At 35.7% G+C, this 144179-nt stretch overlaps 11 protein-coding genes, 1 non-coding gene and 4 pseudogenes across 34 annotated transcripts; 10 read left to right on the forward strand and 6 right to left on the reverse strand.

The window, feature by feature from the left end:
- The first annotated feature begins 364 nt into the window (after positions 1 to 364).
- Positions 365 to 5358, forward strand: SWC2 (DNA binding protein SWC2). Of its 2 annotated transcripts, XM_048101924.2 has the most exons (12): positions 365 to 420; positions 555 to 655; positions 738 to 807; positions 1182 to 1253; positions 1331 to 1374; positions 1447 to 1708; positions 2477 to 2552; positions 2653 to 2772; positions 2929 to 2997; positions 3287 to 3329; positions 4248 to 4313; positions 4879 to 5358. In XM_048101924.2, the coding sequence occupies exons 2-12, from the start codon at positions 582 to 584 to the stop codon at positions 5066 to 5068; spliced, it is 1086 nt and encodes a 361-aa protein (XP_047957881.1). In that variant the 5' UTR covers positions 365 to 420; positions 555 to 581; the 3' UTR covers positions 5069 to 5358. The 2 variants fall into 2 exon arrangements, with proteins under 2 accessions (XP_047957881.1, XP_047957882.1); XM_048101925.2 differs by lacking the exons at positions 365 to 420; positions 555 to 655; positions 738 to 807 and adding an exon at positions 819 to 840 and having other exon boundaries at positions 1159 to 1253.
- Positions 5359 to 5715: 357 nt separating this feature from the next.
- Positions 5716 to 13176, reverse strand: LOC125206251 (homeobox-DDT domain protein RLT3-like; annotated as a pseudogene). Its single transcript, XR_016132869.1, has 16 exons — positions 13044 to 13176; positions 12661 to 12710; positions 12246 to 12542; positions 12065 to 12121; positions 11768 to 11984; positions 11524 to 11624; positions 10949 to 11035; positions 10719 to 10849; positions 9833 to 9972; positions 9400 to 9522; positions 8828 to 9274; positions 7833 to 8231; positions 7185 to 7752; positions 6773 to 6896; positions 6474 to 6677; positions 5716 to 6311 (listed from the first exon to the last, which is right to left on the reverse strand). The product of XR_016132869.1 is annotated as a homeobox-DDT domain protein RLT3-like (transcript).
- A 1482-nt stretch (positions 13177 to 14658) lies between these two features.
- Positions 14659 to 18576, forward strand: LOC125204638 (uncharacterized; annotated as a pseudogene). The gene is made up of 5 exons (XR_016132499.1): positions 14659 to 14884; positions 15420 to 15715; positions 15806 to 15894; positions 17791 to 18114; positions 18188 to 18576. The product of XR_016132499.1 is annotated as an uncharacterized LOC125204638 (transcript).
- Positions 18577 to 19330: 754 nt separating this feature from the next.
- On the forward strand, positions 19331 to 20448 carry LOC125203936 (peptidyl-prolyl cis-trans isomerase CYP19-3-like). Of its 2 annotated transcripts, none has more exons than XM_048102454.2 (2): positions 19331 to 19462; positions 19828 to 20448. In XM_048102454.2, the coding sequence occupies exon 2, from the start codon at positions 19834 to 19836 to the stop codon at positions 20356 to 20358; it is 525 nt and encodes a 174-aa protein (XP_047958411.1). In that variant the 5' UTR covers positions 19331 to 19462; positions 19828 to 19833; the 3' UTR covers positions 20359 to 20448. The 2 variants fall into 2 exon arrangements, with proteins under 2 accessions (XP_047958411.1, XP_047958412.1); XM_048102455.2 differs by having other exon boundaries at positions 19361 to 19462; positions 19833 to 20448.
- Positions 20449 to 21441: 993 nt separating this feature from the next.
- LOC125207781 (inositol phosphorylceramide glucuronosyltransferase 1-like) lies at positions 21442 to 27089 on the reverse strand. 2 transcript variants are annotated; one of them, XM_089060309.1, is made up of 11 exons: positions 26633 to 27089; positions 26013 to 26133; positions 25721 to 25906; positions 25205 to 25368; positions 23872 to 23979; positions 23608 to 23745; positions 23414 to 23521; positions 22835 to 23117; positions 22618 to 22741; positions 21725 to 21904; positions 21442 to 21583 (listed from the first exon to the last, which is right to left on the reverse strand). In XM_089060309.1, the coding sequence occupies exons 1-10, from the start codon at positions 26867 to 26869 to the stop codon at positions 21751 to 21753; spliced, it is 1623 nt and encodes a 540-aa protein (XP_088916435.1). In that variant the 5' UTR covers positions 26870 to 27089; the 3' UTR covers positions 21442 to 21583; positions 21725 to 21750. The 2 variants fall into 2 exon arrangements, with proteins under 2 accessions (XP_088916435.1, XP_047963213.2); XM_048107256.2 differs by lacking the exon at positions 21442 to 21583 and having other exon boundaries at positions 21585 to 21904.
- Positions 27090 to 27275: 186 nt separating this feature from the next.
- Positions 27276 to 27348, reverse strand: TRNAR-CCG (transfer RNA arginine (anticodon CCG)). The gene has a single exon. It is a non-coding gene; the product is annotated as a tRNA-Arg (tRNA).
- A 79-nt stretch (positions 27349 to 27427) lies between these two features.
- LOC125204948 (protein CHLOROPLAST J-LIKE DOMAIN 1, chloroplastic-like) lies at positions 27428 to 29863 on the forward strand (annotated as a pseudogene). The gene is made up of 6 exons (XR_016132541.1): positions 27428 to 27554; positions 27628 to 27747; positions 27826 to 27911; positions 28010 to 28051; positions 28771 to 28826; positions 29181 to 29863. The product of XR_016132541.1 is annotated as a protein CHLOROPLAST J-LIKE DOMAIN 1, chloroplastic-like (transcript).
- Positions 29805 to 31265, forward strand: LOC148923259 (protein CHLOROPLAST J-LIKE DOMAIN 1, chloroplastic-like; annotated as a pseudogene). The gene is made up of 5 exons (XR_016132870.1): positions 29805 to 29824; positions 29870 to 29939; positions 30090 to 30177; positions 30276 to 30347; positions 30922 to 31265. The product of XR_016132870.1 is annotated as a protein CHLOROPLAST J-LIKE DOMAIN 1, chloroplastic-like (transcript).
- A 4704-nt stretch (positions 31266 to 35969) lies between these two features.
- LOC125203474 (low-specificity L-threonine aldolase 1-like) lies at positions 35970 to 39216 on the forward strand. 5 transcript variants are annotated; one of them, XM_048101825.2, is made up of 10 exons: positions 35970 to 36123; positions 37004 to 37451; positions 37766 to 37877; positions 37956 to 38006; positions 38175 to 38246; positions 38339 to 38471; positions 38564 to 38622; positions 38685 to 38785; positions 38899 to 38965; positions 39059 to 39216. In XM_048101825.2, coding segments are annotated over exons 1-10 (1086 nt in total). In that variant the 5' UTR covers positions 35970 to 36122; the 3' UTR covers positions 39101 to 39216. The 5 variants fall into 5 exon arrangements, with proteins under 5 accessions (XP_047957782.1, XP_088918215.1, XP_047957783.1 ...); XM_089062089.1 differs by lacking the exon at positions 35970 to 36123 and adding an exon at positions 36327 to 36480 and having other exon boundaries at positions 38885 to 38965; XM_048101826.2 differs by lacking the exon at positions 35970 to 36123 and adding an exon at positions 36327 to 36480.
- Positions 39217 to 39592: 376 nt separating this feature from the next.
- Positions 39593 to 48545, reverse strand: LOC125206253 (putative lysine-specific demethylase JMJ16). 12 transcript variants are annotated; one of them, XM_089062086.1, is made up of 13 exons: positions 48365 to 48536; positions 47813 to 47836; positions 46445 to 46734; positions 46283 to 46357; positions 45755 to 45832; positions 45056 to 45583; positions 44716 to 44940; positions 44108 to 44269; positions 42911 to 43279; positions 40791 to 42189; positions 40595 to 40698; positions 40252 to 40449; positions 39593 to 40093 (listed from the first exon to the last, which is right to left on the reverse strand). In XM_089062086.1, exons 3-13 carry the CDS (start codon positions 46730 to 46732, stop codon positions 39794 to 39796), a joined length of 3726 nt encoding a protein of 1241 aa, XP_088918212.1. In that variant the 5' UTR covers positions 46733 to 46734; positions 47813 to 47836; positions 48365 to 48536; the 3' UTR covers positions 39593 to 39793. The 12 variants fall into 12 exon arrangements, 10 of the variants coding, with proteins under 10 accessions (XP_088918212.1, XP_088918211.1, XP_088918205.1 ...); XM_089062085.1 differs by having other exon boundaries at positions 47813 to 47902; XM_089062079.1 differs by having other exon boundaries at positions 46445 to 46987; positions 48365 to 48535.
- A 2736-nt stretch (positions 48546 to 51281) lies between these two features.
- On the forward strand, positions 51282 to 53298 carry LOC125208667 (glucan endo-1,3-beta-glucosidase-like). The gene is made up of 3 exons (XM_048108319.2): positions 51282 to 52395; positions 52496 to 52754; positions 53080 to 53298. Exons 1-3 carry the CDS (start codon positions 51319 to 51321, stop codon positions 53106 to 53108), a joined length of 1365 nt encoding a protein of 454 aa, XP_047964276.2. The 5' UTR covers positions 51282 to 51318; the 3' UTR covers positions 53109 to 53298.
- A 4202-nt stretch (positions 53299 to 57500) lies between these two features.
- On the forward strand, positions 57501 to 58037 carry LOC125208669 (zinc finger protein ZAT18-like). The gene has a single exon (XM_048108321.2). The coding sequence runs from the start codon at positions 57525 to 57527 to the stop codon at positions 57951 to 57953; it is 429 nt and encodes a 142-aa protein (XP_047964278.2). The 5' UTR covers positions 57501 to 57524; the 3' UTR covers positions 57954 to 58037.
- Positions 58038 to 66614: 8577 nt separating this feature from the next.
- Positions 66615 to 68082, forward strand: LOC125206254 (uncharacterized). Its single transcript, XM_089062102.1, has 2 exons — positions 66615 to 67186; positions 67243 to 68082. Exons 1-2 carry the CDS (start codon positions 67133 to 67135, stop codon positions 67546 to 67548), a joined length of 360 nt encoding a protein of 119 aa, XP_088918228.1. The 5' UTR covers positions 66615 to 67132; the 3' UTR covers positions 67549 to 68082.
- Positions 68083 to 106123: 38041 nt separating this feature from the next.
- LOC125207340 (ubiquitin-ribosomal protein eL40 fusion protein) lies at positions 106124 to 107853 on the reverse strand. Its single transcript, XM_048106635.2, has 5 exons — positions 107702 to 107853; positions 107540 to 107626; positions 107361 to 107463; positions 106423 to 106489; positions 106124 to 106342 (listed from the first exon to the last, which is right to left on the reverse strand). Exons 1-5 carry the CDS (start codon positions 107802 to 107804, stop codon positions 106316 to 106318), a joined length of 387 nt encoding a protein of 128 aa, XP_047962592.1. The 5' UTR covers positions 107805 to 107853; the 3' UTR covers positions 106124 to 106315.
- Positions 107854 to 113764: 5911 nt separating this feature from the next.
- On the reverse strand, positions 113765 to 116804 carry LOC148923260 (uncharacterized). The gene is made up of 3 exons (XM_089061440.1): positions 116788 to 116804; positions 116476 to 116617; positions 113765 to 113971 (listed from the first exon to the last, which is right to left on the reverse strand). The coding sequence occupies exons 1-3, from the start codon at positions 116802 to 116804 to the stop codon at positions 113765 to 113767; spliced, it is 366 nt and encodes a 121-aa protein (XP_088917566.1).
- Positions 116805 to 130139: 13335 nt separating this feature from the next.
- LOC125208545 (cytochrome P450 78A9-like) lies at positions 130140 to 132329 on the forward strand. The gene is made up of 2 exons (XM_048108179.2): positions 130140 to 131163; positions 131572 to 132329. Exons 1-2 carry the CDS (start codon positions 130207 to 130209, stop codon positions 132199 to 132201), a joined length of 1587 nt encoding a protein of 528 aa, XP_047964136.2. The 5' UTR covers positions 130140 to 130206; the 3' UTR covers positions 132202 to 132329.
- Positions 132330 to 144179: the final 11850 nt, after the last annotated feature.

Raw genomic sequence — 144179 nt, forward strand, 5'->3', positions numbered from 1 at the left:
AATTCTAGATGTTGGATTATTATTTTTTTAGTATTGAACTATTTAAATTATAAATAAATTCGGATTAAAATTACACATCGGTTCCGGTTCGGAACCGAAATCGACCGGTTCTTAACCGGCCGGTTCCAAACCGGAACCGATCGGTTCCGGTTCCGATTCCGATTCTTGAATTTATGAAAATTTAAAACCGATTAACCGGTCAATCGGTCCGGTTAGAACCGGAACCGGCCGAATAAGCATGCCTTAACTTTTATCTTTACTCTTATTTCACAATTGTGGATTAATACTTTGTAATTTCAAATGCCCATATTTTATTGGTTTATCGGACGAAGGAGTATTAATTTACATCTTTATCATTTTTATTATTTCCCTAATTTGTTTCCGTCAGTCCCGCGAAAAAAGAACAAACCAGATACACTGGTAAGATGAAGCTCCTGCAATTTGAAATGAATTCATAGTTTCAGTGCTAATCGCTTTTGAGTATGTTGGATTGAATCTGTTTTGCCGTAGCAATTGTGAATCTGATGTTCGATTAAATGTCTGACTGAGATTAGGGCTGCAGCGGAGGCGGAGCGGAATTCATGGACACCGGAAAAGCAGAGGCGCAGCAACATGTGTTTCTCAATCGCGCCAGTCGAGCCAGCAGGGGCAAACGGTATCGTATGCTCAATACATTCCTGTCCGAGGACAAATTGTTTTTGTGCTTAATATAATCTTCTCTGAAATTGAGTTCGTAGGATGACAAAGCTGCTTGATGATGAGATTGAGGAAGATGAGCTCTTCTGGAATCAAGATGCTCTCAAAGAGGTGTTCATCTATATGAACTATTGTCAATGACAAGTAATTCAAGTCTATTAGTATATTGTTTTTTTTTAATAAAAGTGAAAGATGTAAGATATATGGACAATACAATGTTGGTGAAGATTGTTAAAATGTTGGTTATGTAGTTACAGCATACTAGCATTATCATGTACTTTTGAAGAACTCATCGTTTATTTTGACGTTAAACTCTGCCCTCTACACAGTGTGTGTGTGTGTTTCAGACTACATTTTACTGCACATAATCATGGTATCTATGCGTCAGTGCCTGTGAAATGAAAGACACCTGCTGTAATTGCAAACCCACTTAATATGATGATGTTTTTTAACTGATCAAAGTTTGTGCGAGCATATATTTCCAGGACGAGGTTGATGAAGAGTATGCGGAAGAAGGAGAAGTTGCTGATGTTTTTGACAGTGACTTTGATGAAGATGTGAGTTTTTGTTTTTATCAAGGTTTGCAGTCTCACATACTCCATTTTTCTTACTTCTATCCCGTACATGCCGTTAGGAGCCTGAGGCAGATGATGAAGGGGAAAATGAACCTGATGAGAGGTTTGACTGTCTCTTGGTCAATTTTTAATAACCTCAAGTGATTGTGGAACTTATGCTTTCCTTTTGGGATAGGACAAGGACAAAAAAGAAACTAACATACCCTGGAAATCCATCGTCAAAGAAGAAGAAGAAGAAGAAAGACAACACACCTTCTAAGGTAGAAACTGCACCAAATGATGAGAATAATCCAGAGGAATCAACTCCTTCAGAACATCATGATGCCCCTGATGAAGCCGAGGTTGAAAAATCAGTCAGAAAATCAACTAGAACTTCTGTAATCATCAGGCAAGCCGAAAGGGATGCAATTCGTGCAGCTTTGCAAGCTACGATGAAGGTACAGTGAAATGATTATTGATGTATCATACATTTTCAACCCCTAAAAGAGGAACATCTGTTTGCATTTGCACTAGTTTAGGCGAGAAGCATGAGATCTAGTATGGCTGATCTTCTAGATGGTGATTGGTCGATTTTCTAGAGAATGACCTTACTCCTAAACGGATGGGCAAGAGCTCCAGGAATCCATAATCAAATCTAAAGGACATTAAAAATTGACTAGTACAAGAAAAATTTATAAGTTCTACGAACTCACTGGAGAAGTGAAGTTATCCTTATACTGCCATAGTAAAAACTAACCCTATGTTAGGTTGTGTCCATAAATATTCATGAAAGGTATTATAAATTTGATATCAAACCTCTATTTGTCGTCTAACAGAAACAAAACGTGCTTTAAAGTTTGAGTTTCTCAATTATGCGTGTCTGAAATATTTGCTCCATTCAACAAAGCTACTGGTCAGAAAACGCTTCCCAACTTCGTTTTCCTGGCTATAATTCAAACTTCCATGGCACTGTTTATGGTTGAATTACAGAAATGAATGTTTTCAATTTTTAAGATTTTTGTTGCAGAAAGTTATACGGTTTTCGTCAATCAATGTTTCAATTGATAAGCTGCTGAACAGTAAGGACTTGTTTGGAAGGCATTAAAGGAAAGGAAGCAATTTATTGATTCCTTATTCCTTGCATCATTTTTAACTATCTTGAGTTGTTGAGCGACTAATTATTTTTGTAAATATGTCCTGATGATAACTGCCATCTCAATTTTCAGCCTATTAAAAGAAAAAGTGTCGGGGAGGAGAAGAAAATTACACAAGAAGATATGCTTCTGGAAGCAGCTCAAACAGGTGCTTTCCATGGAACTCCTCTTGTATTATACTAGCTTTTTATCTGGTTGCAGGTGGGGCTTATTAACTTTACATGCTTTTCAATGCAACCATGTGCCAGAAATTATGAACGTGAGGAACCTGGAAAAGGTGTTAGCAAGAGAAGAAGAAGTTAAAAAAAGAGCTATTGTGCACAAAGCAGTTTACAGTGGTCCGCAGATACGATTTCTTTCTAAAAATGGCAAGTGTTCACTCCCTTCCTGACCATCCTAAACGTGTTACCACTTTAGAGAGTATCCAGTGATTAGAGATTTTTTTCATTTGATTTTGTTCTAATATTACTATCCTAATTCACTGTTTTTGAATTATGTGTAATGCAAGTACATTTTGCGTACAGGCCATTCATATCTAACCTTCATGAATGGATCATCGTTTGATTCAGGGGTCTCAACCAAATCCACTCCATGTAAGTGAGATGATTTTGATTGTCATCAGCATGCTGCTTTTGTACTGAGACTGTATTCACTCATTGCCTTTGACCTTTTCTATGCGCTTATATTGCTCTATATTTACACATCCTTTGTCTAACGAGGTTTAAATCACTGTATATACAGCTGATTATTTCTTCCACATTCCTAGACGCATCTGTGCATACTTGACTCTTGAGTTTTGCTACATAGGGTTACAGATCAGCTTCATACCAATTTAAGTCTGAATTTTTGCTATCGACTGATTATCGTATCGCATTTTCTTAGATTCAGAGAAGGCAGTTTGTGCGGTTACAGGGGTTCCAGCAATGTAAGTTTTGTGAGATGTGTTCTTTTCTTAAAACTATTTTTTTCCCGTTTGAATGTATGGCCTGAAATCCAAATGGCTGATATTACATCTGTCCACAAATAGTCATGTTTTTCCATTTTGAGATATCCACCAAAATTAGTCTCTATGTATTTATTTTAAGTGTTTCTGTTTCTCTCAAATGAAGTGGGTCCCAATTTCCACTAATAACACTTCAACCACTTTTTTCTCTCTATCTCTCATTTACTTTACCAATTTTGCATTAAAACCCGTGTCATCCACTGCCAACACTATTATATATGGTCGGAGGCAATATTAGTTTTCTAGGTGTTGTAAGTACATAAAAAATTAATTATAAAACATTACACATGAATTGTTTCTTTGCTTATACTCTTAGTGTGGAGTATTGCTCAAAATGCTTATATATGTCACTGAGATCTGGCATGAAAATTTAATATAGTGATGGAGAATATGTGATAAAATAAGAAAGAGAGTAATACACCCTAATAAATAAAATCACATAAATAAGATTAATAGTTGTGTATAAATTGCTGTCTTCATATGTGTGATCAAATTTTGATTCTTAACTTGTACTACTCCCTCCGTCCCGGCTAAGATGACAAATTGCTTAGCCGGCACGGGATTTTAGGAGTTATTGGTTAAAATGTTTAATTGGAGAGAGAGCAGGTGGGTGTAAGTATTAAAGTAGAGAGATAAAGAAAGATGGATATTTTAATAGGAGTGAGAAAAAGTGGTTGAGTGTATCAATTGGAGAGAGAAAGTTACCAAGAAAGGAAATGTGTCATCTTAGTTGGGACAAACTAAAAAAGAAAACGTGTCATCTTAAGCGGGATGGAGAGAGTATTAAGTTATTAAACATCATATCACAGTTTAGATAATTTGTTTTCTGGTGTAATGCAGTTATCGTGATCCAAAGACTGGTTTACCTTATGCAACAAAAGAAGCATTCAAGATCATTCGTGAAAGGTGTGATTTTTTCTTTATCATATATTCTCTTGATAAACTTTGTGATGTTTAAGTCAGAAGTAAAAGTATTTACTCCTGTTTCTCAACATTTCATTATGTTTGGTGTATACAAAAGTAGCCTTGTTTTTAACCCATCTTTTTTTTCCGGAAACATGGGCCAAACTTTGGAAGTAAGGAAAACATCTATTCAACTGATTATTCTGAGCTTAGTTGTGACTTATGGTTGTACAACTACGATGGTGTTAAGTATTTACTGATTGATTGTTTCAAAACCAAAGGAAACATGTAATTTGTTTCCCTATAGAAGTTGTTATCTTCCTTGAATGTTCATCATATTTCAAGCTGGATTTAGTTAGTTACAATATAGGAAAGCTACTGCACGGCTGGACAGGTATAGGATCAATAAGCCCATTCCATTAATTTCTGTAGTTTCTTTTGAGTTGTGGGGCACTGTGTACACGACAAATCTGATTATACTACCCCTATCATCCAACATCAGATGATGTTTCAGGACCTCATACAGGGTGAAAATATGTACCATTATGAAGCTCTGTTTATTTTTCAGGTGTGCTCAAGAGAGTAGCTGCAAGAAGAAGGATAGCAGTATGGGGATATTGTCTGATGCTACTTACGAACCTGGATTCACTCAAAAGAGAAAGAGATCGGTGATTCCACAGGACAGTGAGACATCCTACTTTCGGCAATTTGCTCGTTTCCGCAGGATTCCTGCTGTGGAAATAGAAGACTCGGACTAGGGGGCCTTACTCCTTCCTTGCATTCTTTTTTTTTTTTTTTTTTTTTTTCTGAGAAGGGATATCACGTACCTGTATCTTGTCTTGAATGTAAATAGATTGTGAGAGGCTCTTGTGGGAAATGGTAGAAGTAATGCTTATGGGGAAAGCAAATAACTCTTCTACTAATGCGATTTGCATGGATATTTTCTTGTGTTTCACTTTGACTTGTATCAGTTAGCCAAATTATTAATTTGGTGTACAAACAATTTTTACTTTTTCACAATTAAATTCATGCTCCAGCGTAGTTGTTACTTCCGCACTTCTTTACACATCAAGAATTGTTTGGTTATGTTTACCTGGGACTAACGATCATGTTTAATCTTATTTTTTTTGGTTGCATTATTCTTAATAGCTTGGCCCATAGCAATGTATCTTAGTCATTTCCATGCCAAAATTATTCATTTTATTCTTACTCATGAATAATTTAATCTTAGATAAACATCGTTTTGACTTATCTTATATTGTTATTTTATCTATTATTTCATCTAACGAATTGAATATCATCTCATCATGATGCGAATACCAGGGAATAACATAATGGAGAAATTTTTCCAGGTTATAATTCATCAAATGACAGTGCATTAATGGAGAATACTGAAAACACCGTGAAACCAACAAACAATTACGGAGTACCTACTTTTTATACAGGCAATAAGTTCCTCAAATTTTGGGTAAAATCTACATGATCCCACCTTCTCATTAGGGAGAACTGGAAAATATGAGACCCAAACAAGGCATTCTGTTTCTCTTCAAAATCAAAAAATTCCTGCAGCTTCTTCAACCTGGAGCAGATGGAGCTCATCATGCTAGGGCTAACATTCTTGAGGAATGCAATGCTCATATTCCTATCAAAACTTAGTTCTCAAATAAAATTTTTAGAACACTTCAAAAACAATTTCTCCATTATCAGATATTTATGCATACATGTAGATATAATTCATCCAATGAGTCGGCAAAGATGAATATCTTGCCTATTCGAGTCACAGCCTATAACTACACAGAACGTTATCAAAAGACATTTCTGGATCACAACCCAAGCAAAAATCACCATAATCAACTACGAGATTCCAATATATAGTAGAGTCAAGAGAAGTCAAGCTAGTTTGTAGTTAATCATATTTACCAAATTAGCAAAAGATCTACTAGTCAAAATAGTGGACTGAGAGACCTCAGACCTCACTGCCGGGTTGCATTGTCACCAGTTCTGCAAAAAGTAAAATAATTGGGTGTGAATATGCAAGCCCAATCAACGGGAAATACACTACAAGTAGTTATAACCAATTGGGGATAGACAATGATGTGAGAAGAAAATGCAAGACAGCATGTTCATTGAGATTGATGTCAAAGTTGAGCAGGCTGCATATACCTTTCTCTCAGTTAGCAGTTAGTGATTTATCCACAGAATGACCGGTTTCGACATGTGACCGAGAGGCCACCAATAAATCCAATTTTACCAACCAAAGTGCAATTGCAGAAAATGTGTGCGGCACGGCCGAAAAGTTACAAATTATGTCATCTGAGTTTGATAAAACCAGTCCTCATTGATAGCATTTACAAAGTCAGCCAGGACCTAAAGGATGGGAAAAAGAAAAATTAAGACCTCCAAAGAATCTGATTATTGATCCAAATGAATAAATAATAAAAGGTAGAATCCACATCCAGTACCTGCAGAAACTCTCTTAAATTGGAGACTCGTCGCAACCTATTGACCCACAAATTATGAGCAGACTTTTTCCAAGACTCCATCAACGCATCTTCTGGGATAGCTATCTGTAAGAAGTTGAACACACTATCACATATAAATCTAAACAAGTCGTTATAAGAATCAAAAGACAGGAATTTCCATCTATAAACAGGATGACTAGGCCTTTCTTAATCGTCCATCCATCAAAAAAAGTAATATAATAAATTCCATAAGGAAATATGAGCATTTGTGCAAGCATTCCAAAAAAGGAATAGGCGTTAACCAGTCATATATGCATATGAAAAACTGCAATATATATGTCAACAGTTGGCACAAAAACTAACATGAGGAAAACATATTTTTCTCATTGTACCAATGCACTTAAAGTACGACCACAAGGTATGAGCAGAAAACATTTTAGTCATGACGACCAACCTCAATTGCATATTAACCTTTGCCTGGCAAGTTACGGAATGAATAGCATATCTTTCCTCTATATCAAAATCAAGCTCAAATGTCATATGACAGAATCTATAATGCTTTTCGCCTCTCCAGTAGAGGTCCTGGCATCGATCACATCTTCTGAGCGAGTCAAGATATGCCTTCTGGCCATTTTTAACACTGTTGAGTTCTGAGTAAAATGACTTCCATATCTGGGTATCAAAAGCTTGGGAATCATCATAGTTTTCAACAAGCTTTTCTCCTTTTCTCCCATATTCTACAACTGCAATGTCAATAGAACAGGAAGTTCATTTTGCATTTCCCCCAAGCTCGAGCGGCTGTCTACGTCAGACACCGGTGAGGAGCTATATTCAGACTGGGGCAGATGACTATTTTCACTATCAGTTGGTGCACTGGACATCATTTGGTTCAGAATTGCTTCTCGTTGTTCCAATGAAGCTAGAAGGCGAGCCTCCCGAGCACCCCTTTGGTCCAAAGTAGACAGCAAAGAATGCAAAGCCTACAGAAGAGAAGGGTAGTGAGTACCATGATCTAACAAACAGTTGGACTAAATGTTTTTAAGAGAAGTCATCAATGGACCTCTTTAGTGTCAATCATCTCCCAGTGGCCATCTTCTGAAGACTCAAAGTAAATTCTCCTGTGTCCAGGATCAAATTCATCACAAGGACCCAAGAATATCCAGTATCTATTGTACCTGCGATCAGAGCCAAGGTATATTGACTGCATAGGGTGTAAATATCCATCTGCTTTCGTTTGGTCTGCAATGTTTTTCGTGTTCACGTGTTTCTCCATGCCATCAATCTTTGACATGAGAACCAAGGAATCAATTGGTTCTGGTGTATCTATGTCGAGTCCACTAGATCTTCGCAAATCACAACTTCCTAGTGGCACAGATTTGACCATTGATCTCTTTATTTTAGCACCACAACCATACCGATTGATATTTGGAGGACATTCTGAACTTGAGGTCAAGGGGGCCTGGATAATATCCAAATGAAACATCAATAAGTTGAATATATCTCTAAAGAAGGTCAGTATAAGTATATACTCCCTCCGTCACATAGAAATAGGCTACGGGTTTTAATGCGTAACTGGTAAAGTAAGAGGAGGAGCAAAAATAGTTGAAATAATGTAGTGGATAGTGGGAGTCATAGCTGATAAAGTAAAAGCAAAAGAGAAAAAGTTGCTATAAATAGATATGGACTATTTGTATGGGACGGACGAAAAAGGAAATTCGGCCTATTTGTATGGGACGGAGGGAGTATATAAGAAGCTGGAATGACTAATTTATAACAAGCAGGAGACAAATATTACAGTACCATCTATAACACCGGAGAAGAACATAAAATGACAAGAATACCACAAGGCATGTAACTTTTTCCTGTCTTGATTATTCTTTGTACAAATCTTTTGTGTAATGCCTATGATTTCTATTATAAGTTTCAAAAGCCTGCCTTTTTGAGGGAGACAGCAACCAACAAAGGCAGACGGAAAAGGAAGTTTTCCTATGCCCCTAATAATTAATGATAAGTTCATAAAGGATAAAAGGATAGTTACACAATAACAGGGACTGCCTCCATTCCGATGCTGGATCCAGCATCAATTAGATCAATCAATGCTGTCAAGGCATTGAGCTTCTCATCGATGCTTAAGTCTGAGTATTCACCCTCCATCAGTCCTAGTAGCCAAAGTTCACCAGGATGGCTCTCATCAATCTCATTGTATACAGTCAGAAGGTTACTATGTGATTTACTAGCATCACTTTTGGAGAGACTTGTATCCCTCGACTCATAGTCAGAATCATTTGCATCATTTCCACCAGTAACTTCAGAAACGTCATCTCTGCACCCTAAATCCTCAGAATCAGATGCAAAATCTGCAGATTCTTTTTCAACAGTATGTATCCGCAAACGATATCCAGACAAGGAGATCCTTTCAAACAATGTTATATCACTGGCAAGAGCTGAGATAATCAAATTCTCCAAGTTTTGGACTGTATCGGTGAGGTTTAAATCAACAATCTACATGGAAAAAGTAAACTCACAGCTACTTTCTACCTTTAAATATTTGAAGTTGCTGTAAATTTCTTTCTTTCTTTTTTCCCAGTAGGATGTTGTGAAATTTCTTGTATATAGTAAGAACTTACACTTGAAGATTTTGCCAACTCAGAGACTTCCAATCCATTACTTCCTTGGGTCAACAAAATACTGAATAATTCTCCCTTCAATGTCCGCGGACTTAATCCGTACTTATCCATGACATTACCTTCCTAGATAACAAGAAACAAACACAATAAATTTGTTGCATCACATAATATATCCCTTACCAACTGGATCAGTCAAGGATCTTGCTTACAAAACAAAAGCTACAAAAGCTAGACATTCCTTGCACAAGGAACAGTAGTTCTTCTTACAAACTATAGGATGCATTACACATTTTGTACATAGGTTTTGTCTCACACTCAGAAACAGAAAGAATGGGACTCTCGTGCTGTTATCTTTTGATATAACAAAACTTGATGCTTACAGGAGTGACTACAAAACAGAAACAAAAATCATGATTATTAAGAAATTGATTACCTTGCAGCATGCTGCTTTCCTTGTCATATTAAGCTTATACCAAAACCAGCTGCAGTCAACACCTGACATAATATTTCCATCCATGTCATGAGGTTCAGTGACTTCTGCCAGAACTCAATAACCACACCATGATGTTCAAGCTGCAAAATCACCAAAGTTTAGAAGGTTAAAACAGCAACATGAAATACAAATTCCTTTAGTGAACATATTTTCTAGGTGATCAATGACAAAGTAACCATTGCTATATGAACTGTGACAAGGCACATGTTCGAAGGAATATCAATGAAATTTAAAGGTCCTTAAACAACTAGCCTGGTGGATCAAGATTATAAAAGTTTCCATCAAGGCATCAACTGTAGCATATACAACTGCACGCATATATGCATATCTACAGAACTCCTGAAAGACATCCTACAGAGAAGCATGTAAAGGAATGAAAAGAATGTTAGTGTTGTTTCCCAGTGATAGGTGTTTGTAGTTAAAAATAGCCGAACAATGGAGATATTGGACTATTACCAAATAATAGTAGACACCGAGAACTAGGTTAGAATCAATTTTTTAAGCTCCCCAATTCCAACTTTTCTTCTATTACCTGAACGAGATTTGAACTCCATCATATAGGAAATTCCATTACAAAACAACTTTCCATTAGAAAACAACTTTGAAACTATTAAAGAACGAACACCCAATATGCTAACTAATAGTGATCCCTTAAATAATTGTATATATATTATATACGACTATTGAATATCAACAAAACAGTGACAGAGTTTAGAGAGTCATAGTACAATCTCCAACATCTGCTGCTGTAATGCTATTATCATCAGAATGAAGCATGACAAACACAAAATCTACCACTTTAACTGCACCTCTAAGATATACTCACCGAATGAATCAACTCCGAATACTTGCGATTTTTGCTAGAATGAGAGAAAAATCCTTTGCTTATCTCTTTGTCAATATCTGAAAAAGTAGTCTGAGGAGGGCCACATGCACTAGACCAAGCAACAGTGAATCCTGAAGCCAGAAAGGGGAGGATGAAACCGAGAAATTTCCAACAAACTTACAAAGCTATATTACACATGATGCTTATGATTTGGCAACGATCTACGTTACCTTATCATGAAATGATTGGGCAAACTCGTCTATGGTGAACGAATGTGTGTCAATTGTTGCAGCATACGTGCAAATAAAATGGAATAGCTTCAATTAACAAATAAAAAAAGATTAGTAAAACTTAGCATACAAGTTATAACACCTTACAGTGGAATAAAATAATGGGGATTAGACAGACTAAAAACAACTGGAAAATTAATTAACAAACGAAGAAAATACACTGATTCTGCTCCAAAGTTCTCTAATCAACAGATATACAAATATCAGAAGATAGTAAAAGTACAGATACTATCAATAAAATCGGAAACAGAAAGAAGAAATATTTCCTCAATCATGTTTATATATGTGGATATGAACCAGAAAGAGATTTCAGACAGAAGTTGAACAAGTGGGAGTTTTGTGTATCTTTTATTGCACAAGGTCCATTGAATCAATGTTATGAGACCCCATATAGGAATATAGAGTGACTTAGTGAAAATAAATTTTTTATAACTGAAAGGAGAATTTAATATCCACTCAGTCTACATCTAGAGCAGCTCTATGAATGATCATATTACAAAGACCTGTTCAAATACCTTAAAGAGTTTGTTTACTAATTCTGGTGAGGAAGCCCATGGTTGTACTGACAAAGGTAGCTTCATTGCGACAGAACTTGGAGGAAATTTGGCAAGCAAGTCTGTCAACATACAGAACATTATTAAGAGGTTTAGTTAGAGTGCCCACGAGTCCTGCTCCTGCCAGTAAGTTCATGTACTAAAACAATATTTCACACAGGAACAACAAAAGAATTATGAAAGTAAAGTTAAGAGTGCAATGGACCTTTGCAAAGTGAACAACCATGAGAACCACTGGTTGTAAAATGTGTTGAACAAGATAACGGATTGGGTCCTACTTGTAATTCTCTAAGCTCCAGTTCCTCATCATCCAGTAACATCTCAAATTCTGTATTATCTGTACACTTCACATCTTCAAGAGCAAGTTCACATTTATCCTTGTGAGGCTTCTTCTGCTTCTGGATTTTCTGGGGTTCCACCACCTACATTTATATCCTGCCAAGCAAAATGATTATAAATTCTCTTATCCAAGTATAATTAAAACAGCTGACGCAAACATCACCTTTCTACATCTCAATGCAGCCTTCCTATTAGCCCTTTCTCTGTTCGCCAATTTTTTCTACACAATGAACAGCATAATTAAATTTCAATTTACAAATAAGAGAAAGTGTAAATTTGATAGGGATAATAGTTGTGTGCATTCAGCTAGCCAAATAACTGAAACAAGGGACTGGGGATCAAACCAGAATAGACTCCTGTGGCTGCACTCGTTTCTTCTTCTTCTTCTGAATGACACTGCCACTACTACAGGAACTGTATTCAGAATCTCTTTAATCAGGATTTGTACATATCACCAAACCTTTCCCGATTCCATATTTATGTCTTCGAACACTGTCTTTAGTCATTAAACCTTTCCCCATGCCATATTTCTTTCCTGGGCCACCATATGTAGTCATTGGGCCTTTCCCCATGCCATACCTTTGAGCATGTGGACTACCCTCACAACAAGTTTCGTAGTCTGACATGGCATGCATGAAAACCTAACATGAAAACAAAATCATCAAACATAATGTTTTCAAATACTTGACGTGATATACTTTTAATCCAAATCAAGAAGAAAAGAAAGAAACATAAACGGCTAATTTACAAATTCCACACCTTTCTTCTTTTATGATGCCGGATCTCTTCTAGATGAAACCTTCTCGGACCTGACCATCATAGTGCAATTATCAAGAGAAAGATCTTAAACAGTTTAATTGCATACGTAGTGTACTAGTAAACAAAAAGGAGAGATAATGACATGCAAAGCACAGATTGAGATTGATTGTCACGGTTGAGCTCTTTCAAGTTCCTGGAATTCACTTTTCTAAAACATTTATTTACCATTTTATTGTTTTAGTAGGGCGTGAGTTAAGGATATTAAGGATAGGGGAAATTGGAGGAGAGGAAGGAATAACACTCTAGTCATTTTTCATGAGTTCGTTGCTTCATTTTATTCCTTATAACTAGTTGCGATACTGGAACAAATTTGGTTTACTAACATGGAGATGCAAAAAAACTAGAAAACCAAACTGGTGAGCATTCAGCAGCTAACTGTGGAGCATGCCCTCTTAAGGAATTCAGAATGTGATACCAACTCAAGGCTATGTCTGCGTACAAACTCAGATATTCCATCTTGTGATACTAGTTATCCAGCACAATCATCTATAATGTCATTTGGTCCTACTATCTATTTACAAAAATTAAAGGCTAAATAACGACAGCTATTACTGGAAAATTGGAGTGATGTCAAAATTTGAATGGATAATTGTCCAGGGCAGCTTGAGCATACAATCTAAGTAATTCAACCAAGTGACCTGAAAATCTAGAATAGCAATATTGGTTCAATAATAATAATAATAAGTATCGGAGCAATCAATAGTTCTACTTGAGTGATCAACTCATCCATTTGAGGTAGCAGTATCCGTTTTTGCATCTCCGTGGCAGCACTTTAAAAGCAAGCAAGAGTGTATAGTATTTATATCTAAGTCTGGTAGCCCAGTCAAGTAGTTTAGCCCTTATTCAGAAGTGAAGAGTCCTGACCAGTATTCTACGTTTCCAATGTATTATGTTAACTCCAAAATATAATCCCTAATTTTCAAATAATTCCGCTTCAAATACAAATAACTACCACTTGAGGCGCTAATCATTAGAAATCCAGGACACTCAACATCTCAATTAATGGAACTGAAAGCATAATCAAAGCAAACAATTCGTGGATGTCCAAGTAAAAGTAAAAAAAGGCAAAATAATGAAAAGATAACGGAAAAGACCAAAAAATAAAAGGTGAAAAAAATATGTACTTCTTTAATATGTAAATGCATTCACGCAATATGAAATCGACCGTTTTATTGGTCATTTGAATGCACGAAGATGTTGTCCAGTTTGTGCTATAGCCACTTGCATATTCAAGGAGAACTTGAATTTGAAGATTAATTAAAAAATCTGCAATATAAGGATTAATTTTCCCAAATTCTATACAATTTAATTGAGTTGCCAGTAAAATATCATCCAATCTGGAATTAGCATAGCAATAGAAAAAGATTATCTAAGTTGTGCACATTCTTTTATCAAATTTCCAGTTCTTGTGTAGTTCTTCTTTGTCTTATTGTTTTCGTTTGTATTGTCTTCCTCGTTTGCTTAGTTAATTTGATCACAAACCATGCGATGTTTCTTGATTGTGGAGGATTTGAGTTAGGAACTACCTACCCATGCTAACTTCAAAACATTATTTCGAGAGATGTTGAGATTGAGAGCACCTACCAAATTCTAAATTCTTGTGTGTATTTTTTTTCACTTATAGAAAAGGGAGTTGTCTCTAATTTATTGTCGTTTGTATTTTTTTTTAACGGAAGAGAGAAATAGTTTGTATTAGAAAAAATGATAATTATTAATTTAGTAGTGCTTTTTGATAATGAGGATGTGGTGATTTTTTTTTATCTAACATTAGTATATTCTTTTTTCATAATGTCATAAATTATAAATCACGCAAACGAATATTAAAAATTTATCGAACAAATAATACTTCCATTAGCTTAAATGCTTAATTAAAGAAATTTCTCATGTTTATTCTTGCTAATGAAGTAGGAATACATAATTTAAATTGGTGATACAATTACTAGTATAATTTTCAGGAACAAGCATTGTGAATAATGCACAGGCACAAGAATGGATGGGGATCTTTTCCATTATTTGCCGCCCCCAAGTGCGCCACAATCTCAACAAATCGCACATTCTCCGACTAACGCTGCTCTAAAATCTAATCCCCAACCCCCACCGCCGCCGACTCTTCCTACTCCGGCGCTAAAGAGCGCTCTCAAACGGCCCAAGCCACACTCTGAAGGTACTTCTCGTGATCAATTTTTTTTAGTTACTGCTGTTTAAAGATTGAGCATTTATGTGTATTATTGTTGTGGGTTTTATGGGTTTTCTTTCATTTTCTATCCAATATTTGGAGTTACTTTATTTAATTTGTGTGGATAATATTTGGTGTTATTGAAAGTTAGGTGATGGTTTGTGGTTTCAGGATTCTTTTGAGGATTTCATCATGTTCCATTGAGTGGATTCCTTTTGAAGGTGATTATGCATATTATAGTCAACGTTTTTGAGTGGAAGGAGTTTAAATCTATTGATTTTGTCATGCTATTTGAGATTATTGTAGAAACTAGGATTAAGCTTAAATGGTTATATTATACCCCCACTCTTTCTTGGATATTTTTGAGTCATAAAATTAAAATTTATTGCTTAAACCTTGATCAGTTCAACAGTATGGAGTAGTAATATTTATTCCATTGGCATGTTATCAAAGTGAACCACTGTGGAGATTCATCATCTGACCAATCTTCAATTTGCTCCTAAATGCACTTTTTTCTTTATAGAAAATGCAGCTGCTCCTGGAAAACGGTTGAGGTTCAAGACAACAACAGATGCCTCAGAAAAACAAGTAATTGAAGCTATGCAGAAGATAGCTTCACACATAAAGAATCCTTCAAAGTTCAACAAGGCATCAAAGCTTGCTATACAGTTGATTGAGGCTGGTAGTATCAAGGAATCGACCAGTGAGTATTTCTTTGTGGTACTTGAAGCAGCGATGACCCCCTTATCTAGTTGCAATGAGCCCTCTTTACGTGCTGATTATCATGCATTATTTTCAGCTGCTCAGGGTGTAGTTGATGTAAGCATTCGACTTGTCTCTGACCAATCATATACCTCTACCTTTTATTGAAGATCACATTGTAAATTATTTTGTATCTACATCTTGCAGTGCCTTACCAAGAAGCAACAAAATCTATTGGCTGCAGGACAATCAGGGCTGTTTGGGCAAATGATCTGTTCACTGATGACAGTTTTGTGGTAATTATATAAATTTATGCCTTTTACACTCTTGTTACTTAGATGTCTGTGTTTTACATTATATGTCATGATTTGCTGTCAGTTAATCTTCTGAATTAACAATGTAGCCAATAGAAAATATCAGCCAATAGAAGATTCTGCTTGTTTACTCCCATTTCAGATTATATCTCATAGTGGATTAGCCTGTGTCTGTTGGAGGTAAACATTCAGGATTTGTTTGTTGTAGACTGGACGTACTAAGTAGTGGATTGCCTTCAGATGGCATCAAAACACTAAATTCAGTTGCTTGCAGTAACACCTTCATGACATCACCTGATACGGAGCGAAAGGCAGGTAGATTTTGTAATTTCGATAATATGTCGGCATAAGTAGCATATCACACAACAGCCATGAAAAGTGAAATAGAAATATAAACTAAAATGAACTACGACAATCCTCTAACGAGGCTCTACGGTAAAATTACTATCCTTAATCTAAACTGAATACTTCAAATCTGATATCTAAACTAATCCCACAGAACCAATATATAGGCCCTCATATCTGAGATTCCTGAAGAGAATATAATGATAATAGTACTACATAATATTTATTATCATATTAGCATGTAACTGATGTTGATGGAATAACCCTTGCCCACTTCTCCATGATCTTGTAACTGCCACTTTCCATGATTAGGTAACTGCTATCCCACTAATTCAAGATGATCGATGCATATCATCACCACATACATCTTTATTTGTAACAGCTTGGGTTTAGTATTGTGAATTCCTAGTACATTTTTAATGATGATCAAAAATGGTTCCCCGACCTATTGAATGGAGGGTAAGAGTCTTACCAACTAAGCTGCTTCCAATCCTCGAGTGCTTTTGAAAGCTTACTTTCACTTGGGTCTTGTATTGTGAATTCCTAGTACTTCTGAAAGTTACTTTTAAATGATGATCAATAATGGTTCCCCGACCTATTGAATGGAGGGGAAGCGTCTTACCAACTATGCTGCGCTTCAATCCTTGAGTGCTTCTGAAACTTTACTTTCACTTGGAAACCAATCCCGAATCAGCAATTAGATAACAATCATATTGAATGCCATCATGTTATCTTGCAATATGCGTATACAAATTATAGTTTATAACATCTCCATACTGGCTCAGTAAGTATAATATTCTTGATGTTGCCACACTTTGTGAGATGATAAGCCTGACTTGACTACAATTGAGGAAAGTACCTTTTTGTTCTTGTGAGTTCATCGAAACTGTGTTCTACCCCACATATGCTAGATACATAGTATTCACGTGCTCACATTGTTTAAGTTGAGATCTTATTTTTTGTGGTAGATAACTGTGATAAAATAAATAAAAGGAAAAAGATACAAAAGATAGACCAGGCATATCCGAGTAGGAGTATAGCCAGAAAGTCCAAGGAGATTCCAACAACCACGGCAACATAGGGATGAAAAAGAGATCGAACAATTGATCCAGAGAGATTCTAACTAGTGAGTAGTGACCAACACCAGTAATAAAGTGGTTGAGCAACTTTACGAAACATGCACATATTACAAAAGTTCAAATAATCCTAACAATGTTTGGGATCTTTTTTCCTTTTTTAGTTTCAGCCAATCTTTTTTCCTCTTTCAGACAATGTTTGGGATCCTATCACATTTCACATTAGTTGAACTGTTCGAGCCTGATTGGTTTCATATTTCAAGATTTTTCATCCTCCCATGTCTAAGAGTTGCTTTAGGATGGACACATGATTAAATGTTCCTAGTTTAAGTACTAGGCTACTAAATTGCTCTTGTATATGATGAGTTTTTGTTGCCATGCTCATTTATTCCAGATTTTGATGGTTAAAATAGCATTATAATTATTTTTGCTCAGTTATTTCAGTTTTATATTTCAGTTCTCAAAGGCAACTGGGTGAATAAAAAAAAGCCATATCTGCTCTTCCAGTTGCAACCTAAGAAGATGATATGGAAGAAGCTGAGGAGGTGAATACAGACGCACAGCTAAGAAATGGAGGTCATGTAGAGGAAGAGCCCGATCCATTCGGACTGGATGCCCTTATATCTAATACACCCGCCAAAGAAGAAAAATTAAATGGGAAAAAAGAGCCATCGTCCAATAGTAGAAAAGAAGACGACGAGAAGGGGAGATTCCTCAAATTGCAGAGACAAGCATTGCTTCTGTGTTTAGAGAGTGCTGCAAAGAGATACAAAACACCATGGTAAGATTTGTGATCACACTCTGTAATACATGTAATAACTTTTGCTTGATGTGAATTTCGTATTCTCTTTTAGGTGCCAAACAGCCATCGACATCCTGGCAAAGCACGCTTTTGATAATATTTCTAGATTCACCACTAGGCAAAGGGATGCGATTAAGAAACTCTGGGGCTCGATCAAGGAGCTTCAAATGCGCATGAAGCAAGGGAAGTCTGTATCCGGGAAACTGGATGTGAATGCTTTCAAGTGGCTCCAGCAAAAGTACGCAGGCGAGAAGATCAGCATCCGGCGTTCTGTCGGAGGCAATGGAGACCGGAAATGTCAACAGTGGCTAGGTTGATGTCGTTGCCACCTGTATCCGAAATTGACAAGAAGTAGTTTGAGTATAGAGTATTCATGAATGCAATTGTTATATGCCGCGGGAAGGACGGGAATATTATTATGATGCATTGCTTTTAATTTCACGTCTTTGAAGACGCATCACCTGAAATGACACTAAGATCTTGTACTCGTTCAGTCCCAAGGAAGATGACCTCTTCCTTGAGCGGCACGGGATTTTATGTAACTTTATTTTGTATGTTATGTGAAGAGAGTAAAGCAAGAGAGAGACAATAAAGTAGAGATAAAAGTGTTTTCATTTTAGTAATGAATCATTTTAGTTGGAATAAACTAAAGAAAGAAAGTGGGTCATTAGTGGGATAAAGAGAGTACTTAGGTTCATGTCCATCAACTTTATTTTTGTGTTATTTGTTTTGTAAGTATATTCACGATTCTAATGAAGACACATAATGAAGATGCGTTACTGAAATTAAAAGAACGTAACATCTTGAACATAATTTATCCGAATTTGTGTTATTTGTTTTTGAAGAACATTACACAATTTATATGAACCTAAGACCATCACCTTTAACCATTTGAGCAATTGAAGGAATTTTGAGTGACATCTTGATTAATTTGTTAAAGATTACTTAAGTTTTAGTATTTGTGTTTCCCATATTTGAAAGTTAAAAAAAGTCTCCCAGACCTAGAACATTTTCCATATTTTCATCTAGTTTGAGAAAAAAAGCTTTAAATTCGCAAAAATTAAGATGGCTAGTTTAAAGGAGTAGGCAGGTTGAAAGAATTGTAATTAACTGAAAATATGATCCGGAATTATTCACTTTGAAAGAACTCAAGGGGCGATTTGAAAATAAAATAAAGCTTAAGGCCAATTTTGTGAAGTAGAATTTCTAAAACCCTAAACCCAATCTCATCGAACTATTGCAGTCTCCTCTTCCGTTTATTTATATCACACTTTAGTCTTCACTTATCCAAGCATTCCTTCCTATTCTTCTCGCAGCTTACACCAAGGTAATTCCTTACTTCTTCTTCTATGCTAAGTTGAGAGACAGAAGCACAGATCGAAGGCTTCATGGGTGTAAATTGACAGCCTATGGAGCTCAAAAATTGTGCGACATTAAAATTTGTCCATAAATTGTATATCCTCTTGATTTGTATCGCTTCACCTGGAGGATCTTTTACCGGACATACACGATCTATCATTATATCTGCATTCTAGAGAAGAATGCAACTGATTGAGGGAAGCGGCCGAGGTTTTTATTATACTAAATGTCTGATGTGTTGTGTTGCTGTATATGATTAGTTATGGTATCGTATAATTAGCTGTATTCAAATTCCTGAAGCAACCAATTGATTTGGAAAATGTATGTTTCCAGAGCAGAATGAAGAATCCAAGGGTTTTCTTCGACATATTGATCGGGAGAGCGAAAGCTGGGCGCGTTGTGATGGAGCTCTTTGCCGACACCACTCCGAAAACCGCGGAGAATTTCCGAGCTCTGTGCACCGGCGAGAAAGGAATAGGATCTTCCGGGAAGCCACTGCATTTCAAAGGATCTACGTTCCATCGCATCATCCCTAATTTCATGTGTCAAGGCGGTGACTTCACTCGCGGCAACGGTACTGGCGGAGAATCCATTTATGGAGCCAAGTTTGCCGATGAGAATTTCACTCTGAAGCACAAGAAGCCAGGCCTCTTGTCCATGGCAAATTCTGGTAAAAACACCAATGGCTCTCAGTTCTTCATCACCACCGCGATTACCTCGTGGCTCGACGGGAAACACGTCGTCTTTGGGGAAGTTGTCGATGGTTACGACGTAGTCAAGAAGATGGAGAAGGTTGGCTCCGATGCCGGAACGCCCTCCTCTACTGTTTTGATTCAGGATTGTGGCCAGATTGTTGAAGATTAGGATTTGTTTCTAAATCACTAATAAGATTTGTTTATCTTGTTCAATATTTTTGCTTAAATAATAATTTTAGCAGAAACAATATTCCACTAATTTTTTTTCTGTCCATTTTCTTAACATTTTCCGCCTTTGTGTCAAAAAGAAATGAGATTCCTATTCGCATTTAGGTAGTACTCCCTCCGTCCCCGATTAAGAGTCACACTTTGACCGGACACAAGTTTTAAGAAATGTAAAGAAAAGCTGGTTGTAAAAGTTAGTGGAATATGAGATTTATTTTTTTATATTGGTTTTATAATAAAATGTGAGTGAATTGAGTTAGTGGAATGTGAGACTTACTTACTATTTATAGTAAAAATAAAGTGTGACTCTTAATCGGAGACGGATGGAGTATTATGTTATTCCTTATAACATAAGTAACAAATCCACATAACTTTCTTGATTTAAAAATAATTTTTCATATAAAAAATTGTATCAAATTAAATAGCTACTTCGTATAATTTTATAAAAAAATCTAACGAAATCCAAATTTGATAGAAGGTGGAAGGTGGAATCACATTATCATTTATGGTAAAAGTGAACCAGGACTCCTATTCGTGAACGGACTAAAATGAAAAAACGAGACTCCTATCCGCATACGGAAGGAGTATAAAGAAATTTGTATGGTCATTATAAATATATTGTTAACTTTTGTGACATGCACGTTTCGTATAATGTCAGTGGTTGCCGCAGTATTTTGATGTTAAAGGTTATTAAGGGTTCCATTCTCTTAGGTAACAGATGTAAGACATTATGTCTGCGTAGCTGAAAGTTCCAAATTATGAAATAAATTAAATTATATAGAAATCAGAGATATGTAATATTTAGTATTAATTATAATTTTTTTAAAAAAATAAGTTAAGTAATTAAGTAGTAGCAAGAAATTTTTTGTGCATAAAAGTTACAGATAAAAAAAAGCATCACAAAAAATAGCTAAAAGAAAAGTTGAAATGATTAATTATGAATAAATTTTGAAATAAGTTAATTATGAATAAATTTTTGAAATAAGTTAATTATGAAATAACATGATTTCTTTGTGTATAACTGCTGTAAGACAAAAAACATCATAAAAAAGTAAAAATACAAGTTGAAATAAAAAGAATCCCAACTGAGCTTGAAGGGAACCGGACACGGTCTAGCGGTGGTGTGGGTGACAAAACAAAATAATATACAGTAATCCAGAAACCAAAAACTGCAAAACACATAAATATTTCAATAATTAATTAGGTGGTGCAAAATGAAACTGAAAGAATGTTTTAGCCATAAATTACAAAGAATAAAACTCGTAACTACAAAAAAAAGAGATGAAGAAGAGACTAGCTAATTAGCTTACAACAAAAATGGGTGGTGCAGTGCAGACTAGCAGATGTCACAAAAATAGAGGGTGGTGCTGGGTGATTCCCCCCTCCCCCTGTCTTCAATGCCTCTCAGAAATGCTCTCATTGAAAGGTGTTGTGAAGCACATGTCATAACCGATGCCAACACAATGCCTACTGCTACCATCAAACCTAACCTGTATTACAAAATCAGGACACCCTTCACTCGGCATTTGGCAAGCATGCAATAGTAGCTTCAGTCTCAAATTGTCCACAACTCCTAGTTTGGCTACTCTATCAGGGATGAGTTGTTCATAAATTACTACTAATTAATTGCATCTTTTGACAATAACTCAATTCGTGCAAACCAATTATTCTTGTGAATAGAAGGAAACAAAAACTACAATTCATGGCATCAGGATCAGGTAGGATCGAGAGTGTCCATTCAATCAACATTTCCACAAAATATGAACTGGTTATGCATATCTTTCTATAAGCTTTAAGGTGTATATAGCCTAAGGCAATATCCCACTTACCACATTTATTAAATTATCAATTGCATAACTCATCCAAAACGAAAAAAAAAGCTGTTTCAACCATCTTTACTAATGTACCTTACAACTACTCTGACTGCTCCCTCGATAGTCCATCCCCAAGTATACACATTGATCTATATTTTTTATCAATAAATTCCAAAAAATATACTCATTTTTTTCAATATTGTGAGATAAGATTATCGCCTGTCATTTTGCCCTTCCATTTATTGTAAACATAATAGCCCAAACAAACACTAGTTTGAAATAAGGTGAAAGGAGATTTTTTTCCTCCACAACTTATTTGGCTTGCATAGTGAAAATGACTTGATCTATTGCAAAGATATTAGAAGATGCGAGGGGAGACCATATAATACCTCAAAAATAGAGCAGTAATTCCAAGGAAACAAGGTAACAGAGGAATTGCCAGGGCAAAAGATGTCATCCCTAACCCATAATACCAAGTAGCAACATCGCAAGGTGACAATTGTCGCACATGACCTTTTAAGAAACAAACATCAATAAATTTTTATGATCCGAAGATGCAAGACGCAAACATGATCGACTATGAAATATTCCTAAAGTAAAATATACCTTTTCCAGAATCATATTCTGAAGATTCGGGATGTGAGAGGAAAGATGATTGATGGGCCACGTATATTCCCCATTGATGGATTATGTAAAGATAGCTTCCGAACGATAAGAAGAATACTGTGAATGTCCATTCATACACAAGGAGCAAACCAGTCCATGGCATAACTTGTCGAGGCACAATTGAAAATGAAAGTGCAAGGGAGACTAGAGTGGCCATAAAGCAAACAACCACCGATATTGCACCCAGAAAAGTAGGAAGTTTGCCCAAAGCTGCGTTTGGAAACTGTGTTTCCATACATTATCATAGTAAATATATCGGATCATTCAAAGTTATAGGGCTGAATACCATGCTTAAAAGCATACACCTGAATTAGATCTAAGCTGAAACACATGACCGGCAGCTTGATCATATGGCTTAATATAATGAGTTCTATATGTATTCCTCTATGTATTTTTATTTGTATAAAGGAGAATATGAATGTCAAAGTGTCAACTATGTTTGATGGGGAAATATGATCAATAAACATTTCATTCACCAGCAATTATTATTTACTAAAACAGGTGGTGAGCGCAGCGTACCTGTTGGTTTGAGCTGATGGTGGAGGTAGTTACAGAAGGGTAACCAAGTACTCCTCCAGATCTGAAGTTATAATATAGGTGTCTGATATGATCAATCAGCGGTCGTGTCTGCAGTAAAGTTACAAACTTAAAATGTCAGCCCTAGTGAATCTGATAAAGAAGATCCGTAGAAAGGAAAAACCACAGTTGCTAACCTGTAAGGATGAGTGACAATAACAGAAAACAAAGAACGCAAATGGAAGCAGAATAAGAAATTTGACTAAAAGATCTACATTTGGATTTTGACCCCCTCCAGTTCCGGGAAGAGTTTCTTCAAGCTCTATTCGAGCATTCTGTATTATCAACAAAAAATATCTCGTCACTGATTACTAAAAGAGCAGATATAACATCAAGGACAGCCAGCACTAAAAGCATATATGACCGTTTATGATGTACTGAATTGGAAACATAATCAGTACCTGCCAGACATCAACAGGTTTAACAAGCCAATGAGTCCACCAGTCCCAAGGTTTAAGAGGTCCAAGTGTGTAATGAATAACACGGAGTTCTTTCTCATCAACCATCCACTGGAAAGAGGAGCACGTGTTAAAATATGAAAACTATCATAGTCTTCACAAAACTTACGAGGCATTCTTCAACAGAGCATTCCTTCTACATAAGCCATGTTCATATAATTGAAAAACATAATCCAGCCTAATTATATGTTCCACATTTTGTCTTCTCTGGTATAAACATGTAGAACTCCAGAAAATATAGATATACTGATTTTGCCATCATAAAAGAAATGTAGTGGTTGAAAAATACAAAAAGAAAGAAAGAAGGGCAAGGAAACCAGACAACATTTTATCATTTCTGCCTTAACATTGCCCCACTCTGATTTAGTGGAGCTAGCTGGGTTTAATATCTACAATTTGTGCGAAAAAACATCTTCAACCCAACCATGCATGCAATTCATATATAACTGCTCTTAATTAAAGAAATTCATAGATTATTCTATTCCTCAGGTATACACTTGTAGTGTCCCCTCAGTATTTCTTGTCCAAATATGCATAGTTGTTAACTGTCCTCAGATTGCAAATGTCCAATACTATATCTAACAATATATGGAATTCAAAACTGTCACAAAGAATAAATAAAAAAATTTGCTTACGCAAAATAACCTCTATCCGCTATCCATCATCAAAAACTTAAAAAGATTATGACCACCAACCTGCATTTTCTTAATGTATAATAGACACAAATCCAAAGGACGTAAGGGATTGTAATATAGTACAGATACTGCAGAATCATTGCTTTTAAATAACTAGCCATCTTCGTATTTTTTAAAATTTTATAGCATCAGCAGAAATATATAAACATGGGATAAACTCTCAATCCACCCATCAGAAAACAGAGAAGTCATACTTTCTTTGAGTTGGGGGGAGGGGACAGCAATGGGTAATGCACCCGAGACCTTCCCCTTTAACACAGGGGACATCCGTTCGTTAGGAAGTCCCAAAGAGAAAATGGAAAAGTAATACTTAAACACACATATAAAGATGCTTAAGAAAGCAGGCAAGATCTATGACTTAGAGGTAGTCGCCCCTCCTCAAGCAAGGACTCAAACATCAGGTAGTGTTATAAGCAGTTATAGTATTTGTAAGTTACTAAACCCTGTTTTAGACATTTAGAGAGAGAGAGAGAGAGAGAGAGAGAGGTAAAGAATCATACTTTTTCGGCAATAAGCATATGGTTAGCTACATAGAAGCAATGAAACATAAGATGAATCATATTAGAGGTATAGAATGATACCTTGTTAGCGAGCATGTAAAGACCAACATCTGCGTTGTATATAGTAGAAAGTCTCTCCATTTTACGTATGGGTCTAGACTTCAATTCCTCCGGAGATGCCTGAGGGTCAAAAAGGCGTGCATTGGCAAAGTCCGGGAAATATGAGTTCAGAAATCCTTGGTCAACTGCACAGTAAAAGATGAGAAAGATTGGCAGGAAATATAGAAGTTGAACATTACCCTCAAACCAAACACAGAAAAAAGTGTCATCTTAAGTTCTTAATCAATAGAGTAATCCATCTAGATTCTGGAGTATATGATTATGTTCAACATCTTTCATATGGATGCACAAAGATAACTTAAAATCATAACCTGCCATATTATGTTCCATTTGAATAATGGGGAAGAATAAAGATCAACCTAACATACCACAGAAACGCTAGAAACAAACTCGGAAGACCCCCTTCTTCAGGAAACAGCATGAGCAAATCATGTACTACTAATATACTATTAAGCATGTAAAATAATTTACTCATACCTCCAGTGTAAGAATACATTGTATTTATTTTGCTGGACATATCCTTGAATACTTTTTCTGATGGTTCAACCACCATCACTCCAGAATTCAACCTTTCTGAATGCTTTAAGTTGGCACAAAACTTTTGACACTTGAAAAGATCTTCAATGTTCTTCACTACAATTGTGTCAGCATCAAGATACACCACTGCCAAGATGTAAAAAGAAAAATGTACGGGATGAACAACAACTGCATCAGATTTCTGCACCAACAAACTGTATTTCAACTCAATCTTGCTAGATAGAAACATCACCTTTTTTGTAGTCAGTCATGTCAAATATTTTAAGCTTCGTATAGACACCCCAAAACCTCGTTGGGCGTATTTGATTGGGATTTTCCAGTAAACTAATTGTTTTCACAATCCAACCATCTGCCTGCATGATTGAAAAATAATCACACATGAGATTATCCAGAGTAAGAAAAGGTTACAGAAGAATATTCGTTCGTCAACATCATGCTAGGTAGCCATCATCTCAACAAAATGCAGGACACGCTCAGAAAATAACAAAAACCATCGTCCCAATCATGCTCTTCGCCATATATAATTATCAGACATAATGACCGAGTACGAAGCTGTCTGCCCCTCTTGCAGTCTCCAGAGAAGTATCTCAGCACTAAAACAAGAAACTTGATATAATCCCCAATGCAGTAGAGACTCAATATAAATATTCTTGGTTTTGTTTAACGGGAAAGAAAGGAAGTTCATGTTTGAACCAAGCTGATTCATGATCAAATTCGAATCCACCATAATCAAACTAAAGACAGTTAGGCAATTACGAACTGAAAGAAAAAAACTCGATCATACAGAAGACATAAACCTTCCTCCAAGTCACCCAGAAAAAGAATCGCATAATCTAGCTCAGAAACAAACACCTGAAGCAGCTGTTTAGTATAATCGGAAACTCCGTCAGAGACCAACGCAACCATATCTTTTGTGGAACCCGAGTCCCGAATTGACTTCCCCAAAACTCGGATGCCGAGCAGGAATTCATCACCGTAGAGAAGCGTGACGTATGCTTCTTCTGACCCTAATGCTCCATCAATTCCAATCAATATTGATACAGTTAATATCCAACAAATAAACCCTAATCTCCACGTACTCAACATCATATTCTTGAGAACTCGTGATGAAGATCTGAGGAAATTTTGGGAAATCTTACGATTTGAAATCACTCTAATTTACTAATGTGTATTGATTATGATGAACAATGCATTGTTGCTGAAAACTCTGTAGGTGTTCACGTCAACTTGAGAATTTCCTACAACTCTCGCTCTGATCCATCTCACTCTCTCTCCTCATTGTTCATCATATTCATATCATATGATACATTATCACTTACTCATTTTCATGACGTTATTATTGATCCATACCTTCCAAATTCCAATGCATAATAATATTGCATAAAGTTAAAAGTGTCGTATACATTATTGAAAGATAAAAACGCCATCCCACGACGACTCACATCGCCATATAAGCGTTGAACAAAAACGGAAATATTTTCTAGAAAACGAAACCCGTTCACGATGGGACTCGAACCCACAATCTCCCGCTCCGGAGGCGAGCGCCTTATCCATTAGGCCACGCGAACTTAACGTTTTCTGGTCTACAATTGCAGAAATATATATATGTATGTATTCATCACTGCCAAGACCCCAACTAGATAATTCATGATCTATTAATTGTTGTTGTTTCCACTGAAATCAATGGCCCTGTCCTTAATCAAATACCAACACACCCCTAAATTTCTGCCCGCTAATCATATATTGAAATCATGTTCGCTTCTACATTTCTTAGGTGATGCTTATTAAATTTTTCTTCTTATTTCTTCTACTTTTCAATATGAAATTCGCGGTTTTTGATTCTTCAGGTTTTCCACATTGCAGCAACGAAGCGGCAAAAGATTGATCTGCGCGGCATTTTCTGCCGCCGGAAGTTCTGGTTCAAGCAGGGTATGTAAACCCATATGAGGTGATTTGTAGCAGTAGTAGTAGATTTATTTTTCTGAGATTTTACTGTTATTTCTGAAAATGATGTTCGATTCTGCGCCTCAAATAAAAGCTATGAGTTTGTGTAATCGAACTCATCAAGGCAGCTTACTCGAAAAAGCGCAAGGATGCCGAGAGGAGGAGTGATGAAGCTGCAGCAGCTCAAGTATGACTAGTTACGTTCTTTAGTGAATATTGGATGTGTGTGTTTCTCTGCTAGGCATTATTTGGTATTTTTATCGCTGTTACATGTCCTATTTGTAGCTGGAAAAAGCGTATGATGGTGAAACATTTGGTTCATTTAAGGTATGTATGGGTTCTCTGTTCCTATTTTCATCATTGAGTTGAATGTACTGGGTTGGCTTCATCAATGCTTTGGTCAATAACTGAAGGTTGTAATTTCTAACAATATCGAAGGAAGCACAAAAGTTTTAATAAGTGAACTGCTGAAGTAGTGATTTTTCCCTTCCATTGGATTGAAAATGTGGAGCAATCCAAGAAAGCCTAGAGATCGAGAAATTTACAGATTACACTCAAGTTTTCTCTTAAATTTTTACGAGTATTTTGTTGATAGTTACTGTTTGCTGATTAATTTATTGTACTTTGCTTTCTTACATCAAGCTTCATCCGCCAACAATGTTTCTCGTTGTTTTTGAGTTTGACTGCCATGATATAGTAGTATCTTTTTTCTGATCCTCCTTGTAGTATAATCATTTGATCATTTGACTGACACAATAACGAAGATTCTCCTACTTTTTTCTTCATTTTCTCATTAAAAAAAATCAGACTTTATCAATTTCAAGAGAGTGATCTTTGTTTTGAGCTGAGTGACTAACTTACAAAACGAATGTGCTTCCATTGTACCTGATAACAATAAGCTAATCTTTCATCATTAAGTGTGTTTATGGTGGTAGAGAAAATAGCATGTACCCATTTTTCAGTCCAGCTCACTGAAACATGTAGAATTGGTCCTATGAAAATGCATCTGTATGTTATCCTCATTCTTCTATTCATTTGAACCTCAGGTTTTGAAAGATATAAAGTATGCAGATAAGCTACCAGTCATTCCATGGGGACCAAGGTGTGTATTTCCATTAATTTCCAGACAAAACTTATGGGAATTAATGTTGTTATGATTCCATGAAGTTAGTTCTTTTGCTGTCGCTAAATCTTCATCATCCTTATGAGCAGCAGCTACTCTGATGACCTATGTGCTACGGATTATCAGCAGCGCATTGGTCATCTGATCAAATTTCAGGTATTCGAAACTTCATGTCAGTCCACATGTGTATGATGGATCCTGAAACCTGTGTCCAGATTTCTGTAGATCATCTATTTGCATTTCATGCCATTGAATGAATCAGTTTTGTGCTACTCTTGATACTCCTGATACCTCTGCCTTTGTGGTGAAGATCTTATACTGTACATTATTCAGGTTTACCAAATCTGAGGCCTAAGATATTCAAATCAACATGGCAATATGAACTGTCGTTGTATGTACAAAATTATTTCAACTCACATTTCCCCTTGGTGTTATCACTGTTTTTTTTTGGGGGAAGTATTCGACTAAAAGTAGATTAATGAGAAGATGTCGGTTGTCATTTTTAGAGATGCAATTTCAAGTCTTAATAAATCCTAGCATGCTTAAGAGTTAAGATACTATTTGAAGATATATCATGTAGGGAAGTCGGAAGTGTGGTCAATGACTCAATAATTATGACTTGGGCACTGCTCCAGATATGAAGGTGTTAAGTTCAATAAAGTTATAACTCAAAATTATATCGTGAGGAGTAACAATCTGACAGAATCCAGTTGTCAGCATATATGCATTATTATGAACCAACTCAGGCATCTCATTTTGCTTATAACTTTTCTGCAGAATTGCCATCTAAGCTTGTAGAGACATTAGCTCCTGGGCTAACAAAAATATGGTTGTTTAATAAGAACTCTTAACATCTGCCATTAGGATTTTCATTTCATTGGATTAATAAAAACCTACACTGTAAGTTGCAGTACTGATGTGCAACATATAGGTCCATACTCATGCATTGGAAATGCCATGGATATTTCTGTTCCTTTGTAAAGCGTGAATAACATAGATCACCTGCCTTGTTCATTTTGCAGACAGCATGTCTATCGGATATTTGAGAAGTTAAAAGCAACTGTTGAACCTCCTGCATCTTCGACATTTAGCGTAAGTTATGATGAGAAATTGGTGATTCTTTTCAATGTTTATTTGCTTTTTCTTCAAGAAAGATTTTCCAGTATTTAATGCTAATTTCTTAATTGGAAATGCTAGTATTAGTTTCAATAAGTGATCTCTCCACACTTGTTTTTAGTGCAGGAAGAGGGTGGTGAGGATGAAGGGAGGATGTTGAGAATGGGTAAAAGGCTGCTTCGATCTCTTTCACTGGTTAGCTTTTGCCTCTCTGGTAAGTGGAATGATCCAAGTTATGATAATGTATTATGCTGTTTAAGTGGGTTGCTGAGTAAAATTTTACTGTATGGCATCTCTATTATTAATATGCAGGGCTACACTGGTGTTTTGAATGTGATCGAATATGCACCTGGCTTTGTACCTGTTTTCTTGTACATCAACCAGGTAATAGCCTCTCCGGTCCTATCTTTATAAGTGTACCTGTGATTGAATTCCTTTGAACTTCTTAAAATATCATGATAAAACTTTTTAATATGTTTTAGTAGTAGTATATAGTGACACATAGACTTAGTTCCATACTCCCGTGTTTTAAAATGCACTATATCAGAACACATCTTCAATTCATTGTGCGGGATATGGATTTTCTATTCTGAACTTGAAAGTGGCTTCAGAGAGCAGTCGATCTATGATCAAATGCATGTGAGGAATTTGTCATTTGACCTATCCAATAGACTCAGCGTTGATAATTTGCTGTCATGATGGCGTACAATAATTTCAAGTCACAGTGAGGCTGGTATCATCTGCATATGTTTTTGCTTGGATATAGCTGATGCATTAGATCCTTGGAGCTAATGCGTGTAGTTAGGATAGTCATGTTCGAATCCAAGTATGTCCAGATGGAAACTTTTCATCGCTGAGTATGCTTTTTCCCGAAGATAATTACCGTTACCTACACTATAGATGATAACTTATGCTTGTGCTTGAGAAAATTATAGATCACTGGTTTATGGTCATTCAGGAATTGCTTGTAACCGCATCATCGGCGCTCATGCTCTGCATTCTAGCCTCATACTACCGATGAGCTTCTATACTTTTGGATTTGCGGTTGACGGCGTATTCACTAGGGCAGCAAATTATTGCCAAGCAATTGAGGAAAACAACAGATTTCAGTTTTCTGTATAGGATTTCAAATTTTGGAATTTAACTGTTCTTTAACTTAGAGTGATAACTAATTCCCCGCCGAGAAACAAAATTGATGACATGTTCAGGGAGAAGATATGAAATGATAATAATTGAATGAAGCTTTGGTGCCCTTTCTCAAACAGATATTGCTATTTTTAGTGAGAATTATATTTGTGGAAACTGTTATCAGCCTGGGATTTTTGTGACCACGAAATTCCAAATTGATACTAAAATCATGGAGTATTCAATTATAATGCAAAGGTGCACGTCAATTATTCAGTGATAAGATGAATCAACTTTTTGGCATGTGTTTTTGTTGTACTGAGTTTTTTGGCAAACTAATCCAAAAAAAGAAAAAAGAAAAAGATGTTATGTCTTTTTTATATTCACCTAGACTATGAAAAACATCCATAAACGAAGTCTATTGTGACATAAAGATGGAACTTATTCTCTCGAAAAGCTTATACTCCCTCCGTTTCATAATAGATGAAATACTTGGGGAATGACACGGGATTTTAGGAGATATTATTTTGTGTGTTAGGTGGAGAGAGAAAATGATATATTTATATTAATATGAGAGTCTTTTTTAGGAAAAAAAATGTGATATTTTTTGTGTGACAAATTAAAAAGAAAAGTGTGAAATCTTTATTCTTTTATGGGACAGATGGAGGGAGTGTTTTTTTCTTGATGCATCTAATATTTTTAATTGTAAAAAATTGCTTTGAATGTCGTGCTATAGTACTTAAGTTCACATTTTACACTTTAATATTACAATAGTTTCGCTCATTGTGGCTAGGACGCAATTTCTAATCACATACATGCAAGAATTATAAAAGCTGTAACGCATCTAATTATTAAGTTATTTAAACAAGTATCGTATATAAGCAGTACTAGTTTGTAAATGATACTCCCTCCATCTCACAAAGATTGTCCCACTTTGACCGGATACGAGTTTTAAGAAATATAATGAGAAGTGATTTGAAAAAGTTAGTGAGACGTGAGTCCTACTTTTATATATTAATTTTATAATAAAATGTGAGTAGAAATAAGTTAGTAGAATATGAGGTCCACTACCAAAAATGGTAAAAAGTGAAATAAGACAAATTTTGTGGGACGGACCGAAATGGAAAAATGGGACAATCTTTGTGGGACGGAGGGAGTATATTCCATCCGTCCTAGTTAAGATTGATCCCTTTCATTTTTTTTACATGTTTTGTAAAAATCATAATAAATAGTTAAAGTGAAGGGAAAGTAAATTAACAGAGAATAATACGGAAGAGACTTTCTTCTATATTATTCTTTCTCTTATTTTTTCTTTTATTTTATTTTAATTATTTATTATTATGATTTTTTTAAAATATGTGTGAAAAACGAAATAGTCATCTTTAACGAGAAAGTGAGATTACTATCAGAAAGAAATAGAATCACGAGTCCACCATATGGATTATTTGAATAATGTATATAGCTGGCTAATTTGATTATATTTGTTAGCTATCAGTTATCAAGTGGCCTACTCCAAGAGTCGTGGCAGCCTCATCATCTTAAGGCAAACGGACTAGATTTTAAAAATTAAAATAAAAAAGTGAAAATTGAAGAGACTAGATACTCATCCAAAGTTGCTATCACCTTTCATCAACAATTCTTGACCATCAATCACAATCCTTTTTGTTTATTATCTTTATAATATATTTTTATGTTCTAATGGTAAAGTTACAAAATCACGTGTATTAATATAATTTTTAATAAAATAAAAAATAAGAGAAAATTAAAAATAGTGTTATTGTGTGTGTATCATCAATTTGTCATTATCCAACACGTTAATGTGATGACTACCATTGAATGAGTGATCGTTGGGAACATGTCATCACTGAGTAGATGATTCATTCATTGTGCATGTTTATCACTATACCAACTTTCCAAACTTCAAAATCATTAGCAATTTAACCTTGTATAAAGGTGTATTTGTTAAAATTCTATGTAGATTGCACTAAAAAGAGTGTTGTGAATTTCTACTAACGAAAATAAATGATTAATAATTCGAATCAATTGCCAATCTATAGACTATATTTTATATCCAGGAACAATTCTATCAAAATTTATCATATTTCTCTCAAAGTTTAATGTTTTTAATCTAGTTGGCGCTGATTAGATGACATTTCTTCTGTCATGCATATATCACTCCACAATTAATATAAGGAAGTTTTTTTCTTTACAGACGATATGTCGAACCAAAACCATTAGTTGAGACGTAATTTATTATGCGAGAATAGATTTTCATATACTCAACTTACCAATTAGTTTTGCTTGTTTTCATTATCATTTCTGGTTCATTTGATTAGTATATTTCTTTGTCCGGAGTACTCTAGAGTCTACACGGCTTATTTTTTCTATTTTTCTATAATTTCTACGTAATTAATAAATACCGTTTATAATATATAACCATGCAATGATTAATGGTTCTAAGTATGATATAGATGTTGACAATATTATAGCTTTAAAAGTGAAAAGGGAACACTGCTAAATTAATCGAAGCCAGAGTAAACATCTCATAACCTAATGATAGTTAACTTCCTCTCAATGATAGTGATAGCATAAATGATGATATCAAATATCAATCCCATAACAGATTAACACCCATTTTTGGTATCGAAAAAAAGAGCAAAAGGACAATCATATAAAAGTGACGATAGAATCATATAAGTATAACACTATTTCGGACAACCATATTTTTATATTTAACTCGCATTTTGTATTTTTTTCGCTTATAAAATGCACATCCAAATTTCAAGTGCATTAATGGCCTGTTTGATGATAGCTTCAATAGCATAAACCTATATAAATAAAAATTATACTCGCTTCATCTCCAAAGAGCATGAATTTTGCGTACGGTACGGATTCTAATGCATAATTGGTAAAATTAAAGAGAGATAAATAGAGAAAGTTTTTTTAAGTATTGTTAGTGGAGAATGGGTTCCACCTGATCATTACAGAGAAGAGAAAATGTTCATATTTTCTAGGGACGGACTAAAAGGAAAATAGTGCATATTTTTCAGGAACGGAGGAAGTACAATTAAATTAATTTTATATATTGTTATATGATAATAGACGTAAATATCATAAAATGTGTGTTTGGTAAATTTGTTTATGACATCCACAATGCGGTTGGGCAGTCCCGTCCCTCGAACAAACGGGATCATCACAAGACGCGATGTGAGTGGGAGGGACGGGCACAAGATCAAGTGAAGGTGGGTGGGATGTCCCACCACACACCTCCTTTCGACCGTCAATGAGATGGCTATGTGATGCCCATACGTAGCGAGTGGCATCCACATCGAATACACTAGTAAAAGAGATCGAGAAAAACAACTTATGTATACTTTCCTAAAAAGTAGGATTACACAAATTAAACTATAATTAATAAAAATTTAATTTTTGAAAAAGAATTCGCCAAAAAGGTTGCGCGTCTTAACGCCACATTAAGAGTCACATTTTACCAGTACGTAGGTCTCATATTCTACTAACTCACTTCACTCACATTCTATTATAAAATCAATATAAAAATATGGATCACATATTCAACTAACTTTTCCAATCCACTATTTTTTACATTTCTTAAAACACGTGCTCACATCAAATATAACTCTTATCGTGAGATGGAAGGAGTACTTCCCAACTGGGAATCCCACATATATTCAATTCCAATTATTATGTATGGAAAAGTAATAAATTGGATTAATATTAAATTGATTCAATGCAAATATAGAATAGAACTTAAATATATAAAGAGATAAAATGTGAATGTCAAGAGTAATACAAATATAGAATATAAGTTATTGTATTCGATTAACTATCTTTTTTGCAAGTTTTCCATTTTAGATTTTAGGTTTTTTTGCTATTGCATTTGAATTTTTTAATTAATTCTTTGCAAGAACATTTTAACAATAAGATTTTACTTTTTTTTATATAATTTTTAAATTATTAAATTGTATTTCTATTTTGATTTAATACTCTCTTCCGTCCCACAATAGGAGCCTTATTTGGTTTGGGCACTAGTTTTAAGAAATGTAAAGAAAAGTGAATTAAATAAGTTAGTGGAATGTGAGTCTCACTTATATAGTTTTATAATGAAGTGTGAGTCAAATAAGTTAGTGGAATGTGAGACCTATTTACCATTAAATAGGATTCTTATTGTGAGATGGAGGTAGTAGCTTTTTTAATAGGTGATTATGAGTCTAAGGATATGAGGTGGAAGTGAATAATCAAATTACAACTTCAAATACTATTGACTTAAAAAGAGTATCATTCAAATATTAAAATTTTATATTTATTTTTAAAATATTAATTTTTTAAGTTTATCATTAAATTTATGCTATGCAAAACTTGGAAATTTTATCAGTTATTTGCTTTTAAACCGATTAGTCTTTTGGGCTAGCCCGAAACCCGAATGGTTAGGATTAGGATGGAAAATTTCCAATCCAATAAAATTTTAATCTGATTATAGTCCATAAGCCAGATTGACAGATCAAAACAAATACTAGTACTTCCCAACCGAGAATCCCAGATATATTCAATTCCAATTATTCTGTATAGAAAAAGTAAGTAAATCTACTGTATTTGGGTTAATATTATATTGATTCAATGGCAACTGAATAATGATTAATACAAATATTGAATATTGAATCCCCATTCCAACTTGGAAATGCTCTAACGCCTTCTTTCTATCTTTCCACAAACTTAGCAAATTCCAAAACCAACTTTATTTCCTAATTATCATATTCATTCCACCTTGGAGTAATAATTATGCAGACATCGCAAATTCCAAATCCAATTTTATTTCCTATTGATCATATTCATTCCACCTTGGATTCATCATGCAGACTTGCCAAATTCCAAAACCAACTTTATTTCCTATTAATCATATTCAAACCCCATTCATTCATTCTCCATAAATAATCACAATTCACAAACCCCATTCATCATCTCTTCTTTCCCCAAACCGTTGAAGCATTTGGGCAAAAACAGAGGTTACAGAAGCAAAGTGAGTTGATGAAACTAAACTCTTCGATTTTTCCAATTTCCAATTTCCAATTACTTGATTTTTGACGTGTCACTTTAACACCCCGTGAATTTGCCCCATGCATGTATGTATGTGTGCAGATTATTTTGGACATTTTTGATTGAACCAAAAGTGTTCGATGTATTGCATGACATAATATTTCACTGCCAAAGCAAAAAGATTCCCACTTTGCAGTTGTTGTGGTGGGGTAAAGGCTGGTGGGGTTAGATTCAGAGAGTGACATGTATGATTTCTTCTAGTGTTTTCCCTATGTGAGTGAGTACCCTCAGTTATTTTGTAGACAAGTGCTAATTTCATCGAGTGGATCCGTAGCACCAAGTACTAATTCACTATCTTTTGATTCTTCTTGACGGTTAATTTATATCTCAATCGCCTGTTTTCATGTTCTTCAACCTGTATTTTTTCACCATAGAAAGTCTGATTTGGTATTGAGAAGATTATAGGTTCTAGACGATTTATTCTTTCTGTGTTTCTTGAATTTTATCAGAATCTGCTGCAACAGCTCCTTTCATATCTGGGAATCTTGCTGTATTTGAATTCAAATAATTAGATATGTAAGAAGGAAGAAAATGTGTTTTTCATAGTTAATTGATCATAAATATTGAGTTATGCGGTTATGCATGAGTGGTGATCTGTATAATTTTGTCATATTTGTTCCCTTTGAGATCTTATTATCAAGACATACATATAAGTGAAAACAGGGGCACTTGTTTGATCAGGTTAAATATAAAAACTAGTTGGGTGTTTAAACGTCTGGTTTTAAGATGATTTAGTGTATTACCATCTCTCTATCTCTAGTTCAAGTTTTCTAACCTTTTTCGCTTTGTTTTGTCATAATTAGTGACTATGGTGACAAGAAGAGTGGACCTTCGATCTGACACTGTCACCAAACCAACCGAAACCATGCGGGCTGCAATGGCAAGTGCTGAAGTTGACGATGATGTACTTGGTTTTGACCCGACTGCTGCTTGCCTTGAAAAAAAGATGGCAAAGATCATGGGGAAAGAAGCAGCATTATTTGTCCCGTCAGGCACCATGGCTAACCTAATCTGCGTGCTCATTCACTGTCAGATCAGGGGAAGTGAAGTCATTCTTGGAGACTATTCCCATATCCATATTTATGAAAATGGAGGTATTTCTACGCTTGGAGGCGTACATCCTAGGACAGTGAAGAACAACGAAGATGGAACAATGGATATTGACCGAATTGAAGAATCTATTCGAGATCCAAGCTTTGAAATATGTTATCCAACAACTAGGCTCATCTGCTTGGAAAATTCACATGCTCAGTAAGTTTATGACGTCCTACTTAATTGATAGCTATACACTTCTTTATCACTTACCGTAGTACATTTTTAGTTCAAGATATTTTAAAAGAACTGATATGACAATTTTCTTGGCTATGTTTTGGACATTGTGAACTCAATTAAGTGGTTAATCTCAAGGAATATGTATTTCTGAAGGAGTTGTTTCAGAAACACTATCTGATTCTCTGTAACTTGTTAATATTTATTCCTCTCTGGAGCTATACTACTGATTAGAAGTAGAGATTTATGTTTAATAACGTGCTTCTGAGCCTATGAGAAAATGGTTGATGATCCAGCTCCGGTGGTAGATGTCTTTCTGCTGAATATACAGACAAAGTTGGCGAGCTAGCAAAGAAATATGGATTAAAACTCCACATTGATGGGGCTCGTATTTTTAATGCATCTGTGGTGAGTTAAATAATGTCCTTGCCAAATATAAAAATTGTGAGTAGCTAGTTGTGTGATTGGATATGTCTTGTTCCCCAGGCTCTAGGGGTTCCAGTGCATAGACTTGTGCAGGCTGCTGATTCAGTAACGGTAGGTTCAATCGTTTCTGCATCATCCATAAGAATTTCTATGAAATTTTATATAAAAGTACTCCTATAATTTTTTAGTACATCGTAAGTTCATAGTATTCTTGGTTGATATCTTCCACCACCCTCACTGACTTACTGTGGAACAAAAATTGATATGTGATGTCTATAGGCTTGCCTGTCAAAAGGGCTTGGTGCTCCAGCTGGAACTATTATTGCAGGTTCAAAGGACTTCATTTACAAGGTGAACAATATCTTGGTTTATTTTTACTTACAGTCAAATTTGCTTCCATGCAACTTTCTACCAACTTCCCTCAATTTTGTTCTAATTAAAAGGCTAAGATTCTTCGGAAGACATTGGGCGGTGGCATGAGACAAATTGGTGTCCTATGTGCTGCTGCTATAGTTGCAGTGGAAGAAAATGTTGAAAAGCTCGTAGGCGATCATAAGAATGCTAAGGCTTTGGCAGGTACCTGTTGCCATTACAGTGTTTAGCCTTCAGTCTTACGAGTCTTATGCTCACCTCTAGTTTTTTGGCTCATGTTTTTCATTCTCTGTCAGCGGGGATTAACAATATCAAAGGATTGAAAGTTGACCTGGATTCTGTTGAGACCAATATTGTGAGTATCCTTCTGTGCAAATTCTTATAGAATAACATGATCTTATGTTCCTTCATTATCAGGTCTTCTTTGACATTCTTAAGGAGTCGGGGACAACTGGAGACGAACTAATGAAAAAGCTGGAAGTACATGGTGTACATGCAATGCAGGAAGGTCCATGCAAGTATGTTTCTTCTATTACCTTTTCAACACTATTATGTTCCATATTTACCAGTGATGAAAATCATCTTGACATGAGTCCGTTTGCACGATTCTGATAAAGCCTTTACATGTCAGAATTAGGCTTGTCCTTCACCATCAGATCTCAGAACATGACGTGCAGTACACCATAAGTTGCATCCAGGTTATTTAACTATTTTGGTGTCGACTTATGCTTCTTATATCTGTAAATATGGCTGGGCTATAATTGATGATGATTTGATGTCACTCTTTGCAGAAAATTGTGACTGGTCTCCCTGATAAAAATGGTGTCAACTGAGGCTTCTATGTGACCATGGGTTTTAATTTTTGCTATGTTGTAATGAAGTGGTGACACACTACTTATGGAACTCCGCACTATTAAATGAAATCTTTCCATGTCTCATTTGCATAAAATGGTAGTATTATCTTCGTCCACAAAAAAAAAGACTTATTTTTTCATTTTAGTTTGAACATCAAAACTAGTCTGAAATTTTCTCTCTAATGAGATATCTCATTTTATATTTACTGCACTTCAACTCCTTTTTATTCTTTATCTATCTTAATTTATCAACTTTGCATTAAAACTTGTGTCGTTCATATTCATAACCAAAACTATTTTTCACATACGGAGATGGTATGTCTTTTAATTGAAATTTTTGTCAAATTTGTAAGGTAGGTCATAAACTCCTTTTTTGTTGTAGATTTGGGTAATTCAAAAGGCTACTCACAAAGAAAACAAAATCAGGTACGGTAGATGTCAGTGCCCATGTTAAAATGTTACAAGTACATGTTAATGATACTGGTGTAATGTATTTCACTAAATTTGGAATATCTACATCATAATTTCCAGATAACAACACGTCGATTGAAAGAATGGAATTACTATTATTGGCACAGGAATGAATGAGAATCAAAATTAGCAGATCTGTATGATAACCTAAAATGGAGCTCAGCATTTACAAATACAGCCCCCAGCAAGGCAGGAAGTCTACTAGGGGTGCTTGTGAATCGCATCGTTGAGAAGGCGGTTTAATAAGCTCTGCTCCTCGCTGGTGGGATTGTTGTTATGTGTAATACTGTACAGGGTTTGTAGTTCCTCTGAGCTCGCCTTCTTTAGTAGACAGTCAAGTATTTTCTCAGCAGCAGCACGCCTTTCCCTTTTCCTGCCTTCATCATCTTCACTCTTCACACTGCTACTTTCTGCATACTGAGATTGCTGAGGGATCTGCATCAGCGGCCGCGATCTCCAGTAATCTGAGCACACACGATTGTGGTCAAGAGCCTGAATTGCCTGCACAAGTAATGGCAGAATACAGGCATCAGAGAGAGGGGGGGGGGGGGGGGGGGAGAGATGTGTCAATTGCCCAGAATCAAGAATCATACAGATTATACTACATAAATCAAACTGAAGCTCATCATCTTGCAAATAGAACCGATTTAATGGCTTGCCTGCACAATAGCTGGAGAAGAAAAGCCGAACATTTCCATTCCGTCCAGACTCCCTGGAGGCTGCAAAGGGTGAAGGTTCTGTCTTCCCAACTTATGTTGTTTTGCAATCTCCTGATTTACTCTATCCCGAACCAACTCCCAGCATCTAGCAGCAGAGACATGAAAATATACTTCACTAGGACAATGCTCCACAGAAATCTACAAGTCCAACAAGTTAGAACCACCACAATTAGAAATGAACTCAAATCAACAGGATATTAAGGAGAGGGGGAGGGGGTGACAGACAAACATGTTTCTGAACCGCACAAATGGACTACAAAAACATTGAATAAAATATGATTACCATAAATAGAGGTCCAATTTGTCCAGCATCCAGAATCTGAGAGACATAGTAGCACATGTTAGATGGATCTGTGACATCTATGTACCTGACCCGACTCCTAAATCCTGCATTAAATTGAGAAACATTTCATTATGATCAGTACAGATAAAATCTATGAGAACATCTAAGTACTCAGCATCATTTTTTCAACACTTACCCTTTGGGTAAATAGCGCGACTGTCGCACCACAACTTTTCAGCACACACAGCCCCATAGTCCAAGGGTTCGACATTACAATTAATTCTCCTAACCACCTTTGCAATGCGAGGCCCCTTCTGGCGATAATATCTATCCAAGATGTTTGGGGAGCCAGACTGATTACATGGCACAGTTAAACTGTTGTCAACTGCTCCAGAATCAACAATTAACTCCACACTCTTTTTACTATCTCCATTACATGATTTTTCTTCATAGATTTGTTTTGGTTTGTGGCCACCATCTACATTGGCATCACTGCATTTCGGAGTCTCCTTTTTTGGGACATCTCCACTAGAACCTTTACCTGGTATGGAGATTTTAAAGCAAGGGCTGCTATGTGGACTGGTATCAGGACACGTTTCACCTTTTGCGTGGTCTTCAACTTTTACCCCCTCTAAACCAGAACCATTCTTCATCCTCTCAAGAATTGCAGAATGGTCAACAACGACAGTTGTTGAGGCTGGTTTGTCAAGACAATGACCAGAACCAATATTTTCAGGGCAAACTTGCTTCTGAATTCCTACTGTATGCTTCTCAGATGCCTCCTTTACAACAGAAGGTTCTTCGCTTGGTTCACTTCCCGCATCATCATCACTGAGGAGCACAACTTCATTACTACCAGGACATGACAATCGATTCCCTTCATGTTTCTCCGAAGCTAAGCTTTCCTTTGTGGATGGAAGCTGGTTTGACAAGGCCTTGTATCTAGAAGCTAACTGCAAAGAGTTTTCTGGCTTGCAATCCAGAGAAGAACTGGATACCTCAGCTTTCTGGGAAGATGAGTTTGTTGCCTTCATGTTTTGCAGAGCCAATACCACCACAGGTGGCTTCGAATTTTGAGAAGAATTTGGGCTGCCAACAAAGTTGGTATGATTCGGAACAGCTCCATCTGCTTTGCCTTTCTGTTCTTTTGAAGATAGGATGGTGACTTGGGAACCCATATCTTTCACTGCCGATCCTTGAGAGGCATGTGATAATTTACCACTGACCCCAGGTAATTGCTTATTCTCCCTGGAGACATAAGAACTTAGAGAAAGCCCAAGATCAAGTCTTGCCCATCGATATACTGCGCTTAGTTTCCCTTCTAGAGCTTCAACCAAGATATTCAATTCGTTGATGTCATAGCGGAAAAGGAAAAACTTAGCACCCCATGAACATGAACATAGCTGTTTAGCATGGTTCAAGCATGCATATTTATCGGGTGAACAGTGGTGGCAACCTGCAGCAGATAGATGCAAATCAAACAGGCATACACTGCATTCCCTCTCACTAGTAGCATCAAAAGTGCTCTCCATCTTCAGCGCCGTTGAGGAACTGCTAAGGAATTCTCTCCGGACCCTCTCTGTCTCAACGCGAGCCTACCCATAATATAGAAATTCCTTCAGTTCTTCAGAATCATAATATGAATAGCAAAAGCTAAACTTTACAAGAACCCTTATAAATAATTGAAATTTCATGTAATGATCTGTATTCGCGATTGTTGTAAACTACTTGAATAATTCTTGCTAAGAAGAACGTCCGAGCTATGGAAAATCCATCTCGAAAACAGACGGTTACTCCTAGGACCTATAGAACATTCTTGCACAGTGTGCAAGGCTAAGGGGAGTAGCAGAAGCAACAATCACAAGCAACTACACCTAATCCTTTACAGTACCAAAAAAATAATTTATCTGCGGCAGATAGCAAGAATAAATCCCGCACCATCTCCTTAGAAAAAAGAAACTTGAAGTTTGTATGCATTGATAATTTCTCATTTGAAAAGTGCACTTATTAGTTATTTGCATAACCTAAATGGGCCGTATCAATTTGAACAAATTCCAGGATGTTATGTGATATACTACCATTTTCCAATCATAAACGCAATATCTACCTTTTAAACAGAACTTAACTGACCCCCCCGGTAATATAACAGAATCATGTTAACAATTTCAAAATTATAATTAGCAAACAAATTTTTTTTCAGTCCTTAGTACATTTCAATAGTTACAACTTACAAGTGCAACTAATGCTAAGCTCGAAAATGTATAAGTTTGAGCATGAAATAATACCAAGCGTAACCAAGTGAGTGAAGAACAATACCTTTAGCGCTTTAGATAAAACCCCATCCTTTCCACAAACATCCCTCCATCGTAAATTATTTGCAGTAGACTTTCTCAGTAAATTATATTCCCAATTTGCTTTCACGGCTTCTCTAGCAGCACCAAGTAAAAGTTTATCATGTGAAATGGATGTTTTTCGGCCTTGCTCACGATAGAGCTCAATAACATTATGCCCATGAGGCAACCAATCAACAGGAGCAACATTAACTGCTTCAGCACAATTGAAGCCAGAATTAAATCCGGCATGATATGCTCGAGGGAATGTCAAAACAAATTCCCCAGCATTTTGGACACACCGATAAACAGGCACTCCCTCAGATCTTAGGATTGAGGGGGAAAGCTGAGTGACCTGCAAAATATATTGAATATTGGTTGAACTCACATTATTCCGTGTCAACGACTCATTGTCAAAATAAGAGATGGCTACAGAACAACCACCTCTGTATTAGTTACTACATTCGTCCCGCTACAAGTGAGTGATTTCTTTTGGGCACGAGATTTAAGAAATGGTATTTATTGAGTTAAATGGAAAGAATAAAGTAAGAGAGATAAAGAGAGGATAAAGTAGGAGAGAGATAAAGTAAGAGAGAGTAAATGTATTGTTTATATTTTTGCTAAAAATGAAAATCAATCAATTATAGTGGGACAACCAAAAATCAATCACTTGTAGTGGGACGGAGAGAGTACAATTTAACTATCAACAGCAAACCAATCTCTTTAATAATGACAACTGTAGAACTTTCCTAAACAAATTTTTTCCAGCAAATATACTTTCCAGTGACTGGATGATTGCATTTTAGACAAATGGATTTTGTACCCATACTTGCCCAAAACCTGAAATTTGGCCAAATCAAATTCTAAAATGTTGTAGCATATGACATATGTTTAGAACCTTATATTCTTAGACGGCATATGTGATGATAGTGCTCTAAATTCCAATCCACTGAAAGTTTAAGTTGGCCGAATTTATGGGAAATGTCCGTGATTTCAGAAGCAATCAAGTAAAGAACAGAAATAAAGAGACCTACTAACTACATGCGAATCAAAACCAATTGCTCATATTTTGCCAGATAAGCAACTTTAACGTTGTTGAAGTAGTTAAATGGATAAACATATCTCAAAGAAGACCTCATAGCTCATTTCTTAATTCCATACCAATTGCAATTATAGTTCATACCAGCTTATGAAGCAAGTCAGGCTGTTCATCAAAGAGGTCTGGCAGATGTTTCTTCATGGCTGCCTCCAGCTTTAGGGCATCCGATCCTGGAACCCCATACCACAGTTTTGGAGCACCCCAATGCAGGTAATTCAATGAATACAAGTGGTGATCCTCAACATGCTGTTACCAATCAACAATACAAGAGTAAGGAATAGAAGAAGGCCAGAATCGCCACAAAGCATCAACACTGGATGATGGTCAACAGGAAAACAGATTGACCCAGATCAATTAAAAAAATCATTCATAATGCTGAACCTAAATCTAAGCATTGGAAAGTTTTAGGCAAGTGTAGGAACAAATAAGTACAATTAATACTCCAAATTGCCAAAAGTATCTCTATAAAGGAGAGAAAAAGAGGTAGGCTTAAATAATGTGAAGAAAAATATGCTTTATTTAAATTCAAAGTATTAGCTGAGCTTAACTATACACAAGTTCTTAGTTACAGATTATATTTATCTATTTCAGTTATATGCAGAGATAAGTATAATTTAAGAGAGTAGTGTGTTCAACATAGGAATATTTGTCTCAGAAAACAACCAGATTAATAGAGAGAAGACAGTCCTTACCCAACAAAACGACGAAAAACACATCCCTATATACAGCCAAGGAACTAGAACACCAGATATATCACTGCTTTCAAATGAGAGAACAGAACCCGGAAGCCTAGGGAAGTTATTTAAGTTCCATCCCGAATTAATATACTTTACATCAGAATCTGAACTAACTTGCTCAGCAGTTTTAGGAAATCCACTGCCAAATACGCCTGTTTCGAGATCAGCCCCGTAAAGCACCTAAAACGGAAGCTAAAAAGATCAGAATTTAAATGCATGGATTATAAGTTTCACACTGATTAGAAAAAATCATTCTAGAACATTAAAAGCAACCGAAGAAAAATTATAGAATTACCTCAATTTCTTCAGTTGGTTTCTCCACCATCCGCCAATATTCTCCCTCAATATTTTCTACTGAAGGCTTCCAGTCCTGCCGCTGAATCACTGAGCCATTACCTACCGATTCTGAACTATTGTTACCTCGGAAGTACTGGACCTTGAAATCATCAGCATATTTCTGGAATGCATCCAGGGTAAATTCTGAACCAGGTTCAAAGCCAAACCTATCAGCCTCATGTAGTCCAAATTCATCTGGGATTTTGATTTCCTCATTATTGGTTTCATTATCAAGTCCATTTTTCATGCATCTTCTCTTTTTCCTCTTTTTATTATGATTAACTTGCAATATCTTTCTCATTGTATTCCTATTCTGAAGCTTGTCAATCCTTTGAACTCGAGTAGCAAACTTGGACTTCTCCCATATCTCTCTCTCCTTTAGAGGACAAGGAGGCTTCCATGAAGGAGGTGGTACTATGCGGCAAATCCCATAAATTTCTGCTTTAGCACGTATACTAGAAATGTATTTTAAGGTGTCCTCAAACTCCTATCAGATAGAAAAATAATTTCAATCATGAACTATCATAAAGAAAATAATTAAAAGCAAACTGACGTCATAGTAAATATCAAAATCAATACGGTGAACATCCAATGATTGTTACTGTCTACTGAGGTTTGAAAGATATGGGTTACAAGTAATTCAAGGGACAATAAAGACCTCTTCAGAAGGATAAAACACAGGAGCCGCCTCAAGATCGGGCCTGCGAGCTTCTTCTGGACGCCAGTTTGCGGTTACCTGTTCCAAATTCATTTAACATGTTTACATTTGTAGCAACTAGCATGCAAAGTCAAAACAAAGTTTAAATATCCAATTAGGTCAACAGGTATACAACTATAGTATAAACACACCAGCACAAAGCGATAATGTAATTAACACTTGGAGTTGGAACCAATGCCTGCTAGAAATAATCAAACAAACATATTTTTCATCTTCCAAACCAATAAATTTCTAATTATGAACTCATCCATCATAACACAACCATTACAATTTACAAAAACCAATGTATTAACTGCGAGCATCCCCTAACATTCCTAAGCTGTAGAGTAACCCTAGTTGATTAAGGATGATATGAGAGGAAAATATTTCAGAATGTAGTTGCATAATAAGTATTTACATGATCACATCTCAACTGCTTGTACTTTGCATTTCTTTAGAAATGAAATGAATAAGTTTTGAGAGACTTGCCTTTTGGCAGTTCTTACAAGATTCACACCCACGAATGATCCCTTTAGGGAGTTGGTGCCTCAAGACATGCTGCATCTGTAGAATGCAAATTATGTAATGAATTATACTATAGATTCATGGAAGAGCGAGTGCACATATCACATTGAGCTACACTGGACCAACCTGCTGAGATTCGTGTTCATCACCAGAACTGTGATCAAGCTGGCTATACTTTATTCCAACCCTACGTGTAATGGACTTCGTAGCTTTTGAGTCATCATTACTGTCAAAGTCCACCTCTGTCTTGACTATTTGTTGTTCAAAAGCATTGCCAGAGCTTGAGTAACTGCCAACTTGATTATCCTCTGACCTCTTTAAAGTCAAGGGCACAAGTGACTCAAAACCAGGGGGGATTGAGGGAATCTCCATACAGTCGTCTTTGATGCAAGGTCCAACAAGTTCTGTGCCCATTACTGATGATAAACAGTGACAAAACTTAGGCTAAAGTCCATTTTTCTCAAAGATGATAAACTGATGCTGCCCGAAAAGAAGTAGTGAACAAATGACTTGAAGCTAGTTTTCTTAGGGCACAGATATCTGATTTTAGAAGCTGAAAGTATTTACAAAATTCCAATAGTCACAAGATAGCAGAATTGAGTTCCTAGATCAATCAAATGAATCCAGATAACTTATTCAACACTGCCCTTTCTGAATCTTGCTTAATACCTGCACAAAAAGATTACTATTATCTGGAAAGTAAATGCAGCTTCGTAAATCAAGAAAGTTACACCAAAATATTTTAAATTATTCGAATGCACAGGGCTGTATTAAGATTAAATACTTATATGAACTTCGATTTTGATCTACCTTCTACAGAGATAGGAAACTGAACAAGGATAAGAAAAGGAAATGCCACTGGAATGTCACTATGAAGCTACCATGTCATATAAGACTAAGTTGATCCCAGTGAGTCTTAACAGATCTAGAGGCATCTTATAGCAGCTTGTGAGGCAGAAGTCACCAAAAAAGTCAAAATGCAAATAATGTATCTGGGTGGAAATATTAGCAAATCCATCATATTCTCACAATGTATCTATCATTCTCACATGACTTTAACTCCCAAATCATTCTTTAATTAGATCATGCAGCTGATAAGAATACGTCAATTTCTGGATCATATTTTTTGCTCTTTCCAATCACGCAAAAGACTGTAACAGGAACACAAGTCTATTTCATTTAATAATGGTTTTAGACTTTCACGGTAGCTTCTAGCATATGTTATCGTTTTATCGAAAACATTGGTTCCCGTCAAAGTAATTTAATACTCCATCATTAAGAAGACATCGAATAACCCATCAGATTAACAGCTTTTAAGAATGGGGGTGGGGGGAAAAGTCATTGGCGACGAGAAACAGTACAGATCACAACGGATAATTTAGATCTAAGAATGAAAAAATAGACTCGTATATCTGACTGAATATATAAACGGACAATTTAGATCTAAGAATATAAAAAACAGACTCACATATCTGACTAATTTATAGTACTTACTTAGCTCCCCAAATTGCCAACCTCCTGGTGCAAACAGACAACCCCGAAACAGATGTACAGTTCAGAAACGGATAATCAATAAATCAAACCCTAATAATCATATGTCAGATCAACATTTAAACGCCCTCAACAGAGCAAAAACACAAATTGAAGAAAGTGGGTCAAATCGTGATATGAATAAGCAGATCTAACCCTAATTCAACTTCCAATTGACTTGCAGTCACGCAAACATCGACCAATTTTACAGATTGTATTTGATGAAAAATTAAAGAACAGTCCCAGTTCGATAAAACCAGAGCAAAAATTACTATTTTAAGCCCAGATTTGATCTAGCTTCAACCTTAGTTCTGAATTCACATGAAGGTGGATAAGGGTACATACCATATCAATTAATTTCTCTAAAGAATAAAGGTCCAACTTTGTTGCTTAAAACAATTTCATTAGTCCCTTCAATAGTAGTACTAAGCCTAAGGAATCAAACACAGCAAAGGAGAGGAAATAAAACCCTAATTCCTAATACAAGAAATGCATAAACTGTAGCAGTTACCGGACCTTGATTTGCTATGAAACCATGTGCTCATCATCACCAATTCCTGGTTAAAATTATATTTGTAGCATTTATTGCTTAAGATCAAACTCCTAATTTGTTTTGTTAGTTAATAAGTTCATCGCCATCTCACGTTTATAATATGTATATCCAAAATATTTCTTAGTGTCGTAAAAAGGGGGATTTCTTCAAAACATTTTAGATTTTTCTCGCGGATAGTGATCAAAATTTGTCTGACATAAAATACATTATCTACAATTGAAGTGGACTATTACAAATATGGTACTAGTAGTATTTTACTTTTTAATAAGCAACTATTGATCAAATGTACATTATGTTGGTTACATTTGATTCCACTCTAACAGAAAAGGCGATACATTTAAAGTGCCGCTGCCTTTTTTCAATAATGTCATCACATTAATAAAGCGCCGCTGCTTTTTTTTTCACTAATATTCACAATTATCTTTAGTACTACTTGTATACTCATATAATTTTACTTTTTTTTTTTGGACATACACACCTATATCATGGAATTTTCAAAAAGTTATATTTTTCCCACGAACTTTAAAATTAACAAATAATATCACGAACTTTACCCTGAGTTTATTACTATTTTCCACCAATGAAATTCCGACTATATTAATAGATTGAAGAACAATTTTGGAGGGTGTGCTTCAAGAAAAATTATCTTCAAAGATTGAAAAACTTGAAACTTTCAAAGTTGTTGTCAAGAAATTACAAAAAAAAAAATTGTAAAATAAAATTATTTGCCTTAATTTTTGCATTTTTGAGAAATAACAAACTTAGGGTAAAATTCATGATATTATTTAACAATTTCAAAATTCATGGAAAAAATCAAACCTTTTGAAAGTTCTATGATATTATATTTTACTTTACTTATATACTCATAGTTCCTAAACACGAGATGTTCATATAAACGAACAAAGATGAGTAGTTAATTTAGTTTTCATTCTTCACTTAAGTGAGTACTAAATTTAGTCTGACAGCTATCTCGTTTGTGGTTTCTCATTTTTTCCCTCTAAATGATGAACTTGATATTGTCGAGTATGTAAAATAAATTATGATTTACAAAGTTTAAGACTTTAAGTAATACTAGTAATAAACTCATACATGTTGCTTGATAATCTCTTGCAATGCTAATAGTATGCTACCTTAAGTTAATAAGTTTAATTTAAAATTTGTGTTGCTTTAAGTGTTATGGAAGTGGACACAAAAACTCTTACTCATACTCCCTCTGTCCGCAATATGAGTCTCATTTCTTTCTGGCGCGGTTTTAGATAATATTTAAAAAAGTGGATGAAAAAAAAAATAATGACATATAAGTCTCACTTATATTATACTATTAATGAAACGTGAGTGAAATGAGTTAGTGGAATATACCATCTACAATAAAAGTCTATTCACCGAGATTCCTGTTCATGAAAAAAAACGAGATTCCTATTCATAGACAGAGGAAGTATTACATTAATGATTTTTACTTTTCCATAAAAATAGGAGAAATGCAAGAGAAATAATTTGACACTAGGCTTTATACTATTATTCAATTTACAACTAATAATGTCTTATAGCTAGCTACTAACTCTCACAATTCTTAATAGGAGATCCGTTGGCCATACAAGTGATGTTGATCAACATTGTATTGTTGTTCCACATTGAAATTGATGCAGTTGGTATTTGTTTTTCCTCAGGACTGCTTAAATGTATCTAGCATAGTTTGCATGTGATTTTCAAGTTGTTTCTGGGTTGTTAGTTTCATTTACGCATTTTAAAACCATTTTTAATTACAAATAACTGTTTTCAGCCTTTTGTTGCATTTTGTGAACTTGTCTGGTGATATTAGCCGGAATATTTTCTTTTAAATATCCGGAAACATTAATTACTTCTTTATAGGAGGATTCTAAATAATTTTATTGGGAATATTGACTCCTAATTCAATCCAATAGATTAAGTCCAAGTACAATTTTAGGTGCCGTTCAAATTTTAATTTGCATTGACAAATTGACTAATACAGTACGCAATTGTAACAAGGCATAATCCTCCCTCATTTCATGACAAAATATTTCAATTGCCATTCTAACGTGATCGCGATTTAAATTTTTCATTTAATTTTTCTCATTCTAAGTAAGCGGATCCCACTATTCACACATTCTATTATTAAAAAAAATTATATAAGGCCCACATTTTAATAACTTATTTCATCATTTCTCTTTATAAAGTCAAATAATTTATTAAAGCGATTCAAAATATCACTATAAAAAGTGGACAGAGGGAGTAACAATTTTTCCATAAACTCTAGTTATTTGTTACTCCCTTCGTCCCCCAAAATTTGTCCCAATTTGACCTGACACGGGTTTAAAAAAATTATTTGACTTTGTATTAAATGAAGGAGTGTAGCGGAATAAAAATCACACATTGAGGAGATTGAGAATGTATTTAATGTCTATTTTTGATAAGATTCCAAATAGGACAAACTTTGAGGGACGGATGAAAACGATAAAATGGGATAAACTTTGGGTAACGGATGGAGTGCTAAGTACCATGCAATCAACAAACAACCCAAACGAATTCTTACACCGATTGCAATCAACAGACAACCCAAACAGATTCTTACACCGTTTAAGATATTCAGTTAAGTAGCTAGTGAGCTACTGAAACATGTAGTATAAGAAATGAGACATAGATCCATCTTTTATAGGGATTTTGAATGTAATTAGACGGTCAAGGTTGAACACAAATTTATCAAGATTACCCCAATAAATACATGGTGATTAAATTAGGATTTTCTGACGACCACGCGATAACTAATCATCATCGCAAAATTCCCATAAATATCGAAGAAAACAAGGACAATCCATTTCCAATATTAATTGTTGTATATAAAAACCCTCTAAATTTTTAATTTCTTTCCATCATCCTCTAGATCACAACCCCAACAAAAATGGTCTTCGCTTCTCACGATGCCCCCCGGCTGGCGGCCGTAGCCCTCCTCCTCCTCGCCACCGCCAGCGCCGTCCACTCGATCGGCGTCAACTACGGCACCCTCGGCGACAACCTCCCGCCGCCAGCCCAGGTGGCGCAGTTCCTCAAGGACAAAACAACCATAGACCGCATAAAGATCTTCGACGTCAATCCCGACATCCTCCGCGCCTTCGCCAACACCGGCATCCTGGTCGCCGTCACAGTCCCCAACGACCAGATCCCCTCCCTCACCACCCCCAAGGCCGCCCGCCGCTGGGTCTCCACCCACATCAAGCCCTTCTACCCTGACACACACATCAACTATTTAATCGTGGGGAACGAGGTCCTCCACTGGGGTCCACAGAACCTCATCGACAACCTTGTTGCCGCCATGAAGGCCCTTCACAAGGCCCTCCACATGGAAGGTATGAATGAGATCGCAGTCACCACTGCCCACTCCCTCGCCATCCTTGAGCCCTCCGACCTCCCCAGCCTGGCCCGCTTCCGAGCCGGCTGGGACGTCGGGGTGCTGGCGCCAATGTTGGACTTCCACCGCCGTACAAAGACGCCGTTCATGGTCAACCCTTACCCTTTCTTCATGTACTCACCGGAGAAGGCTGACATGGCGCTTTTCCGCCCTAATAAGGGGCTCTTCGACAAGTACACGCGCCGCACCTATGGGAACCTCTTTGACTTTTTGATGGATTCGGTGTATGTGTCGATGAAGAAGCTGGGGTATGGAGACGTGGCGATTTCGGTGGGGGAGACGGGGTGGGCATCGCAGGGGGAGGTCTTCGAGCAACCTAAGTGCTCGGTGGAGAACGCGGCCGCATACAATGGGGCGTTGGTGAAGCATTTCGGCTCCGGGAGAGGGACGCCGTTGATGCCACGGAAGAGGTTTGAGACCTACATATTTGCGCTCTTTAATGAGAATCAAAAGACGGGCTCTTTGGCGGAGAAGAACTTGGGCCTTTTCAGACCCGATTTCACTCCGGTCTATGATGTAGGAATCATGCGAGGTGCTGCTGGTGCTGGTGCTGGTGCTGCCCCTGCTAAGGTAACTTAGCGATGCTGCGTTAGTAAAGTCATATTCCTTTTTTTAATGTTCTAACATAATAAAGTCATTTCTATTTCTATATGATATGGTAATGGTGCAGAATATTCCGATTGGGATGGGTAAAAAGTGGTGCGTGAGCAACTCGGACACAAGCGAGGCGGTGCTGCAGAGCAACATAAACTACGCGTGCAGCCAAGGGATAGACTGCAAGCCCATTCAAGAGGGAGGCGCGTGCTTCACACCCAACACTCTTAAAGCTCACGCTTCCTACGCCATGAATGCTTACTTTCACGCGCAAGGTCTCAATCCACACAGTTGTGACTTCGCCGGCACCGGTGTAGTTATCTCAACTGATCCTAGTAAGTCGTAACCCTTTCTCAAGCTCACTCTTCTTATGAAATCTCCCTCCGTCCCAGATAATTCGACCCAGTATTCCATTTCGGGCCGTCCCACATAATTTGTCCCATTTCACTTTTATCATCTTTGGCAGTGGACCCCATATTCCACTAACTCATTCCTACTCACATTTTATTATAAAACTAATATTTTAAAAGTAGGACCCACATTCCACCAACTTTTTCAACTCACTTTCCATTAAATTTCTTAAAATCCGTGCCGGGTCAAGTGTCCCAAATTATCTGGGACGGAGGGAGTAATATTTGTGTGGTGCATTGTGTTGTTCAGGTACACCTGCATGCAAATACGTCGCTTGAGAAGAAGCCATTTTTGTTGGTGGTGAGATTTAGACTTCAATTAATTATACTCCGTTTATATGTCTGAAGTCTAGAAAGAGGGATCAACCTATAACTAATTCATTCCAAACAACTATATATATTTTTCGCAATATATATTTGTTGCTATATTTCATTATTCACTCAATTATATTTGCATCAAATTAACTAATGCGTGCTTTGTTTTCTTAACGAGTAACATGCTACACACAAACAGTCTTTTATTTTCGATTATACGTATCTAATTATAAAAAATCACCGATTCTGGTTATATAATCGCAAGTAGTAATTTTTAATATACAGAGTTAATATATTAATAGTCATTTTCATATTGTAAAATATAAATTAAATAGCCATAAAAGTAATTAAAAATGGCCTAAAAGATTATTTTACCCTTAATTGCCAAATTCATATTACATCAACGAGTTCAAAAGGGTAATGCACAACCGATAATACGTTACTCGGTTAATTTATATGGTGGCTTAAATAAACCCAATAAAATATGGAAAACAACACCGATCTAACCTGTATCAGAGAAATAGTAGTATATGTATACTGTTAATTTATCTCGAAAACTAAACAATAGGGTGGAGTTCGATTTCCTAGATAAAATAATATTAAGATATAATTTAGGATTGAGTTGTGAGATTATTTAGTCATAGGGGGTTAGCTATGACTAATTATCCCAAGATTATCCTTCTAGAATTGAGCTGTGGGATTGAATCTCATAAACCAAAGACAGACACTACATATTTAATACGGGATACAATCTTGCAAACCGAACACCTCCTATGTAAATCTAGGATATATATCATTTTCCTAATGAAAAGTAGCTACTAAGAGCATACACAATGGTAAATAGGCTAGCCATAGGCTAACCTGTTTCTCTTCCTGCCACATCATCCAGTACTAAAATTCCTCCTGCCACATCATCAGGACAAGCAACTGGACAAGCAATAGGCTAGCCACGTCATCAACACTATTAAAATAAACAACTAATAAATTTATGGAATTAAACACAAAATGCGGAATTAAACATACGGCACGTATATGGAAAAATTCATTACTTTCACTAAAATAAAAAAAATTACATTAATTTAAAAAAATACCATAATAAAAAAAATACATTAAACCAAAATAACTATCGTTATGCGATCCTCCGCGCCCACAACTCTTCAATTAAATCATTTTGGAGTTGTATATGCGCATCCACTTGGTGCATGTCGGCAAGTGCCTGGAGGCGGCCGGCTTCATCGTGAGGTACCCCCCTTCGTACGTTGGGGGTGGCTACGCCGTGGCTTGGACGTACATTATAGAAGCAATGCAGCCGACATCCCACAAACGCGTTGGACCCTTAATTGCTGCCCATCGAGCCTGGAGAACACCAAATGCGCGCTCCACGTCCTTGCGTGCCGACTTCGGTCGTTCCGCAAAGTAGGCCTTCCTGTCCTCATTTGTGCATCTGATTGTCTTGACAAAGACGGGCCACCTAGGGTATATCCCATCCGCCAAGTAGTAGGTCATATCATACCGGTTGCCGTTGGTGACAAAACTGATGGTCGGACCGACCCCCTGGCACTGCTCATTGAAAAGGTGCGACGAGTTGAGGACGTTTAGGTTGTTGTTCAATCCGGTTACCCCAAAATACGCGTGCCAAATCCACAGCCGGTAATCAGCTACGTCATCGAAGATCATCATGGGATTCTTTCCCTTGTAGCCGGGGTGGAGAACCCCTTCTAGGCAGCGGGACAGTTCTTCCACTCCCAATGCATACAATCTATGTTGCCTAACATCCCCGGAAACCCATGCTTCTCCCCGTGCATCTGCAACAGATCTTGACAGACTTGGGGGTTAGGGCTTCGAAGATACTGTTCCCCGAATATTTCAACGACGCCCTCACAGAAAGTCTTCAGACACTTCAGGGCACTCGTCTTATGTGGAGGTACTCGTCCCACATGTCTGCCGCCCCTCCGTAGGCCAACTGCCTGATTGCCGCAATGCACTTTTGAATAGGGGTGTGGCCGGGTCTGCCAGCCGCATCGTGCCTGAAGCGGAAACACAGATATCGACGCTCCAAAGTGTCAACGATACGTATAAACATCTCCTTGCGCAACCTAAAACGCAGCCTGAACATGTTGGCGTTAAACCGCGGTCGCTCTGCGAAGTAGTCGTTATATAGCCGCTGATGTGCAGCTGCGTGATCCCGAGGAATCACTGCTCGGCGGTGGACCACGGGTGGACGTCGAGGTACCGCCGGCTGCATAGCCCTTTGTAGCAGCCGGTCTATCTCACCCTCCGTATAGGCCTCCAATGCTTCGTCCATTTGCCGTTCGTACTCCTCATCACTACTACCACTACTACCACCCGCGTTACTCATTTCGCGTTGTTGTTCTTGTACAGAAATTAAGAGAGAGAGAAAACTCGTTAAAACAAGCGGTGTGAATGAAAATGACGTGAAAATTGCGTTTATATAGTGTTTTGAAAATTTAATAAAAAAAAAAAATTGCGCTGGCCGATCGCTGGCCGATCGCCAGCCTACAATGATGGCGAGCGGATCGGCGAGCGCTCGCCGATTGCTATAGTTCAGCGAGCGGACCGGCTAGCGTCGGGTATCGGCTAGCCGGTCGCTCACCTATTACTGTGAGTGCTCTAAATGTGCACATTGAATCGTTCTTGGGTAGACTAATAGCAATCAAACTACTTATATACAAACCCAAAAATAGGACCCGTTCAACTCAATGATGAACACGAATCCAGTATGCTACAGTCAAACTTGAATATAACCCACACTAATTTTGACTATATTGTAATACACACTTACAGTCAACTATTATTGTTATATATAAAAGCGCATCACGTACACATGTCTTTTACACTACACTTTTACCGAAGATCTCAAGGGCAGACTAGTGATGCAACGTAAAACCCTATATCTGGTGAGGAACAAGTAGATACTACCACAACCTCACCAAACCACGAAAGTATCCGGACACTCGGTCAAAAATTTCTCAGATCTCTCAAAAAAACCAATTCACAGGGTTATCACCACTAGAATTTTTTGTAATAATATTTTTTCATCTTTTGAAATTGGAAGTTTGTACAAAATTTTAAAAGTTTTATCTTTTAACCTTGATTACCAACCAAATTACACATTATCCTCCTATACTATTTGATCTGTCAGGTTTTTGTTTAGGGTAAATTATTAATTGGTAATTTGGTGTTGAGTAAACGTAGGACGATCAGTAGAGGTGATTTATCTAGAAGAAGTGACATACGAATGCAACAAGTAAAGATAGGATAACCAAACTAATCCCCAACTTATAACTTGTGTTCCACGCTCTTTTATTAATTACTTTGGCGGCTCATTCACACGACTTCAAATTTAATCATTCATACTAGTAGTATTATTAGTTAAAACGCATTATTATTGTGTTAATTACGACTTATAATGTTAGTAGAAAAATACTAGTCAGAGTCAGATTTTCAACTAGTCCGTCACAATTCAATTAGTGTGCAATAATCCATCTCATAAATTCTTATACTATTGTGTTTTTATTCACTCAAGGACAATAAATAAACTATACATTCAAACACTAGAATATTATTGTAGGTAGCGATAGGAGCTTTTACTTTCGGTTTTCATCTAGAAAATTTGAAACTGAATATCATATTGTAGGGGTTAATTTAATTGTGACGTAATTAGTAGCGCACAAATAATAGAGTATATAGTGTGTATATATGAAAAAAGTGCAGAAGTCGTAGTTGTTCGTCTACTATGCTCGCCGGCCACACACGACTCTCCTACTAAACTCGACTTGTAATAAATTATACACTCTTAATTAGCTTACGCGCCCAGTGACGCATTCTCACTTCCTTTCACACACATCATTTTATTTTATTCTACTATAAATCTAGTTAGGTATTTTCCAAAATAATAATTGTTGTCAACAACTTGAGCGCTAAAGCTCTAGAAATATCGAATGAAATTAAAATCTATGTTACGATACTTATTTATCTAAATATTACCATCAAATACTGATTTTTCTCAATTATAGTAATTTCTTCGAATTTAATTTTATATAAATTTGGTTAAAAGAAAATTAGTCAATTTACACAAAAGCGATTGATATAAATGGAAAACTGATAATTAAAGATGTTCCAGATTTTGATAATTCATAGTTCGTATTTGACTTTTTTCTGAAAGAGGAAGCATCGTCCAAATTCTCCCTTTCTAACTGATTTCCTGTATATGAAAGGTCAATTGTTTTGCATCAAGTCAAACTGTCTATTCTGAATTTGTAATAGTCCATCTACCCAAATTTCGGATATATATACATCCTCAATTGGCAGTCATTTTCCATTACTCAAAAAAAGTATCAAACACAAAAACAAATTAAAATGGTGATGAAGAGAAATAGAGAAGGATCCGATGTGGAGGATATTAACATACATACGATGGCCAATTGGCTGATGCTATTATCCGGCAGCCAAGGTCGAGAACCAGAAGAAATAAACCGCGTGTTCGGGTGCAAGACATGCAACCGGCAGTTTCCGTCCTTCCAGGCTCTCGGCGGCCACCGCGCCAGCCACAAGAAGCCGAGGTTGGCGGCGGAGGCGACGCAGGTGAAGCCGAAGACGCACGAATGCGCCATCTGCGGGGTGGAGTTCCCAATCGGGCAAGCGCTAGGCGGCCACATGAGGCGGCACAGAGGTCACAAACCGATTGTGAATAGCAGGAGAGTTTTTTGGCTGGATTTGAACCTCACTCCCTCTCAAAATAAGTTTGTTTCAGCCAGCATCGCTCCTGCCGTTAATTGTTTTTTATGATTAGGATTTTCTGTTTCTTTGTATTTACCACAACATTCACCTTTTATTCAATTATCTATATATTCTTTCGTTTATTCAGATATATGTAATCTATGGTGAGTGTTATATTGCTAATTAATACTTAATTGCTAATTACAACTAAATAATAGTCATTAGATATTCAAATTAAGAGTCTAGATTATCAATCCTGAAATGTTAATACGATCAACAAAAAACGTTAAGGTCAATTTACAACAAATTAGTTGTAACGAACTTTTGAAAAATATCTCATTACTTTAAAACGCATATAACTTTCTCGATTTAAATTAATTTTTCACACAACATATATCAAATTAAAGATAATTTCATAAGGATTCTAACGAGATCTCACTTGCATATGTTTCGACGTCAAAATTTGAAAAAAATTTCAATTTTTTTTAATTTTTTCGTATAGCAGAAATATCAACATAGTATATAAAAAATGTCAATATAATACATGTAGAAGGTCAATATAAGCAATGCGTTAACATTCTCAAAGCATTGTGTTGATATTTTCAAAACACTGTATTGACATTTTCATCCAAAACCCTAATTTGGTAGTTTTTTTTTTATCTTTTTCAATTTAATTAATAAAATCGAAAATTACACGTGGCAAATTGTAGACCACAAGTTTTCTAAAATTCTATAATCTTAAATTAGTTGTAGCTAGCAATTAAATAATAAGTTAGCAATTGACACTCTCCTATACTTCTATGTATCTCATTTTTATGTATCATTCCGTATATATCTCACTATATAATTTAAGTTAAAAGCAAAAACAAAATGGATTTACAGTATCGAAGAGGAAATTAAATCCATTTGTGCATGTACCTGATTTGATGCTATTTTAGTTAGGGGTGCTTAAACGGTTCTCCGGTTCTCGGTTAATCGGAATTGGAACCGGAACCGACCGGTTAATTGAGGAACCGGAACCGGAAAATTCGATTCCGGTTCCGGTACCGGTTCCAACTTTTTAAATAACACCGGTTCCGGTTCGGAAACGGAACCGACCGGTTCCTAACCGGGAACCGGATTATAATTCAATTTTATTTTTTTATAATTTAATATACTAAAAAATCTAATTTATTGAATTAATTTTGAATTAAAGTAAAATAGTTTGAAACATTGAGTGAATTTTAGATTTAAATGTTTAATCTGTGATACTTTGAATCTATAATTATTTTCCTAATCCATTTTTTATGAACTAACTACAATGAGTAGAACATCATAAGTTTGTTTTTAGTTTTCAAAAGAACTTATACAAATACAATATCATTTCATATGATATATTTATTACAAATTTATGTAACAATTCATTTAACATACGATTTTAACATATTTGTGAATAATTTATTAAGTGTTCCGGTATAAACCAAATAGTCACAACAATATCAATTAGTATTGGAAATTCCAATAAATACTATGTTTAGCCAAAAAAGGGAAAATGAAATTCAATTTTAAAACTCATTTTTTTAAAAAAAATTGCTAAAGTTTAGAACTCCTATTTTTGTATTAGTAAAAAATTGCTAACATAAACTAGTCCGACCCGACCTACTACACTTGGCATCACTCTTATCCATATATGAATATTATTGTATTGTTGGTTTGTATTTTGTGTATTTATTTTAATTTTTAGGTATTATTTGTTATAATTCTAGATGTTGGATTATTATTTTTTTAGTATTGAACTATTTAAAATTATAAATAAATTCGGATTAAAATTACACATCGGTTCCGGTTCGGAACCGGAATCGGCCGGTTCTTAACCGGCCGGTTCCAAACCGGAACCGATCGGTTCCGGTTCCGGTTCCAGTTCTTGAATTTATGAAAATTTAAAACCGGTTAACCGGTCAATCGGTCCGGTTAGAACCGGAACCGACCGAATAAGCAGGCCTAATTTTAGTGTTTTAGGTAAAATTTACTATATATGTTAGTAGTGTTATACTAGTACAAGTTTACATAGGAGTATATTTTAAACATATTCCTAAGCACAAGGGGATAGAAAAATATGACGAGGTGTAGACTTGCAGTTCAATCACTAACACACGTCTAGTTCAATAAAAAATGAGCAGTGATAAACGTACATACTTTCTACGTACATAATTGGATATTTTAGGTAATTTACGTTTAAAATCGGTTCATGATTTTTATCTATTTTAAAATTAATTAGCATAATACATATGTATCCTTTGAAATAAATATGCAATAAACGTGTGAGGATTTTTCTCTCAAGTCTCAACAAAAACTTTCTCCTTTCTCTCTCTCTTCTCTCTCTCATCTCTCTGTCTTCCAAATTGTTAGGATCGACGACCCCACCACCGCTCAACTTAGGCCGGAAAAATCCATTACTTACGGCCTTCGAAGTCGTCGCCGACTCTACGGTGTGCCGAGCATGAACTAAAGAAGCCGCAGTTGATATATGAGAAATTGATAGAGATAGAGGAGTCGTTAGAATATTTGAGGAGAATGAATTTTAAAAATCGAGTTACATAAAGGGAATAAATATTTGAGGAGTTTGTTAGAATATCTGAGTAACAGAAAGTGAAATTCGAGAGAGAAGGGAACGTGGAGAAGGAGATGAAAATGAATTTGCTTTCTGAAATAGCACTTGTATTATTAAATTATTGAAAATTAACAATACAATTCTAATATTCCAATTTAGATAATTAAATCAATAGTAGTAGTACTACTTTTTATACTAGTACCTGATAATGATATGACCCGGGACCAATTGTAGTGTGAGAATTGCTATCACTAATTAATAAATAATTAATTAATTAATAGCCACCAATATTAAATTAATACTATGTAATTTAATCACTATTTTTTAAAAAATAATGAATTTCTAATTATATAAATGTCTGCCTTCTTTTTAAAAATGTAATATAATAGATGGTTTCAAAATATATGTTTAATAATTTCAAAATATTTAATTAGTTGTGAGACGCATCATACTATGTTTATCTAATTTTAATCAAATGTCAATATTACATACAATTATTTTTTTATTAAGATATTCGAGTATAACTTTAACCAAATGTCAATATTACATGTAATTATAACTATATAGTTTTAAAATATTAAATAGTAGATGAGTTAAGACCATACAATTATTTTTTAATTAAGATATTCCGAGTATAACTTTTTCAAAAAGAAAAATCAATAAAGTATTTTTTACTACAAAAATAATTGGATAAAAATCACATTTCTCATTTTAGATTATTTTCATAATCATATATTAACAAATTGATTCAGAATTAAGATATAAATAATCGTAAGCTCTACTAATACGGATAAAAATCACATTTCTCATTTCTCATTATTATTTTTAACTGAGGTTCGATGTAAAGTAAAAAAATAATAATAATTAAAACAAAATTGAAAAGTAAAGAATGAAAATTTTAAAATCAAAGTTATAAACTCAATTAGTATAAATATACTATAATTCAAATTTTAGTCTGTTGTATGATATAGTAAATTGAGCCAAGAACACTACTCTATAAGAATAAAAACATTAGTCATATAAATAGATGAGTTAAGAAGATGTGTTTTTTTTAGTGACGTTCACTTGTAACATTCCAGAAATTATGAAGTTATTGAAATTAAAATTTTATAAAGTAAAGAATTGAGCTAATATATCTAATATTTTATTAAAAGTTAATTATATATCTTTAAATATTATATATATGAGTTAGGAACATATTATTTTTTTTTTTTTTATCAAAGTTCAATATAACATTCCAAAAATTAAGAATTACAAGAAAATATTTTTTGGAAAGTAAGAACTAAAATTGAAATTATGAAAATTTTAAAATCAAATGTAAATTTAATGAGTACTTTGGTATATCATATATTCGATTATAATTGTTGCATGTTACAAATATTTGAGCTAATAACTCTTAGAAAATGTTATTTACATATCATTAAAATTTAAATAGATAAATTATGAACATGCGATCATTTATTGATCGAATTTCAACATAGTCTTTCAAAAATTATAAATTAAGGAAATTATAATTTTGAAAAGTTAAAAATTAAATAAGTAAAAATTTTAAAGAATTAAATAATCAAAATCAAAACTGTAAACACTAAACTCCATTAGTAATATTACACCATATATCAAATTTTAATTTATTGCATGTTTTAGTGGGACAGACTAAAAAGGAAATTCGACCTTTTCAATGGGACAGTGACAGTATTGTATAAAGAAAAAGAGAAATACTATTTGAATATATTAAAAATATGAAATAAATAAAATAAGAATATGTGATTTTTTTAATCAATGTTCGTCTGTAACTTCTAAGATATTAAAATTTAAAGAAATCAAATTTTAGAAAATAAAAAATTAAAATTATAAAATTCTTAAAATCAAAATCATATACTTATTAGTTACTACTACTATATAATACACTTAAAGAAATCAAAAGGAAATTCGGTCTATTTATAAATTCGGTCTATTTATATAGGACAGAGAAAGTATTTTATAAGAAGAAAAGAGAAAATATTATTAAAAATATTAGTTGACTTTGTACTTCAGACGTTCAGTTAAATATCTAATAAATGAAATTTTATAATATACTACCATTTAATAATCTTATTCAACCAACCTTTCAAGTAGCTTAGAAGTTAGATAATCCAATTACTAAACGGAAAATTGATTCAATGCTTTGAGAAACTATGCCGTTTAGTTCCACAATATTTGCTGCTGTGTTTTCCACTTTATTGAGGGAGGATCTTCTTCCTCAATTAAGTGTATATAATGAAGTTATTCTTTTATTTTATTTAAATATCTATCTTATTGTTTGTAAACTAATCTTTATGTAGATGCTAGGGCCTAGATGATTAACCCCATTTCCTATGGTGTTAATATAATCTAATACATATATGCTTTACGCCATTTATATTCTTATTTGATTTCTAGTTGCCCATTAAATATAATGAAATTCATTTATTCATTTCTGGTTCTTCACTATGCGGAGTCTACGTATTCAGCAATAAGGAAGAACGACACATAAATATGTATATTTAAATTTTTTAATGGATAGAGTGTGAATAATATATTTAGAATTGGATTGATTTAATTTAATGGAGTAGAAATAGGAGATTTAGTTAGAAATATAATTAATATGTCGACTAGGAAATATAAGATTGTAGAATGTAATTTAATTTGATGAGATCTATAAATATATAAAAGGGAAGTTTCAAAGATATTCACATAAATGCCATTTTAATTAAAAGCTATTTATTGATTAAAATTATTACTACCTCTGTCCCTGAAAATTTGATACATATTACCATTTCGGTCCGTCCCTGAAAATTTGATACACTTCACTTTTACCATTTTTGGTAATGGACCCCATATTCCACTAACTCATTCCTACTCACATTTTATTATAAAACTAATACTTTAAAAGTAGGACCCACATCCCACCAACTTTTTTAACTCACTTTCCATTACATTTCTTAAAACCCGTGTCGGGTCAAAGTGTAGCAAATTTTGGGGGACGAAGGTAGTATTAGTTAGTGGGAAGTTATTCAAAGTTAATATGGAGTTAATGGATGGTTATATCCATAATTGTTATCTATAATAATTTATATATACTTACTACTCAGATCCGAAGAAGCCTGCAGTTGGCCATGTTTTGGCTCATGAAGCCACCATAAGATTGATGATCAGGAAAGGCAAAGGCGAGCAACATGTCTGCAAGGTGTTTGATGCCCTGAATCTTCCTGAGGCTGAAGCAATATCCTTTCTCTGTTTCTACATTTAATAAATTTCCATTTCTAATCTAATATATTTGAATTCCGATTTAGAACAATGTGGGTTTTCTTAACAGAAACAAGTTTATAACTCCAGGTGTAATTGCAGCTGCCAAGGATTGAGGCAAATACCGTATCTTTATGTTTTATTGATATCTGATTAGTTTCTATACTATGAAACATAAATGCTTTATTCAAACTTAATCTGCTTTTGGTTAGGCTTCAAAGAGCAGACGAGGTACGGAGGCGAAGATTGGGTGACAATTTGGCGACAACTAACGAGATTTTTTCCAAGGGCCGAGAGTGAGAAGTGAAGGAGCATCACAATACATCTGTTTTCAAATTGGAAGGAGAAGAGAGATATGATGAGAGACTTGAACATGAGCCGCCGCAGAGTATGAAGTATGAACTCTATATTCAATTTTTATTGTATTGTTCAGAACGAGATTAAAATTGAGTAATTATAGGGCCATCTTTTGTATAATTATTTATTCTTCTAAAATTAATATTGTAATTAGTTTACCGAGTCTGTTTTGCTCTCTCCATCCCCCTTGTTTCTCTTTTAATTTATTTACCGTTAAGTTTAATTTTATTTTGGCATTTTCTTTTCAATTCTCCAATATAGCAATTTTATTTTAATAATTTATTTATTTATTCATTTTAAATTGCATATAGTTGTATTGTTTCTCATTTTAGTTACCACGAAAAAAGAAAAATATGTCGTGCAACGCACGTGGGTGATACTAGTATTTAGTAAATGTTCTCTTAAAGGATATAAATAAAGATTACGAAATAGGCATATTAAAATATCGAAATTCTCATAACTTTATTTATTTACATAATTACTCCTTCCATCCCACTTTATGAGTCCCGGTTGAGTTCGGCACGAGTTTTAAGAAATGTAAAGGAAAGTTGGTGAAAAAAGATAGTGGAATGTGGACCCTGCTTTTATATATTAGTTTTATAATAAAATGTGAGTGGAAAAAGGTGAATGTAATGTAGGGCCTATTACCAATTATGGAATATTTTTACCGGAACTCCTAAAGTAGGACATTCAAAAATGGTAAACCGGGACTCCTAAAGTGGGACGGAGAGAGTAATTTTGTTGAGTTATGTAATTTGTGAGGATCATCATGTCACATGAAGTTGTGGATATATTTTGATATTATGTGTTATGCCACTTAATTGCATAAATTCAAATTGAGATGCAGCAAGATGGCTTTGGAGTGGGTGATAAAAGACAAAAATATTGTACGCAAATTTTCCAATGCTTCGTCAAATAAACGAATGCATAAAACAAAAGAAAAGTTACATAATGCATAAAACAAAAGAAAAGTTACATAATGCATAAAACAAAAGAATAGTCACATGATGCATAGCTTATTAAGGAAATGTTTATAGACTACTAAAGAGGAAAGCAACACTTTTTACAACAAATAGGAAAGATTTGTCTTACACTTAGTACTAATCACCAAATGCACACACAACAACCCCATCTTTAATTTCCTCTACGGCTCTGCCTAGACTTGCTCAAACTGAACCGGAATGACTGATAACCACCGGTTCAAAACCCAAGATCTGGAATCGGCGCGACACTTTCGAACTGCCGAACGGTTCCGTGGTTCACACGGTTCGATTCGGGTTTAAATGAAATGCTAAACTGGAACCGACAGTTCAAATAAAATAAAAAAAATATATTTAATATTTATAAAAATTAATTTTTATATTTAGAAATCAATTTTCACAAATAAATAAATACAAGAATTTCATAATAGCCGTATTTATTTGTTGGGTCTATGAATTCTAAGAACCATCCTTGGTCGTTTCTCTTTTATAGAAACATCCTTTAATATTTTATGTTTCACTTTGAATATGAGACAAAATATGTTGAAGTATTTTCTTTTATAACTACATGTATAGATCATTCATTCATCTTTTCTCCAATGTGGGATATAATACTTTCTTTGTCTTCTATTTTTTTTATTTATTTGCATAATTATTTTTGTTGAGTTATTTAATTTGTCAGAATTATGAGTTATGCCACTTAATTGCATATATTCAAAATAAGAAGCGACAAGATGGCTTTGAAATGGTAATAAAATTGAAAGAAGCGAAAACACAGTGTAAAAGGATAAAAGACAAAAGTATAAGATCCACATATGCAAAATTTCGATTCAATCACAATGCTCCCTTAAATGCACGTATGCCTGAAACAAAACAAAAGACATTAAGATGCATAGCTAATTATGGAAATGTTCAGAGACTAAAATGAGGAAAGTAGCATTTTGAACACTAAATAGGAAACGATCAATCAAATGCACACAACAACCCCTCTTTATTTCCCTCTACCAATACATTCAGAAATCATCAAATCTTGACAGAACAAGGAGCTTGAGAGAGAAACAGAGGAGAAGAAGAGAAATGGCGATACCGCAATCATTCTACAAGTCCTGCACCGGCGATTTTGCGTAAAAAATGGTAAGAATTCTTAGTTTAATTATGGTGTATAACGTTAATTTAGTGTGATAAATAATTTGGAAACACGCACGCACGCAGCCTGTACCAGCTGGTTTTGTTGAAGATCACCAGCTGCATCTTCAACCTGAACTCTGAAAACGCAACCGGCGGCGGCATCTTGGACCGTCAAGCTCAACAAAATCGACGGCGTTTTCTACTTGGTGGATGGCTGGTCCAAGTTCGTCACCGACAACAACATCCTCCAAATGAAGATGCTTTTCTTCCACATCGTCGGAACTTCCTCTCTCCACGTCGCCATTTTCGGCGACGACGAACTCGGTATATTTCCTGTCCATTTCATTTTTCATTTTTCGACATCTCTATGAAACACAGCGTCCAGATCCAATTGAGAAACAATACAACTGTACAACCAATATTTTTACTTGTAGTGAGGAAGAAAGCTAAATTTGTTTATGTGCTTTAAAATATGAGAAAGGATTTAACAAGTTTTGGGCCTATTCATATTGAATCACAAGTTTGGTTGTTAATTAGACAAATAATTGGTTGAATCCTCTGTAGTATATCTTATTCATGTGATAATACTAATTTTTAGTAGCGTTTGGCTTTTGGAAATGAAATAGGCTAAGCTAGAGTAGTAATTTTCTCTATATGAAATTAATTAACTTGCTTATCCGAATTTAAGTTAGAATATAAGTGCTTCATATAGAATTTACTAAATACACTCAAAATGAAACATAACATTGAATGCCCCGGTTCATAGACTAAGCTTGAGCAAATTTCAATGAATAAATATTTTCTTCTTTTATTTTAGTCGGAACTTTAGTAGTAATTAGTAGTAGTATATAATTCGCATCTTTGTCAACTGTCACACACTAATATGTGCAGGACCAGAGCTAGAAACTGAAGAGCAGCCAGTAAGGCCGATGATCAGGTTTGTGAAGCAATTGAAGGAGTACCATTTCTACGATCAAAGACTGGTGATCACATCAAACCATTCTATGAAACTGTATTGATGTTTGATGATTTGTAACAGGAGATCCCAAAAGAGTTCTCTGATGCGACGGCGGTTGGAAGTGAAGACAAGATAACACTACAAGATTGGAAAGGAAAGAAGTGGACGGTCTCCATAACCGACCGGAAGAATGGGGCTCGTGCTTTTAGCGGTGGATTGAAGAGATTCCTGAATGCAAACAAGTTGAAGGTTGGAGCAATCTTGTTGTTTGATTTCGACATGGATTCTCCTGATGTGATTAAGGTTGAGGAGCTTGGAGATCAAGATGGACAGGGGATGCTTGATCGAGCTACTCGTGGAGGCTTCATTCACTCTCGCTGCAATTAACTTAATTAGATACTACTAATATAAATTGAAAAACAGTTGCAAATTCAGGCAATAAGCGTACTTAGTTTAAAATAAAAACAGTAGCAAACATAGAGGATGTGGAGACAAAAGCAAGATAAAATAAATCTAGCGAGAGGGAATGAAGCCTCCACGAGTAGCTCGACCAAGCATCCCCTGTCCATCTTGATCTCCAAGCTCCTCAACCTTAATCACATCAGGAGAATCCATGTCGAAATCAAACAACAAGATTGCTCCAACCTTCAACTTGTTTGCATTCAGGAATCTCTTCAATCCACCGCTAAAAGCACGAGCCCCATTCTTTGTCTCCAAACCTGCCTTGCTCACACATTCCAAAAAGTTTTGCTTTCTCGTCTGTAAACTTCGCACATACTTGACACTTTCACGAATCTTAGTGACAGATTGCTCAATGCCTTCCAAACCAACCTGGACAACCAAATTGATAATATGTGCACAACAACGAATATGAAAAAATTCACCCTTACTAATAAGTGAATTATTAACATTCATTTGCTTGATCAAGTATTCAATTGAAAGGTCATTCGCAGCAACACTGTCCAATGTCAGAGAAAATATTTTGTTCTCAAGCCCCCAATCACATATCATAGAAAACAACTTGTTACACAATGCTCTGCCAGTATGTGGTGATGGCATCAAAGAGAAATTTAACACCAACTTCTGTAAGACCCAATCCTCATCAATGAAGTGACATGTTAATGAAATATAACCATCACTAGTAATGGAAGTCTAGCAATCAGAGGTCAAACGGACTCTACCAGGTATTTCACTTAATTTTGACTTAATAATAGTCTTCTCTCTTTCATACATTCTTAAGACATCAGCCTTTATCGTGTTTCTAGTCATAAGATTAATATCCCGCTTAATGTACTGAAAACAAGCCACAATGTGTTCATACTCCACAAATCGAAATGGCAAATCATGAGCAACTATGGTATTACACAACAACTAACGAAAATGCATAGGGTCAAACTTTGATCTTCCCTAGATAAAACCACGCCAATATCCTTAGTTTTCTTTCTAGGACAACTATCTAAATGACGACGCAGGTTTCCTGTTCCAAATTTACTTGCAACTCGTTCATATTTATGATCACAATATTTGCACACACATGTCTTTGTACCATAACCATCCAATTTAACTTCAAAGTGATTCCATACACCTGACCTGGATTTTCTTCTTTGTGTCGACTTTGGTGGCTTAGGGACATTCAAATTAGGGTTCTCCAATATCTCCAAGTCCATGTCTTGGACCTCATCATTGTTTGACCCATGTGGGGCTTGACTTGCTGATGTTGGAGAGCCTTGACTGGCTTTGGAGCTGCTCCCACGCCCAAAATTGATGGACATAACTACAAGATCTGAAGAACAAAAATCAGCACATAACGAAAATATCAGCACTTTCGAATATTTAAAATCAATATAATAATGAATTTATCTAGACTACAAATTAGGAATTAAAAAATGAATCTAGACTACAAATTACGAAAATATCAGCAATTAATCCAAAATAAATCTTTTGACACTTAAATCTGGAACTACATATTAAGTTGATCTGGAGCATAAATATGAGTTTTAATCCTTTGCCAAATCTGGAATTTAATCCAAAACAAATAAAAAGTAAAACCTACTAACTCTGACAATTGACATAAAAAATTAGAATCTAAGTGTACCACCATTTTAGTATTAATGTAGCCTTCATTTTTACCAATTAAAATTCTCAAATAAAATAGGAAAAATGACTGAAAAGACCACAATACTAGGTGAGTTAATTAAGAATTTGTATAGAATATAGATGAAGAAGCAATAGATTACAACAATTAAGAATCTAGAAGCGAAAAATAGAAAAGGAATGAAGAAGCAACATACCAAAAAGCGACGAACACAGGCGAGAGCAGTGGTGAGCGGCGGTGCAATGAAGGCGTGAACACAGGCGACGCCGACGAGCTCAGAGACGGAGAGGTCGTGATTAGAGAGCGCGGCGCTGCTAAACCCTAATTGGAAACTGAATAAATGAAAAATATACTTCCAGTTTTTCACGCTAACTAATGCCTAATAGGAATAGCCCTAATACTAAAATAATAATAAATAATAATATTATTATATATTAATATTATTCCTTAACGTGTAACATGAACACGACACGAAATTTTCGTGTCCTTATCATGTCGACACGATAAGGACACGAACCCAATAAGCTTTGACACATACCCATTAATTTCGTGCGTGTTCGTGTCGTGTTATCGTGTCATGCCAAAAATTGTCAGCCCTAGTTACAATGCATTATAGTACATCCAATACCCATATAAGTATCGTCATCGTGTCATGAAGTGCAACCCCAATTTACAGCCATATTAATAAGTCATAACGTTTATATGTATTTACATGAGTCACATTTTAAGTGGTCATGACACGAGTCACAGAAAAAAGTGGTTTAAATGATAATGATACTTATCATAAAGTGTTGATTTGTAGAATGTCCTTAAAAAATTTTGACCTAAAGTTGTCATTTAAGTTTCAATAGGGATTTACCACTGGTATGGTTGGGAGTGATCGTGTTTCCTTCCATTACCGTCACGTTTTCCGTGAAAAGCCCTAGCAGAAGTTGTTTCCCCCTTTTGAAGTAAATATTGCTTCGCAATTCTATTTTTATCCTTTACTTTTGTGTTGGAGTTGAATCAAAAGAAGTAGTAAAATTCAGATTGCTTTTTAAAGGTTTTGAAATTTTCTTGCAAGGTATTTTTGTTTAGTTTTGAAGTAATTTGATCTCGAGTGAAAAGCCTTTTCCGATGAGAATCCAGTCGATTGATGCGATTAAAAACTATTTATTGATTAAAATTATTATTAGTTAGTGAGAAGTTATTCAAAGTTAATATGGAGTTAATGGGTGGTTATATCCATCATTATTATCTATAATAATTTATACTCACTCTGTCCCATTAGAAATGCAACGTTTTCCTTTTTGGGTTGTCCCACTAATAATAAAACGTTTCCTAAAATGGAAGCATCACTCTCTCTACTTTTCTCTCTCTCTTACTTTACTCTCTCTTCATTAATTCACAAAACAACACTGCATAAAATCTCGTGCCGAAAACCAAATGTTTCATATTTATTGGGACGGAGGGAGTATATACTTACTACTCAGAACCGAAGAAGCCAGCAGTTGGCCATGTTTTGGCTCATGAAGCCACCATAAGATTGATGATCAGGAAAGGCAAAGGCGAGCAACATGTCTGCAAGGTGTTTGAGGCCCCGAATCTTCCTGAGGCTGAAGCAATATCCTTTCTCTGCTTCTACATTTAATAAATTTCCATTTCTAATCTCATATATTTGAATTCCGATTTAGAACAATGTGGATTTTCTTAACAGAAACAAGTTTATAACTCCAGGTGTAATTGCAGCTGCCAAGGATTGAGGCAAATACCGTATCTTTATGTTTTATTGATATCTGATTAGTTTCTATACTATGAAACATAAATGCTTTATTCAAACTTAATCTGCTTTTGGTTAGGCTTCAGAGAGCAGACGAGGTATGGAGGCGAAGATTGGGTGACAATATGGCGACAACTAACGAGATTTTTTCCAAGGGCCAAGAGTGAGAAGTGAAGGAGCATCACAATACATCTGTTTTCAAATTGGAAGGAGAAGAGAGATATGATGAGAGACTTGAACATGAGCCGCCGCAGAGTATAAAGTATGAACCCTATATTCAATTTTTATTGTATTGTTCAGAACGGGATTAAAATTGAGTGATTATAGGGCCATCTTTTGTATAATTATTTATTCTTCTAAAATTAATATTGTTATTAGTCTACCGAGTCTGTTTTTCTCTCTCCATCCCCCTTGTTTCTCTTTTAATTTATTTACCGTTTAGTTTAATTTTATTTTGGCATTTCTTTTCAATTCTCCAATATAGCAATTTTATTTTAACAATTTATTTATTTATTCATTTTAGATTGCATATAATTGTATTGTTTCTCATTTTAGTTACCACGAAAAAAATAAAATATGTCGTGCAACGCACGTGGGTGATACTAGTTGATATAATCGATGAGTAGGAATAGGAGATTAAAATATGTAAATTTAATTTATTGAAATATTCAAATTAATATTAAGATTAAAAGAATAGACTAATAAAAATAATCTAAAAGTGATTATGTTTAGGCCACTCCTGCGCAGATACTAATAAATGGAGTATTTGAAGGAGCATAAAAGGTGGAACTTAAAAGGATTAATCGATGGAGTATGGAGATTTTAATTTGGAGATTTATATCAAAATTAATGTTTTTTTTGTATTAAAATATAATAGGGGTAATTTAGTAAGTAAATAATATAAATAATAATAAAACCAGTTAATATAAAACCGGTTTAGTCCAATTAAAATATTAAGGGTATTATGTACGTAGGAATTATTTACGAATATCTTTTCTCTTAAAAAATTAGGTTCGAAACTTCCAACCTCAATGGTATAATAAGTATGAGTGTGTAATTCTAATAAATAAATAACAATATGTGTTTGATTTCTTTAATCTTGTCGTAGTATAGTTTAAACAAATCCAAAGTATAAACATCATTTGCAATTTCTTTTTATCCTTAGTCAAATATAATAAAATAAATTTGGATTAATCATTTCTTAGTCATAAGTGAAATTTATGAGATTAATAATGATTCGATGAAGCAAGCGAAAAGAAGATGAAAGAGGATAGAAGAAAAAAGGTTTTTAACTTTCGTTCGCACGTAGTGAATACGCTCTTATTCTAGAAGCAGGCATTACAAAAAAAAAAAGACTGTTTACCGAGCACCACTAGCGAGCACATCTAATTGTGCTCGGAAAATGGCGAGCACTTTAAACTGTGCTCGGCAACATTCCAAGCATAATTAAAGGTGCTCGGCAATATCATGAACGGGGGAGTTAACTTGCGAGCAATACCGAGCGCGGTCAACATGCTCGGTTTAGCAAATTAAGTCAGGGAAGCGTTGTCCTCGAATATTGCCGACCACCCGAAATATGCTCGCATAATAAATGTATTAGCGAGTACTTGATACGTGCTCGGTAATTCTGACCACGGTTAATGTGCTCAATATTCAAAAATAAAATACATTCATGCAACATTCCAGCAATAATATACGGAGGTTTATTTTTATAAATATAGCGAGCACCAAACTTATGCTTGGAATATTCCGACCACCCGACATGTGCTCGCCATTCCAAAAATATTCAATGTTATAATGCGTTTAGTTTAAAAAAACAAATACACAACACTTATGTTCAGAATATTGCTCGGCAATAGAAAAGACCAACAATTTTCGGATATTCATAAATCTATTGCAAGATATTCATTTTATTTTTATTGATTGTAACGAGCACTTTATATGTGCTTGGATTATCCCGACCACCCGACCTGTGCTCTGCATTCTAAAAAAAAATCCAACAATTATCTATCATAAAATTCATATGCAATATAGTGTGCCGACGTATTTGTTTTATTTTTATAGATTGCCGAGCACTTTATATGTGCTTGCAATATCCCGAGTACGTCACCTGTGCTAGGAATCAGCCGACCACCGTACCAGTGCTCGCCGTTCCAAAAAAAAATGTATATTTGTAAAATTCCAACAATTATACTATCTCATAAAATATATATGCAGTGTATTTGTTTTATTTTGTATGGATTATTAAAAAAAATATATTCATCCCACAATTTTTGGTTAAGCATTCGAAAAAAAATATATTTATTCAATATTCCAACAATTATGTATCATACTCCCTCCGTCCCACAAAAGATGTCACACTTGTGGGACGGCACGGGATTTTAGGAGGTTTTGTTTTGTGTGTTAAATGGAGAGAGAAAATATAATTTTTATATTTATGCGAGAGAGAACTTTTTCCAAAAAGGGAAATGTGACATCTTTTGTGAGACAAACTAAAAAGGAAAGTGTGACATCTTTTGTGGGACGGAGGGAGTATAATATATTTTACTTTTATGGATCCACTGAGCACTTCACTTGTGCTAGGAATAAGCCGAGCACTTTACTTGTGCTAGGAATATTTGAAAATTTTATTATTGTTAAATAATTATTGTGTATATATTTTTATATAATTGCCGAGCACGTTCTAGGTACTCGGAAATTGCCAAGCACATGGAAGGTGCTTGGCTTGTTTAAAATAATTGACAATTTATGTTCAAAATAGATTTTAATATTTATGGTGAATGATCCACAAATTTTTACACATGCAAATTTTTCTAGATATTTCTGTGTACATGTAAAAAATATTGGCATGTTTGAAAATTTTATTATTGTTAAATAATTATTATTTATATTATTTTTATATAACTGCCGAACACTTTTAAGGTACTCGGCAATTGCCAAGCACTTTGAAGGTGCTCAACATTGTATAAAAAATATTTATATTACTTTTATATAATTCCGAGCACATTTAAGGTACTCGGCAATTGCCAAGAACTTGGATGGTGCTCGGCTTGTTTAAAATAATTGATATTTTATGTTCAAAATAGATTTTAATATTTATGGTGAATGATCCACAAAGTTTTACACATGCAAGTTTTTCTAGCTATTTCTGTATACATGTAAAAAATATTGGCATGTTTGAAAATTTTATTATTGTTAAATAATTATTATTTATATTATTTTTATATAATTCCGAGCACGTTTTAGGTACTCGGCAATTTCCAAGCACATGGTAGGTGCTCGGATTGTTTAAAACATTCCAGTAATTATATATATGCAGCGTAAATGTGTAATTTTTATAGATGTAGCGAACACTATGTTCGTGCTTGGAATATTCCGACCACGAGAGCTATGCTCGGCATTCCTAAAAAAATATTTTCATAAATACTTCAACAATTTTGTAGCATAAAATATACCATAAAATATATATGCAGTGTTTATTGATTTATTTTCGAATTCCCAAAAAAAAATACATATTCTTGAAACATTCCAACAATTTTAAGATATTCTTAAATCTATTACATCAATATATTTCATTTAATTTTTACTGATATAGGCGAGCTCTATTTATGTAACATCTCGGAATTTAGAACGCTAATTTTAGAGCCCTAGAATTTATTAGTGATGACGTGGAGTCGTGAATGCATTTATTGCATCTGATGCTATGGCTGAGTTGAGTCTAGGGTTTGCGTTGAAAGTTTGAAAAGTCAAACTTATTGATTTTATGATGTGGCATGTGATTTACTAAATTATGAGATTTATGTGGTAAATTTATTTGTTTAAGGGTGAGTGAGAATTTTAGAGAAAATTTCCATAAATACTTGTCACCCTAATTCTTGAGATTTTCGACCCCTTGAATTTTTGAAGAAGAAATTCTATTTTTCCGGATTTAATTTAATTCTTGGGATATTTATCCAAATTAAATCCAAGACCCAATTATCCCTTATCTCTAGAGAAAAATCGAAAACCCCCTTTTATTTATTAGTGATTTTCGAAAATCACTAGATTTGGGAAGGAAGGAATTATTTTATTTTAGTTAATCCCTTACTTGATTTCCTTTCATACCTAGAATTTAATTATTCTACCAAATCTTTCCATACTTCAAGAGATCTTGTCTTACCTTATTCTAGGCAATATTTACCAAAATCCATGCCTTATTTAAATAGGCATAGGGACGCCTATTACCATCCCAAGTTGGGAGAATCCTTATTTTTATTTTGCTCCGTGATTTTTTATTCTACTCCGTAAAATATATTCAAGACAAAATCTTGGCTAAATAAATAGCCTAATTTTTGAAACCTATGGGATTTGCCCTATGATCTATTTTTGTTAATTCTTCTTCCCTACTTCACAATATTTATTTATTTAATTGTGGAGAATGAGATCTTACCAAATATTCTATTCTAATTACCTAAAGATCTTGTTGGACTCTATAAATAAGAACCAAAACCCCTAACCCTAGCCCCCATATTTTCGCCCCCTCCCATACTACACGCCCCCTCTCATCTTTTGTTCTCTCTCAATTTTCTTCTACTTTACTCCATTAATCCTTCATCCCTTGAGAAGAAATTGAAGTTTAATCCGAGGATATTGAAGAACTAAGTCTCTACTTTGTTTCTACCGATTGCTTTTCTCTAAAAAAGTATTTTGTTTATGAGCTCTTCTTCTTCTTCTTCTTTTTCTTCTTTCTAACCGATTAATCGGTCTTCTTGAACCCTCATGCATCCTAGTTGAGTGAAAGTGGGATAAAAGGGATGTGGGAATATGTTCATGTGTGTGTGTGTGGCGTGTGTGCCGTGTGTGCGTGTGTGTGTGTGGCGTGTGTGTGTGTGTTGTGTGCTGTGTGTGTGTTGTGTTGTGTAGAGTGTGTTTGATGGTTAAATATTCTTGTGTGATAAACATGATCTTGATTGATTAGTAACGTTAAGATAAATCGATGGGAAAAGGGAAAGGTATTGAGACATGCATGAGTAAGAGTAGTATTGAACCTAATTTGTGATATGTGCCTATGTGATTAAAAGGTGAAACTTTGGTTGCGAAGCCGGATAACGGAAAAGCGAAACTACTTGAAAACTAAGCAGTCGAGGTGGGCTTTACTCTTAAAACTCTCTTTTATTTTTTCAAAAGTATGAATTGGTGTTATAAGGGTGGTTTAACTGTTATGCCATACCTATGTTTGTTTTTAATGTGATGTTGGATATGCTTATACGAATTCGGGTTTGAGTATTTGGCCGCAAGCCCTACCAGGCTGTGTACACGATGGGATCAGGAGTCGTCCTTGCTAGTCGGCCGGTCTCGTTGGCGAAAAGTGTGGCCACACTTTCGTCGCACCATGGAATGTTTGTGATTGTTATTTTGATGAGAAAATGGGAGATTATTTTGACTGGCCAGTCTATGAAAACATATTTCATGATACTCGTGATATTTCTCTTTTAACTGCTTAAAACTCGAGTTCACTTGGTAAGGGTGGCATAACTTATAAAATATTTTGGCAATGAGCCCACTGAGTATTTCAAAATACTCAGCCCTGCATGTGTTTTTCTTATGTGCAGGTTGAACGATGACGAGCGGTGGCGGGTGTTGAGCAGGATAAATAATTAATATGGATATGTTGAACTTCAAGCGTAGTTGTGTCTTCATACATAGCTATTATTTCTCTTGGTCGTTTTCCGCTGAATCTTGATACTCTTTAGAATTTCTTTTGGGATAATTGCACCCTAGCCTTTTCTTGTGGTTTTTATCTTGGATATTTTTGTCATACTCTTCAGATATTTTTGATCGTCATTTATGATACCTTCCTTCTTCTTTTAAACTTCTAGGTTTAGTAGTTGTTTTAAATGCTCTGATGTTTCCTTTATTAATTTGGCCAATACTCTTTAAATGAAACCCTAGCCTATGTTTACTTCTTTGGAGTCCGTTTGGGTAGCAGCCGCCGCATTTATTGTACCCTAGGAGGGCGGGCTGCTACAGTTGGTATCAGAGCCTCAGTTTCTTTCCGCTCTGAACCCAAGAGTCTTTTCGAAAATCTAAGTTGTCCTTGTAATCTTTTGTTAATAAACTGAATACGGAAGGCTCAACACCGCGACTCGTCTCGTTCAACCACGAAGAAAGAGGTACCAAATATTTCTATGATTGAAGTTTTATGCTCTTGGAAATTTTTGTGGAAAATGTCATTTGTTGAGAACATAGAAATCATGCCATAAGCGTTGAGAATATTGTTGTGCTTGTGAAGCGATGCTTCTTAAATGATGATTCCTAGGAGTTTGGAAATATTGCATGAATGTGAAGCGATGCTTCTTGAATTGTTGAACTGTTGAATGCTGTATGAGAACTTGTGAGAATTTTGAAATGCGTATGCGATTACATGAGATTATGTTGAGATGTTGCGATGCTTAGACTTGGACTTTTGAACCTAGCATGCTTTAGCTATACGATCACAACGCTTGTACCAACAATAGGAACGCGGAATGACTAGTATAAGGCCGTTAGTGTATATGGGGATTCGACGAAACGCGAATGGAGAACGCACGAATAGTTATTTTAAGGACGAGAACCTTGGACGCGACGGTTTGAACCATCACCTTTTGACTTTTATACACCTTTCGCAACACCATTTGAGATCGCACACTTTCTATCCTTTTCCACCTTTGTGACGGTGCTGACTTGTTCCTTTTCCCCTTTTTGTAGATGGTTCAACCCTATCACGCTCTTATGCGTCACCGCTACGCCAAGGATAGGAACTTTCCGGTAGAACGCTATAGGGAGCTGGAATGGGACGGAAACCAGTTCCTCTTGAACTTCGTCACCGATTTCTACGGTCATTGGCTGGACGCTTACGCATACGGAACTACCCATCACGAGGGAATCATGCGACTTATCCATATACTATCTTCCCCTTGGAGCGAGTGGACCGCTCAAGCCTCAGTGTCCTACACTTGGTTTAGCCCGCCCAAATACACGCCTCGAGGAGACTTCGTCGGCCTAATAGGAGTCTTACTTTCGGCCATGTCTGCCGCCGTTGACGGACCTCCACTCCATCCGCCAACGCAAAGGTACTCGCCAGGAGCAGCACGTCGGATGAAGTATCACGACGATGAGGAGCCGCACGTTGCTCGCGTTCCCCGTAGAAGGACCCTTAGGAGGCGCGTTTCGGCCCCTCGAAGGATCATAAGAGAGGCCGAAGAGATTCTTACTTCGATTCCTTCGCCCCTAAGCGACGAGAAGAAAGACGAGGAGATAGGATGGTTCGAGAGAGGAGAGAGTTCGAATGCGGAGAGTGTCGGAGAGTTGGGAGAACCCGAAGAGGACGAGGGCGGAGATGTCTAGTGCCCGAATAGAAATTTTGTTTTCTTTTCCCCACGTTTTGAATTTCTAGAACTTCTTTTTATGTTGTTATTTTCTTCCGCGATTGTATTGCTCTTTTCCCATTCATTGTACCAAGACCTTTTAGACCACTTTTTGAAATTTAATGGGGAATTCGCACCTTTCATTCTATTATATGGCAATGAAGCCGTCTTCACTCTTTTCTATCCTTATCTCACGAAAATACTTGCTCATTCTATTATCTTCCAAGATTTTTCCACCTTATGGTGTGACCATATTATGTTCTCTCTTGCCCAACTGTTTTTCTTTGCAACTGTTTTTTTGTGGTCTTTCTTTAGACCCTACTTGTGAATGAGTTGAAAATTTCTCTCTTTTTTTTTCCTTTCAAAGTACCCTAACGCTACCTTGAGTTTTAAATAAGTGCACTAATAACTCGGGTGTGATGAATCAGAATGCCGCCTAGACGCAACGTGAGGAACGAGGAACCTACCTCCCAGGCTTCGGTAGAAGAAAGTGTGACGCAACCTAGCCCGCCGTCACCTCCACCACCACCCCCACGAGTAGATAGGGAAGTCGTGAAGCTGTTCCTTGACCAAAAGCCTCCTACCTTCGGCGGGATGGGTGAACCTGCAAAAGCTGAAACTTGGATACGTGCCTTAGAACGCATCTTCAAGACCTTAGTGTGCAACGATGCGGAGAAGATGATCTGTGTGACGCATCAGCTGACCGGATCCGCCGATTTCTGGTGGGACACTAAGTTAAAGACCATGCCCCAGGATCGCATAGACGAGATGACTTGGGAAGAATTCAAGACTGAGGTTTACGACAAGTACGTACCCAAGAGCTACCGTAAGGCAAAAGCCGCCGAGTTTCACAACCTCACCCAGGGACGTCTGTCCGTAACCGAGTATGACTGTGCACTTTGTCACATGACCCGCTATGCGCCGGAACAGACCGATACCGATGAGAAGTTGGCCGATAAGTTTCGTGAGAGCCTTAGGCACGAGATTAGGATGGCATTAGCAGTCCGCGGAACCCTTACGTACGCCAAGGCGCTAGCCCTCGCGCTTGATGTTGAGGTAGCAATGCCCAAGGAGAGGAGCGCGGGGAACACTACGCTGGCACTACCCCCGTCACGCCCTAACCATGATAAGAGGAGATGGGAGGAGAGTAGGACTCACTACGACAACATGCGATACCGCCCTACTCAGAATAGGCCGTCGTACGGAGGTGGACAGACTTCGTTCAATCCGAGGAGCGACCCCCGTGCCAGACCACCCCAGTGTAGCGTTTGCGCCAAGTACCATTTCGGGCAGTGTAGAGGACCGAACTCGAATAGGTGTTTCAACTGTGGAGGGAATGGGCATTTCTCGAGGGAGTGTCCGAGCAAGGGAAACGAGTCAAGGTAGAACCATCAGGGTTTCCGTCAGTAGCCGAGAGCGCCACCTACGAGCTCAGGAGCAAACCAGAATCAGCAACTGCGGCTACAGCAGCCTGTCCGCCCAAGACTTCCCGCCCCGGCTAGAGCGTACGCCATTAGTCAGAAGCAGCCCACGATTGAGCAAGGAAAGCCCGAGAGCGGAAATTTAGCAGGTATAGGCGAAATCCTCAATACCCCTATTGTTGTTTTGTTTGACACGGGTGCATCTCATTCGTTCATCTCTGAGTTATGTGTGCATACCTTAAGCTTGCCTACTAGGAAGTCTGAACATAGGATGATGGTGTCCTCACCAGTAGGAGGGATAGTAGAGATTTTCCGTTTTTGCACGAACATAGGAATCGCGCTAGGAGAGCTTAAACTAGTTGCCTACGATCTGCGAGTTATAGCGATGAGAGACGTTGACGTAATCTTAGGAATGGATGGGCTAACCGCGAACTTTGCGACGATTCGCTGTAAGGAGAGGCTAATAACCCTACAAACCCCGGGTATGGAACCCGCCGTGTACCACGGAATCTCGATGAACCAACGAATCGCTATAGTCTCCGCGTTACAAGCCACAACCATGTTAAAGAAAGGACGCCCGACCTACCTTGTCTATCTCCACGGAGAAGAGAAGGAGGAAGCGAGGCTTGAAGACGTTGCTGTCGTACGAGACTTTTCGAAAGTTTTTCCCGAGGAGTTACCTGGACCGCCGCCAGATAGCCAGTTAGAGTTTACGATCGATCTCGAACCTGGAGCCGCACCCGTATCAAAGGCACCATACCGCATGGCGCCTAAGGAGTTAGAGGAATTAAAGATTCAGCTACAAGAGCTCATGGACTTAGGTTTCGTTAGGCCCAGTGTTTCGCCATGGGGCGCACCGGTGCTCTTCGTTAAGAAGAAAGACGGGTCAATGAGAATGTGTATCGACTATAGAGAGTTGAACAAATTGACCCTCAAGAACAAGTACCCTTTGCCGAGAATAGATGATCTGTTCGATCAACTCCGAGGAGCCGGAGTGTTTTCTAAGATGGATTTGAAGTCCGGATACCACCAGCTGAAAGTGCGAAAGGAAGATATCCCCAAAACTGCATTCCGTACCAGATATGGTCACTATGAGTTCGTTGTGATGCCGTTCGGTCTGACGAATGCCCCAGCCGTGTTTATGGACTTGATGAACCGAGTTTTCCACCCGTACCTAGATACGTTCGTCTTAGTGTTCATAGATGATATCTTAGTCTACTCGAAGGACGAGAAGGAGCACGCGGAGCACCTACGGATCGCGCTGGAGACGTTGAGGAAGGAGAAACTGTACGCCAAATTCAGCAAGTGTGAATTCTGGCTGAAGGAAGTCAACTTTTTAGGACACATCGTGTCGGCAGAAGGAATCCGAGTGGACCCGCCAAGGTTGAGGCGGTGCAACGGTGGAAGTCGCCATCGACGCCGAACGAGATTCGGAGTTTCCTGGGTTTGGCAGGATACTACCGAAGGTTCATAGAAGGGTTCTCTAAGATAGCGAGACCAATGACCCAGCAACTCAAGAAAGGAATCAAGGTGAATTGGACGCCGGAGTGTGAAGCGAGCTTTCAACTCTTGAAGGAGAAATTGACCACCGCACCAGTGCTAGCTGTGCCAGAGCTTGGAGTGAACTACGTAGTTTACACCGACGCTTCGAAAGTCGGATTAGGATGTGTGTTGATGCAGAACAACAAGGTGATCGCTTACGCGTCGCGACAGTTGAAACCGCACGAGTTGAACTATCCCACCCACGATTTAGAGTTAGCCGCGGTAGTGCATGCCCTAAAGATTTGGAGGCACCATCTCTACGGAGTTAGGTGTGAAATCTTTACGGACCATAAGAGTTTGAAGTACTTCTTCGAGCAGAAGGACCTGAACATGCGACAACGGAGATGGCTCGAGCTGGTGAAGGACTACGATTGTGGTATCAACTACCACCCTGGCAAGGCAAACGTAGTAGCAGATGCTTTAAGCCGTAGAGACCATTCGCAACTCGTTGTTTTTCTGACAGAAGAGGAAGGCTTAGTACGAGAGTTGAGTAAGTTGCGAATAGAAGTAGTTAGGACACCCGAAACCGTGAAGGGCCGAATCGCCGCGTTAGTAGTAGAACCTGATCTAAGAACGAGGATCGTTGCAGCACAACGGCTAGATGCGAGATTGGAGGAGATTCGAGTCGAAGTGAGAACCGGTGAATCCGGAAGTTTTAGCGAGGCTTCCGACAACGCTCTCACCTTTGAAGGAAGACTGTGCGTGCCAAACGATGAGGGACTTAGGAACGAGATCATGAGTGAAGCCCACGAAACCCCATACACTGCTCACCCCGGGAGCACAAAGATGTACCAGGATTTGAAGAAGTCCTTTTGGTGGAACGACATGAAGAGAGATGTCGCAGCTTTTGTGGAACGCTGCTTAGCCTGCCAACAGGTGAAAGCCTTACACCAACGACCGTACGGGAAGCTACAACCGCTTGAGATCCCCGAGTGGAAATGGAAGCACATCGCTATGGACTTCGTGCATTACCAAAGACCCTTAAAGGGAACACCGCGATCTGGGTGATCATCGATCGACTTACCAAGAGTGCGCATTTCATACCAATCCCCGCAACCCATGGATCGGATAAGCTAGCTCAGATATACATTCAGGAGATCGTGCGATTACATGGAGTCCCAGTGACGATTACGTCTGATCGTGACCCGAAGTTTACCTCGAAATTTTGGATTAGTTTACAACGCGAACTAGGAACCCGATTAAACTTTAGCACCGCTTTTCACCCACAGTCTGATGGACAATCTGAAAGGACGATACAAACTCTCGAGGATATGCTAAGAGCCGTGGTGCTCGACCGAGGCGGAAGTTGGAAGACCGCACTCCCTTTGATCGAGTTCGCCTACAACAACAGCTTTCAAGCAACGATCGGCATGGCGCCATATGAGGCACTTTATGGGAGAAAGTGTAGATCTCCACTCTATTGGGATGAAGTTGGCGAACGAAGAGCGCTTGGACTCGATGCAGTCGAAGAGATGGTCGAAATCGTTCGACAAATCCGCGCGCGAATGAAGGAAGCACAGGACAGACAGAAGTCGTACGCCGACGTTCGACGGACGGACTTACAGTTCCACGCTGGCGATAAAGTTTTCCTCAAAGTATCCCCGTCGAAAGGAATAGCGCGTTTTGGAGTCAAGGGCAAACTGAAGCCGCGTTTTATCGGGCCGTATGGAATTCTAGAAGGAGTAGGACCCGTAGCTTATCGTTTAGCGCTGCCGCCCAGCCTTGGGCAGGTGCACAACGTTTTTCATGTGTCGCAATTGCAAAAATACGTGTTCGATCCGAAGCATGTGATACGTGTCAAGGGCAAACTGAAGCCGCGTTTTATCGGGCCGTACGAAAATACGTTTTTCATGTGGCGTGTGTGCCGTGTGTGCGTGTGTGTGTGTGGTGTGTGTGTGTGTGTGTGGTGGTGTGTGTGTGTGTTGTGTTGTGTAGAGTGTGTTTGATGGTTAAATATTCTTGTGTGATAAACATGATCTTGATTGATTAGTAACGTTAAGATAAATCGATGGGAAAAGGGAAAGGTATTGAGACATGCATGAGTAAGAGTAGTATTGAACCTAATTTGTGATATGTGCCTATGTGATTAAAAGGTGAAACTTTGGTTGCGAAGCCGGATAACGGAAAATCGAAACTACTTGAAAACTAAGCAGTCGTGGTGGGCTTTACTCTTAAAACTCTCTTTTATTTTGTCAAAAGTATGAATTGGTGTTATAAGGGTGGTTTAACTGTTATGCCATACCTATGCTTGTTTTTAATGTGATGTTGGATATGCTTATACGAATTCGGGTCTGAGTATGGGCCGCAAGCCCTACCAGGCTGTGTACACGATGGGATCGGGAGCCGTCCTTGCTAGTCGGCCGGTCTCGTGGGCGAAAAGTGTGGCCACACTTTCGTCGAACCATGGAATGTTTGTGATTGTTATTTTGATGAGAAAATGGGAGATTATTTTGACTGGCCAGTCTATGAAAACATATTTCGTGATACTCGTGATATTTCTCTTTTAACTGCTTAAAACTCGAGTTCACTTGGTAAGGGTGGCATAACTTATAAAATATTTTGGCAATGAGCCCACTGAGTATTTCAAAATACTCAGCCATGTATGTGTTTTTCTTATGTGCAGGTTGAACGATGACGAGCGGTGGCGGGTGTTGAGCAGGATAAATAATTAATATGGATATGTTGAACTTCAAGCGTAGTTGTGTCTTCATACATAGCTATTATTTCTCTTGGTCGTTTTCCGCTGAATCTTGATACTCTTTAGAATTTCTTTTGGGATAATTGCACCCTAGCCTTTTCTTGTGGTTTTTATCTTGGATATTTTTGTCATACTCTTCAGATGTTTTTGATCGTCATTTATGATACCTTCCTTCTTCATTTAAACTTCTAGGTTTAGTAGTTGTTTTAAATGCTCTGATGTTTCCTTTATTAATTTGGCCAATACTCTTTAAATGAAACCCTAGCCTATGTTTACTTCTTTGGAGTCCGTTTGGGTAGCAGCCGCCGCATTTATTGTACCTAGGAGGGCGGGCTGCTACAATTTATATGCTTGGCATATTCCGAGCACCACTTCTGTGCTCGGGAATTCCAAAAAATAAATCCGCACATTACTCAGCAATAACAATGTCGTACTATTCTGAATGGTTTTTAGCGAGCACCTTTGTAAGGTGCTCGGAAAATTACGAGCACATTGTACAAGTGCTCGGAATTATTCAGATCTTTTACACCAACCATTCCTTTATTCTTCTCATTCTATCCACCTACGAATTTTTCATCTTCTTCGAATTTTTCTTCTTCTTCTTCTTCTTCTTCACTCACATTTCATTAATTTTTTCAACAATTTCTTTAGATCGGAGTGTTCCCATGGCTTGTGGTCACCCCCTCTTCTAAATTATGTTAAGGTATCATTATAATCATTAGTTATTCTCTCTTAATTAGTTAGATATATTAAAGGAAATGTTATGCTTGTGCTCATTTAATTTATATTATCTTTTTTGTGGTAGAAGTGTTCATTTTGCTCGTGGTTGCCATATTTCGACATCTTCTAAATTATCTAAAGGTATAACTGTAATTGTTAGTTATTTTTTTCTAAATTATTAATTGAAAATGTGATGCTTGTGTTCTTTTTAATTTATATTATTTGGTGTGTTATGGTAGTGAAATGGATATAATTCCAGGAAGAGAGTGGATGTATAAGAGAAAATTTGGTACTGGAGAGTACAATCTTGATTTCATTAATGGAGTAGATAACTTTATAGCTTTTGCTATGCAATATCCCTCTAGAATGAAGGAGCATCTTGTAAAAAAAGGGTTTACTAAACATTATTATGATTGGAGATTACATTGTGATGTGGAAGCATCGTCCAGTTCAATACTTGATGCATCCATGGATTTCTCCCCACCATCAAATCCATACCAACATATGTTGCATGATGCGTGGGGACAGACAACCGGTCATGAGTCTTATCATTTCCAAACGCAACGCTCTACACAATATGTTCCGCCTGCCTACATGCCAGAACCTCCCACTAACGAGTCGCAACGGTTTTACAATGCATTAGAAGCGGCGTAGACTGATTTGTGGGCGGGATGTGATTGCTCTGAATTGTCAAGAAATGCTCGACTGATGACTCTGAAGTCTGAACACCGGATGTCTCAGCGAGCTGTTGACGAATTGTGCCAATTTATGGAATAGCGTCTGCCGAGGCCAAATCGCATGCCTAACAGTTTCTATCAGTGTAAGAAACAAATGCAGACATTAGATATGTCCCACCTAAAGATACATTGTTGCAGGAATGGGTGCATGATCTACTGGAGAGAAGACGAGAGCATAACTAAATGCAAAGTTTGTGGTCAAGTTCGATTCAAGGATAATGGTAGAAGTCCATTCAAGAAGATGTACTATATTCCTCTGGGTCCAAGATTGAGGCGGTTATATGCATCTGAAGTTACCGCTCAATCCATGCGATGGCATGCAGAGCACACTCAGACTCCAGGAGAGATGTCTCATCAGGCGGATTCTGTAGCTTGAAAAACCTTCGACCAAACACATCCCTTCTTTGCTTCCGAATCAAGAAACGTCAGGTTGGCACTTAGCACAGATGGATTTCAACCATTTGGTCAGACTGGTTCACAATACTCATTGTGGCCAATGATTCTAACTCCATACAATTTTCCACCGTGGATGTGCATGAAAGATCCGTACATGTTTCTCACTGTGAGTGTGCCTGGTCCGAAGAATCCAAAACAAAACATTGATGTGTTTCTACAACCTTTGATTGCAGAGCTCAATGATCTATGGGCTGAATGAATTCAGGTATATGATATATCTAGAAAACAAAACTTTCAACTGCGTGCAGCGTTGATGTGAACTATCAGTGACTTCCATGTATATTCAATGCTGTCGGGATGGAACACATCTAGGCATCATGCATGTCCATATTGTATGGAAGACTCACAAGCCTTCTCCCTGAAGCATGGAAGAAAAACCACTTGGTTTGATTGCCACAGGAGGTTTCTCCACATGAATCATCGGTTTCGCAGAGACAAAAAGAACTTTCGAAAGAACAGAATGGAGCATTCAGGTCCTCCTCCAATCTTAAATAGGGAACAAATACTTTATCGCCTTGACCAATTTGGATTCAAGAGAGTGTTTGATGAAGATGTCGAATCAGTAAACTCTGAGTTGAGCAAGATTTTGGGATGGAGAAAACGAAGCATATTTTGGGATCTTCCATATTAGAAGACAAATTTGATTCGCCACAATTTGGATGTCATGCATATAGAGAAGAATGTGTTCGACAACATCTCCAATACCATTATGGATGTCGACGGAAACACGAAGGACAATGCTAAGTCACTTATATCATTATTTTTGTGAGTTAACTAACCATATATTGACGTGCAGCTTGGAACCTTCCGGCATTGTGGCAAGCATATGTACTTACAATTTCAAATAGATTGTTGACCCGATTGGATTCAGCCAGAAAACTCTAACCGAGGAATACATTGACATATATTGGGCTGAATTTAAGGTAAACTTGTGCATTATATATTTTTTTTTCTATCTTTATCTCTCTTTCTCCCTCTTTTAGTAAGATTACTTACAATCTTTAATATCTTACTTTGTAGTTTAAATTTGATTGTCATTTTGTGTTAATTTGTAGAAATTAGCTAATTGTGAGGCATATGATCAAGACGAGTGTAAGAAGGCTTTTCTTAGCAAGTGTAAACTTAGATACGGGGATTTTATTAGCTATTATAAAAAGAAGACAAAGAAACCTTCTTTTTACACAGATGCCCAAGAGGAGAATTACCAGAAAGGCTGGAATTTACCCGAGAGTATTGCAACTTCTGAGAGGTGCTCTGAAAACCGTAGACAAGGGCTTGAGACTGCGCTTGGAACACATTGTAATGGATCTACATCATTTGCCGAGACAACAACAAAAATGGTAAAACGTATAATATTTCATTAGTTTGATTTGTTTGTTACTTTTACACTTTCTTATGTTGAAAATTGTTTTCAGGCCAAAGAGAACAATGGAAAGCTTCCTCCATTTATGGATTTCTTTCTACAGACCCACAAGCTAAGGAACGGTGATTCACAAGGCAACTTGTGTTCGCAATGTGCTCAACAAATTGTAGTAAGTCTTTTCACAAGGATAATTTATATATTTTTTTTTCAAAGGGAAGGTTTTTAATCTGTTTCATGCATGGTCAGTTAAATTTATTTGTCTAAATTTTGTGATGTTACAGATGATTGACAGTGTATTATGCCATTCTCGTGTATGAATTCGTAGAATTCTGAAATTGATAGAAATATGATTATGATATGGTTTTGAATTTCATGATATGTCTTTGAGAAAATTGATTCGGAAATTACTTGTGTTTGGATTTTTTTTGTAGTTTATGATTTATGCATTCACTTCACTGAATGAGTTTATGGATGTTTTTATTTAATAATACTGGCTCTAGGTAGTAAGCTATTGTGTCCAGCTTTGAATGGAATTCATTTGAACTTTTTGGAAAGCTATAACTAATTCACTTTGCTATGAGTATCTTTTTTTTTTTTATCCCAATGACCTTCGAAACTCTGTAGTTATATAGGAACACTATTGAAAACTGTTTTTTCTGCCCAATATTTTCTCCAGAGTCAGTAATTTGTTTATCTAAACATTTTTTTCTAGTGGAATTGAATAGTAATTCAAGCATAATTTTACCCTGCTTATGCACAAATTGTAGCAAAGAAACTTACAGTTTGGATGACAAATTTTAATGCCTCTCTATATTTCGGAACTAAGAGGCGCGTTCTGCTATAGCCTACTGCATGATCCAGCTATAGACAACTGAATGTATGCAGTGGTATCTTGATTTGCAGTATTTATTAAAGAAATGCTGTTGGAATGCCCTTGTATATTGGAGACTTGGCTTAGTAGTGATGCGAACTACTGATTTTTCTCTGCATAGCCAACAATAACTTGATATGTCTCTATGCAACAATGAGAGTCTGCATATTACTGGTAAAAGGTGAAGCACATAGGAAATAGAAACTCACTTTCAGCAATGCATCACTGCCAGTCATAGAAACTACGAGATTGGATTGGTGTTGAATCATGTCTTTATTCATTCTGAGTTTAATCACAGATTTGATTTCTGATCTGATAAGTCATATTCATTCTGAATCTGTAGCTTTATAATGCTGTACAAAAGTGTCTGATATGATGAGCTTGTTGCTTGTGAGAACCCTTTGTTGTTACACATTTTGAATGTTTCTCATGTTGGTTTAATGGAAGGATGACGTTATAGCACGGGTTGAAGAACAACGGGCTGAAGGAATAGAGAACCTGGATCATGAAGCCATCTTCTTGGACCTTTTTGGGAAGGTGAAGAAGAGAAAACAAATTTCTGGCGCGGGGCAAGCAACAAGCATATTCTTCCCATTGGCTACTTACTCATCTGTGGGTTCTAACCCCGTCAATGCTAGCCAGATCGATGAAATGGTCGAGCAACGCGTTAAAGAACATCGTGATCAAATGCAGCTACAAATTGAAAAGGTGCAAGCCGATTCAGATCGGAAAATTGCACTAGTGCGTGAGGGAGCAGCTAGGAGGGAGCAACAAATGCGAGAGGAAGCGGCTAAAGTGCGAGAGGAAGCGGCTACGAGGGAGCAACAAATGTAAGAACGAATGTTGCGCCTTTTAAATGAAAAATTGGGACAATTGAAAAATGTGTAGTTTAGTGGTATTTTGTAAGACAGTCTTTATCTTTATATATTTTTGTTAAACAATCTTATCTTTTTAATGTTATTTTAGTTTTCTTTATTATTTTATTATTAATAATTTTTTAAATAATTAAAATTTTAGAATATATATATATTTTAAAAAAATCAGAATAATCAATTTCCCGAGCACATGGCCGTACTCGCTAAAATGATGTGCTCGCACACCTGCTCGAAGTAGGTCCGTGCTCGCTGGTTTCGTGTGTAACCTCTCGAAAGTGCCGAGCACCACTAGGTGCTTGCTGCATTACGAGCACATGTTTGTGCTCGCACACCTGCTCGAAGTAGGCCCGTGCTCGCTGGTTTCGTGTCTAACCTCTCGAAAGTGCCGAGCACCACTAGGTGCTTGCTGCATTACGAGCACTTATAGGTGCTCGCCAATGCTGTTAGTTGACCAGTTAGCCGAGCACCAAGAAGCACTCGGATATAAATGCCGACGAAGGGAATGCCGAGCACCTAAAGTACTCGCGAAGTGCTCGGTAAAGTTGGATATGCCGAGCAAATTTCCCTCTTTGCCGACCACTTTGGTGCTCGGGAAACACCTCTTTTTTTGTAGTGAGGGGCGGATCTAGCCTTTGCCAAGGTGGGGCAATTGCTCCTTCTCACTCCCACTCACCCTTCTATATTTTGCTAAAATTTTCCAAATATATATCAAGTTTTTCATTAAATGCCCCCTTATTAAAACTCATAAAATTACTCTATATATATTTTTGCCCCCTTTGATATACTCCCTCCGTCCCACTTTAGGAGTCCCGGTTTACTACTTTTGGGTGTCCCACTTTAGGAGTCCCGGTTGGAATATTCCATAATTGGTAATAGGCCCCACATTCTACTTACTTTTTTCTACTCACATTTTATTATTAAACTAATATATAAAAGTATGACTAACATTCCACTTTTATTTTCACCAACTTTCCTTTATATTTTTTAAAACTCGTGCCGAACTCAACTGGGGCTTCTAAAGTGGGACGGAGGGAGTAGGATTCTAGCTACGCCCCTGTAAAAGTGGTGGACGGTGGTACACGGGGCAGTCAAGAATGAGCTGCAAAATTGCCTTACTAAAAAGAAAATGAGTATACATTGTAAAACTAATTTTGCACTTTTGTTTTTCAATAAACGAGTGCTATTTTGACAAACTAAAAAAGATTAAAAGAAAACACGTGCTTTAAGCGTATTATGTGTAAACTCAACCTAACAAATTCTATAATAAGTCAAGCACTGAAAAAACGAGCTTTATCGAACACAACCCGTCCTCGATATTTTCCGAGCACTTTCTAAGCAAAACCCAAAACATATAGTAGCATTTTTTAGCACTTAAAAGAGTACTAGTTGGTATCTTCAGAAAATAGTGTGGTTACCAATCAGTTTTCGAGCACAATCAAAGTTAAAAACTTTATTTTCGCGTTAAAAATTTGAGTTTGCGGTTATAATCAACAAGGTTTAGGTGCCTGCACAGGGTAGGTATTAGGTACCCAAATATACATACGAGTTATGTATTAAATACTCCATTTGTCCCATAAAAATAGTCTTCTTTTTTCATTTTGGACCGTCCCACAAAAATAGTCATCTTTCAATTTTAGCAAGTTTTTCTCTCTTATGAGGTGGTTCCTATTCTCCCCTAACAATGCTTCAATCACTTCTTCTTCTTACATCTCTAAGAGCATCCGCAATGGTCGGCTAGCGACCGGCTAGCCGATTCGTCGCGCTAGCCGATCGGCTAGCCGAACCATTGCAATCGGCAAACGCGATTTCGGCGAGCGGATCGGCGTGGGCTGGCCGATCGCTCGTCGCTGGCCGAAGCGCTAGCCGATCGGCTAGCCGCCATTGTGGAGGCCCGATCGGCCAGCGCCGATTTTCGATTATTTTTTTTTTAAATCATATATAAACGCGATTTTCGTTTCATTTTCATTTGCACCGCTTGTTTTAACGAGTTTTCTCTCTCTCTAACTTTCTGTTCAAGAGCATCATCGAGTGATGGATCACAACAACGAGTCCAGTCCGGCGACGAGCGGCTCTCAGACTCCCACAGTACCCGTGGGATCTGGATGGGGGCAGATGGGCCCGGGATTTAACATCCCTTGGAATCAGATGATGGGGATGATGGCTGGTGCGCCGGGGGGGGGGGGGCGATGGGGGGGATCCAGAGGGGTATGCCGTGGGGATGCCGGGCGGCGGGCAGTCAGCGCCCGGGTGGGGGGGTATGCCCCAGATGCAGCAGCAGATGATGCTGCAGCAGATGATGGGGATGATGTGGCAGGGGGGGATGCCGCACGGTATGCATCCCGGGATGCCGGGGGGGTGCAGGGGTCACCGGGAGGGGACGCGGTATATCGGCCCTCGCTTGATTTTTTGACGGCTTCGTCTCACACGTCGACCCCGGTGGAGACGCAGTTCTCTGGCGATGACCTTCTGTCATTGCATGATATGGGGATCGATCTCGGGGACGATGATACTCCCGTTCCAGCGACGCCGGCCGCGCCGAAGAAGAAGACGAGGGGGAAGGGGAAGGGCAAGGCGGTCGGCGAGTCATCGCAGCCCGCTGCCACTGGCCGGAGGAAGTGGACGGAGGATGAGTACGTCGCGGTGGCCAAGGGGTGGTTGGAGGTGTGCGACGATCCACTGGTTGCGAACAACCAGCGGGTTGTCAACATGTGGGCGAAGATCAGGGCTGCCTATAAGAGCCACTGCCCGCACGGGAAGGACTTCAGCAACGAGGAGGTCCGGAAAGGGTGGGAGCGCACCAGGGCCGCGGTGGGCCGTTTTGCAAATTTGTACGCCAACGCCCTCCGTCAGCTCAGAAGTGGGCAGACTGAGGACGACGCCCGGAGGATCGCCGCGAGTCAGTTCCCCTTGGAGGGGAAGTATAAGGAGTTCACCTTCTGGGAGTGCTTCTTGTTGTTGAAGGACTCCGAGAAGTTCCGGGCGGGGTGCGACGCTGGGTGGCCGAAGAAGCAGCGACATAACTATAGCGGCGACTACAGCGGCAGCAGCGGCGGATCCCACGACCTCCCCCGAGATGCTGAGGAGTTTTCATCCCCTCCTTCATTTACTGGTCGCCCCCGCCCGGTTGGACACAAGCGGGCGCAGTGGGCTGCGAGGGGCGGATCCCCCCTATCGCCCCGCGAGGTCCAGTTCTCCGCCCTCCCAGCCGCCCCACTCGAGTACACTCTCCATTCGCGTAACCAAACGCGGGCTCAGATGTTACAGGTCTTCCGAGAGTGGAAGAACGCCACTGACCCCAAGGAGAAGAGGTTTCTTTACGAGATGCTCGAGAGCATGCGTGCTGATTTAGAGATCGCGAGGTCACGGCTGGGGGGTTCCGACGTGGGCTCAGATACCACGGGTGGCGGCAGCGGCGGCGGAGACGGCCGCGGCGACGACGAGGACGACGGCGACGGCGATGAGGAGTAGAGAGTGGCGGGGCTCGTGTGTTGAAGCCCTTTTTTTTTTAAATCATGTACTTTTTTTTTAAAATCTTTGTACTTTTTTTTAATGGAATGGATTATTTTTCCTGTATATGTGTCGTAAATTTAATTCCGTATATCGCAATTTTAATTCCGTAAATGTAGTATATTTTGAATTATTTTTATTGCGGCTGGCCTATGGCTGGCCTAAATCTGACGTGGCAGGTGGTTTTTTTAGTGTTGCTGACGTGGCAGGGGAGAGAATGGCTGGCCTATGGCTGGCCTAAGCACCATTGCGGATGCTCTAATACTTTTTCAATTTTTTATTAAAACTCGTGTCCAGTGGCGGAGCTAGAATTTTAACGATGGAAGGCCCAAACTGCCATTAGAAAACCGAGCGTGAGAAATGGATGATGAGAAAAATAATTAGTGAATAGATTTTTTAGCTCATAGCACATTGACAGGTCCAGAGAGTGCGGTGCAGATTTGTACTGTGATATGTGTCACACGATCTAACAGGTCCAGAGGATTCGACTAGACTTCAGGGGCTAGAAGATCATGAAACTTGCCAGAAAGGGGTCGTTGGATGCACTCTGTCCCTTCAAAAACCTCAACCCACTATACTACAACTAGCACAGGGAAGTAAAGGATCGATCCCACGAGGAAGCAGGTGTTACGGAACTGTATTTGAGGATGTTTTGGAAAAGGGTTGGCTGCTGCCACGCAATTTTTGTGGGTCGAGAACTTAAAACTACTGGGTCTGAGAGATAAGCGAAATTTTAATCTACCTATCGGGTCTAATAGATTAGGAGAACTTTACTCTACCTACTGGACCTAAGAAACGAAAGAGTACGGAACATACATGACTCAGAGAAAATGAGATATTTTAAAGTTCTAAGACAACTGGAGTAAACTTAACTAGACAGACTTTCCTAATTTGGACAGACAAGCATAAAGTGAAAAAGCAAGACAAATTCCTTAAACTACCAGGGTCTGGAAAAACATGCAGAAAAGTAAAAGAGACAAAGTAGATCGTACTGACAGGTCTAGCAGATATGCAGAAAAAGTAAAGTACATGCAGAAAAGTACTGACATAAAGCAGATCTGGTTCTAACTACCACCAACTTCATCTTCTTCGGGAACCAAACGAGAATAGCAGAGAAAACAGGGTATTAACACCATGAAAACAGAGCAACCTTAAATCTAAACTTAAAACAAGACTTAGAACGAGAAATTAAAGCCTAAACTAACAGATCTACGCTACTGGACCTAAAGGATGCAGAAACAGAAAGTAAATAGACATAATCATGCATAACGTAAACATCAAGCACCAAATATGCGAAACTTCAACTCCAAAACACCACGATTCAACAAATCCAAACATCTTCATATGCAAATTCCCAACCTCCAACAACAAACACAGATCTCAGCTCCAAACATTCAACAATAAACAAAGAACGAAAGCTAAAAACAAGAGATTAACATAAACTCAGAGATATCCAACCAAAAGCAAACATAAACTTCCATAATAACTGTAAGTAAGTCTGAATCCAGCAGATCAAAGCAAGAAACTAGAGTTGCGAAACTTAAAACCAACAAGGTACTAAACGAAAGCAAATAAAATTGTTTCTTCGCCTCCACGAGGCGGTGTTATACAGCAAAATAACAACGATGACGAGAACCACGATGGCCAGAATCCTCCATGTCCAAGTGCGCAGCAGTCGAAATGAGAAACTTGAAGTGTGGAACTAAAGCATGGAACGAAAGCTAGAGCTAAGAAAGTGCAGAAGTGGCTGTTCACGGACTCTCTTGTTCTTCAAGGTTGAGCTCTTTATATATGTGAGGCTCTGATCCCTAGGGTATCCCTCCGGTGATTTTACGCCCTTGCCCTTGAGTAAGACTCTTTAAGATAATTTGCTCTCGCTCCATTCTGCTCCTGTCGCCAACTTTTGATTCTCCCAGGTCTGAACGACGACTTCTGACTTTTGCTTCAATTTCATCTCTTTTGCATCTGCCAGGTCAGGTAACAACAACTCCCGGGTCCGACAGATTTACTACGCACCTGAACTCAATAACGCAAATTAGCGCCCCAAATGCACAGAATTTTAACCCTAAACCGGTGCATGAAACGAGCCTTATCACACATATTTTTACTAATAACTTATGATATATTTTCATACTCCCAGTATTCATTATCTACTATTATAGATTTTTTTTATAATAAAGAGCATCACATTAAAATTGATTTTATTAATATCATGTAGTAATATTCTATACTAATATTTATGAAATGGGTTTTTGGCTTATTAAACCAAAACCTTTCCCCGAATTCCGGTTTTTTCCATGAACTATGAGATTTGTTTTTAAAACCACGAACTTTCATTTCGTTAGGATTTTCCCCTGGCGGGTCAACGACAAAACCCGGGTTATCTACATGTCAATTTTAATCCTATTTGTCACTAAATTGATTACTTGGATACTATTTGGCACAATAATACATACACTCACAATTATTACATAACAAATGACAACTTTTGAATAAACAAAACACAACTTTAACATTTTGAATTATGCTATTCGGGTCGGAAATGTGTTATTCGGGTCGGGTTGGAAAAATCCTAACGAAATGAAAGTTCGTGGTTTTAAAAACAAATCTCATAGTTCATGGGAAAAACCGGAATTCGGGGAAAGGTTTTGGTTTATAAAGCCAAAAACCCTTATGAAATCAATGAATTATTTTATAATCTTACTAATGAAAAAATCAAGTTAATGTAAGAAAATCCATAAAAATATAAATGAATATGAGAAATCTAACAAAAATTGCTACTTGATAAAATAAATAAAAAAGTCACAAATGAATTATGTGTATAACTTTAAAATCAAATTTACTAATATTATTTATTATCATAAGTAAATATAATTTATACAATATTACTACTTATAAACCTGATAAAACATAAATGAGAAATAGATTCTAAAAAATCAAAAAAAGCCCAGGAGGGAATCGAACAAGGTGCATCACTGATGAAAGGCTGAAATTCTAGCCAACTGTGCTAGTATTTCATAATATTAGTATTACTTACATATATTATATATAGTAAATCATAAAATGGGTGAGGGGCCCAGGGCCCCCCTGGCCCCACCGTGCCTCCGCCCCTGCTCGTGTCACCCGAAAATTTATATTTTTATGGGACGGATGGAGTATGATATTTTAGAGTTTTCAAGTTCAGGGACCCGATTTTTCGGTTAGGGTAGATGTGGGTATCCGATTTTCGAGCAATAAATCAATATTATTATTGTTTTTATTACTGAATTTAAATTTTTTTGAATAAAACTGAATTTAGTTGTTCTTTAATTAGTCACCAATATACAAGATCTACAAAATCGATCAAACTATAGATGTATAAATTCAGTAGTTTAGGAATTGTTCAGTGTACCGGATATGCTAAGTTTTGGCCCCAATTCTGTGCAAAATCTTTTGTTTAGTTTTCATGATTTATTTTTGGCAAAGGCTCAAGTTTTCTACTAAAACCCGCAGTGTTCAACCAATATTTGCCAAGAATCAATTTTATCAAGAAACGTGATAAACAAATCTGAGGTTTGTGATTGATCAAGAATTGGGAATGTAATGAGTAATGACTAATGTAGCCCCCCAAAATTTTATTCTCCCCCAAATTTACCCAATTGCTCGCCGTTTATTTGGAGAGGGGTAACTATGGAAATATGAGAGTTGTTTTTGTCCAAAGCGACAATTTTTTCGGATGCATATATTTAATACACTTGCCAAAATATCAAAACAAGAGTGGTGGACACTTTAGCCCCAATTCTTCCCCAGTTTTAATTCTCGGCCATACCAAATACTCCATTTACCCTATAAAATATACTCCCTCCGTCCACGAATAGGAGTCCCGGTTGAATTGGGTGTGGATTTTAAGAAAAATTTGAGTGTAATAATTAAAGTGTGTGATAGTGGAATGTGAGACCCATTTATATGAAATCTAACATTAAAAGAGAGAGTGAGAAATTGCAACAAAGTAGATTAAAATTAATTGCAGCTTCTAAATTAAGGGAACAATGAGGTCATTTTTTATACTCCCAAGATAAAATGTCTAACCGGGACTCCTATTCGTTGACGGAGGGAGTACATATTTAAAATGACACGTGAATTAATACATAACTAATAAAGTAAGGAGGAAGAGAAATATAAATAAAGTAGTCTTATCATATAGTGAGACCCACATTATTTAATGAATAATAATAACGAGTTATAGTGATATAAGTTGCAAATGAATTAATGTATATGAATAATGAGTTGAAGACAACTTTCCATAAATAGAAATATATATATTTTTATGAAACGGACGAAAATGAAAAATACACATGTTTTTATGGGACGTTGGGAGTATCACTAATCGAACAGGGTAAATACATAACTGATACAAAATGTTTTACCTTTGTTTCATATTAGTACAAAAAGTTAAAGTTTACATAAAGCATACAAAATGTTTCATTCGTGTTTCAATTTAGTGCATTCAGTTATATGTGTTTAAGCGGCACTAACTTTTTGTCTATGTGAAGTACAAAATGTTTCATCATTGTTTCATGTTGGTACAAAAAAATTTATAATTGTTAATTTGTTTCATATTGGTACAAATTTATAATTTATAACGGGATATGAACTAAATTGAAAAACAAATGAAACTTTTTATATAATTTATATAAACTTTAAACTTTTTGTACTAATATGAAACAAAGGTTACACATTTCGTATGAGTAATGTATTTATTCCCTAATCGAACACATCCTCAATATTTGGAGCAAAACAATCTAAGTAGAAAGAATGATAGAGAATAAAATATATTTGTAAAAGATTTCCAGGAAAATATATTACGACTAATGTTTAATTAAAATTGAGTGAAAAAGTATAACCGTATTAATTCTTGTACTAATTGTACCAAGTATCTCTGTATCTGGTTTGAACCTATTGCACCAGGGAATGTATATTGTCAACTTGTAATAAGTTTGTTGTCTCATTGGATGAGAAGCAATTTTAATCTCCTATGCATTGTGCTCGTTTTATGCATTAGTTTTGGGTTAAAATTCTGTTCATTCGGGCGCTAATCTATATTTCTGAGTTCAAGTGCATAGTAAATCTGCCGGACCTAGGAGTTGTTGTTACTTGACCTAGCAGATGCAAAAGAGAGGAGATTGAGGTGAAATTCAAATGTCGTCGTTCAGACCTGGAGGATCAGAAGTTGACGACAGGAGCAGAAAGGAGTAAAGAACAGATATTTTAGAGCATCTTATTCAAGGGCACAAGCGTCAAATCATCAAAAGGATGCCCTAGGAATCAGAGCATCACCTATATAAAGAGCTCAACCTTAAGGAAGAGGGAGTATCAACCACTTCTACACACACTCTCTTAGCTCACTTTGGAGGCTCCTCGTTTCATTCTTGTTTTTTCACACTTCAAACTCGTTTCACTTGCTGCGCACTTGGAGATGGGGTGATTTATGGCCGCCGTCGTGGTTCTCATCATATTGCTGTCGTGTAACACCGCCTTGTGAAGGCGAAGAAATAATATTTATCTTACTTTGTTTAGTTTCTTTCGTTTCAAGTACTTGTTGGTTTTTAAGTTTCGTAACTCTAGTTTCTGACTTTGATCTGCTGGATTCGAACCTATTTCTCGTTATTATGGAAGTTTATGTTGGTTTTTGTTGGATCTCGCTGAGTTGATGTTTATTTCTTGCTTTTCGCTTTCGTTTTTGTTGATTGTTGGATGTTTGGAGCTGAGTTCTGTTGGTTTGTTGTTGGTAGCTGTGGATTTACATATGGAGGTGTTTGGATTTTTTGAATCATGGTGGATTTGAGTTGGAGTTTCGTAGATCTGGTGTTTGCTGTTCATGTTTTGCATGATTATAGTTATTTACTTTCTGTTTCTGCATTCTCTAGGTCCAATAGCGTAGATCTATTAGTTTCGGCTTTAATTTCTCGTTTTAAGTTTAAATCTGAAGTTTGCTCTGTTTTTATGGTGTTAAATGCTCTGTTCTTTCTGATATTCTCGTTTGATTCATGAAGAAGATGAAGTTTGTTGGTAGTTAGAATCAGATCTGCTTTTGTCAGTACTTTCTGCATGTACTTTTGCTCTTCTGCATATTCTCCCAGACCCTGTCAGTACTTTCTGCATATCTTTTTACTTTTCTGCATGCTTTTCCAGACCCTGGTCGTTTAAGGAAATTGGTCCCTACTGTTTGCTTTACTTTGTCTGTCTAAATTAGGAAAGTCGTTCTAGTCAGTTTAACTCCAGTTGTTTTAAAAGTTTCAAATATTTCGTTTCTATGAGTCATGCATGTTCTGTACGTTTTCATTTCTTAGACCCAGTAGGTAGAGTAAAGTAATTTTAAATCTCTCAGACCCAGTAGTTTTAGTACTCGACCCACAAATTGCGTGGCAGCAGCCAACCCCCTTTCCCAAAACATTCCAAATGCAGTTTCGTAACACGTCCGTCCTCGTGGGATCGATCTTTTACTTCCCTGTGCTAGTTGTAGTATAGTGGGTTGAGGTTTTTGAAGAAATAGAGTGCATCCAAGGATCCATGTCTGATAGTTTCATGATCTTCTAGCCTTTGTGAACTAGTTGAATCCTCTGAACCTGTTAGATTGAGAAATATCACACATTGCACTGCACATCTAGCTCTTCACCTAGTTCATAGTTTGTGCTGTGTTTACACAGAATGGTGGTGAAGTAGCTGCAATAGGTTTTTCGTTTGCACATGATACAAAGCAAGCTTCTTCATAGTGTCATGTGATTTTGGATGGCATTTAGGTGATTTATGTTGTCATGCTTCATTTCAGTTAAACATATTTGGTTTTAGCAATTTCCATTTATTGTTATATATTCAGGTGGTCTCTTGTGGAAATGTCTCCTTGGAGTCCTCATATGAAAAGGTTTTACTGTGCGTCTACACATCCACTACGTTGTAAGTGTTAGAGTTTGTATACTAGAAATCACATTTCGAGTGATTGGATACTGCAAAACTCTATAGTTTATTTTTCAATTAATGCAACATATTATTTTTGTCGTAATATTGTTATGCTTTACATTTAATGGATGTTTATTGCATATTTAAATGTATAATCAACGTAACAAAGTCTAAGTCCTTGTTTTAGTAGATCGGCTGTGGGCGTCGTCCACTGTAAGGTAACACGGTCAGTCCTTAACAAAGAAAATAAGAGTTTCACAACCTAGATGGGCCTAGACTACCTATCGTGAAAGGTTGCAATGTCAGTCCGATTATTTCTAAGCCTTAATGAAATAAGATGACATTGGTGTGGTATAGCATTGAATCGGATCTAACAGCAAGAGGAGTCTTTATGCTATCTACTGAAAGACGAGGTCTTGATAATTTGTTTCTTAATCAATGTACGTTAGCATTGAGCATACGGAATTGATTGAGCACTACTTTGACTTGCCAATAGGTGCGGGTTTTTCGTAACCCAAGAATTCTGGCATATTGAGTAGTGTAAATTAATATCTAGAAGTGCTAGGATTGTTATTATATTGAATTGTGCGCGAGCTGAGTCTCGTTTGATAACGTTCACAAGAGGAGCTCGAAACAAGGACTTTATTATTCGGAACCTAGCTAGTTGGAGTTTGATTACTCTATGAATAATAAATAAGTGTTTCTTGCTAAGTCTACTCTTGGAGTAAATATGTTAATTAATTAAGTTCATAGCAGACACCAATTAATTAATGAACGTTTCTATCTTAAGCGCGGGAAATAAATAATAATAAATATTGGAAACCCGAATTACTTGTAATCTCGGATTTGGATGGGGAGTGCAATATTACTTCTGTAGTGGCTGTTCGTAATATTCCAATATAAGCTTGTACTATTAAATTGTGGGTTCAATTTAATTAGAGAAAAGCTAATTGGGGGAGCTCATATCCAAAGCATTTCATAGATCCCTGACTGGGCCCAATATGTGACTTAATATAAATAGGAGAATAAAATAGACATAATACACACAATTTTAGAGACTAAAAATTCGTCCCCTTCAGTGTATAGGAGCTCCCTCCGTGAGCAGTTTTTCTGTCCTCCATTATTCGAGTACTTGTACTTTGGTGAGATCAACCGACACTGATATCAACGTACTGTCTGAGAACCAGTCAGAAGATCCGTGATCTAGTCGCGAGCCATCTTCGATTCTTTGGAGAATCGGAAAGGTAAATTGGCTAACTCCGTAGGAACATGTTTTAGGATTTCAATTATGCTAAAACGTGTATGAATTCAAGTTGTGAGCATGATACATGTGATAATTGCGCGAATAGAATTTATCCAAATAATCCGCTAAATAGATCGAGATTATTATGTAATCGATTTATGTATGCTTCCGCTGCCAACCCCTTCAGTACGAGTGTCGGGACATGTCTTTCAATATGAGACACCTGTGTTCACTTTGGAGACGCACATATTCTGAGGTGTATACACTTTTGGCTTGCTCACCTTTTTGGATTTTATTTGAATCTTGCATCTCAAAGTCTCAATGCCTATTATGATTGCTAGAATTGCCTTTGTGCATGCTTGACCGTTTTAACAGAATACAGGAACCATGTGGATATAGGTCCGGCTAACTTGTCTCCTATCCCTTTAACCTTTCCTCCAAAAGCACTCCTAATCTGACCTCCCAGAAACACCCACCATTGACACCACATAATATCACTGGAGCGATGAAATTTTCATCGTTTCAAAAAGTTGGTAACTAATTATTTAGATTTGAAAGAACCAATTAACAACAATGTCATCACATTAGTAATAAATTGTAGTACTCCCTTTGTCTCATAGTAGATGTCACACTTAGAAAATGACACGGGATTTTAAGAGTGAGTAATAATATAATTTTATAATTGATGTAAGAGAGAACTTTTTCCAAAAGAAAAAATGTGACATGTTTTGTGGGACAAACTAAAAAGAAAAGTGTAACATCTATTATGGGAGAGAGTACTACTTAACATCGAATGATTTGCCTGCAAGTAATAAACTCTAAATAAGGTCTGAAGATATCAACTCGAGGTTATAGAGATAGACTATAAACTGCAAATGGATAGTAAATTGTAATAGTCCAAATGGCAATTATATTTCTTTTTCCACCCAGAAATCTGTAGGTAGGAATATGTACACAACATATTACTACCTCCGTCCCCCAAAATTTGCTACACTTTGACCCGACACGGGTTTTAAGAAATGTAATGGAAAGTGAGTTAAAAAAGTTGGTGGGATGTGGGTCCTACCTTTAAAGTATTAGTTTTATAATAAAATGTGAGTAGGAATGAGTTAGTGAAATATGGGGTCCACTACCAAAAATGGTAAAAGTGAAGTGTATCAAATTTTCAGGGACGGACCAAAATGGTAATATGTATCAAATTTTCAGGGACAGAGGTAGTACCAAATAAAATAACAGAATGCAGAAACATAAAAACCGAAGAACAAATAAATAGAAAAGGTAACTAGTAAATTTGATGTCAATTTCATCTGACATTAAACACAATGCAGCAATACTATAAAGTATCCGAAACATCTTAATATTCTGAACCATGCAAAAAACAAACTCAATATAAGGCAAATAAAAGCAATTGCAAATGGAGTAAAATATAGGGGAGCTGTTGATAACTTGCAAAACACTGGATGTCTACTTGATCTTCTTCTTGGGCCTCAACTGCAAAACAAAATATAATTCAGCTGGATCTATCCTCCCTCCATATTAACAATAAGAATAATGTATCAACCAAACAATCACCTGGTTACTGTGCCCACACTTCTTCTTTCTACAGTTAACAGCGCGGGGATGCAGGCGGGCATAACATCTGAAAAAATCTGATTAGGATTTTAAATTTCTTTGTATTTACCACATCATTCACTTTTTATTCAATTTTCTATATATTCTTTCGTTCATTCATATACTACTATGTAATCGATTACATAATTTGAGAACAAAATAATTCATGTGACTTGTTTATTGGGAGTTTGGGAGATATAGTATATAAATATTGTGCATAAACATACTATTATAATATAGGATAGAGTTGACTATACTTCTATCCATCTCATTTTCATGTATCATTCCGTATATAGTGGAGAGTGTTATATTGCTAACTCAATACTTAATTGCTAACTACAATTAAAAAATAGTCATTAGATATTTAAATTAAGGGTCTAGATCATTAGCCCTGAAATATCAATATGATCAATAAAAAACGTCAATGAGGGTATTAAGGTCAATTTACAACAAATTAGTTGTAATTAACTTTTGAAAAATATTTTCTAAACTTAAATGATTATAACTATCTCAATTTAAATTATTTTTTCACACAACATATATCAAATTAAAGATAATTTAATATGGATTCTAACGAGATCTCAATTGCATATGTTTCGAGATCAAAATCTATTTTTTTTATAAATTTTCGAATTTTTTGTCAAGGAGATAATGTCAATATAACTAACAAATTATGTCAACTTAATACATGTAAAATATGAATATGAAACTGTGTTGACATATTCAATACATGGTGTAGATATATTCAATTTACTGTGTTGATATTTTGATCGAAAACCCTAAATTTAGAATTTTTTTAATATTAAAAAAATAAAAAATGAATTTATATGTGGCAATTTATAGGCCATTAAATCTTTCAAATCTTATGGTGTTAAATTAGTTATAGTTAGCAATGAAGGAATGAGTTAGCAATTGATCACATCCCTATCTCACTATATAATTAAGTTAAAAGCAAAAACAAAATGGATTTACGGTATCGAACAACGAACCCATTTGTGCATGTATCTTGCTTGATGCTATTTAAGTGTTTTTGGTAAATTTTGCTATATGTCAGTACTACTTAGTATCATACTCCTACTATACTAGTTTACATAGGTAAATATTTTAAGCATATTCCTAATCACAAGGGGATATAAAATTAAATAGGACGAGGTCTTGTAGTTCAATCACTAACACACGAGAAGTTCAATAAAAAATTTAGGTTCGAAACTTCCAAGTTCCAACCTCATGGTATAAGTATGAGTGCGTAATTCTAGAAAATAAATAGCAATATGTGTTTACTCTCTTTAATGTTGTCCTAGTATAGATTAAAAAATATCTAAAGTCTAATCATAATTTGCAAAAAAAAATTTATCCTTAGTCAATATAAAAATATAAATTTGGATCAATCATGTCTTAGTCATAAGTGAAACTGCATGCGGTTGTTAATGATTCCATGAAACAAGCGAAAAGAAGATGAAAGAATGATAAAAGCAAAAAGGATTTCAACATTCGTTCACACCTAGTGGAAGTCAAGACTGAGCTGCAAAATTGCCTAACTAAAAAGAAAATGAGTATACAATAATCAGTCGAATCGTTGTAAAACTAATTTTGCACTTTTGTTTTTCAATAAATGAGTGCTATTCTGTCAAACTAAAAACATCACTATGCTTTTAGCTGTAAACTCAACATAACAAATTCTATACTCAAGTCAAGCACTACCAAAAAACGAACTTTACTGACCACAACCAGTCCTTGATATTTTCCGAGCACTTTCTGAGCAAAACCCAAAACATCTGGCATTTTCACTCACTTAAATGAGTACTAGTTGGTATCTTCATAAAATAGTGTGGTTAGCAATCAGTTTTCAAGCACAGTCATAGTTAAAGACTTTTTTTCTCGTAATAAGTCTTGTGATAAATTCACGTTAAAAATTTGAGTTTGCGGATATGATCAATAAGGTTTAGGTACCTGCATCGGGTATTAGGTACCCAAATATACATAATACTCCCTCCATCCCACAAAAATAGTCTTATTTCTCAATTTTGGACCGTCCCACAAAAATACTACTATTACTTTCATTTTTGGCAAGTTTTTCTCTCGTATGAGGTGAGTCTCATTCTCCATTAACAATGCTCTAGTTATTTTTCATTCTACCTCTCTCTTTATCAATTTTGCATTAAAACTCGTGTTATCCCCAAAGTCTATATTTTTATGGGACGAGTAGGATATTTTAGAGTTTTTCAAGTTCACATACCCAATTTTTCGGTCCGTGAACTTTGCCAAAGTATCATTTTAGGTCCGTAAACTTTGCCAAAGTATCATTTTAGGTCCGTAAACTTTGCCAAAGTATCATTTTAGGTCCGTAAACTTTGAAAATATCATTTTAGGTCCGTGAACTACAAGTTAATATCATTTGAGGTATTTTGAACTTTTCCGGACGAAAGTGCCCTTAAGGCCTTCGAAGGGCAATTTGGACAATTCTTTCGCAACTCATCTTGCGTCAAAGACCTAGAGTCCAACAATTTTTTTACTACTATTTAATTCAGTCACCATCCAAATTGAATTTAAATATAATTAAAATTTGCCGTAAAAAATATGTGTTAGTTTTTCAATTATTAGATGATAATTGTAATGATAGTAGATTGTGACTTTATACTTTATTTTATTTTTTCAATCTAAACTGCATTTTAATAACTTACTAAAGGTGATGTGTGAATTCTATTTAGTTAATTTGTTTTAAAATTAGATAGCTATTAATTTGGATTGTTATTCGGAGATGAATTTCAAAATGGAGTCAATTAACATCTAAATTGAATTTAAATATAAAAATTTGCCGTTAAAAATTGTTGGATTTTATGTCTCTGACGCAAGATGATTGACGAAAGAATGATCCAAATTGACCTTTGAAGGTCTTAAGGGCATTTTCGTCCAAAATTTTTTCAAAATATCTCAAATGATATTAACCCGTAGTTGATGGATCTAAAATGATATTTTCAAAAATGATACTTTGGCAAAGTTTGTGGACTTAAAAAGATGTTCCCTCATATTTTTATGGGACGAGTAGGATATTTTAGAGTTTTTCAAGTTCACATACCCAATTTTTCGGTTCAGTGGATGTGGGCATCCGATTTTGTGCTATAATTGTTACAGAATTTAAATTTTTTTGAATAAAACTAAATTTAGTTGTTCTTTTAATAGTGACCAATATACAAGATCTAAAAAATCGATCGAACTATAGATGTATTTTCTTTAAGAACGAAAAATTCAGTAGTTTAGGACTTGTTAAGTGTACCTGATATGCCATGTTTTTGCCCTAATTATGTGCAAAATCTTTTATTCAGTTTCCATGATTTATTTCTGGCACGCTCAAGTTTTGTACTAAAGCCGGCACTGTTCAATCAATATTTGTCAAGAATCAATCCTATCAAAAAATGTGGTATACAAATCCGAGGTTTGTGCTTGATCAAAAATTGGAATGAACTGACTAAATTAGCCCCCCATATTTTGTTCTCCCCAAAATTACACAATTGCCCGCCGTTTATTTGGAGAGGGGGGTAACTAATGGAAATATGTGCGGCGTTTTTGGTCCATAGCGACAATTCTTTTCAGATACTGTACATATATTCAATGCTTGTCCAAATCAAGTAGCATAGTAAACGCATGAATCAGTTTTTATTCTTGGCCCAAACAAATAGTATCACTAAGTCAAACACAACCAAATAAAATAATGGAATGCATAAACATAAAAATCAAAGAACAAATAAAAAGAAAAGGTAACTAGTAACTTTGATGTCAATTTCATCTGACATTAAACACAATGCAGTAATAAAGTATCCAAAACATCTTAATATTCTGAACCAAGCCAAAAAGAAACCCAATATAAGGCAAATAAGAGCAGTTGCAAATGGAGTAAATTTCAAGGAACTGTTGATAACTTGCAAAACACTGGATGTCTACTTGATCTTCTTCTTAGGCCTCAACTGCAAAACAAAATAGAATTCAGCTGGATCTAACCCCCTCCATAATAACAATGAGAATAATGTATCAACCAAATAATCACCTGGTTACTGTGCCCACATTTCTTCTTTCTACAGTTAACAGCCCGGGGATGCAGGCGGGCATAACATCTGAAAAAGTCACCACATATATCTTAACCAAGTTTTCAGACCAAAAAGTGTCGGTGTCAAATGCAGATATACGTTAATGGAATGGGAGAAACATATCAGCCATAAATCTGATGATGCATCACTTATTAGCTTGGAAGTCGCAAGTAGCAAACAGGGTTATTCCCTAATGAAGCTCAAAATTACCAAGTTCAAATTACTAATGAGATCACAATTGTAGAGATTAGATATAATATTCCTAATTTACCCTCTTATTTAATGCTATCATGATACGTAGAAAAACTAGAGTTTTGATCTAGTACTTGGAAATATTTTCATGACTTCATGTCAACAAATAATGTGTGCTTGTCACAGTGGATTAAAAATATGTATACTGTTCACTTCCCAACTTCTCCATGGCAACAAAATCTTGTATTATATCACAATTCCTAAGCAAATTTACAATTACTCAATGATAAAGTTTAAACAAATAAGGTCATGAACATTAAATCTTGCACGCCTCATACATATGCTACACATAAATAGACACAACAGTTTAGAAAACTACTCCTACTAAAGAAGCAACAAGATTTAATAATCCTTATAGCTAAGAACTAAAATGAACATGTTCATAATTGGGGAGGATTGAGTTATAGCTGACTACACGGCAGATGCTCAACCTCTACATGCTAGCATAGAATTTGTGTTAAGACCTATAAGAACATATCACATTGACAATCAATTTTATAGTTCACGCACGCCTCAAGCATAAGAATATTTACATTTTGCTACTAACTGTATCTCTATATATGATGTTTTTACTGATCAATATACATCACAACTTCCATATAAAAACACGCAACCAAAATGCAGATAATAGAAATAACTGGCTTACTTGCGGCAGATCATTTTGTCCTGGTTATATTTCCTGGCCAAAGCCATCAAGGAAGGCTCGATAATTCCTCCACGAAGCCTCAAAACCAAATGCAACGTCGATTCTAAACAAATAACAATATTTCAATGAACGCACAACTCAGCAGTTAACACTCTAAACAGTTCAAAACAATTCCTCACCTTTCTGGATATTGTAATCGGCAAGCGTCCGGCCATCTTCCAGCTGTTTGCCAGCAAAGATCAGACGCTGCTGATCCGGAGGAATTCCTAATAATCGAGAGAAATTAACATGCTTAATAACTGTAATTTCATTCTAAAAAAAGTCGGAGGCAGTTTCCGCACCTTCCTTGTCTTGGATTTTGGCCTTGACATTGTCGATTGTGTCGCTCGATTCGACCTCGAGCGTAATAGTTTTTCCGGTCAGGGTTTTCACGAAGATTTGCATTTTCTCCCAATTGTGCAGCCGTCGATAATCAAATGGCTGTTTGTTAATTATGTAGCATTAAGAGCTAGGGTTTTCGAATGGGTTGGGCTTAGAGTAGCGAGGCTTTTCATTTTATATTGGGCTTTTAATAACATAATTGGGCCTCGTTTTGGGTTATTAACATTCTACATGCTGTCTACAATCCACCTAACTCAATGCTTTTTACAAGAGGACAATGTGTTTCTTTTTTATGTTAAGTTTTATATTTACTACTAGTATAACACCTTGCTAGACTAAGATATTTTAAAAATAATTATAAGTTAATTAAGTAAATTTGAGAACAATATCATCATATTAAATTGGTTAATAAAATAAGTATATAATAAATATAAATCAATAATAAATAAAAAATAATTAATCACAAACTATATATTTTCTTTGGTAAATCATAGTAGGAGATAAAAATCTAATACTAATAGAGCACATTTACCATTTTTGGCCGTCCAAAAAAAATAGAGCAAATTCATTTATGGAAATGTTTCAACAAATAATAACCCTACATATCATTCCACTAACACTAATTCTCACTTACTTTTTCTTCTTCTCTCTTACTTTTTTTCCCTTCTCTCTTACCTTACCAATTCTACATTGAAACCCGTGTCATACACATATTGCTCTATTTTTTATGGACGGAGGGAGTATAATATTAAAGAATTGAACACACCTATAAATTTTGAAAAACTTTTCTATACACCACATTACTTGTAGAACCAAGAAGATTTCATTATATAATAATAATATTGAAACTGTACATAAATATAGAAAAAAATATATATGGATATAGCAAGTTTGAATAAAAAAATCAATGTACATTTCCATATTTGTAATAAATATGGCCATAGGAGTGTGATCCATTGCTAACTTTACTTAAATTGCTAACTTGCTTACTCATCAATGTAATTTATTTTAATACATTATGTTAACATTGATATTTAAATGTCAACATAGTTTATTGAAATGTCAACACAAATATGTGTTGACATTTTAATGTGATCATGTTGAGATTTAGCTAAGATATAAATACGTGGAAAAGAAGACTGTACATTATTTTTGTAAAATGGAAAATGACTCTCACCGCCTACCAATGGCGGATCCAGGATGTAAAACTCGTGGGTTCGGACAGAAATAAATTATATATAAAATACTCCCTCCGTCCGCGAATAGGAGTCCTGTTTTTTTATTTTAGTCCGCCCGTGAATAGGAGTCCCAGTTCACTTTTACCATAAAGGGTCCCACCTTCCACTTACTCATTTCACTCACATTTCATTTGAAACTAATATATACAAGTGGGACCCTTATTCCACTAACTTTTTTTCCATCCACTTTTCTTAACATTTCTTCAAACCTGTGGCGCCCACAAATGAGACTCCTAATGGCGAACGGATGGAGTATTTAAATAATTATTATTTATAAAATATAATATTTAAATAGAGTAATTTTTTGAAGGAGGATATTATCTTTTGTGTATTCTTATTAATATTCATCTCACAAATTTATTGTATAATTTAATTTTTGATAGTGAGTTCGCATTATTTGTATTTTAAAGTATTTTGTTTTTAATTTGTGATACTACATGTAATTAACCAACACTATTGTGTTGATTATTTTTTTAATTTGTTCTCAAATTAGTAGTAATAAATAATAGTAGTATCCATATAGAGAAAGACTAATCCTAATAAAACATTCTATATACATTTGTTGATGACTCAATATAATATTAGGTAATAGAATGGATTTCTGTGACACCAAATTTTTAAAATTGACGACGTTAAATAGTTTTCCTAAAAGTAATGAATCTGTGATGATTTTCAAATAAAAGAAAAAATTCGTTTAGAAGTATTTAAAAAAAAAAAAAAAAAAAAAAAAAAAAAACTCATCTATGAATATGCCAAATCCCACTGTCATTTTTAAGCCCGAATCTCAAATACAGAATGAAGGGCTCCCACAAGTTAAAATACTCAGCTCTTCCGTAAAATTCTCGGCTCTCATTTTTTTTTTTCCAAATTTCCTATTGAAATCTTATCTGCTTGTCTTCTTCACCAAATTGAGTAGTATATTTTTTTTCTCTTCTTTATTTCTCTAATTTTTAGTTTCACTGTCTTCTCTGCTTCTCTTCCTTGGAGAAGGCTGCCGTGGGGTCAGAGGCAGGGCTTTTGAAGATCGGCGGGCCGAGTAATGGTATTTTCCGGCAGCAATCATAGACCAACAGTGGGGTCGGCTGACCCCGCTCGACCCCACCTGGGTCCGCCGATGCCGCCTACATCACACAAAACAAAAAAACCTAAAGAATGTATAATTACCACTTCTCCTAATGAGATTTAAGATATTTTTTTATCAAAAGCTATAATTTAAGATTGCACTGGTGACACACTTCTCCTAGTCGAGCTTCATTTCATTGCAATATAGTCACCCTATACACTAAAAACCCAAACCTTGAAATCTAAATCCTAAACCCTTAACTTTAAAATATACTCATCATGACCAACAAATGATCCAAATATCAATAAGATTCTCCTTCCGTTCCAGTTCAATTTTACTTTGTTGATCACTTATTCTATTTTAGGGGTTTTAAATTTGCATTCGATATCTTACACTGAGTCAGCCTACTTGATAATCCTTATTCATAGTAGAGGTTTTTTTGCCTGAATCTTGGCTGTAAATCTGTTTATATGCTCATATCAAGAAAATGCTTTACAATAGGGCTATGTGAACGGTAAATAAAAAAAAATCTTGCTGGCATTCATCCAAGCATCTATTCACCCAATGATATTATTTATTGGAGCCGAAAATTAAATTAAATTATTTATATTTTATCATATAAATTAATATGTGCATTTAACTTATAATGTACAATTAACTAAGTAGAAACGCAGTAAAACAATGTAAAAGATTGAGCCACCAAAGTTGCAAGTCAACCAACGTTTAGTTCACTTTTACTACTCAAATAAAACATGGAAATTCAATTTTCTTGTAATAGGAAAAAAGCTCAAAACATGTACTATATTATTTAAATATTTAAATACCATTATTCCCATTACACTATTGATTATGCGTTTAATTATTTAAATACCATTATTTTCATTAATCTCATCAATTCAATATATTAAAAATGAAATTGGCACTCATTAATATTATTAGTTGTTAATCAATCAACAACTCACCTATTAATTTCATAAATTTTGTGCATCTAATATTATAACAGTTTTTAAATATCACCTATTAATTTCATAAATTTTGTGCATCTAATATTATAACAGTTTTTAAATATCATATTTATGTTAAACGGCTAAGCTAACCATTAATAATTCTTTCAAGCCCATAATATATATATATATATATATATCCAACTACAACAACTTCATAAAGTAAATAATTTAACACAATTTGTTTATTCATTGTATTTATATATTAAATATACTAAAAATTGAATACAAATTTCGCTAATTTTAAAATAAAAATACATTAAATATATTATTAACATTTGAAGATTACATAAAATATACCACAATACTAATACTACAAAATAGCTAACATTATTATAAATATCATGTCATATGGAGTATTATATAATTTTACTCTTCTTTTAAGATCTTGGATAGTCACAAAAAATTGAAGATTAAAAAGATAAAAAAATTTAATCTAATTTTACAATAACGTAGATATCAGTCAAAATCAAATGTGTAGAAAAAATTATACCATTATTATTTCATAAATATCGCCCTTCTCGATAGTAATTATTTAGCCCAAAATAATGAAGGCCAATTTACAGTTAAAGATGAAATCCTAAATCTAAAAAAAATCGTCGTTTACTTCTATATATGTTTCTTTCCAAAAATTTTATGCGTCCTTCTTCTCGATGAAAGGTTCTACTCCAACCTTTATTTGTTTACAAATTGAACCAGGTACAATTATCCGGCTCTAATCGAACCTATAAATTTTGAAAAACTTTTCTATACACTATATTACTTGTAGAACTAAACAAACATAATTAAAGTTCTTAATCGATAAAATAGATCCACTCACGTCTTCTGCAAAATACGAATCCAATTAACCATTAAAATATTAATTTAATATCAATATAATTAAAGAAATATTAGATTCAATCAAAACTAAAAACATCTCAACAAAATACATTTTATATAAAATCTTATCATGCAAATAAATACATATAGATATGTAAAAAAAGTGAGAAACTGATCGATTATAATTTTAAGATATAATTTAATATCAATATAATTAAAGAAATTTTAGAATCAATCAAAACTAAAAATATCTTAACATCATAATGCATTTTATATAATATCTTATCATGCAAATAAATACATATAGACATTTCACTTTCTACAATAAAATTAGAAAATCTAAAAAACTTTTCATGTTTCAACTTCAACTTTATGGAATGAGTATTCAATTTATAATCTAATAATATGTATTCAAAAATATCGATAATAACATTATTGTTATCACTAAAATAAAACAAATTATTGAATTAACATGAAGAAAATACTTAGATATGAACTAATATCACTAAAATAGAATGATCTTCAAAATAAGATTTAAAAGTGCTATTTGCCTTTTACCATCTTTTGCACAGCTCTCTCCCTAATACCTCCACTCACATCTTTGGCTCTTATCTTTCAATCTCTCACATGACACCTGCTCCACCTCATGTACGGTTTCCACAATAATAAAACATATATTTATAGACAAAGATCACCAACAATATACATCACAAAAATATTAATTAATTATTACCATCAACATGATCATTCAGTACTAAATTTAAATTAAACGTAAACTATCAGTTATCATTCAATTTATAAATTTTATTACAAGAAAAATAAGCTAACCTAAAAAAGAACTTATTTACCTACCAACTACCTTCATTTCTTCCATTTCCCTTTTCATACAAAAACATACCAACACCGCCACCCTAAAATACCATCGTTGCCCGCTTGACTTCCTTTGCCACGCATTGCCTTCAAGCTGTCAGTTTATATGGAGCTCAATTCTTCAGCAGGGGTTATATTTTTAAACATAGAAAATTCCAACTTGGTTATTTTTGACACTTTCATGTCAAAAACACACCTTTTCACAAAGATTAATTACAAATGAGAATAAAATAAATGAAATGAAAAAAAGATATAAAACGAATGTGAATTCAATGCTAAGAATGGTAGAATACAATTATACAAATGAGAGATAATAGACAAACTAATGGCGGTTACATGAAAATGGAAAGCCAAAAAGGAAAAAATATTAAAATTCGAAAACAAAATATTAATTACATGATATTATAACAATAATATTATAAACTATTGTGAAGCATTACATACCTTAATTGTCCAATCTTTTTTGAGGATTGGATTACACGAAGAATATCATTCAAAAATCCGCCCAACCTGATTATAACCATTCATTTGTGGCTATAAGCCCCCTACATTTAAACCAAGACAAAACCCAGACCCGGCCCAGCCCATTTCAGACGTGGGCCTAAGCCGGTCTGGGCCCAATTCTCACCGGTCCTCAACTATTATTGCGCAGAAAAAGGTCATTCCATACTTCAAAACTGGCCCAAAGGTTTGAAAAGCATGAAGGTTCTCCTCCCAATATTTCTCTTCAAAGAGTTTACACATCGTCAACTTATGTATTTTCATAGGGTTTGGCTCGATCCATGCAGACCAGCAGTGCTCTGGATCGTGTAGCAGAGAAGTTAAACCTTCCATTCTATGAGGTTTGGTACTCTACAATTCCTTGTTATCAGTTTTAGCTGATTTATAGGGAACGAATGTACTTTCTGCAGTCAGTCATATCTTATGAACAAACTTCACTTTAGGTTCCCACTGGTTGGATGTTTTTCAGAAACCTAATGGATGCAGGGAAATTGTCAATCTGCGAAAAAGATTCATAAAATGACATCTTCACTCTTCATCCTCTTCGGTCTTCTTCCGTGCATTAGCCTCGAAAAAGGCATCACGTTCTTCAGCGTTATTGATATATGGCTCTGTGCATTTTTCATAAGAGCGGCATGGCAACCCGTTGCCAAGTGCATTGCCGCACACATAGCAAAAGTAGCTGCCCTTGTAACCGTGATGGGTCTCCCAGTGCTCATTCATGGCTTTGGCAGACTTAGTGTAACAGCCCGACATTTTAGGGTATAATAAATACGATGATTGCTACTAAGGCGGACTTACAAGCAATAAAGACATAGGCTAGGGTTTCATTTAATGAGATTTGACCAAGGTATTTAACGAACTATCAAAACAATAAGTCAACGGTTTAATCAAGAAAATAAAAAGATGAATAGATATCATAACTATGCTCAAAGGTCAAGGGTTTAATGTAAATCCAACAAACGCATTGTCTCGATATTCTAAGCAATAATGAAATAGTTCAAAAACGATGATACTAATTTTCATGTTTAGCGGAAGCAACCAAGAGAAAAGTGAAGAACATGTATGAAGACACAACTCCACTTGATGTTTCAAACGATCATATCATTATTCAATTTATTAAATCAACACCGCCACCTGCTCATCACTGCTCAACCTGCACATAGGGAAAACACATGCAGGGCTGAGTATTTTAAACATACTCAGTGGACTCATGCCAAAACATTTTAATAGTTATGCCACTCTTACCATAGTGATCTCGAGTTTTTGCATTTATTTAAAGAATAGCATCGAGTATCACAAAAATATTTCATGGACTGGCCAGTCAAACAATACCTCCCATTTATCAATCAACAATATCATGGTGCGACGAAGTGTGGCCACACTTTCGCCCACGAGACCGGCCGACTAGCAAGGACGGCTCTCGATCTCCCGTGTACACTAGCCTGATAGGGTTTGCGGCCCTACACAGACCCGAATTCGTTTATATAGCCCTATAGCCTAATGGAGCACACTCGCAAACTAGGCATCAGGAACACACAATATCCAAAATAATCATAGGCATGGCATAACAGTTTAATCCACCCTTATCGCTCCACTTTCATATATTTGCAACATAAGAGAGAGTTTAAGAATAAAGCCCACCTCGACTCCTTAGATTTCAAGCACGTTCTTCTTCTTGCTATCACACCGAGAGCGCGAGTTATCACCTTTAATATAGGTGTATCACAAGTAAGTCTCGATCATTGATCAAAATCATGCATGTTCCCCAACGTTTCCCTTTTCCCATCGATTAGGTTTAATATCACCATTCAAAATCAAAGTACGATTATCATATCGTTTTTATCCGCACAACAACTCCAGATCTATCATCAAATCGTGTCACGCATGAGTGTTTTTCACACACAACACACGCACACACACAACACACGTGCACGCATACCAAGGCATGCACACCCACACACGGTCACACCTACACACACACCTATGCATCCCAAATTCATCAATTAATTTCCCCTTCACTCATTCTAAATGCATGTGGACTCAAGAACACCGATTGATCGGTAGAAGAAGAGAAGATCAAAATAAAAATACCTTTTCAATAGAACAATCGGTAGGAAACAAGTAGGATCTTGATTCTTCAACAAATTCTTGAATTTCAGCTTCAATTCTTCACACAAGATGAAGAAATAATGGAGAAAGTAGAAGAAAAACTTGAGAGAGAGTGGGAGAGAGAGAGATCGAGATTTAGGGGGTGGGGGACGGTTTTTGTGATGCTAGGGTTTTGATTTCTCACTCTTATATTTATAGAGTGCAAGATATAATCCAATAATTAAATAAATCAAGATTTGGAGGAGATTTGGTGGAGAAGTGGCGTTAATTTGGTTGAGAGAATGGGGGATTTCGAATTTCTAGGCTATTTAATTAGCCTATGATTTAATTTAGATATTTCACGGAGTAGAATAAAATATCACGGAGCAGAATAAAATAATAAATCTCCCCAAAAATATAGAAGTAGGCGTGATTTTCAATTCCTTAGAAGGAATTTAATTAAAATCCTAATTTAATTAGGATATGGCAAAATCTTCTTAGATTTGGCAAGATATGCTAGGATATTTGAATTTATTTATGGAAGAGAATAAATAAGGGATCAAATAATAAAATAATAAAATCCCTTCTCCCATGAAGTAGGGGATTTTCGAAAATCACCTCTGAGACAAACATAGGGGCCGAAAATTTCATCAATTAAATAAGGAATATTGGACTTTGGATTTAATTTGGATAATTATCCCAAGCAATAACTAAATCCAAGAAAAATAGGATTTCTTCTCCAATAAATAGGAGGGCTCGAAAATTCCACTAAATAAATAATGCTCCTATTAAAATTCTCACTCATCCCTTAGGAAAAATAATTCACCACAATTATTATTTCACCCCACATTAAAATATCCACATATTCGAATTTCACCTCCACTTCACATTTTCCAACGACTTTGACCATTCCACGGCCACGTCATATTTTCCTTAATATTGACTATTCAATAGTCACGTCATATATTCAACAAGTTTGACTATTCAACTCAAACTCAACTCCATATCGCAATTAGGTTACAAAGAATATTGCAATAAATCACTCATCATTTAATCCACATATATCATAGCATTAAAAGCATTTAATGCAAAAAATTTCACGTCTCAAAAATTAGGGTTCGAAAAAGCGGGGCGTTACACTTAGTTACCACGCGGCATTCAAAACAGTTGCAAATGCAACGGCACCCTTTTTTCGCCATGGACTTCTGTTTCTTCGGCTGCGCATTCGAGTTTTTGTGTTTGGCAAACACTGTGCCAAGCCTCAAACCACTTCCAAAGCCAGCCTCAAACCTGCATTCCCCAAGCCTGCATCTAGAAACAATCAACCTAACATAATTTTTCGCTAAGGACTTCTAGTCACATATTTCTAATAAAGGAATATTATTTTATGGACATGAGCACTTCAGATCAATTAGATCTCAATTAGATCTAAATCAATTAGATATCAATTAGATCTTTGCCTACTTCTACCGGTCATAACTGCCGGCTACTTCCACCGGTTGTAGTATTTTGTTTGAATCTAATGGTGGTCTTTACGAAGGAATTTGAATTGGTAGATGAGGACATTTAGAGTGCATTTACTGGCTCAATCCGATGTTTGATTTGTTGGTTAAATTTTTCGTGTGGTCCATTCAATGGGCAAGGACCCGTTAAATTAAGGATGAAAATTGTTGTTTTATTATCATGAAAAATTTAGTGATAATAATCTTTGCAACACTATTACTACCCCCGTCCCCCAAAATTTGTCCCATTTTGACTCGGCACGGGTTTTAAGAAATGTAATGGAAAGTGAGTTGAAAAAGTTAGTACTCCCCCCGCCCCATAAAAATTGAGTCGTATTCCTTTTTAGTCCGTCCCAACAAAGTTGAGTCATATCCTTTTTTAACTAAAGACAAAACATCTAATCACTCTTATTTTAGTCCATCATTTACTTTACTCTCTCTTATCTTTCCTACTTTTTTCATCTCTCCTATTTATTTAATATAAATTCTTAATCTCCGTGCTCAAAAGTTTTGTCTCAACTTTTATGGGACGGAGGGAGTATATTGTGGGTCCTACTTTTATATATTAGTTTTATAATAAAATATGAGTATGAATGAGTTAGTGGAATATGAGGTCCACTACCAAAAATGGTAAAAAGTGAAATGAGACAAATTTTGGAGGACGCGGAAATGGAAAAATGGGACAAATTTTCAGGGACGGGGGTAGTATAGTTTTAAATTATCTGAATTACTAATATTGCCCTCAATCTTAGAAATGTAGACAAATCTATAACACATGAATATGCTTCAAAAAAAATAGCAACATCAGACAAATCACCAACTATTCACAGATCTATTTACATTCCAACATTATTGATTTGACAGAAATAACATGGACGTTGCTAGAGATCTCTAAACTGATTTACATCGAAATAGATATCAGATCGACATCTAAGTGATTCAACCTATTAACACATGGATATGCTTCGCAAAAACATAGTAGCAAAAGACAAAACACCAACTATTCTCAGATCTGTTTACATTCCAACATTGCTGTTTTGGCAAAAATAACATAGACATGCCATCGAAATATTGTTTTATGGACTGCATAGCAATTAACATAGATGCTGGATATCAAGAGTCATGTATCGTGAAAAATTGAAGATTATTAGTTCGTGTTGTGTCACAATTGTAGCAAGAAGATTTTTGAAAGATCTGGTGAAAGAAAGAATTTTGTTGACTACGAAAGGGTCGGGACACATGGTGTTTGTGGGTCAATGGTAGTCAATTTGTGGAGGATTTATTTGATTTTATGGAAATATATTGTCTAGCTTAGTCGGCTTCTTGCTATTGTCGAATTTAGAGATTGACGACATGTAAATCGTTGCAAGGAAGATATCTGGTGTTGGTGGAAAAATTTGCAAGCATGGTTTAGATATTAAAGAGGTTACTCTATGTTCTTACCGACGGTCAATTCAGAAATGATTTTTGGTTGCGTTTTTATTAGGTTTTTAAGGGGATGACTGTGTAATGACATCTAATTAATAATTAATATACATGTTTTGAAATATTTAGGCTAACATGTAGTATAAGTCTTGATTCCACCAAGAATATTTTTAATACTCTCTATTCCAAAATTGTCATTCAAACTCAATAATGGATGCAATACCATTAGCAAACGTGAAGATCAATTGGTTATCATGTTTAATTATTTTTTTAAGTATTTATCTTTATCCACACGCAATTAAATATTTATGTATCAAGAACTATGAGCCGTAAATATTGGAAGATTTTAGCTTGTAATAATAATGTTGATAACACTTGTGATTTTAGAAATTATAAGGAATAAATTTCAGATCTCTACGTAATAACAAAATAACAATTGAATCGTAACATTAATCACTCTATTAAGAAATGAAAAAGTAACCATATTTCTTAGCACAAATTTCTTGAACAACATAGATATAACTCAAAAAGGAACCAACATTATTGCTGTAAACCATTTCCCATTTCAATTTACATAACCTAAAAGCAAAAGAACAATGGAGAAAAAGATAAATACTAAAACCAAATAAAAAAGGAAACGAACCTCAAACTGCTCTTCCAATATTTGGAATCATGAGGTGTGGAGTAGTGTTTTTATAGAAAGAAAGAAAGAAGTTGAAAGATTGAGAGAAAATTAATGGCATGAAATCGTGGGTAATAGCATTATTAGTTTCTCTCAAAAATCTTTTCACTTCTCAATTTTTAATAAAATATCACAATGGCATGAAATCATGGGTAAGCATTATTAGTTTCTGTCAAAAATCTTTTCACTTCCCAATTTTTATTAAAATATCACAATGATATTTTGGTTAATTTTCCCAAAACTCCCATTTTATATATGCATAGGTAGATTCAATCAAGGTTAAAAGATAATAGTATATGATATTATCCCTTAAAAAATAACTATCACACCACTATTTCTTGCTCCCTACATTCCTAAAGAATATATACATTTAAAATGACACGAGAATTAATGCATAACTGATAAAGTAAGTGTTAGTAGATAGTGAGACTCATATTATTAATAGTGTTTATTGAATTGCTATGGCGGGCCCTAATGGGTATAAGTTGTAAATACATTTATGTACATGTGTAATAAGTGAGGATAACTTTTCAAAAATGAAAATGCATATATTTTTATGGGATGGAAGAGAATGGAAAATGCATATTTTTTATGAGACGGGGGGGAATATATTATATAATCCCTATCAATTAATTTTTAACCCCGGCTAAATAGTCCGGTTATAACTTTTTTGTTTTTATTTTGTTTGTATTCGGATCTAACCCGTCTTATAAAATTTGATAAAATATACAATTTCTTTAATCCTGTTATATATAACTCAATTATTGTATGAATAAAGTTGTCGCAATGTTCTGAATCATGTATCTTCAAGAAAAAACGGAGATACATGAACAAAAAAAATGATAATGGAGAGCAAAAAATGAGATCGGTCAAAGGCGAATAATAATCATTTATCAAAAGTCGTTATCAATATACGAAACGATAATCCATTAACTGGAGTAATGGAGAGGAAGATAAGAGAATTTTAATTTTAAAAAAATGATTTAATAATTGATCCCCGACCAAGATACCTGTTGTAACTGATTTTAAGATTTGTTGTGAGTTTTATTGCATGACAAGGCATAAAATGTCTCTGGCCCCTAGTGCAAAAGTGGCATTCTTGACTTGTTCTAAATGATCAGCTTCACCTCACTATCTTATACACTGATTATTTTTAATCCACTTGGACTTACAGCTAAACTACGTATTTTAATTGTAAACATCAACCTAATAATTTATGTGATTTTGATTTATTTAGTTTCAAGATGCCATTGCCGATTACCTACCCACGAGACAAAACGTTGCCACCAACTTTCCACTAATCATGGCTTATAATATCATTAAGTGGCTGTTATATAGTTGACTTCATGCTTTGAGTCAATACTTAGGGATTAATCTCTGTGCCTCATTTCCCCTTTCTATTAATCAACAACACATCAATTCAATTCTATTATTTATATAATGTTTATAAGTATATATATCAATTCATCAATTTGTTTGATTTTAATATCCAAGTTATTGTTGTTTGGATGAGTTTTATATGAAGCATTTTTTTTATCGTACAAGATATAGCCAAAAGAGCTGAATTAATACGAGTTTGATTGCCACAATTAATTGGTTAATTGCGTGATTGTCCAAACTGGAAGTTTGAGATATAAAAATCACTAAGTTTGGTAATTGGGCCACAACTTAAAAAATCAGCCAAACTTAGTCTCAGTCTAAGCGAGACATTTTCATTTTGACACAAGAATTTAAGCAGTGGTGTTTAATTAGTGAATAAATTATTAATAGTAAAGTAATTAGAAAAATAATAAAGTAAGAAAGAGAAAAAGTAAATAAAGTAAGATAGATGATAGAATAAGAAAGAGAGAGAGAGAATAAAATAAGAAATATGATAAAGTACGAGAGATAAGAAGTAAAATAGGAGAGATAAATGAGTTAATTATTGTCAAAAAAGAAAACGATTTACTTAGATTGGGATGTACCAAAAAAGGAATACGTCTCACAGGCTGAGATGGACAGATGGTGGGGGTGAAATAATTTAGAGTTGTTCTAGATTATCTGATCAAGTAAAAAAACACGATTGTCTACTTGTAATATATTGATCATGTCTACTTGTAATACGTCTCAATCAAGGTGGCGTTCGGTTGTCATGACTAATAATCACGAGACTATCCATCTAGGATTAAGTTATGGGATTATTTTAGTTGGAGAGGGGAGGCTATGACTAATTATCATGAGACTATCCATCTAGAATTAAGTTGAGGAGGTTAATCTTATGAACCAAACATGATACATATTTAATCATGAGATTTAGTCTTCCCAACCGAACGCCCCCCAAGTAACATAATTTTGTCTATGAATAGAGACAACATTATTTACCTTATTGGCTGTGACGTTTACATTTGATTTTTCGACTTCCATGTCTGATACAATTTCATCTAATTTTTTTGGCTCGGGATTATTGAAAACATATTCAAATTTCATAATTTTCTGTCTGATTTTATAAAATTGCGGAACGAACCAGAAATTGACCAAATTTTGTGAATTTTCCTATAATTTACCCTATTTTTATATACCTCCTAATTAAAACTACAAATTCTTAATTACTTAAACTTTGCTGCAGGTATTCAGATTTTATGTACAGAGGTGTATATATTTACATATATATATATATATATATATATATTCAAAATCATGTTGTAACGTACTCTCTCTGTCCTATTAAAAATCAAACGTTTTCCTTTTTTGATTGTCTCATTAAAAATGAAACGTATCCTAAAATGGAAACAATTTATTCTCTATTTTCTCATCTCTTACTTTACTCTCTCTTCATTAACTCATAAAACAACACTGTATAAAATCCCGTACCGATTCCCAAATGTTTCATTTTAAGTGGAACGGAGAGAGTATATTATTAGTCAAAAGCGGCATGTCATGATGGAATGAAAAAGATGTTTTAGCCTTTGCTTAATAATTATCTATCTGAATCAGTATGTGCAGCTCGAATCAAATCTCTTTACGACTCAGGGGAATATGAAGTCATAGTGCTTTTTCATATTTTTATCTTCTTGTGATTATGATGATTCACTAGAGATTATGCGTGCATCATTTTATTAATCTAACATATAGGCCTATGACTGCATATAGAGTCATTTCTAAGTTTCACATATATTTATTATATTTATAAGATATTTATTATAACTATAAGATCGTTCGATTCTCATTATTGCTCTAGGCAAGAGGACAGACGTATTCTTATAATTTGTTAGGTCGTTTTCATTTTTTTTCTGAAGAAGTTCGTGACAATGTATTTTTGGATCGTCTCACGTTCACTCATATTATGATGACATACAACTACTTGTTTCATACTTTTTTTTTTTTGTGATTTTTAATCATTTTTGGATGATCATTTTTCGGTTGTCGATGGCACGTTGATGCGCGGGTTCATTAAACTAGCCGAACAGTTATATTTGATTTGATTAGTGAATCAATACACATTTCACTAATCAATTCACTGATTAATTAAGATTATTAATTTTTAATATTCAATTTTATTCAAAATTAAGTCAAATCCCTAAAGTTAAATGAATATTAACTAATAATTTATTTATTTTAGTTTGTTAATTATATAAGATAAATATAAATTATCTTATTTTCAATCTTTGTTACTAGCATCTTACAAAAATTATCTGAAATAGAACAACAAAACAATAATAGTATTAAATTCAGTTTTAATTTAATTTAAACAAAGTCCCTTGTATTTCAGTATCGTCTTATCTAAAAAATTAAATGAAATACAAGACGATAGTGAAATACAAAGGATTTGTTTAAATTAAATTAAACTGAATTTAATTTAATTCAATATATATGGACTTCACTTCTAGGTATATATACACAGGAGCTAGCTAACATGTATGACATGATCATAGTCATGATCTTGATACACTATAAATATATTTTATTAGATATTGTCATATCTAATCTAAAAAATCTAATCTAAATCACTATTAGCATTGGCTTTAGGGGCACCAACCAATATATTCTTCACTAAGTAGCAACACTCATTTATATTTATTTTATAGACAATTAGTAATATATAGATTCTTCTCCAACTAACTAAAAGAGCTGAATGAACCAATGAACCATAGGCTGAATATTTCCCGAATTGGAAAGATTTACATGGTACAAGAAGTTGAGGGTGCAACATGGATTTAATTAAATCAGAACAAAAACTAATTGCAATCTCATTAACAACTATTTAAGTCAAAGAATATTTGGCCAAAAAAGGGTCATTCCAATATAAGCTTTGCACGCATAGGACCACGATGCACATATTCTTCTTCAAAGATTCATACTTTGGCTTTGCGGAAGAACAAACAAATAAAATTATATGACTCAAGAATCTTTACACCTTCCCCACCCAAAAAGATTAGTCCAAGATATATATAGATTTATATGCTTCTCACCATATATATCTCGAATCCTTATTATGTTATTTTATGTTATTTTTTGACGATTGAGAATGAGTGCGTTAGGTCATTGCTTTGCCCACTTCATCCTATTTAATGTCAAAATTTCTAACAAAATTAATCAAGGTAATCATATTCCGATTCCTCTTGATTTTAAGGTTTATTTGGTCAAAAATGTTGGATATATATGTTTCGGAACCTGTACTTGATATTGTAACTAATTTTAGTTAAAAAGTAAGCCTAAGCATGCACGCCTGAGGACTAATTAAGAATATATATAATCCACCAATCATGATTTAAATGAAGCTAATTGTGCCAAAACCAATAATTAAGTACATGCTAATTAAGCTCGCCAATTAGCAAGTCAACTTCTGGTAGGATTTGGTGGGAATTTAGTGCTATCATTTAGGGCATTGGAGGTCGTACTCAAGCAACATCCATTATTATTAATCCAATATCCATCATTCAAGGATTAATATAAATATTAACAATTACAAGAATAACTAATCATAATTCCAATGACATGCATAGGAAACCAAGAACGTGTCGAAATATCTAACACAGACTTTGTAAATTTGTCATTGCATGCACATCATAGCATACTCTTTAAACATATTATTGTCTACTACTATATACATAATCAAATACATATAATTATTAATTAGTGTCACGTATATATATGAGCTAATAGTGTGTGTGTATATTGTCATGTGTATGTAACTGTGGCCCATAACATAAAGCTTGCTTTTGTAACAAGTCGCCTATCTAAGCAAATGAATTAAGTGTGATTGGTTGATTATAAGTAACCTTAATTATAGAATAGAAATCAAATAATGTCAAGCTCGAATAGTATTCGATGGTACGGATGATTGGCAACTTTATGTTACTCTATTTATTGAAAGAGATTTTTTAGTTCAACGAGTGGAGAACTTAACTAATTCTAGGCCGGATTTAAACACCATACAACATTCATAAATTAAGCCAACGTCATATCTTTATATCATACACAAATTATTGATCTCGTCACGAAGAAAAGGCTATCTTAGTTATATACTATATGAACAAATGTATGGCGGAAAAAAGGTGCAGCTGCCACTTGTTCTAATTTACTTAAATTAAGCTCATTTATCTGAAATTTAGTGAGGTCACAGCCGCATCTAAATAGGGGTCAAATAATATTCTCCAAGTTTACTTTGTGGAGAAACAATTATTTAAATCTCGACATCTTTGATCATCATTAACACATAATACTAGTACTAAATGTCCCAATCATGACCACTGTATCTATCCGAGCAAATTTATTTCCTCAGTTTTTTTTCTTAGCATGATACTTTATTATTATTTAAAATTTAAAATTTGATGAAACATTATGTAATTAATAAAGGAAATGAGATGGGTCGAAGAAGTAATGGAGAAGAAAGGGAGCAAAATATTCGGGAGATCCGTATCACTATCGAGCGGGGAATTATTCCAATCCATGCCAGCACATTTATGGCCGTTTAAATAAATACTATTTCAGCTTGCAATTCACGCCATTCCTATCTATAATTACAAATCTACCCTCCCAAAAATTTTACACACTAGGTTTTTTTTTCACTGTATATATAATTAGATTTTTTGAAGAAGGCCAGGTGCATGGCATGGGATGGGCATCACGTGAGATCTGTCCCGACATATATTATCTCACATAGATACATCATATTTGATATTTCGCATCATCATTTTTTATTCTTTATATAGTAGTATCAACTTACTAGCCAGCAGCTTCCAATTAGGGATGTCACATTCAACCCGAAACTCGTGGCCGGTCCGAACAACTCGCTAAAATGAGCGAGTTAGGGTTATAATTTTATTATCCGAATACAAAACGGGCTAAACGGGTTGGCCCGATGGGTTGGCGGGTTAAACGGGTTGGCCCGAACGGGTTGCGGGTTGGCCCGATGGGTTGTAACTTTTAATTAAAAATTATTAAGTTTTAGGGGTTCTTTTTTTATATTTTTGAATCCTCAATATTTCTACATAATCATTAGTCTTATTCAATTTTCATTCTATATTTTTCCACTCAATCCCACAATATCAGCTTTCAAGTTCCACCTCAACTCATTATTCCACCGTCCCATCAAAATCATCTGTCACTAGTGTCTTACCACCACCAAAGCCAATCAAGACAAAATTAAGAAATAACTCATCAAAATCTTAATATATTTATCATTTTAATAATGATTCATGTAAGATATGATTTTTAATTTTCACAAAGAATTAGATACGAACAATGCCAAAATAATGACACGAACACAAGTTTTAATTTATGTAGTAATTGATCGAGATAAAATGCTTCTCTCCAAGTATTATTGTAGAATACTATGAAAATATGAAGATTTTATATGATTCTAACTAAAAAGAAAAAAAGTATCTAAAATTCAAAATCATTTTATAGAAGAAAATTTCGATGCAAGAAATTATTTCGAAAGCTTTTAGGCCCGAATAGCCCGATGGGTTAGCCCAAAACCCGGCGATTTAAGGTTAGGATTGAAAATTTATAACCCGAAAAATCCATAACCCGAATAGCCCGCACCCAAATAGCCCGGCAACCCAAATGGATTGGCCCGAACTCGATCGGATTAGCCTGATTGACATCCCTACTTCCAATACTCATCAAATTAATATCGCCTTCTTCTCATACAAGATCACCAAAATCTAACGTTAATCATATAATTCCATCCATAATTAATAACTCTATTCTTTCTGGTTTAGTACACAACCATATCCATCCCTTTACACTTTAAACTGCATCCACATTCAATATTTATTAAAATATACCCCCTCTGTCCCCGAATAAGAGTAGCACTTTTCCATTTCAGTCTGTCCCCGATTAAATGTAGCATTTCATTTTTACCATAAATAGTAAGTAGGTCCCACATTCCACTAACTCACTTCACTCACATTTTATTATAAAACTAATATTCCCTCCGTTCCGCAGTAGTTGAGTCATTTGCCATTTTGGTACGTTCAATAGTAGTTGAGTCATTTCCTTTTATAGCAAAAGTCAACACATTTCTTATCTCTTACTACTTTACTTTCTCTTAATTTATTCTTTCTTCATCTCTCTACCTTTTTCACTTTTTACTTTATTCTTCCTTTATTTAACCCACTTACCATAATTTTTCTTAAATCTCGTGCTGAAAAGAAACGCCTCTACGTACTACTGCAGAACGGAGGAAGTATAAAAAAGTGGGTCACACATTCCACTAACTTTTTCAACCAACTTTTCTTTATATTTCTTAAAACCCGTGCTTGGTCAAAGTGCTACTCCTAATCGGGGACGGAGGGAATATTGTGCAAGACTCATTTTTTGAGTAAAAACTCGGTTTTCTAGAGAAAGCCACAACTAAAGGAACAAAGAAAAATAAAAAGGAAAAAAAAAATATTCACTACATCTTTGACTGGACATACCATATGACATGTAGATCACTACATGTTTATTGCATTTTCCACTCGAAACATATATATCAATAATTTAATAAATTTGTTTCATCCACGGAGTATATACAACTTCAAATGGTATTTAATATATTTGATGGAATTTAATTGGTTTATTCACAGGAATATCTTGGGGGGAGGGGGAGGGAAAGTTCGTGATAATCTCTATGAGAAATCGCCTATCACTTGTCCGTGGCCGTTAGCATACCCAATATTAGAGCATTTTATTTAACTTAACTTAATCTGGATTTGAAGTCTCCGCAATCACAATTATTTCTTCTTATTCAAATCCACAAGCAATTTCTTGTTCACTGCTTGAATATTCCCTGCGGTTTCTCCAACAGAAAAGATAAATTTAGGGATCAAATTCCATCTCTTTTCCTCATAATCAACTTTTTTTTTCCATTATTAATACCTTGAAAATGAAAATCATGTTAAATTTCGCACTCTCACTGCGTGACCATCACTAACTAAATAAGTGATGAAACTCTTCTTATACAGACTTAATTTCAACGTTCAATTAATTAAGAGCTCTAGCTAGTTTAACTAGCATATTTCATAAATCGCATAAGGTTTTTTACATTGATGATCACATAGCTCAACACATTTAATTATAAATTTTTGGACACCTATAAATCTCCAGAACATCACTATCATTAAATAATTAACCAGTCCTTAAAAATGTTGAATCGAACTTACTCATCAAGATTTCGACCTTGTAATAAAATATCCTTTACAGGAAAGTAATGCGCGCAGCAATTTCCGGCTAAGTTCCATTTTCAATTCGTACAATGTGATTATTCATCCTAAATTAATTAGTCTAAAATTTAAAACAAATATAAACTAAGTCGTTTTATAGATTATACATTACCAAGTGGGATTAATTTTTACCAATACATTTCGTCCATTGACTTCCACCGACGCAAGCACTACACCAAAATATAGTTAAAAATAGTGGGCAATTAGCTTGGTAATAAGTTCTGTTTAATATCTAAATTTAAGTTCTGACAATTTATAAGATGACACGTTAGCCATATCAAATACGCATATCCTGTTGAAATTCGCGGGAATTATTAATTGGTTGTTTCTGGTAAATTCATGGATTTATCAAAATTGCTATTAGCATCTTTTCAAAACTAGTTTATGGATTGCTCTCCAAGCTATTTTTTCAGTTTGTTGATCAGCAAACCATTCATGAAAACAACGGGTTTATTATTTTTCTTTATTTATATAATTTCCGTTAATTAAAAGACCGTTTCCGTTAGTTAAGATGTTGGAGATTTAAATATCTTCAGATTTTTTAAGTAATAAATAACAGAAACATTTTATGTTTGTTTCTGTCTAACTACTACAATCGTTGAAGGTTGATATTAACAAAGTTGAAAAAAAGTATGTACTCCCTCCGTCTACGAATAAGAGTCTCGTTCACTTTTTTGCACTTATTTTGTGAAAATGATTATAAATAGTTAAAGTGGAGAAATGATAAAGTAAGATAGATAATAATGTAAATAATAGTCTTGTACATTATTCTCTATCTTACTTTATCATTTTTCCACTTTAACTATTTATTATCATTTTTATAAAATAAATGCAAAAAAGTGAACGGGACTCTTATTCGTGGACGGTGGGAGTACCATTTAGATTCAATGACAAACAGTGCCGGCATGAATCGACCTCATAGATTTTGACCATCTCAAAATCAAGAACTGGATAGGATCTCAAGGATCTAAACATAAAATACTGTCCTGCGTTATGGTGCAACATCCTGTTTATGTTAAAAAAATTATCCTGTTTTTGTTATGTCAATAGTAATTGCATCATCTTTTTTTTACCGTGTCAAGAAATATTTATGTATTTTCAAGTTTAATTTGCTTACAAAATTGAAAAAAAAGTCAATTAAATGTGAATGAAAGTGGTAAGGTTCACTACACAAAAATAAAATGAAATATTTAATAATTCTAACATTCTAAAATGACAATATGCAGCATTTCAAGTTGTAAATAGGAGTAGTAATTTTTTTTTCAATTTTGTACTCCATATACTAGTAATATTAATTAGTACTATTAATTAATTAATCGTATGACAAGTCTAATTAGCACGCAATTAGTCGCGATTGGAGGAGGCTGATGTCTTAAGCAAACATGTCCTCTTCTTTGTGTTGTATGCAATAAAACCTGGCGGCGCTGCTATCCTTACCAGTAACTTTTGTATTTAATCCTAACTAACCATTTTTAAAATAAATTTACTACAAAGACTTAGTAAAGTGACTACATAAGTCCCTATTTTGAATTTCCTTTTCTTGTGTGTCATGTCAGATGTATATATAAATAAATCACTAGAATAATAGTCCATTGATTAGACTAAATGATTGGCAAAATAGAAAATAGTTATTCTAGGATGGAGCCCACGTAAATACTTAATTAGGACTGGTTATTTTTATTAGCTAGCATCCATGTAGCTAGTAAATTCAAGTTAATTTCCCTTCACAAAGATATCACACATACCCTCTCTTTTATTTGGGTATTTCTTCAAGTTATTTGGGTACTATTTTATTTTGGATTATTCCACGTTAATACTATCTTTTACTCAATCGCTTTTATTTTTTTTACTCTTGTACACTTAACTAATAGTATTATCATTTTCTTAAATTTTGTGTGCGAAAAATAAGGTGGATGAAATATATAGTACTACTAGGAGGATATTTTATTTCCAGACTTGTGTTAAATCATCGTTGTTTAATATATTATTTTAATAAGAGAATTATAGCTAGCAGAGTTTCGAAAATGGTTTGTAAATGATGTGGCATGAACACTGAGAATTTGTGATTCATTAATGTTTGTTTATGAGAGAGGGGAAATTTCTGATTGTTGAGTGGTGTTTGTTTAGATTTTGTCGGCGACTTCAAAGTTTGAACAGGGACAAAATCCAATGAGAAGGTGCATGGAGTTTCAGAGGTTAGATCTGATTAGTTAATAATCACTTTTAAATTGCTGAGTAAATACTTCTACTTTACTAGTATATGATAGTAATATTTGTGATCCAACTGTTTGTACTTTATAATATTCTCCTACTTGTACTATTATTTAAATACACCACGGCAGGATCATGGTAAAAGATCAATAAAGATTATACTTGAAAATTTTCTGAACCGCACGCTCACCATATGCAACATATCAGTAGTAAATTAAAAAAAATTGGGTAGTCCTAATTAGTGGCAACAGTAAAAGATAATTACTGGTTTCGTCACTATATAAAGGAGCGCATGCCATCCTCATTTCAACCTCTCAAAAGCAACAAAGCTTCTTCTTATTCTTCTTCTTATAGTTTTCACTAAAAACGATGAGCACGAACGTGGAGAGCCTTTGGATGTTCGCTCTTGCTTCGAAATGTGAATCTCTGTCTCTCTTCAACACCTTTGCTTTAGCATTTGTGGCTCTATTTTCATGTTTAATCGTGGTTTGGTCCCACCCCGGCGGCCCTGCCTGGGGCACCTACAAATGGCGTAAATCGAAATCAAAATCAGAGCCGATGATTCCAGGCCCGAGGGGTCTCCCAATCATCGGCAGCATGGACCTCATGTCCGGCCTGGCCCACCGCAAAATCGCGGCCGCGGCCTCATCCTGCGCCGCGAAGCGCCTCATGGCGTTCTCCCTGGGCCAAACACGGACCGTGGTGACGTGCAACCCGGAAGTGGCCCGGGAGATCCTGAACAGCAGCACCTTCTCGGACCGGCCGGCCAACGAGTCGGCCTACCACCTCATGTTCAACCGCTCCATCGGCTTCGCCCCCTACGGCGTCTACTGGACGGCGCTCAGGAAGATGGCGGCGGCGCACCTCTTCTGCCCCAAGCAAATCCTGGCGTCGGAGGAGCAGCGCCTCCGCATAGCCAACCAGGTGGCGGCGGCGCTCTCCGCCGACCAGGGCGGCCGCGTGAGGGACGTGCTGAAGCGGGCCTCTCTGAACAACATGATGTGCTCGGTGTTCGGGCGGGAATACGACGTGAGGGGTGTGAGTGCGGAGGCGGCGGAGCTCCATGATATGGTGGAGCAGGGCTACCATCTGCTGGGCCTCGTCAACTGGTCCGACCACCTCTCCTTCTTAGCTGATTTCGATATACAGAAAATTCGATTCACTTGCTCCCGCCTCGTGCCGCGGGTCAACCGCTTCGTCTCCGGGATCATCGCCCAGAGGAAGGAGGAAGGCGGCGGCAGAGGCGGCGCTGATTTTCTGGATGTGCTGCTGTCGCTGAGGGGGCCTGATAGGCTGTCGGATTCAGACATGATCGCCGTTCTCTGGGTAATATTTTAATTTTATGTTTATTGCATCAGTCCCTTTCACTAATTCAAACCTTAATTATTTTTTTGCTCGTGTCCTTTTTTGTCTGACCAGAATATGTCTTATGTCAAATTAGCCGTAGAAACACTATTTTCAATACTAATTGTATACTTCTAAAATACTAGTAAAATATATAGTATATCTGTATATGAAAATGAAAAAAAAAGAAAGAGTGAAAGTATATTTTTTAGGATGAGAGATGGGACTGAGTTTTGATGCGTGCGTGCATAATTGTTTATATGCTATCATTAGCTATAGAGAAACAAAAAACACTAGAAGAGAATATTCCTATGTTAATAGAAAAGTATTAAGAAAAGCATGCGCATTATATTGTGTGGTAATGCTAAACAAGATAATTGGATATTACAGGAAATGATATTTAGGGGAACAGACACGGTGGCAGTTCTGATGGAGTGGATATTGGCGAGACTGGTGAAGCACCCTGATGTCCAATCGAAGGTCCATGAGGAGCTAGACAAAGTAGTGGGGAGGTCACGTGCGGTTAACGAATCGGATCTAACCGAGCTAGTATACCTAACGGCGGTGGTCAAGGAGGTCTTGAGGTTGCACCCTCCGGGGCCCCTTCTCTCCTGGTCCCGTCTATCCATCAGGGATTCCCTCGTTGACGGCTATCACGTGCCTGCCGGGACCACAGCCATTGTTAATATGTGGGCCATCATGACGGACCCACAAGTTTGGGAGGACCCTCTAACATTCAACCCGGACCGCTTTCTTAGTCCCAATTCAAGCACTGACTTCTCTGTCTTCGGGTCAGACCTTCGAATAGCGCCCTTCGGGTCGGGTCGGAGGTCTTGTCCCGGCAAGACTCTGGGTATGACCACTGTTAACTTTTGGGTGGCTACCCTATTGCAACAATTTCAGTTTGAGTCTTCTGATCAAGACGTTGACTTGTCGGAGCGCCTGAAGTTGTCTTGTGAAATGGCTAATCCTCTCATGGTCAAGCTCCAATCAAGGCGTTGTTTATCGACTTTTAACTGATAGCTTCAATATATAAAAAATATATATCTATTAGCTTTTATAAAATTTGAAGAAATTTCATAATATATATATTATGTATATTGTTACTGGTTGTGCTTTGTCAATGTCAATCTCTATTGCAATTTTAACATTATAGTTTTAGTTATAGTCAAGCAAAATTCGCAATGTAATTCTACATTTGTATAAAATGGGAAATGACACAAGTTTCAGTTTAATGAGATTTTTTATATACATACTCATAGGGTGTTTTGATATTAAAAAAAAGAAATTTTTTAGTACTATATGATATTTTTTATTATCATTATTATTTACTATCTCCGTCCCTCAAATTTTGATACACTTTGATCCGGCACGAGTTTTAAGAAATGTAAAGGAAAGTGAGTTGAAAAAGTTGGTGAGATGTGAGTCCTACTTTTAAAGTATTAGTTTTATAATAAAATGTGAGTAGGAATGAGTTAGTGGAATATGGAGTCCTCTACTAAAAATAGTAAAAAGTGAGGTGTGTTAAATTTTCAGGAACGGATCGAAATAGTAAACTGCGTCAAAATTTGGGAGAAGGAGCCAGTAGTAAATAGCAGGGTCCTCGTCTCCTCGATAGCTAAAAGTACAAAACCATAATCAATATTGATAAAAACACTAAATTTTTAGTGTAAAGCATAGAAAAAGACAATTATAGTACTTCATCATGATGACGATTTTATTATACAATGATTGACACAATATTTTGACAATTCTTTAAAGATATTTGAATTAGGGCTTAAACCCCATTGGCTGCATTAAGTTGAGCAGTCAGTTTGGCTACCTTTAACTTTTTTTCACCATTTTTAATATAAAAAAATTAATAAGTATATCAAATAACTAAAATAATATACAAAAATTAAACTAAAGTCCAATAATATACAAAAATTAAACTAAAGTCCAGAATTATACGATTCATACTCAAAACGACTTAAGTCTAACATTAAAAATATATAAAGTCCATGTCTATTTGTGATTTTCCTTCCATAACATTTTAACAATTTATGGTACTCGTTGGCAGGCGAAGATTCCTCCCTTTTGACAAACTATTGCTAATACAATTAACCACACCTTTCTCAATTCTTGTTGTTAGTTTTTATCCACTGCTTTTTAATTATTTATTTATACACGATTATCGGCGGAGCCAAGTTTTACTAACAAGGGCACAAATGCCCTCCGTCCACAAAAAATAGGGGACATTTATCATTTTTGACCGTTCACAAAAAATAGAACACATTCATTTAAGGAAAGTTATCAACAAATAATAACTCTACACATCATTTCTCTAACACTACTTGTCACTTACTTTTTCTCCTTCTCTCTTACTTTTTTCTCTTCTTTCTTACTTTTCCAATTCTACATTAAAACCCGTGCCATATACCAATTATGGTAATTATGAACCGAGACTCTTATTCGTGGATGGACCAAAATGAAAAAACAGGACTCTTATTCGTGGACGGAGGGAGTACAAAGGAAAGTTGGTGAAAAAAGATAGTGGAATGTGAGTCCTACTTTTATATATTAGTTTTATAATAAAATGTGAGTGGAAAAAAGTGGGGGAATGTGGGGCCTATTACCAATTATAAAATATTCCAACCGAGACTCCTAAAGTGGGACACTCAAAAATAGTAAATCGGGACTCCTAAAGTGGGACGGAGGGAGTATATATTTTTGCAACCCCGATATGATTTTCTATTTGCACCGCCTTGGTCACGGTCTAGGTGTTCCATGAACTTTGGAACTGAAAATTTGAACAATAATTCTATTTACATTCAGATATTAAAATTGAACCAATACTTGAAAGCCAAGAATTTTAAAATTAGTGGATCGATCACCATGTACACTCACCGGTGTGTGACATTGGAAAGAGACGTGGTACCTGCAAGAGAGAGAAAAAAAAACACTACTCTTAATTTCCGGATGTTTGAGTTGAAAGATTGCGACCCTAACACAAGATTCAAACCTAAACAAACAAACAAAAAAACAATTTCATGTTCGGATAAGGCAAGAAAGAAATGAAATTTAAGGATTTATTAATTGATTGCCAACATATATATTTGTGTGTCTCATTCATGGATTTGTCACTTTTCGCGAGGGGATTAATGAAATCATTAATTTATCAAGTGCGCAATATGCACGATTTCATTAATCAGCTTCAATTTTTGGATTTAATCTGATTGGAGGATTCAATTGTTGCAAGTGTCTAATATAGTATAATTGCTACTACTATATTTATACACAGGTGACTGTAGCCTAGTGATTGTGCTTTTCTGATATTTCGTATTCAAGATCAGATTAACTTAACTTTTTTTTTTGTGGAATTTAACTTTGTGGGAAGGGAGAAGAACTTAGGCACTTTCTTTCACTATAACCATAACATTATTACGAAGATCTACCCGAATTTAATTTGCATTATTAATTTCATGAACCTAAATCTATGTTGTGTCTTGTCATGCTCATTAGCCATTAGGTGCATGTAAACGTGTCGCCTTTGATTGAATTGGATAACAGATCCTGGGATTTTATTTCACACACTCCTACTTCTCATTTGTAAGAATAAAACAAAAGGTAATTTAGGTTGATGTTAATTTAATGTTAGGCACCTGGTTTTTTCTTAATGAGTAGAATTTTCATTTTTCCAAAATATAATTGTTTGGTCTACTGAGGTTTTGTATACCTACAAATTAAATGTTGTCTCAACCACAAAAATATTAATATGTGGTATTTAAACTTTGGCATAATCAAACGTGGTTACCATTCTTTAAAAAATATTTTCACATGTCTCTGGACTTCGATCATTAGAAGGACTTTTGCACTATTCGAACTATTTTTTTGTTCAAAATACCGTCAAGCCTCTAAATAATATTTTAGTCTTTTCTTGGTCCAAAACAATCTTTTAATATTATGGCAAAATTCAGGTACCGAAAATATGATTCACTAAATCATGTTAGAAATTATTAAAATAGATTTCAGACAACCTACATTAAATTTATTGTACACTTAAACCACAACAAATATCAAATTTTGTATTAAAATTTAATGTATAAATAAAACGTGGTTCTCTCTGAATTTGTTTTAGTAAATGACCTATTTAACCTTAACACCATATATATTTTATTCCATCTTAATACTAGAGTTTTGTTAAAAATATACAACTTTCATAATTTATTCCATCTATAGGATGGAGGGAGTAAATGGTATGTAGGCATATCATTTTCAAATATTAAATAATATTTAAATATTATTATTTGAAAGATTTCTTTATTCTTAAACGGAACTAACTTTTAATTAAAAAAAATATACTTAGATTTTAATAAATTTATGCCATCCACCAAAATTAGCCAACATAGGATGCGTAGGATATATTAAAAAAAGAAAAAAAGAGAGACCGTTTGATACTTAAACTAAGAAATGATAAAATAGTGAAATTAAGTTAATTTCCTTTTGCTTACTCATGTACGAAATATTGGATAAGTCCATAAAATAAGAATTTTTTTGCCTTTTCCTATCAAACACTAGTGATGTTTACCGAATTAACATTTTCTTCTTAACCTGACCACTTAGAGCATCCATAGTAATAGACGAGCGACCGGCTAGCTGATACCCGGCGCTAGTCGGTCCGCTCGCCGAACTATTGCAATCGACGAGCGCCGAATCGGCGAGAATATCGGCGAGCGCTCGCCGATTCTCGGGCGCTAGTCGATGCGCTCGCCGATCCGCTCACCGCCATTGTAGGCTGGCGATCGGCCAGCGCAATTTTTTTTTATTAAATTTTCGAAACACTATATAAACGCGATTTTCACGTCATTTTCATTCCCACCAAAACAAGTTTTCTCTCTCTCTTAATTTATGTACAAGAGCAATAACGTGAAATGGATCACAACAACGAGTCTACTCCAGCGACGAGCGGGACTCAAACTCCCACGATACCCGCGGGGGCGGGATGGGTGCAGATGGGCGGCAGGTACTGCAACATGTACCCTTGGCAGCAGATGATGCCGCAGGGCGGTGGGCAGGGGGTACCGGGCATGCAACCCGGTATGCAGATGATGCCCGGTTGGAGAGTCGGTATGCAGATGATGCCGGGGTGGCAGGCGGGGGTGCAGCCGGTGCAGCCCGAGACGCCGGAGGGGGGGACAATGTCTATCGCCCCACTCTTAATTTTTTGACTGCGTCTTCCTACAGATCGACCCCAGTGGAGACACAATTCACTGGAGATGACACTTTCTCCATAGAGGATTTGTTATCGAGCGTTCGATTCGGAGACACTCCCATTCAAACAGAGGGAGTAGGTCAGGGCGGGGGCAGGGTCAGGGCGCACCGAAGAAGAAGAAGGGGAAAAAGGTGGTAGGCGAGTCGTCGCAGCCGGCTGATGACGACAGTGCACAGAGAAAGTGGACAGAAGATGAGAACGTCGCGCTGGCCAAGGCTTGGGTGTCTGTTTGTGGCGATCCCCTCGTTTCGAACAATCAGAGGATCGTCAACATGTGGGCTAAGATTGCAGCAGCCTACCGGAGGAATTGCCCGCATGGGAAGGCACACACCGGGGAGGAGTGGCGGAAGAGGTGGGAGCGAATCAGGGCTGCGGTCTCCCGATTTGCGGGCTTGTACACCAACGCCCTCCGCATGAAGACCAGTGGCCAGACTGACGAGGACTGCAGGAGGATAGTGGAGAAAGCCTTCCCTGTGCGTGGGCTGTATAAGGAATTCACCTACTGGAACTGCTATCTGGTGCTGATGGATTCCGAGAAGTTCCGGGCGGGTGTCGATGTTGGCTGGCCGAAGAAGCAACGGGTGAACTATACCGGTGATTACAGCGGCAGCAGCGGCGGTTCCCACGACCTCCCCGAGGATGTTTCAGAGGAGCCGTCTCCTCCATCCTTCGCTTGCCGCACTCGCCCGATTAGTCAGAGGAGGGCGCAACGGGGGGAGTCGCCCACGGGTCCCAGGAGGTCCAGTCGGCATCCCCCCGTTGGCAAGTCGGCAGCCGAGCTCGCCTTCTACGCGCGTCAACAAACGCGCAAACAGATGCACAAGATCTTCTACGAGTGGAAGGAGGCAACTAACCCCGAGGAGAAGAAGTTTCTTCACTCAATGCTCGAGAGTATGCGGGTTGATTTGGATACCTTCGCGGCACAGTTGGGGGGATCAGGTGTGGGCTCAGATGCCGGGGGTGCAGCCGGTGGCAGCGGGGATGGCGGCGAGGACGGCGGCGACGGCGGCGAGGAGTAGAGTGGGGTGGTGGCTCGTGTGTGGAAGCCCGGAATTTTTTTTTATTATGTAATTTTTATTTTTATTTTTAGGTAATGTACTTTTTTTTATTTAAATAAAATTAACGAATTTTTCCCATATATTGTTGTAAATTTTTATTTCGTATTTTGTGTTTAATTCCGTAAATTTAGTTGTTTTTTTAATAGTGCTGATGATGTGTCTAGCCTGTGGCTAGCTTATTGTTTGTCCAGTTGCTTGTCCTGATGATGTGGCAGGAAAAATTTTAGTACTGAATGATGTGACAGGAGAAGAAACGGGCTAGCTATAGGCTAGCTTATTTACCATTGTGAATGCTCCTACTAAACTACTACATCACCGAAACCAGTGTTTTACTTTACATTATTATGCATCAAGTAGAATTAAATATATTTTTATACATAAGTAGAATTAAATATATTTTTATAAAGAGTGAATTATAAAAATAAATAGTCCCTATATTTTAGCTTATCACTTCTGCAATCATTATATTAATTTAGTAACATGAGAATATGATATCACTTCTTAATCCTTAATTTAGTAAGTCACTTGAGAAGTCCAAATGTAGGATATAATACCGTTGGAGTTCCTTTTGCCATTTGTTGCTCTAAAATGCCTTTTTATCTTCCTTTTTTTCTCATTTTTTAAAAATCTTTACACGAATTAATTCTTTCTCCTCTCTCCACTCTCTCAATATAGATGGCTTTGGGCATAGAGTTGAGAAAGAAAAAGAACAAGCAAATGAGATAAAAGAGAGATTGAGAAAGAATGTCAAAGGTGGTGGTATAAATGAGATAACATCATAACAGAGAATAGGATGATGTTATAATAGTAAATGATGAGATATAAAAATTGAAAAATAATGCTATCTTTGTCCATCAACAAAATCATATTTTTCCATTTGATGCCATCCACCAAAATTAATCTCTCTTTTTATTTATATTAAATTTTTTTCTAATAAGGTGAGTCTCATTTTCCACTAACAACACTTTAACCACTTTTTCTCTTTGTTTCTCTCCGAGTTTACCAATTTTGTATTTAAACTCAGTGTAGTTTAGATCCAAAACTTTTTTTTTTTGGATGAGGTCGTATTTTTGTCTAAAGAATTAAAAAACTTACAAAATGATCTGAAAAGATATTTTCCACAAGTATAAGCACTTCTAAATCTACTGTCAATAAATTAGTATAGGGACAGTACAAAACTATCTGAAAAAGATCATTTTTTCCACAAGTATAAGTACTTCTAAATCTAATGTTAATAAATTAGCATAGGGGCAATAGAAGTAAAACTCGTATCTTTGTTGGTATGCTTATGAACCAAACATAGTGCATATGAACTATATTTATATTTCCCTCTTTTAACTATGATATGCATTTACCCCCTGGCATTATTGTTACTTTGTTGGTAATTCAGTTTAGACCATTTCAGTTAGTCAAATTACTAAAACTTGAAGCTGTAATTGCAGTTGGGAAAATGACTTGTCATTTGTAGGTTTCGAATACACTCAGAATCTGTCAATTAATTTCGGAGGGAATATTATGAGATATACTCTAATTTTAAAAGGATATAATTACAGTACAATGCCTCTTCAACTCATATATGGGGCGCAATTAGAACTTGGTTTGGGCCCCAAATATAAATATTTATTTTTTTAATTGTAATTGTTGGATTACTTTGTAGTTTGTAGTACAAGTACAACGGGGACCAGCCCAAATCTCTACTTGCAGAACTTGTGGACTGTATTTTTTAAATTGCTACTTCATCATATTAATTACTAACATCACATACAATTAATGCATATAGATAATGATGTTTATATGTCTCCCCTTGAATATATCTAGAATGAGATAGTCTAGCTTGATATTTTACTTCTATTTTCTCCATGAAGATGCAATTAAAACAGAATGGAAGTTGTATTTTTAAGTTATGCTTCACTTATAACTAAAGAATGAAATATACTAAGTTGATTGAAATTATTGATATCTTTACGTCATGAAAATTCCAAAAAAACCTTATCCTATTTTATTTCAATTATTCTAATAGTCAAACAAATTTGTATTGTTTTTGGTAGTTGAGAAATAGTATAAGAATTTGTTAGAACCTTAGATGGAAACAAATTATTTGTCCCCAATAACACCGTGGAATAAAATTGACATGATTAGCAAATTGTTGTTGTTTATCAATTATCAGAAAAAGCGAATGTCGCAACTTCTCTGAGGGGGCAAAATTGCAGATTAAATTTGTAAAATATATTAGTTGCATTACACCTCAATCACAAGTTGCTAAAAGTGGCGACAGGTAGAAGAAATTGGACACATAGATGTGCAAAGTAGTTAATTAATTGTACTAAAATAAAATTATTTAGAGACCATAAAGTTAACGTGTCTGTCGACCAAACAATATCAATTTTCAACTTCCTTGGTGGGTTTAATTAATTCTTGATTAACATGTGATTAGAGAGAGAAACTTCGGAGATGTGTATTCATGGAAATGGATATGAATATATAAATAATAAGTGAGAATGAATGGTAATTCCACGACTGATGCAAAAGTAAATTTGTATGCTATAGAATAGAACCCTGGATTTCTTCTATTGTTCTTAATAAAATTATTGTGGAAGAATCCTCAAACAATTCTTCATTTGTTTAGCCTTTTGACGTTTTAATTATATGGTTCTATGAGTTGCTTATGCTCAGATTTTGTTACGTGAATATGCTTGTTGGTTGGGTCTGTAATAGAATAATTGAAGGGTGAAATGTAGGATCTATTATTAAAAATAGTAAAAGTGAAAGATAATAATAAATTTTTAGAGACAGACAAAAATAGAAATAAGTGAGTATCAGGTGCTCTTTAAAGTTTAAACTAGAGTAAATATATCATCTACGTACTTCTTCTAGAGTAATTTCACGTCCAAATGTGTATTTATTGGTTTATAGTTATGGAAATTGGAATAAATAAGAAAAGAGACTTTAGATTATACACACAATTTAATTGAATCTGGTGTTGGCTTGAATTTATAAAATCTTTAAAATAGCTAAAAAAATATGGTTTAAGAATTCCACTAACCGAGTTAGAACTATTAAAGGCCTGATAATTGTGTACAGGGTGTTGGACACGGGAAAATCATGATAAATTAAGGTGAGCATTCAACAGTGTTTTCTTTGAGAAATTGATAATGTATACTCCATCCCATCCGTTTCCTAAAAATATGAACATTTGATTTGACATAAGTTTTAATATATAATTGGTAAAGTAAGAAATAGAAAAAAAAGTTTTAAAATATTGTCAGTAGAGAATAAGTCTCACCTCATTAGAGAGAAATAACTTTTCAAAATTAAAAAAATTATATTTTTAATGTGGAAATAAGTTTCCAAAATTAAAAAATTTATACTCCCTCCGTCCCATTAAATATGCAACACTTGAGAATCGGCACGGGATTTTATGTATTGTTGTTTTGCGAGTTAATGAAGAGAGAGTAAAGTAAGAGAAATGAAAAAGTAGAAATAGAAATGTTTTCATTTTAGGAAACGTTTCATTTCTAATGGGACAAACTAAAAAGGAAAACGTTTCATTTTTAATGAGACAAACTAAAAAAGAAAACGTTTCATTTCTAATGGGACAAAGGAAGTATTTTTCAAGGATGGACTAAAATAAAATATACTGTCTTTATACTCATTTTGTTAAAAAAAATAGTTATGTCTTTATATCGGTAGGCTTACCAAAATTAATTTCATAGCAATTAAAAATAAAAAATTTCTCCATAACAACACACTACTACTAATTATGTTCGTCCTACTTTTAACCAACATTATTTTACCCATTTTTTCCTACTTTTAACTATTGTTTTACCCAATATTTTCTCTTCCATATTTTATTAACAAATGAAACATTATCATATAAAAACACAAAAATACTTGGGACTCATTTGATAAAAAAGATGGGATATGAGAAGATATGTAAAACAAGATAGAAATACGGATTTCATGTCAAGATATGCAAATATATGATTTTTTTTTCGTTGTTGTTTGATTGAAAAGAAATTATCTAAATTTGTATAGTATACTATATAACATGGCTTAATTTGACAAATTGGTGGGATATATAAACATGGTTAAAGTTATAATTTTAGTAAGATTGAGTAGGGCCTTTGTTTATATTGGACTTAGAGTTAAGATTAATTATGATATTAAACAATTAAAAATGTCCATATATAATTTTCTATCTTGTTATTACTAACTTATGAGTGAACTATAAATTAAGTCCTTATAACTTGAAATAATATAGTCACAATTCTCTAGAAAATGCAAAATATCATTTAATGTCATTTTTTCCTTTTTTTTTACCCTAAGCCTTACAAGGGCATAAATGTCAAATTCCTTTACCTTTTTATCTCCTCTCTCCATGGCTATAAAAGGACGTCAAATAATACTCCCTCCGTCTCACTTTAGGAGTCCCGATTGAGTTCGGCACGAGTTTTAAGAAATATAAAGTAAAGTTGGTGAAAAAAGATAATGGAATGTGAGTCCTACTTTTATATATTAGTTTTATAATAAAATGTGAGTGGAAAAAGGTGAGTGGAATGTGAGGCCTATTGCTAATTATGGAATATTCCAACCGGGACTCCTAACATGGGACACCTAAAAGTAGTAAACCGGGACTCTTAAAGTGGGACGGATGGAGTATAAATTGAAATTCACTCAAATCGTTATCGAGGAATTTGTATTAGAAGAAGGAAAGCGAATCAATGCACAAATTAAATTTAACATTATAACTCGGAATTAACTTCATCATTCTTCAAATACATTTCTCGAAGCCAAATAAGTGAACCAAGGCATACGTTCCTTCATCTAAATTATTCAACCAAGCAAAATGTCAGAATACACGAATTTATACCAATCAATCAAGTTAACTGCTCGATTCTTAATTTCACCGGGGACCTTTTCTATTTAACCAATTTGAATTGGCTTAGTTTGAATCACTATGAGATATGAATTTGCTTAAAAAGAAATGGACCTATTTTCAACCCCTTGTGTGCAGGAATCTCGTAAATATTACATCCATTCTTTAAAATAATAATTATTTTCATTTTGATCCGTTCTAAAATTAGGATCTTTCTATTTTTAAAATTTTTTCTCTAATAAGGTTGTACCTGTTCTTCAGTGATAATATTCCAATCGCTTCTTTTTTCTTTTTAATTATTTCTCTTACTTTATTATTTGTATAGCTTAACTCATTTATGGGACAGACGTGGTATTAACAAATTTGATGTTCTCGAATAGAAGATGTCTTGGCACTCATAATTTTTTGTATATTGTCATTATAAAAGTGAAAAAAATATCATAATTTTTGTCATGAAAAATAATCTTAACAGTGGATGACATAGATTTTAATATAAACCTAATAAAATAGAAGAAATGGAGAAAAATTGATTAATATATTACTAGAAGACAAAGAGACCATCTAATTAGAGAGAGACATTATAATTTGAGAAAGAATTGTCTCATTTCATTTCTACTATGGAGTACTATTTATAGTAGTGGACCTCCCATTCCATAAACTCATTTTACTCATATTTTATTATAATACTAATACTAATATATTAAAGTAATACTCATATACCAGTAATTTTTTCAATTTACTTTTTTTTCTACATTTCTTAAAGCTTATGTCGATTCAAAGTAGAACACATGTTGGAAGACGGAGGAGTGTAATATATGAAAGTAAGTTATCTTGTCAAGTTATGGTGTCATAAGAGGGCTAAGTAGTTACATTAAATAATGATTAAAAAAAGATACCTCCTCCGTCTCATAAAAATATGGACATTTGAAATGACACGAAAATTAATACATAATTGATAGAGTAAGAAAAAAGATGAGAGTAATAATTAAAGTAGTGTTAGAGTGTCAACAATAAAGGAGCCCCGGCGGCCGCCGACTCCGCGGCGGCGCTGCGGCTCCCTATTGCGCTGGACGGACGGGGCCAGAGCCGGGGGGACGGGGGTGGAAAGGCCACAGCCGACTACTCGGCGTGGACGCGAGGGGAGGGGGGAGGGGACTAAACCATTCCTCTCATTATTTTCGCACCATTCCAACGGAAATCTTCTAAATTTCTCTCTATTCCACTTCCTAAAAATGGATAATTTGTGGGATGAAGTGTGGGATTCTCTGGTTCAAGAGGTGCAGTGTGAAGCCGATGAAGACGCTGAGCGGGAGGCGGTCCCTCGTCCGATTCATCACCGGCGGACAATCCGACGAGACCATGCCGGATCGCACCAGCGGCTGATGGAAGACTACTTTAGCGATGACCCCCGTTATCCGCCAGAGATTTTTCGTCGGCGTCTCAAAATGTCGCAACGGCTCTTCATCCATATAGCGACGTCATTGGCGAGGCGGTACAGGTGCTTCACCCTCCGACGTTATTGCAGCGGCTGGATCGGTCTATCGACTTTTCAGAAGTGAACCGCTGCAATTAGGCAGCAGCTTGCCTATGCCGGCCTGACTGACATGTTCAACGAATACCTACAGATGGGTGAGACGACTAGCCTAGAGGTGCTGCGACATTTTTGTAAGGGCATCCGGGACATCATCGATCTAGAGTATCTACGAAAGCCAACCTTTTTATAATTGCAAAAGAGTGCTAGATATGCACGGTTCGGTGCACGGTTTCCCAGGGATGATGGACAGCTTCGATTGCATGCATTGGGAGTGGAGAA

Source organism: Salvia hispanica, chromosome 6 (assembly GCF_029641045.1).
Source record: "Salvia hispanica isolate PSC_SH4W2 chromosome 6, Shi_PSC_v1, whole genome shotgun sequence".
Taxonomy (NCBI): Eukaryota; Viridiplantae; Streptophyta; class Magnoliopsida; order Lamiales; family Lamiaceae; genus Salvia; species Salvia hispanica.

Excerpts from the sequence above, each read along its gene's own strand:
- LOC125208667 (XM_048108319.2), top strand. The coding sequence starts at position 51,319 with ATGGTCTTCGCTTCTCACGATGCCCCCCGGCTGGCGGCCGTAGCCCTC. Across the intron at positions 52,396-52,495 it reads CTGGTGCTGCCCCTGCTAAG|AATATTCCGATTGGGATGGG; the intron begins GTAACTTAGCGA and ends GTAATGGTGCAG. Across the intron at positions 52,755-53,079 it reads AGTTATCTCAACTGATCCTA|GTACACCTGCATGCAAATAC; the intron begins GTAAGTCGTAAC and ends TGTGTTGTTCAG.
- LOC125207340 (XM_048106635.2), bottom strand. The coding sequence starts at position 107,804 with ATGCAAATCTTCGTGAAAACCCTGACCGGAAAAACTATTACGCTCGAG. Across the intron at positions 107,627-107,701 it reads CAAAATCCAAGACAAGGAAG|GAATTCCTCCGGATCAGCAG; the intron begins GTGCGGAAACTG and ends CTCGATTATTAG. Across the intron at positions 107,464-107,539 it reads CGATTACAATATCCAGAAAG|AATCGACGTTGCATTTGGTT; the intron begins GTGAGGAATTGT and ends TTATTTGTTTAG.
- LOC125203936 (XM_048102454.2), top strand. The coding sequence starts at position 19,834 with ATGAAGAATCCAAGGGTTTTCTTCGACATATTGATCGGGAGAGCGAAA.
- LOC125206254 (XM_089062102.1), top strand. The coding sequence starts at position 67,133 with ATGATCAGGTTTGTGAAGCAATTGAAGGAGTACCATTTCTACGATCAA. Across the intron at positions 67,187-67,242 it reads ATTTCTACGATCAAAGACTG|GAGATCCCAAAAGAGTTCTC; the intron begins GTGATCACATCA and ends GATTTGTAACAG.
- LOC125208669 (XM_048108321.2), top strand. The coding sequence starts at position 57,525 with ATGGTGATGAAGAGAAATAGAGAAGGATCCGATGTGGAGGATATTAAC.
- LOC148923260 (XM_089061440.1), bottom strand. Across the intron at positions 113,972-116,475 it reads ACTGTTTTGAATGCCGCGTG|TCTGCCAAAGCCATGAATGA; the intron begins GTAACTAAGTGT and ends TGTTACACTAAG.
- LOC125206253 (XM_089062087.1), bottom strand. The coding sequence starts at position 46,732 with ATGGGCACAGAACTTGTTGGACCTTGCATCAAAGACGACTGTATGGAG. Across the intron at positions 44,270-44,715 it reads GTTTTTCGTCGTTTTGTTGG|CATGTTGAGGATCACCACTT; the intron begins GTAAGGACTGTC and ends GATTGGTAACAG. Across the intron at positions 40,450-40,594 it reads AAATTGGACCTCTATTTATG|ATTTCTGTGGAGCATTGTCC; the intron begins GTAATCATATTT and ends TTGGACTTGTAG.
- LOC125207781 (XM_089060309.1), bottom strand. The coding sequence starts at position 26,869 with ATGATGTTGAGTACGTGGAGATTAGGGTTTATTTGTTGGATATTAACT. Across the intron at positions 25,369-25,720 it reads AATGTATTCTTACACTGGAG|TTGACCAAGGATTTCTGAAC; the intron begins GTATGAGTAAAT and ends TTTACTGTGCAG. Across the intron at positions 23,980-25,204 it reads TTTACATGCTCGCTAACAAG|TGGATGGTTGATGAGAAAGA; the intron begins GTATCATTCTAT and ends TCCTCTTTCCAG.
- LOC125203474 (XM_048101825.2), top strand. Across the intron at positions 38,786-38,898 it reads ATGCAGGAAGGTCCATGCAA|AATTAGGCTTGTCCTTCACC; the intron begins GTATGTTTCTTC and ends TTTACATGTCAG. Across the intron at positions 38,966-39,058 it reads ACACCATAAGTTGCATCCAG|AAAATTGTGACTGGTCTCCC; the intron begins GTTATTTAACTA and ends CACTCTTTGCAG.
- LOC125208545 (XM_048108179.2), top strand. The coding sequence starts at position 130,207 with ATGAGCACGAACGTGGAGAGCCTTTGGATGTTCGCTCTTGCTTCGAAA. Across the intron at positions 131,164-131,571 it reads ACATGATCGCCGTTCTCTGG|GAAATGATATTTAGGGGAAC; the intron begins GTAATATTTTAA and ends TGGATATTACAG.
- SWC2 (XM_048101924.2), top strand. The coding sequence starts at position 582 with ATGGACACCGGAAAAGCAGAGGCGCAGCAACATGTGTTTCTCAATCGC. Across the intron at positions 1,709-2,476 it reads CTTTGCAAGCTACGATGAAG|CCTATTAAAAGAAAAAGTGT; the intron begins GTACAGTGAAAT and ends CTCAATTTTCAG. Across the intron at positions 2,998-3,286 it reads CTCAACCAAATCCACTCCAT|ATTCAGAGAAGGCAGTTTGT; the intron begins GTAAGTGAGATG and ends GCATTTTCTTAG.